We start from the raw sequence: 144,179 nt of genomic DNA, 5'->3' as shown, positions 1-144,179 counted from the left end.
AAGCAAAGATTGGTTTGATACAGATGGTCTGGTGATTATGTCTATTTGCAGCAAAGCAATCACTGTTCCATAACACCTTGCAGCACTGAATATCTATTTTAATGTCGGTCTCTCCTTCTAGACTGTGAGTTTCTTGTGAGGAACAGTATGACTTAGTGGATAGAACATGGGTCTGGGAGTCAGAAGATCATGGGTTCTAATCTGGGCTCCGCCATATGTCTGCTTTGTGACCTTGGGCAAGTCACTTCACTTCACTTCTCTGGGCCTCAGTTACCTCATCTGTAAAATGGGGATTGAGGTAACTTTGTGGAACAGGGACTACATCTAGCCTGACTAACTTCTATCTACCCTAGCACTTAGAACAGTAGTTAGCATATAGAGCTTAACAAATACTGTAATTATTATTATTATTATTATTCTGAGCAGGGATCCTGTCTACTAGCTCTATTGTATTTTACTCTCCCAAACACTTATTACAGTGCTTTTACAGGGTAAGCACTCAATAAATACCATTGATTGATTGACTGAGTTAGAAAACTAGAGTGCTTGATAATCCTTTTCCCAGAGTATCTTCTTTTGCTAATTTGGGGAGCTTTTAGACTCCCCAAAAGCTTTTGCCACCACTGACAGTGACAGACACCTTTCCAGTCACTTCCAAACTGCTCTATCTTCCCCACCCAGAAACTTCCCAAGTCACCGGCCTGGGGAGCTTGAGGCAGATTTTTTCACCAATCATATCTTGCCTGGGGGAACCAATCAGAGGAGTGGTTGAGAGGAGCAGATGGTTAGCCAATGTTTTGATTGGAAGAATCCAAACAATATAATTTGTTTGTTGTGAGAGTCATAGATTAGCAAGCCATATACCTTTTAAAGGCCCATGCAGGGTATTCCTGGATTGACTGCTTAATAAAACTATCTACCTGATGTTCCCAGAATTATAGTGTGGGTTCAGAGCCCAGAGGGTAAGATCTCTGAAGCACATCTCATACAGAAAGAGTATAGGGAGCTCATTGTGGGCAAGGAGTGTGTCTGTTTATCATTATATTGTACTCTCCCAAGGGCTTAGTAAAGTGCTCTCCACACAGTAAGCACTCAATAAATACAATTGAATGAATAGGGAGCAGCACCAAGGCTCCGTACACTTTTCATAGATCTTATAAAAGCGTGGGTGACACCACCCATACATCTGGACTCTGGAAATTATTCAGTAAATTTTGCTGCCCTGAAAAGTTCATTAATGTTCTGATGGCATGACTGAGTGGGTTTGATCATTTCTTCATCACCAATGGGGGGAAGCAAGTAGTCAAATTGGGTCTGGCTCATTTGGGTATTCTATACAGCCATGCTGGAAGATGGAAAAAGAGACCTGAGTACAGGTGGCAGAATTAGCTTCCACTCCTCTGGGAAACTCTTGCAATTCAGTAGACCCTGGGTATCATCCAAAGTCTTAGAGCGAGTCACTGAAGAATTGTTGTGCACAGATGACCGAGCCCTAGAGGTATATGTCAAGAAGACATGGAAAAGTTTGCAAACTGCTTCACCAAAGCAGCCAGACTCTATTGGCTGAGGATGAGCCTAAAGAAAACTCAAGTGATATATGTCAGCCTGTACCAGGAAGCCAAAAACACAATAAAAAAACTATATGGGCAACAAAAAGCTAAGTGCTGTCACAGAATTTTGTTACCTAGGGCAGCACAGTAATAAATGATGCAGTGATAAACAAGGAAGTAGAAAATTGAAGGAAGAAGGCTAGCACATCTTTTAGAAGATTGTCAGAATATGGTGTGAGTATGGTGTCAGGTTCCATGTCAAACCAAAGATTTACAGAGCTGAAGTGCTAGCCAATCTTTCCTATGGCTTTAAGACCTGGAGCCATATCCAACACCTTGAGTTAGTTCCACAACCTCACTTTTGAGCTCTACTCAAAATGAAATGGCAGGACATGGTCTGAGAATGAAGTCAAGTCACCATGACACAATTTCATGGGGTGAAAGGAGAATGGATGACTGCCTCCAAAATGCAGTCATCTGCTAAGAGCTTTTCTTCAGTGACTGTCTCTGGGATGGCCGTATGGGGAGCTGAAATTGTGAAACTGAAAGCAAGGACAAAAGAAATAATTTAAAGACATGGTATAAAGAATATAGTAAAACAAAACCTGAGACAGCGCTGCACCTCAGCTGAACACCGGAAGTCAGTTGCCACGGATAGGTCAGTATTATATACTGCCAAATCTAAAATGCAGTGAATCTTTTGGATCAGCCTTCATAAGTGAGTCAAGGAGGCAAAAGCGTAAACACCAAGGGCTGCAAATGCCAAACGTGACTGTACAAGGGACAGTGTTGGTCCTTTCAGTCCCACATGCACCCATGGGTGAAGTTCCCTATCAGGGAGATCATCTTTGAGTAAGGGCAGTAATTGATAATCCGGTTTTCAAACGATCTGTCCCCGCCTCTGGTACAGGTACAGCACAGGATGCCACACACTAATACAACTCTACCTTATCTTTCAGAGATTCACCTGAGGAATCAAAGGGCAGGCTACCTTCATGTTTATACTAATTTCAGACTAATACATTTACTGTCTATAGTTGTAGTTATTTTCTTCTCCCCTGAGACAGAAAGCAGAAAGAAAGATATTTGGAAAATTTTATAATTGTCAGAGAGCAGAAATATTACATGGAAATACTAGTTCCTCTCTACTGTTACAGACATTTGATGCACTTTATTGTAAATGTTGAGGACATGAAAGCTAATGCATGGACATTTAATCTGTGGTATCTGAGGTCATGCAGGGGCCACCAACTGTACATAAGTCTGACTGCATATTTCATAGATTTTTCTTTAAAGTCTAGACAGGTATCTTAAGCCGTAGTAATTTGCAATGATATTGGAAGGACATGAGGCTGCAAAATGAAAATTGTGCACAATTTTGATAAAAAAGTATATCTAAAGCTTTTGTCTTAAATTGATAGCAAGATGGTGAAGCTATTATTATATAATTAAATAGGAGCTTTTATGCTTGGGCCGTACATAAACCATTCAAAACAGAGATATTCAAGGACAAAAAAAAACTATGTCATATTTCAGAACCTAAGCTTTCACCCCAGCTATTCTCCACAAAAAAAGGTAAAGTTTTAACCAGTAGAAAGGAATTTACTGTCAAAATAATAGCAGGTTGTAAAAATTCCCTCTCTTGGAGATCTTTCAGAATAGATATTCTATCTGTTTGGATCAGGCTACTTTTTAAGGTCCCTACTTTGTGGAATGGTCTAGAATACATAATTAGTTAAGGGACATCATTCCAGACAACAGACTAGCCATATAACTCCTAAATACCATTTCACTGACTTCTAATAAATACATTTTCAGCCTGGGCATTCAGCCTGGTTTGAAGTGCCCAGCTGTTTTTCATTAGGTGGGACTGGCAAGAGTTTTGGGGTCCAAATGATGTTAGAAGGCAGCCCTGTCTGTGTTGTAGAGGCAGCAATGGGGGAGAGTCATGGTGAATGTGTGCATGTGTGGGACTGTGTGTGTGTATGTATGTATGTGTGCATGCTATTTGTGTGTCTGAAGGCCCTCCCTCATATCTCTGTCCTGTTCTCTCTTGTACTCTCTCGCATGTGTCTTCTCTCCCTTTCTCTGTGTCTCTTCCCCTTTCTAGTTTTCCCTTCCTATCTCTTGTCTCTATCTTCACCTTTCTCATCCTTTGCCTTAGTCACTAGAGGTCCTGCCTCTTGGAATCCCTATCCCCTAGAGACTCTGCCCACAATTCACTCCAGAATCTATTGGCACTTTATTCTAGTTGTCTCATAGGGAATTTTCGGAATTTATAGCTTGATCGTCCTCCTTATGGAGAGGGAGGATGAACAATTGCAAACCGATGGAAGGATGTGACTATACTTCTTTAGACACTGAGAAATCAGAGTGAACTACAAATATATGTACCAATTTGGGGTTGGGATGGTGGGCTCAAGTTCCCAGTCATTCTTCTTTCACACTACTCTCCTTCGATGACATTCTGTAGGTATTGATCTGATTAAGTCACTCTTCTCTAGGAAAAGTCAATTATGACTTCTGTGACCACTTGAATTGTAACAAGCCTGCTATCAGCTGATTTCTTTTGACCTAGCTTTCCTTTTAAGGGAAGAATGTTTTGTAGGAAATGTTCTCTTCTGTAGTTGTCTTGTTTTATGCTGTTGAGTCATCTCCGACCCATAGTGACTCCATGGACACATCTCTCCCAGAACACCCCATCTCTCTCTGCAATCATTCTGGTAGTGTATCCATAGAGTTTTCTTGGTAAAAATATGGAAGTGGTTTACCATTGCCTCCTTCTGCGCAGTAAACTTGAGTCTACACCCTCGACTCTCTCCCATGCTGCTGCTGCCCAGCACAGGTGAGTTTTGACTCATAGCAGATTGCCTTCCACTTGCTAGCCAATACCCAAGCTAGGAATGGAATTCAAATGTCTCTGCTTGACCCTCCCATAGTCAAGACTGGTAGAGTACTGGAAACTCTCCACGTGTGACCCTGAGAGGGGCTTCCATAGTTAGCCACTTTTAATCCAGTATCGTCCAACTTAGTACTCACTGCTTATCCCCAGGCAAAATTCTTCCCTGATTCCTAGACATAATTCTCCCTCCTCTTAACTATTGCTTCCTCTTTCTTCCCCGCCCGCCCCCATCTGGAATGCCATCCCTCTCTCCCCTACTCTACCAAACATGACCCTCCTCTGCTTCAAAGTTCTCCTAAAACCCTCCCTCCTCTGTGGAACCTTAATGATTTCCTTTACCTTTCATTGCTTTGGTCAATGTCCCCTACCCACCCACCTTGCCCTCTCCTCCCACCTCCCAGCCGCAGCCCATCTACATCAGTAAAATCTCTTTAAGAGTTTCAATATATTGCTGTGATTTACTTGCCTGAAGTTTTAATCTTAATGCATTTTCATGTTTCTGTGTCTGTCTCGCTCTCTATATTGATTATAAGATCTGCAGGGCAAGGACCATATCTTTTGTCATTCACCTCAGTTCCTGGTACAATATTCTGCACTCAACCTGAGCACTCAAGAAATACTGACGATAATGATGATGAGAGTGATCATGATGATGCGTCTCAGAAGAACATAAAGAGCTGCATGACAAGCAGTCATTGTCATAAATTGTTTCTCCAACAAAAAAGGCACACTGGAGAACACATACTTTTCTCTGCCTCTCTGGAGAGGTACTTTATAGCTTCTATTGAGCTGCGATAGGATAATTCAGCTCCATGAGATTCAGGTCAGACTCCTGGGACAAGGAAGGGAAGAAGAAAAAATGTCAAATTCTCCAAGTACATGAGGATGGCATTAGTACTTTAGGGTAGCATTGAACCTCCCCGCAGAGCACTCCCAGCAGGAACTGCCCCTGGGGATGCCAAGAAGGGGCAAAGAGAAGCTCAGTGAGTCCTCTGAATTAAGCCCTGCTCTATATGCTCTTTCCATCCATTGAAATTGAGGCTTCTCTGCAGGCATTAAGGCACTTAAAATTCTCAGGAGTCAGATGCTCTCTATGACCAAAGGAAAATACTGGTATTAAATAGAACCTGTTTCAATAGACTATCCTAAACTCTTGTTGAATTAGACTATTGAAAACTCCTGAGGATGCAGCAAGAGACCCTTGGAAGTAGATGAGAGAGATCAACTTGCCTTTATACTCTTCCTTACTCTCCATTTGTAGCAAACATGAGCTTCGTTCCAATGAGAATCATTTTGGGGAGATCTGCGACTGTCCTCTCATTACCAACCCAATCTTTAAACCACATTGCAGTGGAGTGAAATAACAGCTGTGCTGATGGCATGGGCACCAACCCAGCAGCATGCATCCGTTACTCTCTCCATGGATATGGCTACAATGGCTGCTGGTGCCCCCATTGGAATCACATCAATCAATTAATCAATAACAATTATTGAGCCCTTAACTGTTTGCAGAGCTCTATACTAAGTGTTTGGGAGCATCCAATACAACAGAGTTGGTAGAGTCATTCCCTGCCCACAGTGAGAAGCAGCGTGGCTTAGTGGAAAGAACATGGGCTTAGGAGTCAAAGGTGATGGGTTCTAATCCTGATCCATCACTTGTCAGTGTGTGAGTTTGGACAAGTCACTTAACTTCTCTGTGCCTCAGTTACCTCATCTGGAAAATGGGGATTAAGACTGTGAGCCCCACGTGGGACAACCTGATGACCTTATATCTACCCCTGTGCTTAGAACAGTGCTTGGCACATAGTAAGCCCTTAAATCCCATTATTATTATTATTATCTTACAGTCTGTAGGGGGAGACTGACATTAATAAATATTATAGATATGTATATGACATAGCGTCATATTCTTGAACTTTTCACAGAGGATGGAACAAGAAGAGGTTACATTAGGAGAGACGGGGAAAATCTCTCCAGGGGTTGGGGCAGAAAGACAGAAAGGAGAAGGAACAAGTCCCTAAGTCATCATCACTGTTTCTCATCACCTACCACCATCTGTGTTAGCACCATCACAGCCAAAATCTTGTGATTTTGGTGGAAACAGCAGCAGACAGAAGAAGGAGTGGGTGAAGGCTTTTTCTCTTCCTCGGTGGCAGAGGGATCTGGGGTTACTGATGCTCTCATCACTTATGCTGCTACTATCCTAACTGAATTATTCTGGGGCCATTCTACTGCTGAAGAGGCAAAAGGGAAGGAGGAAGGGAAGGAGCTGTTTCTTCTTTCTTGGTGCCGTACCACAATAGCTGTGGTGTTGCCTCCTGTCACCCTGGCTGAAAGTGGAATGCTAGTGGATCCCTCCTTAGAACTATGGGTTTTTGGGAAGGACCACCTCCAAAATGTTCTTGAACATATCCTTAAAACATTTTTTTCCCTTCTGGCATTGCAGTTTTGCCTCCTGCAAGGGTACTCTGTTTCTGTTCCTTTCTCTTCACAGGTCCCACTGAATGAAGTGGGGTTGCTCTGAGCATTGTTTCGATGCTGGTGAGCTGACTGTGTTTCAGGACCTTTCTGTTGGTACTCTTGTCTTTGTCAGTTGAGGCTGAGTATGATTCACAGGTGATGCTGATGAAGCTGTTTGATACATCAGTGGTCTAGTAGACCTTCAACTTGCTATGGAGCTTTAATGTCCCATTATCACCACACTGTGTCTTGTAATCTTCCAAAGGCCCTCTGATTTTTTTTTTTGATTCTGTTTTTATCTCTATTGGTGCATTGTGGGAAAGAGTACTGGTTACGTAGACAAATTCTCTGACTACTTTGAGTTCTGGATCTCTGATGAAAACCTTTTTTTGGATCTGGGGTTTCCAGAGTATAGACAAGTACATGCTTTCCATTTTCTTTATACTTTTTGGAGCCCAGTCAAATTTAAAAAGTAGTTCCTGAACCATTTCTCAAAGACTTTTGAAGATACTCTGCACCCACTGAATGGGAAGACATTAGAAAACAGAATTTCAGCATGTCCTTTCGGTAAGCTGCAAGTCAGAGTGTGGTGATAACAGGGCACCAAACTCCACATCAAGTTGCAGGTCTATGATTAGGTTTTAGTGATGTTGAGGGGTCCTCCCTTACAGCCCTGAGCAAAAATGGAACCCTTAATGGGCCTCTCAGCTCCTTCAGGACATGAGACAGAAGCACAAAAGATGTGACCGTCCTACCTAAATCTGTACACCTTAATTGAAAGGAGCTTGCTTTCTCTTTCCTCAAGGGCATATTATTGATAATAAGAGTAAGGAAATATCTATTTAAGTCAAGCATTTCCTAACTATACTGTGTTGCTTATCGAAAATATTTCCTCCCTTCATATTACCTGATTATAATAATAATAATGTTTGTATTTGTTAAGCGCTTACCATGTGCAGAGCACTGTTCTAAGCGCTGGGGTAGACACAGGGGAATCAGGTTGTCCCACGTGGGACTCACAGTCTTAATCCCCATTTTACAGATGAGGTAACTGAGGCACAGAGAAGTGAAGTGACTTGCCCACAGTCACACAGCTGACAAGTGGCAGAGCTTGGGATTCGAACGCATGACCTCTGACTCCAAAGCCCATGCTCTTTCCACTGAGCCACACTGCTTCTCTATTATATTATATGGAGTTAGGGTTGTTAACAAGATACAATAGGAATCAACCATGGCATTGACTGCCAATCATCAATTCTTAGTCTGACACAAAACACCAGTTTTCAAGAAACAGAACTTGTTCTTGCATTAAGAAACTAATGCCCATACGTGCATTCTCCTGTTAATTACTTCCATGTGGCGAATGCTTAGCTCACTGCTGAATTTAGTTTTCTGTCCATTAATGCAATAAGAACTACACAATGAGTTCTGCAAACATATGGCCAGTTGTAATGGATAAAAAAGATAGTTTAGGAAACAGCACAGTATAGGGAATTGCAGTGTCCCTGCCAGGAACAAAGGAATAATGTTGAATAAGGGTTGCTAGAGAGAGCTTTGGCACTTAATCCCCATCAGTCTCTGAGCTCTAAATTAAAGGAGGAGAAGAATAGCAAAAAGACAAACCATCCGAATCCTAAGCATTAAAACCCCCTGGAGAAAACACGGCAATAATGATCAAGCTCTTTGTGTTTTCTTCCACTCTCCTCTGTCTGGTCCCATTAATTTGTTCCCACAGGCTTCATGTGTTGAAGGACTTTAGGAATGAATACAGACCGACAAAGGTTATGAACAAAACTTGTGAATTGTAAGGGAACCCACAAAATTTGTCATAATGGCAGAAGGACTATTGACTTACGATCGTGCTTAACCTCACTGTGTCTGTTCCCTCATCCATGATAAAGGGCTAATCTTACTTCAAAGTGCAGCCACAGAGTCTTAGGTGGCCACAGACATAGGTGATTTAAGTCTTTTCCTTGAGACTAGGGTCCCTTGACAAAGACCTGGGAGTGGGAGTTGAGGGGAAGCTACTTTGTTGGGTGCTATGGCTCAGATGAAGTCTTGTCATCTGGCTCATACAAGAAAGATAAACTCGGACCTTGTCAGCTACTATCATATTTAAACTAATAACTTGTCTGGAAATCACAACCTGAAGAAAATACGCCAAAAAAAATCTATAGCTATCTATCTAATGCAACATGTCCTAGTGGAAAGAGTACATTTCCAGGTTCTAATTCTGGCTCTGCCACATGTCTGCTGTGTGACCTTGGGCAAGTCAGTATACTTCCCCGTGCCTCAGTAACCTCATCTGTAAAATGGGGATTAAGACTGTGAGTCCTATGTCGGACGGGGATTGTCTCCAACCTGATCACGTTGTATCTACCCCAGTGATTAGTACAGTTCTTGTCATAACTGTAATTGTCATAACATAAGCATATGTCATTAAAATATGTGATGTGGGATATGTCATTAAAAAAACATTCAGATGGGTCAAGTTTAATTTTTGGAAAATTACTGTGGACAGTTCAATCCTCTTCCTCACTTTGTAGGAGAAAAAGTTAATGTTAGCAGGGATTGCATCAGGCAAACAGGAATTACATTTTAGAAGGCATGATTCACGAGTTCCAAGCCCACCCAGCCCTCTCCAGGAGTTTTTATGTCAGCACATTCACTCAGCATGATTGGGTCACCCATCCTGCAGCCACCCTGTGGGTGGTCTCAGGAAGGTCTACATGGTCCAGGCAGATTTGGGGTGGGCTGAGAGCCAACATAAAGCTGTCAGCCCTTTAGAGTAGCAGTTTTAAATCGAACAGACTTGTGGGTCAATTAATAACATGCCTGAGGTAGTAGTCTCCCAGCCCAAACCCTCCATCTTTACCATCTCAGGTTAAATTTCTAGAGTTTTAGAGGCAGTGGAAAGAGCCTGAGACTTGAGGTCCAGAGACCTGTGTTCTAATTCCAGCTCCACTATTGACTTGCTGTGTGACCTTGAACAAGTCACTTACCCTCTCTGGGCCTCAGTTGCCTTACTTGTATAAGATACCTGCTCTTCCTTCCTCTTATATGGTGGGTTCCATGTGGAGCAGGGACACTGGCTAGTATTATTATCTTGTTATTATTATCTCAGTATTGAGCAGAATGCGAATGCTTAGCACATGTTGATGCAAGATGGATGATGCTACACACACACACACAGACACACACACACAGACACACACACACACACACACACATATAGGTCAGTTGTACAGTCAATAATTAAATTTATTTTGATATTTCATCCTGGCATATTACCTCCTCCTTTTGTCTTCTTCCTGATCTCACTTTTTAAAAGTAATGTCTGTCATCCACCCCATTTGATTGTAAGCTCCTCAAAGGTAGTGATCAATTGTCTTCTTTTGGCTGTTCTCTATCAAGTGTTTAGTACAGTGCTCTGTTGATGCTTGTTTTAGAAATGAATAACCTGGAAGGGTTGAAATCTGAAAGTTTAGTTTAAGGATCAAGAATTATCCATAGGTTATATTACTGTAAGAATGAAGAAGGCAAGAACAGACTAAGAACAGCAGAGTGAAAAAACAGACCTATGAAATCTGAGTGAGAGTTGGCGAGTGAGGATCTAAGGGCAGAAGGACTAGATGGAACTGAGTTTGAGTACAGTGAAGGATAGAAAAAGATCCATAAATTTGGAGTCAGAGAAGAGTCTGACTCCCACACTCTTGTGACCTCGGGCAAGTCACTTAACTTCACTGAGTCTTAGTTTCCTCATCTGAAAAATGGTAATAAAATACCTATCCTTCCTGCCACTTTGATTAGAAGTCTCATGTATCGCTCCTGGCACTCAGCAAAGTGATTTGGCAATAGTAAGTACTTAATACCATATTTAATTTAATTTAATTTAATAATTCTTATGACAAAAAGTATTAGTCAAAGCTTCCTAACATTAACAGTAGTTAATGAGTGAAATGTTATGAGTGCTGTTCAGATATACCCAGATTCCTGCCAGTAATTTGATTGCTGCAGTCACAGTTTATTAATTTGTGAGAAGATGAATTTTCTTTTTGGCTCACCAGCTCTCCACCTTGGTTTATTGATTTGCAGATATTTTGATTATTCCATTCTGATTGTAGTCTTTAGAGGCTTTTCACATGATCCCCAATAAAGGGGTCATAGAAATATTCATAGCATTTATCCATTTTTCATAGGTCTAAATTTTGGGTATCCTCTAGGAAACAGGAATCTCACATTAAAATAGATGTGACTTTGGCAAATCTACTGCTTTATCTAAATGATAAAATTCAATCAAAACAGAGCCTCCTTATGACATCAGATGAAAAAAACACCATTTAGGACATCTGTTCTTCAAGTTTGAAAATGAACATTACGGACAGTGAAATTTTATGTGTGTGTGTGTGTGTGTGTGTGTGTGTGGTTGACAAGATCAGTGGGTGACTGACAGTCCCTCACTGAGTGTACGTAAAGATTTCCCTTAACTGAACTGCTGCCTGTGTTATCCACAGTGCCTGGTGCTATTTTCTTTCCTTCTTCTTGGTGTCAGGATCTTCCTGAAGCCTCTGCTTCAGATATTTACCCCATTACTGATTGCTACCCTCCAGGTTCACCTCTCTCTTTGACTGTATCCTATAGGTCTCTGCTAATGCTAGGTCATTGAGGTTTTGCTTCACTTTACCTTGACAGCATTTCTTCTGTCCAGCTTTCAGGTAATTATCCTAATTCAGGACACCATAGAGCACTATTTTGGTTTCTTCCCATTGGCCATTTTCCTCACATTACCTGCCCAGTAAGGGTATTAAGTAATAGTAGTGAGGAACTTTGCTTCAAAGCTGGTGGTCCAACTATTTCCCATCATCTCCTTGCCTCTGATCTTAACCTTGCCATCAAATCTTAATATTGCACATAGGTGGTTTTACTGGAATTAGTCAAAGGTGGGACAGGTACAGGATTCAAAACCATAAAGAATGTTGAGCACTACAATTGCTCTAGACAATAAAATTGCCCCTGAATATCTTCAGTTTTCTCTGAATGTTGATGCCATGCTGATGCCACACTGCCTTTCAGTCTCCCCAAATCAATCAATAAATGACATTAATTCACTGATTGATTATCTACTATATGCAAAGCACTGTACTAAGTACTTGGAAGAATACAACAGCAGTGAACGGCATGTTCTCTGACCTTGAGACATTCAGAATTTAATGGGAGAGACTGACAAAGGTGATTTACAAACAGGGAGCCGGAGAAAGAACAAGGACATTGCAGATAATATCAAGAGTATGGTAGGAAGAAATAGGTGAATAAATATCATATGTAGATTGACCTAAATAAATAACTAAACTAAATTGGGAAGTGTTGAGGAAGAGTGTAAATACCCAAGTGCTAGGGGTGGCTGTTTGGTTGATACAAGTTAGGGTTTGGGGAATAAATTGGGGAAGAATTGCTGGAGAAGGTACGATTTCAAGAGATCAATCAATCAATCATTTATTGAGTGTTAACTGCGTGTAGTGCACTGTATTGTGCACTTGGGAGAGTACAATATCTTTGAAGATGGGGAAATATGTGGTCTGACTGGTTTGAAGGGAGGAGCCGAAACTGTATCAGCCTTCCTGCCTCCTGTCTCTCCCCCCTCCAGTTCATATTTCACTCTACTGCTCGAATCATTTTTCTACAAAAACATTCAGTCCACATTTCCCCACTCCTCAAGAACCTCCAGTGGTTGTCCATCTACCTCCATATCAAACAGAAACCCCTTACCATTGGCTTTAATTGTGGACGGGGAATCGTTGTGGGCAGGGGATGTGTCTGTTTATTATTATATTGTACTCTCCCAAGCACTTCGTACAGTGTTTTGCACAAGGTAAGTGCTCAATAAATACAATTGAATGAAGTTCCAGGCAGGGGAAACAATGTGACCTAGGTGTCAGAGTAGGAGAGTCAAGAGCAAGAAGGTGAGAAGGTGAGCATGGGGGGAGTGAAGAGTGTGAGCTGGGGCAGAGTGGGTGAAGGAAGCCAATAGATAAAACAAGAGAGCAGTGGGAAAGTCTTGAAGCCAGTGGTAAGGCATTTCTGTTGGATGCAGAGGTAAACAGGCATCCATCGGATGTTTCTGAAGAGTAGGGAGATAGGGCCAAATGGTATTTCAGAAAGACCAGTTGGGCAGCAGCATGATACATAGATTGAATGGGGGAGAATGGTTTTCTATCTTCTTCAATTGATCCATCATTCAACCAATAGTATTTATTGAGCTGCTACTTCATGCAGAGCACAGTACAAAGTGCTTAGAAGAATCCAATAGAGATTACAAAATTCCTGCTGACAAGGAGTTTATAATCTAGCTGGGGAGACAGACAAGAAATGATTGGTTTACCAATTACCATCATTTTGAACTACGACCTTTTTATCTGGTGAAGTCCTCCAAGACAAGTGGATAAGTTGTTGCAGTTTCTTGCCGCCTCTTCCATTTTCTAAGTGGTGTAAACTACCTAGTTGCTGGCCTAGCTACAAGGAGCAGGGAGCCAGGAAAGAGGGAGGTAGGATATGTTGGTGAACCCAGGTGCTAACTCTTTTGGAGCGGCCTCTCAGTCCCCCTCCACTGATACCACTCCTCCCAGGGTCCTCTCCGCTTCCTCTCTGTCCTCTGCAGGGACGGCGGCCACGGTAGCTGAAGGTTATTGAGGAGAAAGCCCTGGGTGTCTGAGGAGTCATGGCAGAACTGCTTCCGATTTTTTCCACCCCCTACACCAAGGAGCAAAGACTGTGAGGCTCATGAGGGAAGTGGTAATAGCAATCATGACCATCCTCCTCCACAACCCCCACCTTAACCTTGGAGGACCCCGGGGTGTGGTGGTGTGAGGCTTGCGGGGGCAGTAGGCAGGATACTGATTTAGATTTTTCAGAAACATTCTCTCTGTGCTCTCCCAAGTACTTAGTACAGTGTTCTGCACATAGTAACTGCTCAGTAAAGACCACTGATGGATTGATTGTCTCTTTCTTGATCTCTTTGTCCCACTATGATGGAGATGAGGAAGTACACTAATTCATTAATTAAGGTACTTGTTAAATGCTTACAATATGTCAAGCACTATTTGTATAAGCCCTGGGGTAGATACCAGTTAATCAGGTTGGACACAGTCCCCACATGGGGCTCAGAGTCCAAGTAAGAGGGAGATCAGGCATTGAACTCCCATTTTACAGATGAGATAAATTGAGACACAGAGAAGTTAAGGGAGTTGCCCAAGGTCACACAGCAGAAGTGTGGCAGAGCCAGGATTTGAACCCAGGTTCTCTGACTCCCAAGTCTGAGCTCCTTCCACTAGACCAAGCTGCTTCTCTGATTTTGTTTTTTTTCAGAGCCATTCTCTTAGCCTCTGTGTCCCACTATGATTTCATGGAGTCAGAAGATCAGCAAATGTTCTGATCAATCAGATCCTGTCTCTAAGAACCAATCAGAGGATGCGGCTCATGAGCATCTCGTAAATCAACCTCATCAACCTAATGAAGGATGATCAGATACAGTCATCCAGGCATGCCTACAACTTAGTCTAACATAGTTTAGGAAATTAGTACCTGTGACATGTATTCAATCTGCAAATAGGATTTGCATTATTGGACATGTGCTACTCAAATAACATAGTTCAGGAAATGTATTTGACTCTGTGCTGATTTTTGGCTGCATGTTGGGCTTGACAGGTTTAGGTGTATGCATGTTTACTTATTTTATGTTTTCAAAAGGGACACTATCTAAAAATTTGCTATTTAGGAGATGGGCTACATCTGGAAAGACAGTATGTGTTCACTAAACCTTCATCCTGTTTAGTGGTTGTACAGAATCTCCTCTGAAAATTTAAAAGACCAGGCTAGACTGCTTCTGGGTGGTAAGGATGACCCCTTGTTTCAACCCCATGATTCTATCTATCTTGTCAAGACCTATTCTTGACTTCACACTTCCTCCTTGTTGGTCCCATCTTTCATTTTAAGTGTCCAATTTTGAATTCTGCTATCTAATCAGTTCTCCATTAAGAAAATTTTCATGATATTCAGTCTAAATTTTTCTTCTTAATTTATTCCCATTACTCCTGCTTAAACTTAACATAACTAGGATTGATGAGGCTTTGAGACCTAATTAATCGATTTCTTGAGACTCTTATAGGTATCGACTCTCTGGTGAACTTTTTGGGATTAAGGATCATATTTGAATTAAAAAAACATATTTCTGGGGCTCTCAAGGATATGTCAGAAGTAATATCACTCCAAATCTTTAATAGACATTATTGATTTTCACAGTGAAAAGTATAGATGTGTTAACTTCCAGCTCATTAATATGGTTTACTAATACTAGGCTAATGAATAATTAGGAAATAAAAGTGTTTAAAAAACCAAATAACCTAGGTAACCAAGGCTATCTTTCTTTTAATTAGACTATATGTGATTAATATGGTTATTACAATATACCTTGGCTTGCTTTGTCTCTGTGGAGCTCTCTTCAAGGAAAGCAACTTTTCCCCTGAACGCTGATCTGTTGACAGCTATAGTCTCCCAATAATCCACTCCTAAAGCACTTTTTTGTGAGTGGGCTTCACTATGCCTTGGGTATCATGCTAATGGTCACTTTTATTCATATCAACATTTGGAAATATTTGGTTTATGAAAATAAAACTCTTGGATAGACCTACACTAGCAAATTCTCTGAATAATTCAGGCCCCTAAAGACACTCCAGACATTTCAGAAAATATCCTGATAAAAGGCCAGACCAAAGAAAAATGCTTGAAATATCTGGATAATTGAGGCAAAATGTGCTTTTTTAGTCCCCCGATTAGACTGTAAGCCCGTCAAACGGCAGGGACTGTCTCTATCTGTTGCCGACTTGTTCATCCCAAGCGCTTAGTACAGTGCTCTGCACATAGTAAGCGCTCAATAAATACTATTGAATGAATAGTCAGAGTAAATCCCCAAACTCAGTTAATACTGATCAAGTGTTGTTTTTGAAATCTGCCTTTACATTAGTGCTTTTCACAAGAATAATGTTCCATGACTTGGGAAAATGAAAGCAATCTGCATTTGAGTTCTGTGTATTAAATTTTTAGATACTTAACTAACCTGGAGGGAACAGTAGATGCTCCCATGCAGATTTATTAGGCAGGCTTTTGAGACAAATCTCTGAAGAGATGACAATCACAAGAAGGATAGGAAGGTTTTAGTTCAGGGACTTTATAATATCATTCCTTTGTGTGATGTTTTTATTATCCTCCTTTCTCTTGCTATTCTCTCATTATCCTTATTAGATTTAAGGAGAAACTCCTCTTTTCTGTAGTCTTTATGGGTGAAATTTATATCTGTCTTTTACTCTATAATTTTAACCATATTCTTCAAATCTGTGGAATAATGTTCTATTGAAACAGTTTTATCCTAATATAGTATTATCCTAATATAATATTAGTACATTTTTAAAATTACCATTCACTTGCCTGAAAGGGATATGTGCCTTCTACACTTGTCTGCTATAAAATTGATAATATTAAGGAGGAAAGGCTGTTACATAAAGGCTGTTGGATTATTTTTGTACTTTAAACTTGGATTCCTTTCAAATGTGCCTAAAATGCATCCACTGTTGCTTTTGACAGTTTTGGAAATTGAAAATCTTACTCTAGGAACTGCATGCTAATATGGCTGGGAAATTCCAGACCTGCCATTTCCCGCTTCCCTTCTATTTCCACAATGGATTATTCCGAATTATTATTTCTTGTTGATAAACTAATAGATGAGACTTCACATAAAGAGACAGACACCTGGTCCAGCCAGTTATCTTTAACTTTAATCTAGCTAAACTATGCATGTCAGAGAACCATCATTATGGAGATGAGGATGAGGATGGGGTGTGCCTTGTAACTAAGCAAAACCCCCTCAATCAAACTCATGACTTTTGTTTGAGAAAACTGTTAGGAAGAATAGCAATAGAATAAAATTGTGTTGGAAAATTAAGAAGCAGAGTGGCCTGGTGGTTGGAGCAGAGGGCTGGGAGTCACTTAACTTCTCTGGGTCTCAGTTGCCTCATTTGTAAAATGGGAATCAAGAATATGAGCCCTATCTGGGACATGGACTGTGTCCAACCTAATTATCTTGTATCAACCCCAGTGCTTAGTACAGTGCCTGGCATATATGAAGTGCTTAACAAATACCATTTAAAAAACCCCCAAACCTGGCACCTTATTAGACTTTTATTTCATACAGAAGTGAAATGTTACAATGCTTTATTTTTGCCTTAATTTACACCCTATGGTATATAATTCTGTCTCCCACTTGTTTGTTGCTTTTAACATTTTCATTCTGTCTATTAACTTTCAACTAACCATCTCCTGGATTTCGTGGCCAAATAAACAATTCTGAATTGGAATAATAATTGATAGCACTAAGAGAAATTAAAATTTTGCGATAAGAAATCAAAGTGAAATTTCCAACCAAGGTAATAAAATAATTTTATTCCCCATTTTAGCTAAATTGTTAATACAAACTGCTCTTTTCTTGAATAAAATAGTGATTACATAAATTCACAGGTTATGGACTGGGTTCTTAGGGATATCACCTCAGTAACTACAGTAAATGCATTTTCTTTATTTTAAAAATTGCTCTTATTAATGGTTTTCTGGTCATAGATGAGTCTTTATTGTGAAATGTCCTCCCTAAAATCGAGTAAATGTATTTTCAGTGGATTCTGCAAATCATCTAAAACATACTGTTAATTTTTGGAAAGTGTTTTTACCATACTAGAAAGCATTTACAGCCCATTAGAAACAGCTTGGCCTAGTGGAAAAGGCCAAGGCCTGGGAGTCAGAGGACCTGGGTTCTAATTCTGGTTCTGCCACTTACCTCCTGTGTGACCTTGGGCAAGTCATTTAACCTCTCTGTGCCTCTGTATAATGGGAGTTCAATACCTATTCTCCCTCTTAGACTGTGAGCCCTATTTTGGGCAGGGACTGTGTCCAACCTGATTGTCCTGCATAATAATAATAATAATAATAATAATGATAATTATGGTACTTATTAAGTGCTTGCTATGTGCCAAGCACTGTTCTAAGCCCTGAGATAGATACAAGTTAATCAGGTTGGACACAGTCCCTGTCCCACATGGGGCTCACAGTCTTAATCCTCACTTTATAGATGAGGTAACTGAGGCCTGGAGAAGTTAAGTGACTTCCCCAAGGTCACAGAGCAGACATATGAAGGAGCTGGGATTAGAACCCATGACCTTCTGACTCCCAGGCCCATGCTCTGTCCACTAGGCCTTGCTGTCCAGCGCTTACTATGGCTCTGGGCACAGAGTAAGCACTTAACAAATATCACAATTATTATTATTAGAAACCTATTTGGTAACTTTCTGGAAGTCAAAGGCCATGCTTGAAACAAATTAATACCATTCACAAATATTAGGAGAGAAGGCTGGCTTTGAGGCTTGAGTTTCTTTTGAAGGGAAATATTTGGCCTCATCTCTCAGACTGTCAAGGTCTGGTAATCCTGGTAATCCTCTTCTCCCGAGGCACAAAGATCCACACCTTTAACACCACTGTATCCTCTAAACGCATCCCTTTCGCCCTGTTCCATTCAGCATTGTTACCCTACCAATTTCCAACCAGAGATCACCCCTGCAGTCTACTTCCTCTACCCTTTCACTCATTCAGCTGAGCAATGGGGATAGAAATCTAAACATCAGGTTGATCAATCAATCGATCAGTGGTATTTATTGGGCGTTTGTTTTTTGCCCCTGGAAATATATCCTGTCACTCAGTAACTCTGCCTGTTCAACTGCAAAAAACACTATTAAATTTTCCTCATTGAATCCCTCACACAGAGCCCCACTGTCTATTCCAGAACTTAACTTGCTCCTGAATTAATTCTCCCCTGACCCCAATCAGTTAATGGTTTTTATAGAATGCTTATAGTGTGCAGAGCACTGTTCTAAGAGTGTGGGAGAATGCAATATAATAGAGTTGGTAGGAGCCCCTGAGGAGCTTACAATCCCTGCCCTCAAGGAGCTTACAACCTAGTGGGACCTCTCCAACAAGTTTGTTGGTATGATAAAGGTTGTCACATGCAAGCTTCCCAAGGACTACCCTTGCCTCTTCAATGTTCTCCTGACACCATGTCCATAGTCTTCTCTTCCTTTTTGTCTTTCAGAAGGTTTCTCTCTTGCTCTTAAAATCCAACTCATATACTTATGCTTTGAACATCTCATTTCATTTTTTTGTACTTCTATCTCATTTGTCTCACTGACAGTCCTTTCCCCATGCTCTTCCTCTGGCCTGGAACACCCTTCACCTTCATATCTGACAGACTCTTGCCCCCTCCCCTGCCCCCCACTCTACCCACTTTCAAAGTGTTACTAAAATCACACCTCCAAAACATTTTCTCTAAATTCTCATTTTCCCTATCTGCCTATACACTTTGATCTGTACCCTTTAAGTACTTGATATTCACCCCACCTCCAGCCCCACAGCACTTTTATACATATTCATTTCCCCTGTCTGTAATTTATTTGAATGTCTGTCTCCCTTCTAGAAGAAAGCTTCTTCTGGTCAGGGATTGCATGTCCCAACTCTATTTTATTGTATCAATCAATCATATTTATTGAGTGCTTACTGTGTGCAGAGCACTGTACTAAGTGCTTGGGATAGTACAGTGCAACAATAAAGCAGACACAATCCCTTTCCACAACTAGCTTACAATGTAGAGGGGAAAACAGACATTAATATGAATAAATTACAAATACATAAATAAGTGCCGTGGGGCTGCTAAATAAATGAATTTACAATCGAATGTAGACATATAAAAGAGTGCTGTAAAGACTCCTGATGATGGGTATAAATACCTTTACACGTGCTAGTATTGGCTGAAGGACTCGTATGGCATAAAGTGTTGGAAAATAAATTGAGGAAACTTTTTGGAGGAGCTGGAATTTTAGGAGGGAAGAGACGTGTGGTCTATCCAGTTTTGGGAAGGAGAGTGTTCCAAGCTAGAGAAACCATGTGAGCAAGGCCATGGAGGCAGGAGAGTCAAGATCAAGGAACAATTAGAGGTTGGCTTGGGAGGAGCATAGAGAGTGAGTTGGGGTAAAGTGGGAGAAGACACTGTAGAAGTAATGGAGGTGGGGGGGGTGAGTCGATGGACCACCTTGAAGCCAATTGTAAGGATTTTTTGTTTGATGCAGGGAGACACAGGCATTCACTGGGCAGAAGGGAGGTTTGAAGGAGAGGAGAGATGTGGGTTGAGTGACACTTCAAGATGCTACATGCTACATAGCAGCATGTAGTATTGATTCAAGGGGAGAGAAGCTGGAGGCAGGAAAATAAGTGAAGAGGTGAATGCAATAGTCTAGCTGTAATATGACAAGAGTGGTTTTAGTGGAGAGGAAGGGGTAGATCAAATAGGTGGATCCAGGAGGAGATGTGTAAGAAAACCCAGCAGAATTTGGCAGGTAGATTGATTGTGTGAATTGCAACAGGCTCCTTTATGGACTATGCCAAAGATATAGTCCCTGATTAATCCCTACCTCCCCTCTTGATGTGCCCCCATCTGCCACTTTAGCACTCAATTCTATACCCGTTTCCAAGTATATATATTCATATTCATTTATTGATTATATTGATTTCCATAATGCGTATCTGTGCTCTTATTCTTTAACATATTTTACATTTATACATTCTGTCTGCTGTCTCCTGTATTAAATTGTAAACTCTTTGAACACAGGGACTGTGTCTTTTATCTCTGTTGAATATTTTCAAGCACCTAGCAGACCCTCTAGACTGTGAGATTGCTGTGGGTGGGGATTGTCACTCTTTATTACTATATTGTACTTTCCAAGCACTTAGTAGAGTGCTCTGCACACAGTAAGTGCTTAATAAATGCGATTGAACGAATGAATGAATGAGTGCTTGGCACACAGTGGGTGCCCGATTAATGCCTGTAGCACCAGTAGCTTCTTAGGAGGTCCACCTCAGAGTGAACTGTATTTTCAAGTCTACTCCAGTTTGACTCCACAGTGGCCAGGTCTGTAAGTCCTCCAATTTGTTAGCATAACCCACGATGACATATGTAAAATACCATTTAATGTCGGTACCCATTTCTAGCATTTTTCCCCTTTGCTCACCTAAACCAAGCAAAATTCTGGACTAGAACTCTTGCTTGATTAAAGACCTAAAAGAAATTATTGTAAAATGAAATTTTTTGCATGAATTGGTCTTTTATCCATAAAGGAAATATATCATTCTATGGGTCAGAGAAAGAACATAAAATAGGAAGTCCTAGCAGAAATAACAATTTAGTGATGGATTCTTTTATGTTTTTAGTGAGGGAAGAATGATCCCAGGGTGAATTTAGATTTAGTAAAGGAGCTCTTTTGGGAAATAAGTGACAACATGATGCCTTGAAAGATTGAAAAGATGAGGCACTTGTTCTCAGTGCTCCTAAATTGAGAAGCACCATGCCCTAGTGAAAATAGCACAGTGAAAAGAGAGTCAGGACAACTGGGTTCCAATTCTGGCTCCAACATTTGCCTGATGGGTGAACTTGGGCAAATCACTTAACTTCTCTTTTCCTCCATTTCCTCATCTAGGAAATGGGGACTAAATACTTGTGTCCTTTCCCCCTAGACTGTAAACCCTGTGTGGGGACAAGGGCTGTGTCTGAGCTGCTTGCTTTTTATCTACCCCAGCAATTAGTACAGTGCTTGGCACACAGTAAACACTTAACAAAAAACACAATTATGATTATTGTTCGTTCTATGCTCTTCATCCACCATCAAAGAGCAGAACTTCATGGTGCAACTAGTATAATTGTATTCAGGGCCTGTGGCAGAAGGAATACCACATTATGTGACTGAAGAGCTTTTTGTGATCTCAGTACTTCAAGTGTATACTCATCCCCTTTCTTTAGGTATGAAACCACTGAGTTTAGTCTTCCAGTTGCCTAGAGGAATTTTGGAAGTGGCCTATAGGCAGTTCTGGGTGTGATCTGGAGGAACAGTGGATTAAATCCACTGGTTTTGTTGCTTTATCGATTATGGTAGGAGGTCATATCTTCTCCCTGCCTAATGATACCGAGGAATCAAATTTCACCATTGTGTATGGGAGTCAAGAACCCCTTGTTCCTTCACTATCACTCCACTGGATAAGCTTTGATACTAAAATCAATTTGAACTAAATTTGATACTAAAACTCTCCTTATCTATCTATAGATCATCTATCTGTCTTTCAATGAAATATACTGAGGGCTTATCTCTGATTTAAGATTTAAGATCACTAATTTAAGTGAAGAAATTCAATACACCTTGATCAATTCTACTCATCTGAAGTAAAATATATATTAATAATGATTTTGGTATTTGTTAAGTGCTTATTGTATTCCATACATTGTACTAAACACCGGAGTAGATACAAGACAGTCAGGTCAAACAATGTCCCTGTCCCACATGGGGTTCACAGTTTAAGTGAAGGTATTTAATCTTCATTTTACAGATCAAGACAGTGAAGCACAGAGAAGTTGTGACATCCCAAGGTCACACAGCAGGCTAGTGGAAGAGCCAGGATTAGAATCTAGGCCTTCTGACGCCTAGGCCTGTGGTTTTTCCACTAAGCCATGCTGATTCCCACCTGGGAAGAACTGGGAACAGGTGGCTCATTGAGACTTTGACTTCACACACAAATCTAAATTCAAGAAGGAGGGAAAAATTCACCTGGCTAATAAACAGGCTAATCAGTCAGTCAATGATAATAATAATGATAAAAACTGTGGCATTTGTTAAGCACTTACTCTGTGCCAGACACTGTTCTAAGTGCTGGGGCAGATACACGATGATAAGGTTGGACACAGTCCCTGTCACACATAGGACTCACAGTCCAAATCCCCATTTTACAGAAGAGGGAACTGAGGCACAGAGAAGTTGTGTAGTGTCTGAGGTCACACAGCAGACAAGTGGCAGGTCTGGGATTAGAACCTAGATCCTTCTGACACCCAGGCCCATGCTCCATCCACTAGGACATTCTGCTTCTATGGTATTTATTGAGCACTACTGTGTGCAGAGTATTGTAGTAAGCACTTGATATCCTGATGTGCTTACCAAAGCCACACCTTAGAAGCTTTATAGTAGATTTAATTACTCCAGTGGTATGATAAGAACAATATAGAAAAAAATTACTCTTAACTAGAGGAAGGCATCATTTTGATCTACGGAGGCAAGACATGATAGATGGCTGGTTTAGGAAAAAGAAAGGGAATGTGGCCTGAGCTTATTATCTAATCAGCTTTTAGCTGAGTCAAGAGCAGCAAGAAGTAAATTTGGCAAGCTAGTGAGGAAGCAAAATAATGGGGGTCAATAATAAAACAAATCCTCTTCCTGAACAAGCTCAGCAAGTCATGAGCTACTTAGCTTAGGGTAAGAAATGGAATCTAGAATTTAAATTGCATAGGATGGTTTCACATCTTGACATCTTTTCTTGCTGGAAGTTCCATTTGAACAGAGCCACCTCCTATCTGTGCAGAAGTGTTCAATTTTAGAAATCCTAATAAGTTAACAACTAGAAATGATAGCAACCCCATTAGGAATTGATATTTCACTAGTTTTGCTAAAATGATTAAATCCTATGACATTCCTAATAGTAAGGCTTTTAACTCTGTGTGTGTGTGTGTGTATAGCTAACAAGAAAACATGTGCTTGACAATCCTCCCTACATAATGTGTATATAAAGATTACCCCTTGTTCAACTCTTGCATCTGTTGCCCAGAGTTGTCTGGCACTGTTTTTGTTCCTCCCAATTGATAGCACAATCTTCCCAAAGTTTCTGCTCTAAGACAGTTACATCATTTCTAATTGCTGCATGCATAGCACATCTGTTTTCCCTGTCCGTCCCTTAACTATGCACTGTTCTGCCACGTCATTTGAGGCTTGGCTTCACTGTGCCTTTAAAAGGTTTCTACTGTTCATTATTCATTTTTTCTTGTATTATTGAGCACTTACTGTGTGCTGAACACTGTACTAAGCACTTGGGAGAGTACAATATAACAGAGTTGGTAGACGTGATCCCTGTCTTTAAGGAACTTACAGTTTACAGAGGGAGACAAACATTAAAATAGACTATGGATAAGGAAAATGATAGAATAATGGTCATCAATGGTATTTATTGAGTGCTTAATAAGTGCAGAGCTCTGTACTAAGTGCTTGGGAGTGTACAATTTAACAGAGTTGGCAGATGTGTTTCCTGCCCACAGTGAGCTTACTATTTACCTTCTTTCAGTTGCCATAGAGCAGTTGTCTGGGCATCCTGAAGTCCATTCTTCTCACATGTCCCACACATCAAAGATGGGAAGTGAGAAGTGACATGGTCTAGAGAATAGAGCCTGGGAGTCAGAAGGACATGGGTTGTAATCCTGATTCTGCCACCAGTCTACTGTATGACCTTGGGCAAGTCACTTCACTTCTCTGTGCCTCAGTTCCCTCATCAATAAAATTGGGATTAAGACTTCAAGCCTCATGTGCACAGGGACTGTGTCCAATCTGATTAGCTAGTATCTGCCCCAGTGCTTGCAACAGTGCCTGGCATATAGGAAGTGCTTAACAAATACTATTTAAAAAAAAAGGATTGCTTCAGTGGTACTGCTGACTGCATTCTAGGTCATTATTTGTGAGCTAATTTTATCACTTAATATTAGGTATTTCACTAAGTAGTATTGGTGGCATTGTTCTGGAGATTGAATGTGGCATTGAACTAGGGCCAGGTCTCATAGCCATAAAGAAGATTGGATGCTCTAATTGCCTTGAATACCTTTCCCTGTGTGAATCTTCATGCCATGTTGATGCTGTATTCTGCCTTTGAGCATCACAAAGGACAAAATAGCCTTCTTGAATCAATTTTCTGCCTCTTTATCTATCCTGACATCATTGGAGTAAATTCTATCTAGGTCACAGAATTCACTGACAGAATTAAACTCTGTCGTCGCTGATGTCAATGTGGATCCATGGTTGTGTATAGAATTTGCAAGATTCAGGATGTTAGATAAGCTTGGTTTTCTTCAGATCTTGATAAGCTCTTTAGAATAATGAAACTTTTTTCAGTGTTACAAGAGCCCAGGGCTAATAGTATTGAAAGTAGTGTGACTTGGTAGCAAGAGCATGGGCTTGGGAGTCAGAGGACATGGGTTCTAATCCCGGATCCACCACTTGTCTGATGTGTGACATTGGGCAAGCCTCTTGACTTCTCTGTGTCTCAGTTTCCTCATCTGTAAAATGGGGATGAAGAATGTGAGCCCCATGTGGGACAACCTGATTACCTTGTATCTATCCCAGTGCTTAGATCAGTGTTTGGCACATAGTAGGCACTTAACAAATACCATTATTATTATTATTTGATTTATGAGGTCTTTAGGCACTGTAAAAAAATATTGTTGTTACTCTCTCCATTTTTTATTTTTCTGACGTGCAGCAAAGGTCAAGTCCAGGAAGTTCTATCAGGGATGAAAAATCTAAGGGGTTGGGTTTTGGGGAATTTTGTGGGAAAGAGAAAAGAAGGGAGTGAAGAGAATGAAGAGGGGGAAATAAAAACAACAATAATAATAATAACAACAGTAATGTTAATAAAAGTATGTGCCTAGGACTGTACTAAGTGCTGGGCTAGACACAATACAATCAGACACAGTCCTATCCCAGATGGCACTCCCAAATTTAAGGGGGAGAACAGGTATTTCATCCCTATTTTACAGAAAAAAGAACTGAGGCACAGTTAAATGACTTGTCCAAGGTCACACGGAAAGCAAGTGATGGAGACAGGATTAGAACCAGGTCTCCTGACTCCCCATACTGTGCTCTTAGGGTTGGAGCTTTGGAGGCTCTGGTGTGCCAGGCACCCCTCAGTGCTGCACAGTTGATTTGCTGCTTTGTAGTAGGATCTTTGACTCTTGACTGCTACTGCTATGCAAGCAACCTATCAATATAATCACTGCCAAGATGCTAGCCAGAAAGAAGTACAGCAACTGTGTCTGCTGCTACGACAGCTCTGGAACTCATTCAATTCAATCAATCGTATTTATTGAGCACTCACTGTGTGCAGAACACTGTACTAAGCACTTGGAAAGTACAATTCAGCAACAAATAGAGACAATCCCTGCCTAGCAATCGGCTCACAGTCTAGAACTTCAATCTCTGGAACATCCCTGGTGAGTCTCTGAGACTGCCTGGGTTGATCAAGCAAGGATGAGCTAAGCCCCCTCTCTAGACTATAAGCTCATTTGTGAGCAGGGAATATGTCTGTTATATTGTTGTACTGTATGCTCCCAATCACTTAGTACAGTGCCCTGCACACCATAAGCACTCAATAAATATAATTGATTGACTGACCGCTCAGGTCTTCCTCCTCAGATGGATGAGGTAGCTGACCTTCATTGGACCTTGGGACTGGGGACAAGGGGAAATGCTCTCACCTAGCTCTTGTGTCCTGGAAGACCAGGAAAGGAGTGGCAGTGGTGTTTTTCTCCTCCTCCTCCTGCCAGGAGAGGGTAGGAAGTAGAGTCAAGATCTCACTTCTACCTCTAGCTTCTATCTGGCTGCAGGGAGTGCAAGTGGTGAGCTTAGCTGGTTACCCTGCCTCAAAAATTGATCCACACAGTCAGCACTCAATAAATACTATTGATTGATTGGAGTGATCTTGTCTGATTCGTTCCCCTTGTTAGACGATCACTCTCCCCAACTTCGAAATCTTTTTCAAAGCACATCTTCTCCAAAAGGCCTTCCCTGATTAAGCGCTCATTTCCTCTCCACCCATGCTCTTTTGTGTTGCCCTTGAAACTGGGTTTGTGCCCTTTATTCACCCTTACCTCAGCCCTACAGCACTTATGTACAGATCCATAATTTATTTATTTAAATTAATGTCTGTCTTCCCTGCTAAACTGTAAGTTCACTGTGGACAGAGAAAGTACCTGCCAACTCTGTTATATTGAAATCTGCACATAGTAAGTGCTCAATAAATGCGATTGATTATATTTATTGCTGCGTTGCAGTTCCTTGGTTAAGGGTAGATTTGTCAAATGCAGGAGGGTATACCTCTTTCTGCTTCTTCTGATTTATTCCATCTTTAGCACTTCGATGATTTTGAAAATAAGTTCCCAGTTAGGAGGGAGGGTGCAAATAGCCACTTTTGGCACAACTCTATTGGCACGTAGTTAACCAAAGTACTGGTGGGTTTGGAACTTCCAAAGAAATATATGAGCTGCCTGGATCTGGCCCTAATTAAGACCTTGAAAAGGAAGATGAGTGAAACGAGGCAGATTGAATCCAATATGTTTTTATATAAGCTGTATCTAGAGGGGGAGGATGTAGTTTGTAAATAACTGTTTGCCTGAATATGAATGGGCTAGGGCGATTGTGCAGGGCAGAAAAATTCCATGTTTCTGGAACCAAATGCACTAGTCCCACCCCAAAACCTGCCTTCAACTCTCTATTATCTGACTGCATTTCTAACTTTTCCACCCTCCCGCCATATCTTCCTAGCTTGCTGCCCCACTAGGTTTCCTTGGACAACTCCTCAGAAGTCAGGCAGACCGATGACAGTTTTTGGGAGGGAACACAAGTCTGCCAGCATTCCCAGACACTAGATCCCAAACAGTTGGGTTTCCTGGTCCACTGGGAAGTATATGTGATGAGGCAAACTCTGTCTTGCTGACCTTGTCTTCTGGCATTCTGAATTTACCACAGAAAGCACTAATAGCAGATTCCTCGCTGAATGGTGTTAGCCTTCTTGACCCTGTATGGAGCTCCCTCCTTCCTCAGCTCAACCAAGACACATCCTCCTCTTCAAAGCATGCCCTAATAAAAATTCACCTCATCCAAGAGGCATTCCTCCATTTACCCCCATATTCCTGGTGACGCCACTCCATCAACCAGCTCAACACTCATGCCTCTGCTATTAATTTCTTTGAGTTTTTTCATCCTTTGTATCTATATGCTTATTCTTTCACCCACTGTATGTTTGGCAGTTTAAGTCAGCTTGTGTCCCACATTATATTGAAGCTCCTGGAGGGCAGGAACCAGTATTTTACTTCTAGTGTATGTTCTCAAGCATTGAATAAAGTACGCTGAACACAGAAGGAACTCAATAAATGCTACTGTTGTTGCTGCTGCTGATGAACATCATTAAGATAGGAGAAATCCATAGCCATTTTTCCAACTGCTCCTAGATATTTCTTGTGAAGCCTTGGCCACAGAACATCCTGGAAGTTTTCTTTCCAAAATGTTGGATTTTTAAAAAAATGGTATTTGTTAAGCAGGCACTGGTGCCAGGCACTGTTCTAAGCACAGGGGTAGATACAAGGTAATCAAGTTGGACACAGTCCTTGTCCCACATGGGGCTCACAGTCTTAATCCCCATTTTGTGGATGAGGTAACTGAGGCACAGAGAAGTGAAGTGACTTGCCAAAGGTCACACAGCAGACATATGGTGGATCAGGATTAGAAGCCAGGTCCTTTTGACTCTTTTCTGAAGTTGCTTCTCGTAGATTCACATAGATACAAAGGATAAAAAAAACACAAGCCATTAAATAAATAAACAACAAAGAAATTAAAGCAGAGGCATGAGTGCTAAGGTGGCCGATGGAGTGGCATGACCAGGAAGTTGGGGATAAATGGAAGAATGCCTGTTGGGTGAGCTGAATTTTTAGTAGGGCATGCTTTGAAGGTGGATTTCATTTTGGACCTTGCTTCTCCCTTAGTGACAATGATGCAAAGAGTTGCTACAGTTCAATCCAGAAGATGTTGTGTTTCGATGATGAGTGAAGCGTATTTTGAATGAAAAGTGAGGTAGAAATTCAATTCATTTTCATTTTAGGCAAAATTCCCAGGAGAGCTTTTAGCATTGACAATAGAGAAGCAAAACAAGCTCATGAGTTCATTTTTACATTTTCTTTGAAACCAAAAACATTTAACAATTGTGGAAAAATATGAAACCCTCTTTTGACCCATATTTTACAAAAACATATTTTGGAGAATATGAAGAACCTCGGGTTCAGTGTGGGGGAATTACTTGTTTTACAATCATCATTAGAGCGCTTGAATGAGGACATATAAACTTGTCTTTCAAGAATTCGTCAAAGCTCAATTTATTATGTTGGAAAAGGCCGCTTGCTCCTGCCAAATGGGTATTTACTCCTGCACAACAGCATGCCTCTGCCTTGATTTCAAAGAGAACTCTGTGCTCGGCTCAGATCTACAAGGTATATATATCAGGATGGGAGATAAGCCATATTGGATATCTGGGGCCTAGCAAAATGGACTTCTCAGAGAACCTGACGTGGCCCACAGAAGGTTGCCCTGGCTTAACGATTCTTGTTTATTCATGGAAAGAAATTCAAGGAACCATTTTATAGAAACTTTATACCTGAATGAATGAGGGGTACTGAAATGAGCAATAATTAAATCAGACATTGCTGAAAAAATACAAATTACCCTTTTGGATGCAGATAACTGAAAAGTCCTCTAGACTCTAAGCTTGTGAGCAGGGAACGTGTCTGTTATAGTGTTATATTATACTTTCCCAAGCACTTAGTACAGTGCTCTGCTCACAGAAAGCACTCAATAAATACAATTGATTGATTCTTCCCCAACTTCCTTGCCACTATTTCTGGATTTTCCCTCTTTTTACTTCAAGGTTATATACTTGGTCACTTCCTAGTAGAGAATCCAGGGTCTTGGTTTTAGGGAGTGCTGCTGTAGCCTTTCAAATTCAATTGTAATTTATTGTCAAATCATTTAGAAAGTTTGAGATCATATCTCCTCCACAGATGATGTCCCCAGTTAATCTCTCACCTCTCCACCTTAGGTGTCCCCCACCCCCTGACTCCCAAATGCCACTCCAGCACTTCTGTGTCACCTAAGCACTTGAATACTCATATCTCTACCAGGACCACTTATGTAAAAATATATTTGTCCTCTGTTGTTTACCCCTACTTTACATTTATTTTAGTGTGTGTCTCTCTTGTTAGATTGCACACTCTTTGAAATCGGAGATCATGTCTACTAATTCTACTCTACTCTTCCAAGGACTTAGCACAGTACTCTGCACATATTAAGTGCTCTATTCTACTTTTGATTGATTGAGTTTTAGGTAACCAGATGTCTTGGGGCTCAAGGAGGGATGGGCCATCTCTCTCTGGGGTGAAAGGTCTCTTAGCTCCCATGTTAAGGGAGTAGTTGGCTTTTGTACTGTTGCTTCCTCTCCCATTTGCCATGTCCATATAAAATACGTAAAAAAATAAAATACAACATTTAGAGCAAATCAAAATTCAACCCTCCAAAATATAACATATACAAGCAAAAACTGTTCAGGCTCTTCTCCTACACCACATTAGTTGGGTTTCTACTTATCCCAAAGTTATTCAAAAATTGTATTTCCATAATTGCTTCAATGGGAAATAGGGCGATAAAGAGAAGATGGTTGGAAAGCAAGTGGAGTACTATGTAGCTTCTTTCGCACTGGGTGAGATTCAAGAAGGTAGTGGAAAAATAAAAACTGGAAGTAAACTATTTTACTTCAGTGCTTTGACATTTCTCTGATTCTTATTTTAAACTTATCTGTGGTCATTAGCAGCCACAGAGCATCAATTTGCACTATTTGAAATCCATTTCTTTAAATCATGAATTTAATATTATGGAGATTGGTTCCCTTTGCAATGTTAACAAAGGGCTGATAGAATGGTTGCCACAGAAACCAGTCAACTGCTTGAAACAGCACTTGTCCCAGAGTCCCACCATCTTAAAACCAATTTATGATCAATTCATTTCTGTGGCATCTGAAAGAGGAGGAAAACCGCTCCAGCCAACAGAATACCCTCTCACACTACAGAATCCCCAATAGGGTGGAGACTCCAGACACATTTGTATAATTTGATAAAATAATTATAAACTCAGGATTGGAATAATGGTGTAGGTTGTTCACTTAAGAATTATCATTTGTTTCTGAGCATCAACATTTAAGGGATAGATTTTTTTAAAAGTGATATTTGTTAGTGCTTACTATGTGCCAGGCCCTGTACTAAGCTCTGGTTAGTACAAGATTAGACATGGTTGGACTCTTGGGGCTCACAGTCTTAATCCTCATTTCACAGATGAGGTAACTGAGACACAGAGAAGTTAAGTGACTTGCCCAAGGTCACACAGCAGACAAGTGGCAAAGCCAGTATTAGAACTCAAGTCCTCTTAATCCCCGTCCTGTGCTCCTTCCACTAGGCCATGCGACTTCCTGTAGAAGTTTAATTTAGGCCACACAGAAGTGCAGCCAGGAATAAATTAAGGAAAGAGTAGTTTTTGGAACAATGAAATGCCTGGAGGTTGAGACCTATTTCCAATTTAAGGATCAGAGAGTTCCTAGTCTCTGCTCCTGGAATAGATGCAAATCCTCTCTCCATAACTCTTAGATTGAAAGCCACTAGGAGGGAAGTGACTGAGGCCAAAATGATTCTCTTGTTTCCACCCCAGCACTTAACACAGTGCTTAGTTTCTAGAAATTGCTTAACTGCCATTATTATTATTATTCATAATGGATATTGATAAAGTAAATTGAGTAAAGCCAGATGCTTCTCTGTTCTTTATCTGCTCATCTTCTACATATTCTGTGAGGATTCATGGTTAAGTTTTAGAAAAACATTTAGTATCTTGAAGTGCAAGGTGTTCTCAAAGTTTGGGGTAATGCTATTATTTAGGGATATTGTGGGGAACATATTTTCTAAAAACTAACAAATAAAACATTGAGATATCTCACTCTGAAGTAATGCATATAGTCTAAAAGAAAAGCTGTGGTATCATAACTGGAAATGGAGTTGTGGGATAATCTAATTTCTGAACAGTTGTGACCTGAAAAGCTAACACCAACACACTCCCACTGCTAGTTGAAAATGAACACCTTCCATTCAAGCTGTTGAGAATCAAGAAATTACAATATTCCAGTAGCTTCATTATTCAATTATTTAGTTTTCAGTAAGCTTTTTTTTTAACCAAAACCAAACACATACTGCAGGGAAAGGGGAAATATTTAATAGTCTCTTGTGATTCAGTCAGTTGGCATTCTCATAAATGGCAGGGAGATTCCAATGATCCCAGAATTTTATCACACACTCATGTTTATGTATATGCATCTAATTTTTTCCAATTGACAATTTCCTACTAAGCAGTGAAAGTTTGTCTCAAACTCATCAGGCTGTTACGCACAGAATCAGGTTTAGCTGACCAGAAAAATCCAAGCTGCATTTGGGCAATATTTTTTTGGTTATTTTGGGGTGTAGATGTCAGGGGAAAACTTGGCTACAAATGGCTTACTGTATCAAAAGAAGAAAAGGAAAGGAAAGGTAGAGGAATACGTTCCTAGCCAAGAGAGGCTTCATGAAAAAAAAAGATACAAAAGTGTTTTGCCTCTACATAAATCCAAGAGGCTTATTCCAGGCCATGTAACTTAATCTCAAGTAATACGGAAAGAGTTGTATGTTTTAAACAACAGGAAATAGCAGAGTTACTGTTTGTTTCTGATATAGTTGCCAGCCAGAATCCTGGTTCCATCTCCAAATGTAATTCTTACCCTTTGTACACAGCATTTAGCTGTCAGTAAATAGCAGCTTAATGGCATTTGTTCTTGTTTCCAGGGGTGAGTCAGGTTAGGTCACTTTCTATCTGACCTGCTCCGCTTTCAGGGAATAAAATTCCCTTTCTAATAATCCTTCTGAGGACCGCTTCCTCGGTGTCTTTGCTGTCCATATTCTTAGTTGCTCAGTAAAGGTCGAGAGGAGATCTGGTTAGGAGCAACTGTTTTATTGCAGCTCACAGAAGAAAGAAAAATGTTTAGAAAATACAAGGATGAAAGGTGTTTGTAGGGACAACTCTTAGATAAGATTTATTCCTCTGTCAAATTCCTAATGTTTTTTGAAAGATTATAACGCCAGGTGAAATGGTGTGCAATGTTATTGTGAATTTATGTTTATTTGCTGTGAAGTCACTAAATACATAAAGATAATGGAAAAGGTGAAGGGCAAAGTAGGTATGTGAAACTGAACAAGATAAATGATAGGGTGTTAAATTAAAAATATTTCATTGTATGCTAAATAATAATAATGATGATGATGATGGCATTTGTTAAGCACTTACTATATGCCAAGCACTGTTCTAAAGCTTGCCTGAGGTTGGGAATGAGTTAGCTTTTGGTTATAATGGCCAAGAATGCTATAATAATTGGACAGACCCTAAGAGTTTCAGGTACAAACCTCTAACCATTTTCTCTTGCCTTTTAATTGTTATCAATAATCCTGTAGTTATATTATTTTAGGAGTCCTGAATTTATTTTAAGGTGATCTCATTGGATTTTGGAAAGATATAACATTTCTTATTTGTGTAACCCCAGGATTCATGTGAATTTTAAGAGAGTTCTTAGGAATCTTTAATTTGGTCTCATTTGAGTCTTCAAGACTATGAAGTCATCAAATACAGTTTTTATTTATACTTATATCAGAAACCATAGGTGTTTCTTCTGAATTATCTGGATAATTGTTTCATTTTTCTTTATGAGTCAAATAAGGACATTGTGGGCAGGGATTGTATCTGTTTATTATTGTATTCTCCCAAGTGTGTTTAGTACCATGGTCTGCATACAGTAGGCACGCGATTTGATTGAATGAATGAATGAAAGGAACCTGGTTTAGCTATTTGCCTATTTTTATGCTTCTGTAAAATTTTATTGCTCCGTGAGGGATATTAAAATATATGAACATTCTAAGTACACTGGGAAATATTAGGCCTGAGAGAGGCCTATCATATTGTTCGCACCAACTGAGTGCCCCTGACCAAAGCACCGTGTGTCACTGGGCCATATGGATTACCTTAGAGTGAAGATCCAGGGTCCAGTCCCAAGGCACTATCAGATTTCCTGACCTGGGTCAGATCAAAAGCCCCAAGTATTCTCCAACTCTGCTCTGGACAAGAGTGCCACTCACACCCCACAGTCCCTGGATCTGGGTCTCTCAGTTTCTCTCTCTCTCTGCGTATGCGCACGCGTACACACACACATGCACGTATATATTCCGATTGAGAGGGACAAGCCCCTCATAAATGAAGATAAAGTTTTTGACAGTGTTACTCTCTGTGAGACTGCCTGCAACCAAATATCTCACAAGGCCCAAATCTAACTGAGGATGAGATTTTGTTTCCCCTTGTCCCTGGATAAATGTGTTGGAGGCACTGATAATTAAGCACGCTCCAGGTGTATTTGTAGAACTAATGCCCCAGCAAAATTCAATGAAAGAAGTGCAGAAAAAATTTGACAATGATAGTTTTCTGCTTCAGACAAAATAATCTCTGCTCTCTTGTATTTTTAGCATGATTTTCCCTTTTCCATACTTCTTCCTAGTCTTTTTCCACTCCCCCACAAAACCAGAATTTGAAGAAAATAGTGCCTGAGAAATGAGGCAGCTGCTGATGTGCATAAGATTTAATAGTGAAGAAAGGATGCCATGATATGACACATATTAATCAGCAAAGCTTAGTCTACAAAGACCCTTTGTCTTTGGCTAGATTTACTAATACCCTTTTTTTGGGACTGAATTTAAAACGTGGACAGTGTCTGCCCCAAATAATAGACCAAGATTTACAGGTTGAGTATCTGTCAGTTGAAAATACGTTGGAAAGTTGTAGTTTCTTGTTAACCATCATAATCACAAATTCTGCATCCCTTTTGAGATGTAGTTGTGAGAGGCGGGACAGGCAGAGTGTTTTAATATGGCCTTTATGAACAATCTGCAGAGACTAGAGAGTTGTCAGAAGACATCAGTGCAGGTTTAAGGGTTGCTTCTTGGAGTTTTTCTAAAATAGCAAATAATGAGTTGCCATTTTGATAGCTCTTTTTATAGATTTTGCAGCAGCTGGATCAAAACCTAATGAAGATGTTTGCATCTGATGATTCAGATCTGCATGGTTCTATTCTATTTCTTAAGTATGCAAATAGATTTCACAGGGGAACATGAAAGGCAAATCTAGTGACAGTTTATGGTACTTTTTTTTAAAGTTTCTGATAATGTCTTATGTTACTGCTTTTGTTAATATCTTTGCTTTATACAATAGGTAGCACTGGAAGGTAATCAGTGTACTGAAGGAGATGGAAAAGTTTATGTTCAACTTGGAGTGCCTATTAAACTGATCTGTTCAGCGTAGGAAAGACTTAGCATCTTGTGGAAAAATTGCGGAAAAATGGTTATTCATAAGGCCTGGACTTCTTGTCTCACTTGCCAAGTTATAAACTTCATTAAGTTACATTTCCAGGATTTTGTAAAAGATGCAAAGTTACTGTTTCTTAGTGCCGATGTTGTGCTATTTATTCATTCGATTGTATTTATTGTGTGCTTACTGTGTGCAGAACACTGTACTAAGGACTTGGGAAAGTACAATACAACACCATAGACAAGTATGTGGTTGCCATGCAGCCACCTTGGTAGCTTCTGGGGTCCCTGCCATGCATGTTAGCTAGCCATTTTCAGGCTTTCTGTTGAACCTGTCCACTACATGAAACTCTCTAAGTATTTCTTTGGATAGAAAGGTTCACTGATGAATTAACCACCACAGGCACTTCTGGCTCTTTAGCTCCCTTCCCACCTGCCCCCACCCAGCACCCTCCTCAGTCAGGTATGGGTATGATTTTTAGGTTATGTGTGTATGTAGAGTATTGTCTAGGGACTTTGGAGAGTGAAACAAAAGTCAGAGACACAGGTCCTTACCCTTTAGGTGCTTACAATCAAATATACCTATGCCATTATTTTCACAAGGGGGAATGGATTGTCAGTTGTACATGTCTTTGCTGCCACATCAAACATAAAGATAAGATCTCACCATCAGTAGCATCATATTTGAATATTTGGGGGAGCAGCATGTTGTAGTGGATGGAGTACAGGCCTGGAAGTAAGATGGGTTCTAATCCTGGCTCCGCCACTTGTCTGCTGTGTGACCTTCGGCAAGTCACTTCACTTTTCTGGGCCTCAGTTCCCTCATCTGGAAAATGGGAATGAAAACTGTGAGCCCCATGTGGGACAACCTGATTACCTTGTATCTACCCCACCTCTTAGAACAGTGCTTGGCACATAGTAAGTGCTTAACAAATACCATAATTATTATTATTGTTATTTGATTATGAAAGGTGGCTCCACAAATATGGAAAGATCCAGAAGGGTGTATTTTCATATAGACCATACATTCATGGAAGAGTTATTCAGAAAATATTATTATTTGGCCTTAATGCACTTAATTGGCTCTGTCCCTCCTGCTTAACCTCATTCTTTTCCCACTGCAACCAGCCTGCACACTCACTCCTCTACTACCAACTTACTCATTGTACCTTGACCACATCTATCTCTCCACTGGTCCCTCGCCCTCTGCTTCTTCCCTCTGGTCTGGAATCCCCTCCCCCTTCATATCTGACAGGCAATCACTTTTCACCATCTTCAAAGTCTTATTAAAATTACATCTCCTCTAGGGAGCTCTCCTTGACCAATCTCTCATCTTCTGCAGTATCTTTGAACTTGTTTGCATCTCAAAAGTGCTTTAATATGCACCCCAACCCCTCAGCACTAAACCCTCTTTTCTCGGACTCTTTCTCCCTTCTGCGTTGTCTGTGCATTTGGACCTATACCATTTGAGCAACTGGTATTCACCCCAACCTCAGCCCCACAGCAGTTACGTACATATCCATAGTTTATATTAATTCCTGTATCCCCCTTTAGACTGCTTGTTGTGGGCAGGGAATGTGTCTACCAACTCTATTGTATTGTACCCTCCCACTGTATTGTACAGTGCTCTGTGTGCAGTAAACACTCAATAAATGTCATTGATTGATTTATTGATGGATTAATACTTATACTCTGTAATTCATTTTAATAGTCTCTCCTGCTAGATTGTAAGCTCCTTGATTGTAGGGATCATGTCTACCAATCTTTTTGTAACCTCCCAAATGCTCAGTATAATGTTCAGCATACAGTAAGCAATAAATACCACTGACTGATTATTAAATGATGAATGTAGAGAAACCCTGAGGTTGCAGTGGAAACCTACATAAACTTAGTTGTCCAGTACTTCTATAGTTGAGGAGGAGACTGAAGCATATCAAAGCAGAAAAAGAGGAAGATGGAGCATCAGAGACCCTTGAAGGAATTCTATCTCAAGGATTTCTTTGAGCATACCTGCTCTCCCTCCTACTTAGATTGTGACCCCCATGTGGGACAGGGACTGTGTCTGACCTGATTAACTTGAACAGTGCTGGACATATAGTAAGTGCCTAACAGACACCACAATTATTCATTTAATTGTATTTATTAATCCCTTCCTATGTGCAGAATATTGTACTAACCACTTGGGAGAGGCCACTATATCAATAAATAGACACATTCCCCACCCACAATGAGCTTACAATCTAGAGGATGAGCTTACAACCCATTATTATTATTCTCATTCTTATTTTTATTAATAATAATAAACAAAGACCTGTGTGCTATGAGAATAAATTGCTCCTGGAAAGGTAGACATGAACTCTTAGTTGTAAAACAAATCATTTTCAAAAGAAGATCATGATTCCAAGAAGTTTCCAAGTGAAAATGTTACAAAAATTCCATGAGAGTGATTTAGAAGTTGAAAGATGTAAAATGTGAACACAGGATGTGGTTTGTTGATCATGAATCAACCAAGACATTTTGAACATAGCCTCAATCTGTTCCCCCTATTTGAAATGCTGCTGCAGCCTCATCCAATACCAACAAGAGTTGATGAGGAAATAGACATTGACTTTGTCACTTGGAATTTAAAGACCTATCTAATTGTCCCAGGTGGTTATTTCCTACCCAAGGACATTAGTATTCTGCACAGTGTAAACGGCCATTCAGAGATAACCTCAAAGTGACTGTGGACCCCAGTTCTCCTATATATTGTTGAAACACATTGCCAGAGACTGGAACTTTCAGAACAGTTCATCGGCATATAATCATCCACTGTCAAATGAATTAAGGGAATGATTGATCCAGGCAGTTAAGAACCTGGTATAGAAAGCATTTGACAGTGGGAGAGACTTGTAAAGCATCATTGGATTCTTGCAGCACACCTCTGGACAGTGGGCATTTCCCAGCACAGCTACTAATAGGAAGAGTACCTTGTAATTTTTTGATCACTGATGAGTTGCTGAGTAGTGGTGAAATTTAAGCCAACAGGAGAATGAAATGCACTTGGAAACAAAGAACTTGAAATCAAAGAGGCTATGAGATACCTATGCTGAAACCAGGTGAGGAAGTAGTTTGAGAATTTCTTCAAAGATCTGAGAGCAGAGGAATATTATATAAAGTAGCTTTTGCATCCAAGGTTTACTAGGGTTTAGAAAGAATGAGGGCGGAGTATTTTTGTGGAATCAAAACAGGAGACTAAGGTAGATCTCTCTGCTTCACTCAACCTCCCCATACCCTCCTTCCTCTTGGGCTCTTCCCAGGACCCAGGGTGGGGGTGGCATTTTTAAAAATATGTCCCACTATGGCTATCCCTGTTCCTTCCTTGCTTTATGCTTTCCTTGCAACCTATGTTCTCTGGTGCCCCCACAGCCTAAGAGCTAGGAATAAAATGGGGAAAAGGCTGCCATTTTCCCTCTCCATCCGCTCACTGCTATTTGATAGCTTGGAAAGTCAAGGATGTTCTTGTCTGTCCGTCTCCCCCGATTAGACTGTAAGCCCGTCAAACGGCAGGGACTGTCTCTATCTGTTGCCGACTTGTTCATCCCAAGCGCTTAGTACAGTGCTCTGCACATAGTAAGCGCTCAATAAATACTATTGAATGAATGAATGAATGAACAAAGCAAATCTTAGTACCAATCCTTGGTGCACCTCACTATTCACACTTTTTCATCCAGAAAAGTGGCCATTTATCCCTACTCTCTGTTTTTGGTATAGAATGGAACATTCTTTCCAAACTCATGACAAGTCAATTTTTTAAAAAAACCCTTGGTATGGGACCTGGTCAAAAGCTTTTTGAGTAGCTAAACATATTATGTCCAATGCTTTGGAAGGAGGGATTTTTTTCCTTTCAGAAATAATGTCCTTCCCCTTATAATTTGTGTACACAAAGATCTCTAGATCTACATATGGATGAGTATACATATGCACATATACACCTAAATAGATATAATCTACATGCTAATTATATGTGGCTTGTTGATCATGAATCAACCATGACATTTTGAACATGGTCTCAATCCATGTTAGTCTCCTATTTTGATTCCACAAAAATATGCCCCCTTCATTCTTTCTAAACCCTGGAAAACCTTGGATGCAAAAGCTACTTTATATAATATAATATAGCAGTAATGTACTATAATTTGAAGCTATTAACTGAATTACGTGTGCCCTTCAGTCATGTTCATTTCTTATTATAACCATGCAAACTAAGAAAGACAAGGCAAAGGAAAATCTGGCTTTGGCTAGCTTCTCAGCAACTGAGAATGGAAATATTTTTGATATTTGTTAAGCTCTTACTATGCGTCAAGCACTGTTCTAAGCACTGGGTAGATACAGGGTTATCAAATTGGATACAGTCCCTGTCCCATATCGGGATCAGAGTCTAGATAGGAGGGAATAGGATTAAATCCCTATTTTACAGAAGCAGAAACCGAGGCACAGGCAAGTGAAGTTGCTTGCCCAAGGTCACACAGAAGACAAATGACAGCCCGGACGAGATGCCTGTTTACTTGTTTTGATTTCTGTCTCCCCCCTTCTAGACTGTGAGTCCATTGTGGGCATGGATTGTCTCTGTTGCTGAATTATACTTTTTAGTACAGTGCTCTGCACCTAGTAAATGCTCAATAAATACAATTGAATGAATTATTGAACCCAGGTTTTCTGACTCCCAGACCTGTGCTCTTTCCACAGGGCCATGCTGCTTCCCTACATATATATAGATTCTATTTTCCAGGTATGAAGTGAAACATTTCAGTGAATTATAAAATCTAGGGTCACTTTTGGAGCCTTCTAGATGTGTTATATTGGGGACACATCAGTTTTCTGGTCAATGGCTATTTGCAACAAAAGGTTACACAATCTCATCAGTGTTTCCATGACTTCCCCTCAGAATTACATCAAACTCTTGGGGGACTGCCATCCAGATCTTTCACTTTGTTTACATCTCATTTCTCAATTTAGTCTAAAATATCCTGAGTGTTTACAAAATTTGATGCATGTTTGCTTGGAGTAGTTTAGAATACTGTAGCATGCTTAAGCACAGTCAGTACCACTTAAAAGTAGGGCTTCTTGTTCCATTTTTTTATTTTTCAAGATTTAATAAAAACTTTTCCCTCCACCCCACTCTTATCCTGTTTTCCAGAGCCCAACAGTCCAAAAAAAAAAAAGTGAACTTTCACACTTAAATGATTGCTATAAAAGAATTGTATTATATGGTAGAGTGCATTTCATCCTACTGCCCTGCATTATTAATCACAAGAATATGAATTGAACTCTGATATTTTGCAATTTATGTGAAAATTGTTTATTTTTATGCAGTTACAATGAAAAGAAACAGACTGGCTCTAAGCAGTAATGTACTATAATCTGAAGCTATTAACTGAATTACGTGTGCCCTTCAGTCATGTTCATTTCTTATTATAACCATGCAAACTAAGAAAGACAAGGCAAAGGAAAAGCTGGTTTTAGCTTGCTTCTCAGCAACTGAGAATGAAATAAGAAAGTTTTAATTTGGATCCAAAAAACTGTTGGAGTTTCAGTGCAAAATAAGCAGAAGTATAGACTTTTGTAAAGTCTATACTTGGCCAACAAAATGCCATAAAAATGAAATTATGACATTCTAAAAGGGGTGGCTACTTGGTTTTTCTACTTTAAATTCAAACATACAAAAACACAAAATCCCTTGAAATGCATTTTCTTCTTACTATTCATTGTAGTGTGGCAGATTAGATGGTTTCAACAGTATAATGTTTTTATCTTCCTATGATATGATAGTCAGTAGTATTATCCCCTGAAGAACTATACCTAAACCATTCTTGACAAATGAAAATCCATTCTCTTTGTAATTATATCAAGGAAAGAAAATGTCATACCTCCTTTGGTAATCCAGGAAGAAAGAAAAAAATGATCCAGTAATTAAATTTGTTTTTAGTTCTTCCCACTTAAAGACAGGATGAGAGCCCAAAGTATGAATAAATGGAAAATTACTTTTTATCACTACTCAGGGGTGGCTAAGACCAATGCACAATCAACAATCCAATTATTGCTATTGTTATTATCATTATTATCATGTTTTTAAGCACTTACTTTGTGTCAAGAACTGTTCTAAGTGCTGGGGTAGATACAAGTGAATTAGGTTGGACACAGTCCCTGTCCCATATGAGGCTCATTGTCTAAGTAGGAGGGAAAAACAGGTATTTAATCCTCATTTTAGAATTGAGGAAACTGAGGAACAGAGAAGTTAAGTGACTTGCCCAGGGTCACACAGGAAGTAATTGACAAGGTGGGATTAGAACCCAGGTCCTCTGACTTCTAGATCCATGCTCTTTCCACTACACCATACTGCACCTCAATAATCCATTTAATATGTGCAGAACATTGTATTAAGCACTTGGGAGAGTACAGCAAAAGTCATAGCCCCTGCCCTTTAGGGGTTTGCAATCTAACAGAAGAGACAAGCAGACATATATTATTTTCAAATAGTGGGAATGGGAGGAAGAACAAGGATATAACAGACAGTAAAACTAAGTCAGGATGAGAGTTAAATAATTGAATAAACAATTTTTAACCCACATATGTACCAACTTTTCACTATGCTATTTGGTTACAATGTAACTGCAGAATTAGGGAACATTCTTGTGATAATCCACATCTGTTTGGATATAATGCTATGGGATGTAAGAAGAAGCAATTGCCCCCACACACATTTGGCAGTATACATGAGGTGAGGACTACAGAGCAAGTTTTCCATTGCATGGAGTTCTACATGAATGCAATCCCTGCTTTAGAAGAACTGAGTATATACCTGAGTACCAAGAATGGGTAAAAATATATGTGCTAAGAGTGGCTATTGGGTTCACATGACTTGGGAATTAATCAGAAAACACATCTTGGTGGAGATGGGATTTCAGGAAAGCTTTGAAAATGGTGAGAGCTAAATAAAGACTCGTGAATTTGAGTGGGAAGGAATTTCCTGATTGGGGGAACAGCTTCAGCAAGGTAGGAGACAAGACTGGAACATGTTTGAAAGCAGAGTGGAAGGAGCCAACTAAGAACAAGAGGTTGAAGAGAGCAGGGAGTCAGGGAAGGAGAATAACAGCATGATTTTAGAAGGTGAGAGGGGGTGGAGTTAGGGATAGAGGCACATTTAAAAAATGCCCTTTACTGCCATATGGCATGGTTGTATTTGTTATTTACAGCGCATAGTGGCTCTCCTTGGTGTCACAATTTTCCAGAAGCCTCAGTTCCAAGTCAGTTACCCCATTTCTGATTGCTGCACTCCTCACTCAATTAACCAATCATATTTATTGAGCATTTACTATGTGCAGAGCACTGTACTAAGCCCTTGAGAGAGTACCATATGAGTTGATAGACACGTTCCATGCTCACAAGGACCTTACAGTCTAGAGAAAAACTCCCAACTCTACCCTACTATACCTCTTAGCTTAAGGTTTTATCTCATGGCACATTTAAAGGACAATCAGAATCTCTCTACTATGCTATATTATCGTCCATGGTGGAAGGTGTGCTTGGAGATCGTTAAAGGGATACTGTCAGCTCTTTAAGGTTCTGGCTCTGTAACAAAATTAGAAGCTTGGCATTCTAACACTAAATCATGGTTGGCTTAATTCTGTATATCATGGCTAAGTCATCAGTACACATCCCTTCATCAAGGTTGTGAGTATTGCAAGGGGTTGGGATAAAAGCTTATTTTGCTACAAGTAGCTCTTTGAGCTCCGAGTAATTCTCTTCAAGCCAGTCTTGGTTTGTACTTCAGGTACTATGCACAATCTTAAAGCTTGCCTGATAGAGCGTATCTGTTAGAGACACCCAATCACATCAGGGCAAGTAAATAGGATTTCTTGCCCTAATAGAACTGCTTCCACGTTGCCAGGTGCCTTGCGTGGGTATTCAGTTCTTTCAAGAGTCTGACATTCATTCAGCCAGATAGGTGATTCAGATGCTACTTTGTAATATACTGGCTGAAATATTCAGGCACATACTGGAAGAAAAACTGTGAGCCAAAGAGTGGGAATGAGTCACAAGCTTCTTCAATTCCTGTAACTCTGTCTTTTTTCCTGAGAACTACACCTCTTAGGATTCTGAAGGGCTGAAGTTAATTCTGGTAAACTGGAATCAATCCATCATATTTAATGAATGCTTACTTTGTGCAGCACACTGTTCTGGGCACTTGGGAGAGTAGAGTATAACAGAGTTAATAGACATGTCCCCAATCTCGGTAGGAAATGGATCTTGTCCAAAAGGAGATTTGAAAGATCCTGGTAACCGAGTGGGTCAGGCTGGGCATTAAAGCTTAGGAGTAATCAATCAATCAATGACATTTATTGAACACTTACTGTGGACAGAGCACTTTTCTAAGTACTCCAGAGTATATAATAGAATTGGAAGATATGACCCCTGCCCTCAAGGAGCTTACCTGTATGTGTAAACATCTTTTGTCTCTTTCTTTCCTCCTGCTTTATCTTCTAAATGTGGATAAACTGTAATTATTCAGTACCAAGCATATACGCCTAAGCAAGCTTGCGTAATATTAGAATGTTAGAAATTTGATTTATGTTTTTCCTCCCCTTTGTTCTCTCTCTGTTTTAAGTCAAAATTATTTTGTCTCTGACCATCATGAGTGATTTGAGAATATTTGGCACAAACCAAATTTTTCTGTGGTAGTCAAGATAGGATAAGTGCTTGAAATGCAGTAGTCAAGGAGAGATATGATAAGAACAAAGGGGATTTGCAACAGAGAAAGAAAATGAGGGGGCTGTAAGCTCTCCTGTGAGTGTACACTGCAAAAACGCCTAGAAAGAAGAATGGGTGGCATTACCCTGAACCTTCAAGACTAGGAAAAATGCCGGTAGCCATGGTGCTTGCTTAGGAGAAGCCAAAGGCTAATATGGAAATTGCTATTAGTATCCCATAATTCTGCAGTTTGTCCTATTTAGAGTATATCTAGTTAAGATGAAGCCTTGGACAATTGAGCCAGGGTGATGTGATGGTGTAATAGTTCTGCTGAACAGTACAGCTCACTGATTTAGGTATGGAATAGGAAATAGCATTTCTCCATTATATAGTGTGTGTGGTGGTGCAAAGATTTGTCCCTCTAACTTCTTTTGCCTGATTAGTAATCTGGTTAACTTCACTTACACTTGATCTTAGTTTCCAGGGCATAAAGTTAAGGAAACTGAAAAGAGAAAAGATCTTGAAATGAAGGATGTTGTTGGTAATTAAACCTTTCTGCCTGAGCATATTGATTAGCAGTGGCTGTGTTCTAGGTAGTTATGAACATGCTAGACAAGAGTTATAGAAATCACAGGGTACTATAAAGCATCTGTTTGTAACCTTCTAACCACTAGGACTGAAAAACCAAACAAAACACTGCTATTGAAAACAGCACAAGTTCTTTCAGTGTGAGCTAAGGAACAGGAAGGGGGCACTTTGCTTTGTTTTAGAAGGACAGCTGCAGGCTTCACCTGGTGTGATATTCACTGCCAAAGAAAAATAGAATAGAATTCTTGCTTCTTGTAATAGTTTGCAATGTAATCACAAGAGGCTTTAATTCATGGCTAGTTTCTCACTACTAGGATATAATTAGGGTACTTCAGGCTCCCAAATCTATTTTGGCATCAAGTATCTGGATATTTCAGTCTAAATTGACTTTTATCTTTCTCTCCATCCGGATCACAGATATCTTTGAGAACAAATTTCAAACCAAGATATCATTGATTTTGGGATTAGAATATTACTGTTTCCAGGAGAATTGCTCCTCGGTACTGTGTACCTAGGTAGGTCCTTGGAAATCTTGGTGAAAGTATTTTTTTTTCTCCTTGAGTGTTTCCAAGGGCGGTTTTGAAGATAATGTGAAAAAAATTTGGTTAAGCCCTAAATAACTTATTTGGGCATCATACATTGGGGCAATTTTGTTTAAGGTTATATATGTCCTTTAAATTGTAAACTCACTGGGGGCAGAGAATGTGTCTACTAACTCTGTTATATTGTGCTCTCCCAATCCCTTAGTACAGTGCACTCCACACACCAAGCCCTCAGTAAATATCACGGACTGATTGAGGACTTGGATCATGATTGTATTTCAAGTGTATTGGTTTTTATCTAATATTTAGTATTCCTTGGAATTTGGAAATGGAACACAAGGGTCAGAGAAACCAGGTTTATAGCGTGATATTTGCATTTGATGATTCAGAAAAATGAAACACTTTTCCTTCACATATATGGACTGTAAAACCTATACCAGGCATAGATTTTTATCATGCATTATAGCATTCGCACTTTGTCTGGTAGACAATATTTGTAAACTGTACACATTTTGGCAGTTCAGACACTCATTAACAAGCAGCACTCTCTCAAAGGAAGCATTCTAGCTCCATTTTTTTCATCTGCCTGAAGTATTATTCTTGTTCCCAGATATGACTGTGTTTGATAGAAGAGAAATGCTTCATTTCCCATCCTCTCTTCCCCAGTGACCTCGCACATCCCTATTAAGGCTCTGCAGATTTGACAACACCTGTCTCCTTCCTGCTTGACCACCTGCTTCTGTTTGTGTAATTCCAGCAAACCCTTCTCAGAGGTCACAGTGCTTTGTTTTCCAACCCGTTTAACTGTTCTCAGGCATAGGCCTGGGAGTTAGAGGACCTGGGTTTTAATCCCAGCTCTGCTACTTGTCCTCTTTGTGACCTTCAGATGTAAGCTACTTGTGAGCCTGGAACATGTCTACCAACCCTATTATATTGTACTCTACCAATCACTGAGCACCGTGCTCTGCACATGGTAAGCATTTATTCATTCATTCAATCATATTTATTGAGCTCTTACTGTGTGTAGAGCACGGTACTAAGCACTTGGGAGTACAAGCACTCAGGGAATACGATTGAGTTTGATTGACCTCAGTCAAATTCAATTCTCTGTGGTTCAGTTTCCTCGTCTGTTAAAAAGAGATTAAATATTACTTCCTCCTACTTAGATTGTGAGCCCCATATGGGACTGGGACTGCATCCAACCTGCTTCTCTTGTATCTACCCCACTGCTTAGTACAGTACTTGGCACACTTTAAGAACTTAATAAATGCCATAAAAAAGGAAAATTCTATTAAAAATGCTATCTAAAATGCATTCATTGATCCCAATATTCTGGCATTTGGTTTTAGTTTTTTTTTCATATTTAGCCCATTAATCTAAAAATGGATTGAAGGGCTTTTATTTCATGGAATAGCAAAATAGGCAAATCTTTTCCTTGATTCTCTTTTCTTCCTTCTTAGGTAACTGTTTTAGCATTCAAAACCAAATAGAGCGTGGACACATTGTGGGCAAGGAATGTGTCTCATGAATCTGCAATAGACTCCCAAGCACTTAATAGAGAACGTTGCTTTTAAAAAATACCATTACTACTACAGCTAGAGAGACTTGGAACTAAATGTGGTCTGGGCCATGGATTTAAAAAGGGAGGCTAATTCTTTTCCTTATTCAAGTGAGGAAAACCACTGTATAATTTGAAATATGTATCTGGAGAGGTTTAGGGAGTTGAGTCCTGGTCTGACTAATTAAGAAGGTTCCAGCTGTTTTGATTCTTGATCTGACACTGATTGGTTGTATAACCTTGGGTGAGTCATGTTCTCTAGTCATGTAAACAAGTATCTGCTGCCATATCAGGGCTTAAAGGAATTCAGGCAGTGGATACTGTGGACCCTATATGAGATAGGAAATGTGCTAGACCTGATTATCCTGTATCTACCCCAGTGCTTAAACACAGTATTTGACACACAGTAAGCTCTAAACCAATGCCACAATTATTATTAACTATTGAAAATGGTGCATTGAGTTTGAATAATTCCATTATACTTTGATTTTTTTTTGGTTGGTTTCTGGGAATCAGTATTTATGGAAGAATGGAGAGCAGGTTTGCTGCAAGCAGATGCTAGAATTCTGTCAGCTTTGTGATAAGGGAAGCAGTAGAAAATGTGCTTGGCCTGGGAGGGGAGGATTCATTGGGAAACAGGGGCCCAACCAATATACATTTTGAAAACTGGAAGTATTTTCTGCTGGCCTAATGGTTCCCCAAAACAATTTGCAAGACTGATTAATATCCCTCTAGCTCCCTTTCCTAATCTGCAGTGTGAGACTGTTGTGAAGAATAACAAATGAAAATGATTGTAGGCACTTTTACAACTAGAACAATATAGAAATCATTCTTTATTGTCCTGCTATATGACCTTGATGTGAAAATGGAAAGAATTTCTGTTGTGAAGAATTCTGTTTGAGTCTGTGAGGGCAGAATATGATGAATTCTAATTTCTCTCATATTTATCTCAAGTATGGTCATTTTCAACTTGTGTTTTATTCCACAAATGGAAGGAATGAAAATAAAAGTACTAGCTAAAAGTTAGAAAAATTTCAAAAGTGATTCTAGAATGAAAGTACAGCCTAGAAATGATGCACTTTATTTAATCTAGAGAAAATTTGTGTAAAATGTGGTCTGGTTTGAAAATTGGGGGATTTCTAGACTGCAAGCTCCTTATGGGCAGGGAATGCTTTTACCAACTCTGTTATTTTCTAGCTTTTATAAGAGTTAATGGCTGTCCTGAACATTATCATTCAGAGGCACCTATACACTAATGACTATGTTTTTGCAACTGTCATTGAATGTGGTCACTGAATTTTGCACCTGGGCATCATAAAATAATGATAACAATAATAATAATAACTGTGGTATTTGTCAAGTGCTTACTAAGGGCCAAGCATTGTACTAAGCACTGGGTGGATACAGGCCAATCAGATTGGACACAGTCACTGTCCCATGTGGGGTTTACAGTCTTAATCCCCATTTTACAGATGAGGTAACTGAGGCTCTGAGAAGTGAAAGAAGTGAAATGACTTGCCCAAGATCACACAGCAGAAATTTGGTGAAGCCAGGATTAGAACCCATGACCTTCTGACTTCCAGACCTGTGCTCTATCCACTATGCCATACAAAAAAACAGTGCACAAATAGACAAAGAAATAGAAGACTGGATTGAGAAGACCAGCATAGGTTTTTAGGACTTGACGGAAAGAGTTTGGAGACAATGGGAAATCAAGCTTCTTAGCAAAATGAAGGTCTAAAAAACTGTGGTTGTGCCCCAAATCTGTCACATCTCAAAATGAGCCTTGTCTTTGCAGCAAGACTGTTATTTGCTTTCTATTCTCTGAAAAGGTTGTGGGGAAGTGGGGGAACTGATCACCTTATAACTGTACATGGTCCTTCATTTCACTGAAAGAAATAGAAAACCAGGCTTACTCTATTTTGTAAGTTTATTGACAAAGTGAAGAGGAGTGCTTTTTTCTCTCTCATCTCTTTTAGTCAACAGTGCTTTTACCATCTTATAAATTCTCTGACTGTTGCCAGGAAATGTCATGCCTGGTCCATAAGAAATCATTTGTGGTTGTGTCAATTCCTCTCTTGGTGTAGATCAATTCAATCCAGAATCCAATAGTGTCAGTGATGGGCTGGAAATTTTAATCATTCACAAGAAGAAGGAAAGAAATTAACAAATGATGGCTAATACATGGCTTTTCCTGAAATTGTTTTTGTTTTAACTCTGGCTTTATTTTACTGAAGTAAGTCTCTTAATAAACAGCTGTGCAGAGGGTTCAAAAATACTTGTATTCTGCCTTTCTTGTCTCTCTGAAACTGGAGTTGAAAGCTTTAGATCTTCTAATCATTTTTACTCAATACTTTCTGATGTAGGAGACACCAGTAACAGAACTAACTAGGTAGAAAATATTCCCCAGAGGGTTCTTACAATTTGTAAACCTTTGGTAAACAGTAAAGTGTGAGGATCTTCAACCCTGAAGAAATAATATCAGGGTTCAATAAGTTTAAGCCAGGAAAGGGACTCTAGATCTGCAGGCAAAAAGTAATGGCAGAGGGAGGAGGAGTCTTCTGGTTTTAATTGTAAAACAAAAGCCTTTGGCAATTTTATTTCAAGTTTAATTACAGCTTAAAATAGTAATAATTAAACCCTCACTCTGAGGAAAATTTCACCTCTCTCTGAGACTGAAGACCTAAACTCCCTGTGAACCTAATCATATGCCTTTCAGTGGGTGGTTGCAGAAAATGGAAGAATGATTCTATTTCCATGTGAAAATCCTAGAGAAAACATGAGAATCAAGTGTGGAAATGTGATTTCCTTTGAATGCATTACCAATATTTTGCATTAATATTATATGGGATTCATTAAGCACTTACCATATGCCAAGAGTGGAATTAGCAGTGGGGTAGATACAAGATAATCGGGTTGGACACAGTCCCTGTCTCACATGGGGCTCTCAGTTTAGGTGGGAGGGAGAACAGGTATTGAACCCCCATTTTACAGATGGGGAAACTGAGGCTTAGATGTTAAGTGACTCGCCCAAGGAAATACAGCAGGTAAGTGGCAGAGTCAGGATTAGAACCCAGGATCTTGGATTCCAGGCCTGCACTTTCTCTAAATGAAACATTTAAAATTCACATTAATGATGAATGTCAAAAGATATATAGTTCAATTTCAGCCTGGGTAAAAGTTCAGTTTCTTGTGCTTTGTACCATTATCTGAATATTTTGAGACAGTAGCTCTTAATGATAAGCTTTCTTGTGAAATTTATATCGCTTTTTGTTCAACTGAACTAGAACATCCTCCAGAAATACTGCCTTTATAGATATTTGGGTATGTTCTCTTCCAATCCTCTCCAGGAGCTGTAATACAGTAACTGAAACTCAAACAGCTATCTAAAGATTTAGTATCTAGGCACTGGGGAATCGTCAAGATTAAAGTATTTTCCTACAGAGGCAAGAAGAGCTCAGAGAATAGAATTTTCAGAAAGTGCTAAACTCCATCTAAAGATAATCCTTCTCTCTTCTTAATTCCATCACAGACCCACAATTTCCTGACCAGTCTGCTTTTTGGCCTCTGCCCTGCTTGTACAATCTACTTTAGCCATATCATCTAAGAGTCATCATGATTTTCAAGTCCAAATTGTGTTACCACCTTAATTTCCCCCCGTTTCATACTCCTCAAATATAATTTATTGCAGAAACTGTCTCTTCCAAGACAACCAGACTCAAATTAATTGCCTGGCTCTCAGGAGTGAGATTAGACCTGGACTTTTTCCCTCTTTTTCCCATTTTTTTTCCCCAGAAGATCATCTATATAGATAAGGAAGTGGATGTGGCAGAAATGTGTGGATACCACTGTAAAAAATGATCCTTTCTTTCTGAGCCCTGGGCAAGATTACATTTTTAGAACAAAGCTTGTATCCAAAATGACTAGAATTTTTGTTTGTTCGCTAGATTTATATAATGGCTCTTTTTTTAATTTTTGCTTTGGGGTTAATTTCTGGCTAGTGTATGTACTAAAAAGAAACACAGTTGCTTCATAGTTTTAGAACATTACACTGAGCTTTCAAAATTTGTGTAGGCTTTAAGTAATCCTTATAGCAGATAACATACATTATCTACTTTTCTACATGTTCTGGGTTGATCTGTTCTTAAGAAAAAGGCTCAGAGGGGTGCTGTAATCCAGTCCAGAGCCGTTTAGTCTGTTATTGTAATAGACCAAGGAGAGGAGCCAGCCATTTCTTTTACATGCTTGATGCTCCTACTCAGGTGCCTATTGACAATGCTTCCTCTATAAGACCAGTCTTCTCTCTCTGGCCATTGTATGAAGGAATAACTAAACTCTCATTCTTTGATTAACTAATATTATATACCATTCATTCATTCATTCAATAGTATTTACTGAGCGCTTACTATGTGCAGAGCACTGTACTAAGCGCTTGGAATGTACAAATCGGCAACAGATAGAGACAGTCCATGCTCTTTGATGGGCTTACAGTTTAATAAGGGGGAGACAGGCAGACAAGAACAATGGCAATAAATAGAGTCAAGGGGAAGAACATCTCATAAAAACAATGGCAAATAAATAGAATCAGGGTGATGTACATCTCATTAAACAAAATAAATAGGGTGATGAAGATATATACAGTTGAGCGGAAGAGTACAGTGCTGAGGGGGTGGGACAGGAGAGGAGGAGAGGGAAAGGGGGGAGAAGAGGGTTTAGCTGTGGAGTGGTGGGGGGGGGTAGAGGGAGCAGAGGGCAAAGGGGGGAGCTCAGTCTGGGAAGGCCTCTTGGAGGAGGTGAGCTTTAAGTAGGGATTTGAAGAGGGGAAGAGAATTAGATTGTGGGAGGTGAGGAGGGAGGGCATTCCAGGACTGCGGGAGGACATGGCCCAGGGGTCGACGGCGGGCTAGGCGAGACTGAGGGACAGTGAGGAGGTGGGCGGCAGAGGAGTGGAGCGTGCGGGGTGGGCAGTAGAAAGAGAGAAGGGAGGAGAGGTAGGAAGGGGCAAGGTGATGGAGAGCCTTGAAGCCTAGAGTGAGGAGTTTTTGTTTTGAGCGGATATACCAGGATTAGCCTGCACTGTACTTTCTTGAGCATGAAGTAATGTACATCATATAAATATGAATGAATAGCTCTAGGCTATGATGTCTAAATTCCACAAAAGCAAAATTGTTTTCCTCTTTCTCCTCTGTTGGTACCACTTTAGGTGGGACCATGACCCATTCTTTTGGGTTCTGCCTTAGAACCTGAAAGGGCTTGTTAGAGAACAAGAATTAATCAATCAATTGTATTTATTGACTGCTTATTGCATGCAGAGTACTTTACTAAGCACTTGGAAGAGTACAGTATAACAGATTTGATAAACTTGTTCCCCGTCCACAATGAGTTTAAGGACTTCAGTTGAAGAACACAGCTGTAGTGGGGTGCTTTAAAATTCTTACAGAGTGATTGGCATGAAGACTGTAGGAAGGTAGCTCAGACTACAGCTCCCATGGTGCAAAAAGGTTGGTTTTGCCTACACTGCCCAGAAGCTGTTGGGGACATTCTCAGGGGAGACTGGGTCCCTGAGAATATTTTCAACTCCCCTTTGGCACCTTCCCTCTTCTCCCCACCCCTTCGTGGTAGAGCCTATTTCTCTGGGAGATCTGGAGATTCAGGCTGGGGTGCTGTGCCTTCCTGCTTTCTTGATCCAGCCATGAAAGATTTTCACATGGTGAAGTATTTCTTTCTCTTTTACATGGGTAAAAGGGAATCCAAGATGAAATAATTTGGGAGCTGTTTTACACTAACCCCTTTTTTTCAGGCATTTCCTTGAGCAAAGCCTTGAGGCAGCACATGTCCAAAGTACTAGGGTCTGTCTTCTACTAATCAGATCACTGATTTCGAGCCTCAGGATCTTTAAATATTGCCTTGAAAATAATGACTTTGATATTTTTTATTATCCTTTCTAATCTGTGGTAATGATTAAAACCTGACTTTAGTCATTATCCTCTTTAAGAATCTGGTTTTGCCATAGTTTCTGGAGCCTTCACAGAATTCTTAAATGCCAAATAAAATTAATAAAGGCCCAGAATATGGGTGCAGTGTATCAACCACAAACTTAATAATTGTGGTGATTATTAAGCTCTTACTATGTGACAAATACGGTGGCAGATATACTACAATCAGAGCAGAGATAATCCTAGCCCCACATGGAATATACACTCATTATAATCCATTTCTTAGGATTTGTCCTATCCATTGTCCTTGAAGGGAATCTCTAGCATCATCATCATTTTGCACACATATTTCTATATCTTCCAATCTTCCTTTCAGCCAATCAGTGGCATTTATTAGGTGCTATTGTGTGCAGATCACTGTAGTGATTGCTTCTTGTAAATTCTGGGCAGTGAAACTTCGACTGGTCTAGTTACAGAGCAGCCACACGGAATGCAAAAGTGAAATTCTCTATCTGCTTCCTAGTAATTTTGAACAATGGATCCAAGAAAAGTGATGAGTTTTTTTAAAACATTCATCCACCAAACTTTTACTAGATCTTTCACCAAAGCTAATATAACCCTTGGGGCAGAAAGAACATTTACCCATTCCTGGTTAGGCATAGTACCTCACTGTAATACCTCTGTTCATGTAAATTCCAGAAATAACAATTCATGGGAAACACAGGGCTCCATATTATATGGTGAGAGATTAAAGTTATTAATTTTTTCCACACTGTCACCTAAATGCTTTCTAGTTTTAGCCACATATTTAGGGGAGCAGGGCATCTGTTAATTATCAAGGCCAGTGAGACATGTAAAACTAAGAAGCAAGTGTTGACTTGGTCATTTTCTGCCAACGATTTGCCAACTGCCATGCAAACAGCTCTAAGGATGTGTCTAATTCTATAGCAGTGCATTCACTGAAAATCCTGACCTTGCAAATGGCTTCTAAAAAGACAAGTAGAAAATAGATCTCATGAAGGAAGCTAAAATTAGGCTTTTATTGAATAAAGTCAGTGACTTAAGCAGTGTGAGATGCAGACTGTCAGAGTTATATAAACCACAGTTGCCTGGCTAAGAATTATGCCATGCTTATAAAACAAGCGTTTCCAAATGTGTCCTATACAGATTAGCCCCAAATATTTTCTCCCTCTGATTTCTCTGTCTACAGGACAGACTAGAGAGGATGTTTAATATGAGGCAGACCCAGATGTGGTTTAGTCTGAAAGATTTTGTTTGAAAACTTGCCTTTAGTACTGCAGAATATACTAGTAGTAGTAATAATATTAATAATAATGATTGTGGTACCCTACCAGAATAATTGCAGATAGATGTGGGGCGTTCTGAGAGAGTTGTGTCCATGGCATCGCTATGGGTCAGAGATGACTTGACAGCATAAGAAAAAACAAGTTATTTGTTAAGTGCTTACGATGTGCCAGCCACCATACTAAGATCTGGGGTAGATACAATCAAATCAGGCTGGACATAGTCCCTGTGCCACATGGGGCTAACAGTGTTATTCCCCATTTTACAGATGAGGTAACTGAGGCACAGTGAAGTGATTTGACCACGGTCACAAGCAGACAGGTGGCAGAGCCAGGATTAACTCTGTCCACACAGGTGGCAGAGCCAGGATTAGCTCTGTCCACTACGTCATGCTGCTTCACTACGTCTGTTTACTAGTGGAAACAAAGATTTTGGTAAACAGTTTTGTTAGGCAGAACCAGCTCCCTTATAAAGAAACTAACATCTCATCCTATGTGCATCAGTTAATTTTTTTCCGATAATGATAATAGTTTTGGTATTGAAAAATTTACTATGTGTCAAGCACTGAGGTACATGCAAGATAATCAGGTCAGACATGGTCCCTGTGCCACATGGGGCTCACAATTTAAATAGGAAGGAGAATAGGTATTTAATTCCCACTTTCCAGTTGAGATAATTGAGGCAAGAGAAGTTAAGTGACTTACTCAAGGTCACACAAGAGGCAAGTGGCAGAACTGGGATTAGAATCCAGGTCCCCCGACTCGTAAATCTGTGCTCTTTACACTAGGCCAAGTCGCTATCCCACATTGGTCATAAAAACATTCATATTTGTTGTCCTGTCTATGTGATTATACAGGAGAAGGGAGAAAAGTGCTGTGACAGGCCAAAGTAGCTCACTATTCTACCATTTGTAGGGACATTCTGTCAATGATTTAACTAAATTGGGCAACAAGGTCAGCTTCTCTGGATATAGAAAAGGAAGTGGCAGGATCAGTTTCCAGCAGTAAAAGTGAGGTGCACCCTCACAGGGGGTGGGGTGGTAGTTGAAAATTTGAAGTGCCCCACCTCCCTTCACCCAGGTTGGAAGTGGCACTTGGGAGGGAAGGCCTATAGCTCTGAAGCAAGGGAGGGGATAAGCAGTCCCCATGGAGAAATGATTTGAGTTTGGGTGGATTTGGGTTTGGTCAGGCTTCCATATGATAAGCAGCGGTGTGGCTTAGTGGAAAGAGCATGGGCTTGGGAGTCAGAGGACATGGGTTCTAATACTGACTCTGCCACTTCTCTGCTGTGTGACCTTGGACAAGCCACTTAACTTCTCTGTGCCTCAGTTACCTCATCTGTAAAATGAGAATTAAGACTGTGAGCCCCACATGGGACAACTTGATTATTTTGTATCTACCCCAGCGCTTAGAACAGTGCTTGGCACATAATAAGTGCTTAGCATATACCATAATTAAGTAATTAATACCATTACCTTATGTTGCATGCCAGAAGAAACACACACACACGCGCACATGCATGCTCTCACACACAGCAGCACATGTATAGACATGGTCAAATGTCTGAAGCTGATCCTGAGATGGAGTTTAGAAGTCACTCCCACACTTCACCCTAAGCCTCAAATCAGCCTCTGCTTCTGGGAGTGCTTCCCTCACTTCATTCAGTCGTATTTATTGAGTGCTTACCATGTGCCAAGCACTGTACTAAGTGCTGGGGAGAGTACAGCAATGAACAGACACATTCCCTGCACACAATGAGCTTACACTCTAGAGGGAGAGACAGACCTCTTTGCTCCCCCATTCTTCCAGCCTCATAGCTAGCTCTGTATCCAGTCTTCTTTCTGGAACTTTCCTAGAAGCTGTGAGGTGGAGAGGGGAAGGAGTAGCTCTGCCTCAGGAAAAGTCCCTGGGAGCAGACCATTCTGGAAGTTCCACAGTCCCAGAGTGAAGTGGTAGTTGGAATAATGGTTCTAGTCTATACTCCTGGCTTGGATTTTTCCCACTAGGAGAATTCCATTAAAGGTGAGTGACCCATGCTATGCAATATACTGCTTGAAACGATGCCCAAGCACCATGCACTAGTTAGCTCATCCCAGATCAGACTTAATTTAATGGCATCTCGGTCCTCTTGCTCTCTTGTCATTTCCCTTCCCTAAGTAAATCACCCTAATTATTAACTTTGCAAATGAAACTCTAAATAAGCTATTTAAGTTTATTCCTATTAGACAGAACAACAGATTAGAAATCCAATGCCACCTGGGGTTGGAATGTGTTAGATTTCCATGTTAATGCCTTATGCATGTTTTAGATGTCTTAGATTAGTAGTTAATGTGGCCATTGATCATCTCGTGTCATGTGCTATAGTGCCTGGTGCTCTGGCTGGTTTTCATTTTTTTGCTTTTTTCAAAGCTTGTCTCCAAATCAGAATTCCAATCCAGATCAGGGTTTTTCTGGCTGTTCGAGAAGGGTCATGTTTTCTTTTGTGAGGGATCAAAAACATTTCTTTTCCTCACCATTTGGGCTCTGTGTAGATTGTAAACTGAACAGGAGCTGAGCATGATAAACCAAGATTCCAAATACTTCATGTCTGTTGAATTGTATAAAAGTTGAACACTAAACTCATGTGGTATATTTGCCAATTTTTCAGCTTTGAAGGTTACATGCCAGTGATGGTAAAACCTCTGAAGAGACAAAATGGGAAGCTTTTGGAAATTAATCCAGAATATTTGAACATTTCAAAACTACGATGTTTGCAAAAACAAGCAGGAAATCTAGCAAGAACATTCTGACTTGGAGTCAATTTAATCTCACCCACTCAGAGAGACTACATAGCTCAGGAGACCAAAGATGAGGTAAAGAAGCCAAAAAGCTGAGTTTTCATTCCAGCTCAGCCTCTGACTACATGACCTTGGCCAAGATACTGACTCTCTCAGGACACCTCAGGAGAATTCTATTGGCCACATACCCACCTCAGCAAAAGATTAACTCAGTTCTCCAAAGGACTTTGTTGTTGTAATAAAGATTTAGCACTTGTATGCTAGTTGAGGAGTGTGTATCTCCTGATCTGGGCCTTTTTATTAATACCAAAAGAGAAAAAGAGTAGATCTGGCCATGTTTAGTAGTAATCATTTGGGGAGGGGAGGAACATATCTCCAAAGCAAGGACAGACAGAAGCATATAGCTACACCAACACAACAACAAGTGGAGAAAAAAAGAGATCAGCATAGGAGAGAGTGTGTGTGTGTGTGTGTGTGTGTGTGTGTATGTGTATAATTATTTGAGGGTCTGGAACAAACAGCTTTCAAAAATCCTGGATTGACCTGTCTAAACCATGAAGTATGGCCAGCCTTCATAGTGAACCAAGGCTTAAAATACTTATATGTGATACTAAGGTAATTGGGTCCCCACTAATTAAGTGGACAAGATTAAAAGCCAAAGGCATTTAGGAAATTCAGAGCAATAATCATAAGAACGTAATAGAATTCCAGCACAATAAATATAACTTCATATTCTTAAATGGGAATAATGAATCCTACAAATTTAAAATAGGAAGGATTGTATAGATAGTAATGTTGCTGAATCAGGGGTTTTATTAGGCCACAACCTGAACATGAATCCACAATAATAACAATGGTATTTGCAAAGCGCTTATTATGTGCCAGGCACTGTACCAAACACTGGGGTAGATACAAGCAAATCAGGTTGGACACAGTCCCTGTCCCTCACGAGATTCACAGTCTCAATCCCCATTTGACAGTTGAAGTAATTGAGTCACAGAGAAGTTATGTGACTTGCCCAAGGTCACACAGCAGACAAGTGGCAGAGTTGGGATTAGAACCCGTGACCTTCTGACTCCCTCGGCTGTGCTCTATCCACTATGCCATGCTGCTTCTCAATGAAATTTAATTGTACAAAAGGCAAATTGTGTTGGGGGATGGTTCAACAAGAGTATGAATTATACATTTAATGAGGTACTCTGAATTATCTACTTATTTTAGTGGACTAAGTGTGTCATTGAGGCCCTGCATTCTTGAGAAGGGCAAGAAAATTCTGGAGGTGACCCAGATAGGAGTAACGATGATGAGATCTAGACTGTAAGGTCCTTGTGTGCAGAGATCATTTCTACACACTCTATTGTATTGTACTTTCCCAGTGGCTCAAAAATACCACTGATTGAAGGAAGTTCCATATTGTCCTTGTGGTAGGTGCAGGGGCAGAATGAAATCTTACTCCTTCCTCCCTATTCTCTTTCTTCTGCTTAAATCTTTCCTTTCCTAGTCCATTTCAGACTTTTTTGGGAATCTATACTTGTGAAAGACCTTGTCTTGTCTTGTGCTGTCGAGCTGTCTCCGACCCATAGCGACTCCATGGACACCTCTCTCCCAGAATGCCCCAGTTGTTGCAATCATTCTGGTAGTGTACCCATCGAGTTTTCTTTGTAAAAATACAGAAGTGGTTTACCATTGCCTTCTTCTGTACAGTAAACTTGAATCTCCACCTTCGACTCTCTCTCATGCCGCAGCTGCCCAGCACAGGTGATCTGACTTGTTCCAGATTTCACTCACTAGCCACTGCCCAACCTAGGATAGGAATAGGTATGCCTCTGCTTAACTCTCTCTCCTGTAGTTGAGACTGGTAGAGTACTGGAAACTCTCCACTTAAGATCCTGAGAGGGGGAAAGAACTTGGGATGCATTTATTACAGACAAATGTTTGTATTCCCTCTGGAAAAGAGGAGAAATGGATATGTCAGGCCAAATGATTTTTGAAAAAAACATTATAAAAGTTTCCTTATGGACTCTTTAATTGTATTTTTCAGGCCAAATGATTTTTTGTAAAACATTGTAAGACTTTCCTTATGGACTCTTTAATTGTATTTATTGTCATTTTATCACTGTTCAGCAGCTGGGCCATCCCCTATGGGAGTAGACATTGGATGAGTGAGGGTGTCGAGCAGCTTGAACTCCCTACCATTTGGACCTGGCAATTAGGGGAATGCCCTGACTTTAGGACCTTCCATGGGTACAGGATGGGGGTGCAAATTGCCTAAGGTGAAGGTGCCCCATCTGATCATCCTTCACCCAGGTGAAGGATGACCCTCTAATGAGATGTGTCTTCTGATTGGTGTCTGGAAATGGAAACTGCAGCGTGGCTCAGTGGAAAGAGCACGGGCCCTGGAATCAGGACTCATAAGTTCGAATCCCAGCTCTGCCACTTGTCGGCTGTGTGACTGTGGGCAAGTCACTTAACTTCTCTGTGCCTCAGTTCCCTCATCTGTAAAATGGGGATTAAGACTGTGAGCCCCTATGTCTACCCTGCTTCCCCTATGTCTACCCAGCGCTTAGAACAGTGCTCGGCACATAGTAAGCGCTTAACAAATACCAACATTATTATTATTAAACTGATCTGTTGGGAACATCCACCAATCATATGATGCAATCTGATGCAGATGAGGGATGGGGGAGAGGTAAATCTACACAGTTTCCATGCTTAACATATGCTTGTCTGTTTCAGCTTACCGTACTCAGCACTATTATGTCCCAGCAAACTCTCTCCCGCCGCCCATCTCTGTGAGCAGATTTTTTAGATCTAAAATGTCCTGGCCAGGCCTGTTGTTGTTTTGGAAGTTACCCAAGTATTCGTTCTCTATATGTCTGTCCCCTTCACCTCTAGATTGTGAACCCTCTATGAGTCAGAAGCTGTCTCAATCAAAGGCCTTATCTTCTCTTCCCAGTGTTTAACAGTTTTCTGCACACTGTAAATGTTATATAAACAACATTACTATTGCTATTAGTAGTTGCAGACAAATATTGAGCTGAAATATTGATCTCCTGTTAACAGAGCAGAATGTGGTTAAATTGAGATTAGAGACGATACCCTGATATCTTCATCACTATCATCATCATCATCAGTGGTATTTATTGAGCACTTACTGTGTGCAGAGCACTGTACTAAATGCTTGAGAGAATACAACAGAACTGGTAGACATGTTCCCTATCCACATTGAGCTTACAGAATAAAGGGGGAGACACTGATGAATAAAAATAAATAATTTATCACATATGCTATCCATAGACAGCTCTGTGTGGCCAGGTTCATGTCTACCAACTCTGTTGTATACACTCTCCCAAGAGCTTAGTACAGTGCTCTGCACACAGTAAGCAATCTTATACCATTGTTTGGTTCAATAATTTCTCGTGTTCCATGCAAGCATTAGAGAAAATCTCGGGAGAATACTTTCTCCTTACATTTGAGTTTCTTTCCGGGAAGCTGAATGCTCCCTGACTAGAGTGTTAGGAATTATAAGTGAGAACCAAATAAGCAATTTCACTGTAACATATCAGGAGAACATGGTTGTTTATCTTGGGGGTCAACATATTGTCTCTAAACCTCATTTTCCTCTATATCAGAATAATTGCATTTTGGCTATAGAGAAGCACCTGCCACATTGATCTAAATGAGACCTGTTATGAAATGCAAAAAACTGAGTTGTTAAAACCTAGGCTAGAAGTAAAATAAAAACTTAAAGTGGACATCACGGCATTCAGGTGGCCTCTTTTTTGGCTTTAACGGTGTTATTATTTGATATCTAAAAGAATAATGCCTAATTCCACACAGCAAAGTATAAAATCCTTACTTTTTGCCTTACCAAATATTTGAGTGAAAATTGCTCTGTCACAATCAAAGAACATCTTTATGCTTGAGATTGTTAATACTACACCAAAATGTAAGACTAAATGTTGTAAATCAATCAATCAATGGTATTTATTGTCCACTTACTATGTGCAGAGCACTGTACTAAGCATTTGGGAGAGTACAATACAACTGGGTTGGTAGACACAATCCCTGCCCATGAAGAAGTCTCACATGCATTTCCTTTGATTGCTTTCCATTTTATTTCTAAATTTGTGTTTTTCTAGGCAAATAAATGGTTCTTCTTGAGTTCTTTGCACTAAAAATGTTTCACCTCTTTGAGCTGTGGAAAAATTATGCAGGGATAAAACCAGGGATTTGTAATGGAAGTTTGTGCATCATCCTCTGCTTTCCATTTTCACTACTACACATATTATTGGACATTAAAATGGGAGAAACATACCTTATGACTATCTAGGAAATGGCTTACAGTGTGAACATAAACAGAGACAAAATCATTTCAACCTTCTTAGATGGGCCTCTTGAACAGCGTTTTATATTTGTCACACTTATTCATTTAGTTATACCCAACTAAAACACCCATTTGCTTGCTAGTTTCCAGTTCCTCAAAGTAGTCCTTCCAGCAGATGCTGATGGGCTCAATGACAATTGCTTTTGTGATTTATTCAAAATACCAACAATTTTTAGATGTTGCAGTATAAAAAGCTTGGGTCTCTGAGGATATCACTGTTCCAGATCATATTTAGTCTCCTTCTAATATCTCTCCCAGTGCTCTTCTGTTTTAGTACAGTGCCACAGGAAATTAAAAGAAAGCCTTTTCCTTTTTCACTTTTCTGACAGGTATTATCTTGCAGCAGTGTCTTTTTTTTTTCATCCCTTACATTTGGTGTCCAATAACTTCCAAAGGGTATCTTTAGTTGTATTCATTTAAGCTAAATAGATACTCTCTCAGCTGATAGGGTATAATTTGTCCTCTCACATCAGTGCTCCAAGTTAATGTTAACTCATCTGAACATTTGAAGATTTTTAATAGTCATGATTGCTGGACAATCTTTGGCTGACAGCAGGGTATAGAGAAAACCAAGAGCAGTCATTGAACCAGCATCTCACTCAAATTGAAATTATTTGTTCTGTCAGTAGAGTCCTGTTGCATTCAGAAGAGGGAAAGCTCTATTATGTATAATCAGTGCCTTCATTTTTTCACCTGACCATCTTTAGCAGACAATATTTGAACACTTTGATATAATTCATTCAATCGTATTTATTGAGCACTTACTATGTGCCGAGCACTGTACTAAGTGCTTGGAATGTACAGTTGCTTGATTGTGTGTAAGTTCTGGGTGTACATATAGTGAAGGCTCTAGTATCCTTTTGTGAGACTTAGAACAGAATATCACAATGATATGACATCAAACTTCAGAACTAATACCGTCTGTGGAGCTGTAATGCTGTCCTAACTTCTATATAGTTGAACTATGTGAATGTGCTGTAGATGTCAAGGTGGATGGGGGGTAGGGAGGTCAGAGATTGTGTACATTGGCTGGGGGGTGGGGGGAGAGGGGAGGAAAATGAGAGAGAAGGATGAAAGGGAAGGGAGAGAGGGAAGTGTGGAGGGACTTACTCCACCTCTGTCACATGGCCTATACAATTTTCCTGGGGCTCAGCTGCTGCTGCCGCTATGTCCCGAAAAGCTCCTGTGTTGACTTGGCACAAGAGGTCCTGTCCAAGCCAAGTGGTAGTGACAGATTTTAGTGGGAAGTAGGGAAGATGCAGGGAAGGAACTGATGTCACTCGCAGCTGTACAGATACATGTTTCTCCAGGCCATGGAAAGGGGTTTTCGGTTGCATCCAGAGCTCCTGTTCAAGACCCTGAGGATCAGTTTAGTTATGGTAGCGTTTGTGGCCTCTTCAGTGGTGACAAAAGCAGTTGCCATGACTCTTGCCATCACTGTTGCAACTCAGGGGTTCCGTCCCATTCCCCTGGGAAAAGCAGGACTCAATGTCTTTTAGCTTGACCCATTAGGGGATATAAGTAGATGCTGGGAAAGCAGCATGGCCTAGTAGATAGAGTGCATGGGCCTAGGAGTCAGAAGGACCTGGGTTCTAATCCCAGCTCTGCAACTTGTCTGCTGTGTGACCTGGTTCAAGTCACTTAACTTCTCTGTGTCTCACTTTCCTCATCTATTAAATGGGGATTAGGACTGTGAGCCCCATGTGGGACATGGACTCTGTCCAACCTGATTAGCTTGTATCTACCCCAGTGTTTAGAACAGTGTTTATCACAGCATAAGTGCTGAACAAATACCATTAAAAAAAAGGAAAACTCTAAAAAGCAGGATTATCCTATCTGAGGTAGAACTTCTGGTCACCTTATATTCAAAAGGAAGTGGCAAGTTAGAATCTCAAGCAATGTGGTCCATTAATTTCATCAGCCTTTAGCACTGAAGTGTGTACCAGCTATTTCCATTTCCCATGACTCCTTTGCAAATGACAGATATGTTGCCAATCTTAGGTGCATTTTACATTACAGTAATTTTCTTAAGTTGATATTTTGAGTGGCGTTTATATCATTGTACCAATCTGCATAATAAGACCAAAGTTTTCCAGTCACATTGAAAATAAAAACTGTTGGGCAAGTTATAAGCTGCTCCCATCACTATTATGGTTTCTCATACCCGTCTTTTAGCATAGTTGATTATTTTTGGCCTAATCGATAGAGAACAGGCCCAAAAGTCAGAAGGCCCTGGGTTCCAATCCCCGCTCCACCACTTGTCTGCTGTGTGACATTCGCCAAGTCAATTAATTTCTCTGGGCCTCAGTTACCTCATCTGTTAAAATGGGGATTAAGACTGTGAGCCCCACGTGGGACATGGACTGTGTCTAACATGATTACCTTGAATCTACCCCAGTGCTTATCACAATGCCTGACACATAATAAGTGCTTAACAAGTACCATGAAATAAATAAGTACTTTAAACATGGCAAAAGAAAGCCTGTCTTAAGGTTTTGATAATTAGACTGTTACCTAGTCAGGGAATGCGTCTACCAACTCTGTTGTATTGAACACTCCCAAGTGCTTAGTCCAGTGCTCTGTATACAGTAAGCACTCAATAAATGCCACTGATTGATTGGTACCACAACTGGGAATAGGTTAAGACCTGTCAATTGGTCTTTCTCACAGGTGGCTCAAAGATGTCAGCTCTGTGGTCATGGTAATTTTGAAGCAATGCTTCCCTCAACATAGCTTTGCTTACAGATTGAATATTTAGTATGATGCTCAAGTAGCAGCTGTATGGTGAGGTGAAATGAGCTGACCAGTAGTAGTAGCATTTATTGAGTGTCTACAGGTTGTAGTGCTTTTGAGAAATTCCAGACAAAAAACAGCGAGGGCAGAGGACACGCTCTCAGAATGCAGTGAAGCCCTACAGCCTCAAAGAGTGTAGCACTACAACTGATTTTTGGAAAACCACAGTGACGAACAGACAAGCCTGGCATGTTGCAGTCAAGAAAGGAATGACCCTCTTTGAGCAGAAACTTCAGAGAATCACCCCACTGAAGCAAAACTGAGAACAAAGTCTGATACTGAAAACAGTCTGCGCATCAGCACAACAGGGAAGTCTTTGTGTGCACATTCTTTGGTTGGGCCTGTGGGTCACCCATCATCCTTTACTGCTATACTCACACCCGTAAGTCCATCACACTGTCAGTGGCTCCATTTTCAACTTGAAAGAACATGCTAACTGAACAGATATTCTCTTGATCTATTTTAAAGACTGTTAATATCAATCAGTGGCATTTATTGAGTACTTACATTATGCAGAGCACTGTATTAAGTGCTTGGGAGAGGAGAATACAGTAATAATAATAATAATAATGCTGGTATTTGTTAAGCACTCACTTTGTGCCGAGCACTGTTCTGCATCCCCAGCGTGGCTCAGTGGTAAGAGTCCGGGCTTGGGAGTCAGAGGTCATGGGTTCGAATCTCGACTCTGCCCCTTGTCAGCTGGGTGACTGTGGGCCAGTCACTTCACTTCTCTGGGCCTCAGTTCCCTCATCTGGAAAATGGGGGTGAAGACTGTGAGCCTCACGTGGGACAACCTCATTCCCCTGTATCTCCCCCAGCGCTTAGAACAGTGCTCTGCACGTAGTAAGCGCTTAACAAATACCAACATTATTATTATTATTATTATTATTAAGCATTGGGGTAGATACTGAGCCACGCTGCTTGGTAAACATAAGCCTGCCCCCAAGAAGCTTAGAGTCTAGAGGAGGCTAGTCTATAGCCACTAAAATAAAGTACAGATAGGGGAAATGGGAGAATATAAGGATATATACATACGTGCTGTGGATCTGAGGGTAGGGTAAATATCAAAGGGCATAAGGGGTAAAGATCATGGATAGAGCATGGGCCTGGGATCAGAAAGACCTACATTCTAATCCCGGCTCCACCATTTGACTGCTCTGTGACCTTCGGCAAGTCACTTGACTTCTCTGTGCCTCAGTTACCTCATCTGTAAAATGGGTATTAAGACTGTGAGCTCCAGCGGGGCAGGTGCATTTGTTAAGCACTTACTATGCGCCAAGCTCTATTCTAAGTGCTAGGATATTTACAGGGTAATCAGGTTGGACACAGTCCCTGTTCTACATGGGACTCACAGTCTTAATCCCCATTTTACTGATGAAGTAACTGAGGCACAGAGAAGTGGAGTGACTTGCCAAAGGTTATGCAGCAGACAAGTGATGGAGCCAAGATTAGAACCCAGGTTCTTCTGACTCCCAGACCCATGCTCTATCTACTAGGCCACACTGCTTCTTACTTGCAGGAGTTGTCAATTGTTGGAAAAAGCTTCCTGGAGGAGGTGGGATTTTAGGAGATCTTTGAAGACTGGGAGAACTGGGTTCTGGCAGTTTGGTTGGGGGTGGGGATGGGGGTGAGTTCCAGGCTGGGGGAACAGAGTGATTTGGGAAATGTTATGAAGGACCACCTGCCAGGATTTAGGATCTGATTGAATGTGAGAGCAAAAAGACAATGAAGAGTTGAGGACTACACAAAAGTTGTGGTCTTCTAGGACAGGAAGTATGGTGCTATTATCAAAAGAGATGGGACAGTTAAGAGGATTAGGTTTCAAAGAGAAGATGGGAAGACATCTAAGGTCACTTGTTAAAACTAAACAAGAAGAAAAAATAGTGGAAGATTAAAAGGGCAGAAGCACCAATAACATGAGACCTCCACAAAATATAAAATGTTGGGTAGGCCATGGCAGCTGTTGTAGCAGGGGTGGTCACCGTGGCTGAAGTTGTGAGTGGTGAGGAGCGTAAAGGGGTACCAGATAGACTAGTGCCTGGTTAATATATGACTCCCATAACATAATAGGCTTCCCGGAAAACTGCCATTCAGATTCTTCCAGTTAAAACATTTGTTTACATTCTGCCCGTCCCATCCCTTCCTGGTTCTACTTTGTGGCAAAAATCTGTCTGTTGAATTCCTAGCACCAGTTCGTTAGTGATCAAGAGAGTATCTGAGGGTGAGACAGGGAGAAGAGTGGGTCAGGAGCCCTGGGGGCCTCTATGGAGACTCCTCCAGAGAGGAAAACATAATTCCACGCTGGAAATGCGGGGTGGCTCCTCTGAGCATCCAACTGCCCCAACCTGGCTGCAGAGAAAGTCCTGCTACCTCCCCGCACTCTGCTCCCACTTCACTACCAGTGCTGAAACTGAGCCTTGGTAGACTTGAGACGGTATATTCTCCTTGATGGGCCAGCTCAAAAATGGTCAGTTTTTGAAGAACTGGGCAAACTGGTAGCTCTCTGCCATAAAGTTGAATTGACTTCATGGTACTACCTAAATCTCTGCTCCTCTAGCTACAGTACCCTACTCCTTCTTTGTTTTTACTTTGTGTATTTGACCTTGGGTTTTCATGCTGATTTCATATTTTTCTTTCCCTCTTATCTATTCCCAGTCCCCTCTTCTCCTTCTTTTATACTAACATTGTAAGTCCCTTGAGGGCTAAGAGCTATGTCTGAATTCCCAACTGTGTACACCTTCCCAATGCCTAGCAGAGTGCTTTGCACATAGGTGCTTAATAAATGCTATCATGATGTACTATGGCTACTAATAATAATTGTGGTATGTTTTAAGTGCTTACTCTATGCCAAGAACTGTACTAAACACTGGGGTAGATATTGCTATTATTATTATTACCAATGCCAATGTGGTTTGACTAAGTGGTATTTGTTCAGAGCTATGTGCCAAGCTCTGTACTAAGAGTAGGGGGCGATACAAAATAAACAGGTCAAACACAGTCCTTTTTCCCATATGGGGCCCACAATCTAAGTAGGATGGAAAACAGGTATTGAATCCCCATTTTACAGATGAGGAGACTGAGGCACTGAGAAGTGAAATGACTTGCCCAAGGTCACACAGCAGCAAGCAGCAGACCTGGGATTTGAACCCAGGTCCTCCGCCCCCCCAAGCCTGTGCTCTTTTCACTAGGCCACACTGCTTCTCTACTCTAGTTGTACTGGGGTGCTAGATTACATGGTTTCTCTTCGATACAGTTTTAAAGGTTCCAAGTTTTTTTTATCATAAGGCTCTTTTTTGTCCCAGTAAAAAGTCTTTTGATTTATACTCTTCAGTCATCAAAGCATCATCTTTTAGAGGTGGTTCTGAAACGCTGATCAGGGGAATAGTGTTTCACCTTCGCATCCCTTTCACATCCAATGGACCACCAATCTCCCCATCTTCCAAGTCCTACTAAAATCATATCTCCTCCAAGAAGCCTCTTTACTAGATTGTAAGCATCTTGAGGGCAGGTATCACATCTACTAAGTCGATTACTTAGTAGATTAATTACTTAGTTTAATTATTAATTACTTAATCAGTTACGCTCAGTACAGTCCTTTGCACACAGTAAGTGCTGATAGATTGATGGATTGATAGTGGCTTATCCATTATGTGCATGGTTCTGCCATTCCTTTGGCATAGAATATGAGACGAGGCTGCAATGGTCAAATGCCATTTTAAATCCATTTGTTTTCCTTCTTCAAATCCACCTAGTGAATTTTGATTTATTGCATTTTACATTAAAACCAATTTTCTTTTGATAAATTCATATCCAAGGGCTGGGCAGTATTTCTTACTGCATTAGGTGTTCTTGGTGTTTTCTCCAGAGGCAGGTTAATAGAGAAGCAAGTAAACCCCATTAGCCATTGCTAGGTTGACCTCCTTTCCTGACAGCCATGATTCACGTGTATGCCTCTCCCTACTATTTTGGAAAAATTGTTTTAGAAAACAAAGGTGGGTTCTGGTGACATACCAAAGATGAACAGTATACCAGAGTTCCTGAATGAATTATGATACATGACCTCAGATATGACAACACTGTGGTTGCTCATTTGGGGTTATTAGGAAGTGTCATTTCACTGGGCTGCGGGTGAAGTGACCTGGTTCTATTTCTAGGCAAAATTGAGAGACCCAAGGCAGGTTCCAAGTTGTCTTAGTGCTTCACTTTCTTCAGTGTAAATAGGGATAGTAAACCCAATTTTATGCATATTGTGAGGACTATAAAATATAGAAAATGCTCTAGGCTCTCTAATGGAAAGGTACTTAATACATCTAAGGTGGTATTAGTGTTTTTAGACCTTGACTACAGACTAAGAAAGGACATGGTGATATTCCTTGAAACTTCGAGAAGGATTAATTCCTGAACATGCAAGATTGTTCTAACGGAAACAGTATCTGCTCTATATGGGTTAAATATTCTATTTGAAGCCATTGTTCTGAGGTAGTGGTGTCAACACAGTGAAATTGCAGCTCACTGGGAATATTCTTCCCCTAACAGTGTGTTACTTAATGAGTGCAAGTTTATGTTATGCTCTCAAAAATGTCCCCAAGCCAAATTTGCCTTCAGCGAAATATGGCAGGTATATATGTGCATAGGGTGATGTGAAGCAGCATGGCTAGCAGAAGTCAGAGGACCTGAGTTCTAATCCCGACCCTGCCACTGTTCTACTGTGTGACCTTGGCCAAGTCACTTAACTTCTCTGTACCTCAGTTACCTCATCTGTTAAATGGGGATTAATTCTGTGAGCCCTATCTGGGACATGGACTGTGTCCAATCTGAGGTTCAGTGGATAGAGCCCGGGCCTGGGAGTCAGAAGGTCATGGGTTCTAATCCCGGCTCCACCACTTGTCTCCTGTGTGACCTTGGGCAAGCCTCTTAACTTCTCTGTGCCTCACTTACCTCATCTGGAAAATGGGGATTGAGACTGTGAGCCCCACAGGGACTGTGTCCAACCCAATTTGCTTGTATCCACCTCAGTGCTTAGTACAGTGCCTGGCACATAGTAAGCACTTAACAAATTCCATAATTATTATTATTAGCTTGTATCTACCCCAGCAGTTTGTAGAGACCTGGCATAAAATAAGCCCTAAACAAATATCATAAAAATTGGCATGTTATAAAGTGGCTATCCCTTGGACAAAGTGGAAACCGAAGAAGGGGATGAAGGTAGAAGGTATGAGAGATGAAGACACAGGGAAATGATGCAGACATGACAGGGCATCATAGATTTAGCAGTGGCACAGATACGGGGGAAACATGTAAAATTCATTCAATTGTATTTATTGAGTGCTTACAGTGTGCAGAACACTATACTAAGTGCTTGGGAAAGTACAAAATAACAATAAACAGACACAGTGAGTTTACAGTCTAGAGGGATGTGTCCTGGACATTAGATTTTAAGGTCTTTAAGTGCAGGAAATATGTTCCCCATGATAGGAAATTGGGCAGAGCTGGTTTTAGTGGCTTCCATTCTAGACCCCAGGACTTCCCGAGAGCAGCAGAACCCTGAGAATCTCTCTGTGCCCCTCTCCCCTGCTGTCGTAGTTGGCAGATGGGGGTGGGGGTTCAAACTGCCACACGGGAGGAGGAAGAGGAAGGATGTATTAAAGTGGTGAACTTTTGGCTACTGTGGTAGTTATCAGTCAGTCAATGGTATAATCACCTCCTCCCCAGAACCAGGTCAGGGAAATCAGTGCTCTCCTTGTTCAGTCTGCAAGAAAGGTAGTTTAAGAAATGAAATAATTGGAATGTCAGTAGTTGAATTTTATTCTTTTCCCCTATATCTCCTTCTACCCCTTGAAATGATGGCTTGCCAGAGGCTACCAAATGGCTAGGACTGGTCTTGGGAGGGAGAATGGGTGCTGTCCCAGGAATCAGACAACTCCCTTGCCTATCTCCAACAGGCTCTCAAGCCTTAGTTCTAAGGGGAACACTGGTTCATTCAATCATTCATTCATTCAATTACATTTATTGAGTACTTACTGTGTACAGACCACTGTACTAAGTGCTTGGGAAAGTACAATACAACTATAAACAGACACATTCCCTGCTCACAACGAGCTCCTTAGGACCAGGTGGCCCTGGGGCTTCTGAAGAATCTTAGTGTTTAAACTTCCTGTGGGCAGACAACCCAACCCTTGCTTTGCTTGTTGTTCTTTGCCAAACACTGAGTAGGTGCTCAGTAAATATCAGTGATTTTGTTTGAGGATTGTAGTTGTGTGGGAAAGAGAGATTGAGGGGTATGAAGAATCAGTGTGGGAGAGTAGGGTGGAGAGAATGAATGAGGGGAGCCCCTGCTGCCCAATCCTTTGGTCCATACTGTCTGCTACCACCCACCTTGTGGCTATAGTCTCTCCCTTCTGTTTGTACTGACCTTGACCACTCCCTCCCCACTATTCTTACTGGCAATTTGTGCCCACTTCCTGATCTTTCATTGTGAGACTGACAGTCCTCCTGACCCAGGGACTTGGTGAGAGTTCCAACTCAGCAGGATAATAATAATAATGGTATTTGTTAAGCTCTTATTTTGTGTTAGGCACTGTACTAAGCACTGGGGTGGAAACAAACTAATCGGATTGGACACAGTCTCAATCCCCATTTTACTGATGAAGTAACTGAGGAACAGAGAGGTGAAGTGACTTACCCAAGATCACACTACAGACAAATGGCAGAGCCGAGATTAGAACCTATGACCTTCTGACTCCCAGGCCCCGGCTTTATCCACTATGCCATGCTGCTACTGTTCGTCTAGCTGTTGACTTTAAGTGAATCAATTATGCAAGCTAGGGAACTGCCAGGCAAATAGCCATCCTAGTGGACTTTCTCCAGAACTGCATATGACACCCTTGTCTATTTGGTGTTCCAAGGCAGATGGAGGTTAAGCGGCAGCATTCAGGTGGAAGGGAGGCATATCTGCATAAACACAGAGATGGATATTACATCAAAGAATTTAAAATAAAAAAAGTAGCTGTTTTGAGAGTTAACTCATTGTCCATTTTGCCTTGTGAAACTGTCAACTACAATAGGGCCCTGAGCATATCTGCCAATTGGCTGTCTAGGAATACTGTTTCTCAAGTGTCTTCCTGGGCTGGCAGCATTAACCACCTGTTATAACAGGTGGAAGAATTGGCCAGTTCTTTTCTGGGGTGACAATCATTGGATTGTTCATTTCATTAACCACTCACAAAGGCGGGGGGTGGGGAGGAAACAAAAGTAATTTGTCTAGTGAGACTATGTGAATTAAATTGCCTTTGGGGCCACCTTACAAATATGTTATGAATAAGTGGATTCTGGGAGTTAATAATGGTGCCGATGACACTTTGTTTCGCTTCCAAGATGACAGGTTGCAAGACTTGGCACTGGACCATAGTTTAGAATGAACAGAGCCTGGACGTTTAACTTTTTTGATTGAGAGAAACTCCCTAGCCCTCCATGGAGTTGTTGCACTGCCCGCTCTTATATTTCTGCCTTTCAGAATTCAACATGGCAGTGCAAGTCATTTTTCAACATTAACCACTGAGGTCAGCATTCATTATATGTAATGCTAAATGTGAAGGTGTGGTAGTGTAATTCCTTTGAGATGGACAGTAAAAGAGAATTTGGCAATTTCATTGAGGGTTTTTTTCTTTCTTATCTCAGAATATTTTAAAGTTAAATAAAATCATTGCAGGGAAAAATAATGAATAGTGAAGTGGAAAACTGACACTTTAGAAGGGGAAATCAAAAAAATTCAACAACTATCAGAGTTATAGTTAAGAAAGCAGAGTGATAACAGGAAAGTGCAAATTTAGCTTGTTAAAACAGTCCCTATATGGGGAGTTGTTAATAATAATTGTGGTATTGGTTAAATTCTATGTGCCAAGTATTACAATAAGTGCTACGATAGATACAATGTAATCGGATTGGACACGGACCCTGTCTCACCTGGGACTTATTCTAAAGGGGGAGAGAATAAGAATTTCATACTCATTTTACAGATGAGGAAAATTGAGGCACAGGGAAGCTGAGGGACTTGTCCATGGTTGTAGGGAAGGCAAGTGGCAGAACCAGGATTAGAGCACAGGTCCTCCGACTCCTAGGCCTGTGCTCTTTCCACCAGGCCATGGTGCTTCTTGATTTAATTCTGTGGGACACTGGGGAAGGTTGGTAAATGATGTTTCTTCTAGAAAGGCAGAAACCAAATCACAGCACTGGGTTCTGGAAGTCTGGTGATGTCATATGCTCCCCAGTGGTGATGAATGGACAGAATATTTTATCTTCCCTAAGTAAACCCTTACTTCCCTGTCTAAGCACTCCCTTCTGCAGCACCTATGCAATTGGGACTGTTCCCCTTAAGCACCTTGATTTTCACACTTCTCCCAGTCCTAGAGCACTTATGCATATGGCTGTCTGGAATTTATTTTAATGTCTGTCCCCCATTCTAGTCTGTAAGCTCCTTGTGGGCAGTGATCATCTTTTGTGTTGTACTCTCCCAGGTGCTCTGTACAGTGCTCTGCACACAGTAAATGTTTAATAAATGCCACTGATTGATTATGGCCCCAGGGAGAAGGCCAGTTGAACACTTAGCTGCTTCTGATTTTATGTGGCGTGGGATGGGGAGGAGATTTTTCACAGAGGTACTGCTGTGGTGGTAGCCTTACTTTCCTCCCCCTAACCACCTCATCCACTCCCAGGCTTTTCCCTTCTGTAAAGCAAGAGTCGCTACTCTTGTTTTCTCCCAGGGTCCGTGGATATTCTATGGCTCTATAAATCTGAGAAGAAAAAGAAAATACCTATGGCTAGGTAGAGAGAGAGAAAAAAAGCTGAGATTTTTAAATTCCAACACTATGAGTTTAATCTGTGGATAACATCATTAGCTATTTCATTTGCAGCCCAGAATTTACTGTTGTCCCCAAGTTCTACAACCTAGGCAGTGAATTATTCAGAGATGCAGGAATAGAAAAAGAAGAAATAGAAACAGAATCAAAAGGCTTTACATAGCCTTTGACATCTTGACAGGGTAGGGCAACAATAAGGACATCAAGCTTCCTACCAAATTGAAGCTCTGTAAAGCTGTAGTTGTGTCCAACCTGGTAACTCCAGCTTCCAGAGTGGTTTCACCAGCATCCTCCTCGAACCACATTCAACATCAACTGGACGGACAAGATTACCAGCAATGAAGTCCTGGAACACACAACTCACCAACACTGAGACATTGCTCACCACTCAGGTTTGCAAGACAAGACATGTAAGGAAACTAGATGGAAGTAGATTCTCAGGCAGCTAATGTATAGTTTAGTCACAAGTGTGTGTTCAGCAGGTGCCATTATTATTTGAAAATGGAGGGGCAGCTATTTTTTTATCTGCCTCAGGATGGTCAAATATATGAAGTTGGACCTGTATTTGGTGCCCTTGAGGTCTCAGATATTCTTTTCTGTAGCTACAAACATGACTGTGCCCTCCCGCGTTTGGTAAATCAATATGAATGTGTACCATCTAAGTGCCTTGTGGGCAGGGAACAGTACCTACCAACTCTGTGGTATTGTGCTCTCCCAAGCACTTAGTACAGTGCTCTGCAAATGATAAGCGCTCAATAAATACCATTGATGAAAACTACTGATGGAAAGGATGGGGCGGAAATGTTTTATAGGCATAGTTAAACTTAATCCCAACCAGTTTACAATAAGAGGACTTTTGATAGGCAACTTGCTCTGACAGACCAGCAATTCTGGTGACAATCGGGAAAGAAGCTGCTCTCTTTCAAAAGAGGCTTCCATAAGAGCCAAATTCAGAAATAGGAAGAGACATTGAAAATGACACATCAGGGAGAAGAGGGGGATAGCTCTACACCTCTTCAGTGGGGAATAGAGTGTCAATCACAGATTTGTACATCTGTGTCAAGTCTTCAAGTGAATGAGTAACCATTATTTTATGCACAGCTCTTTTCCTTTGTGTTGCAAAATAGACTTGAACTCTCTTTAGCACAATCAGGCAATGCTATCTTTTTTCGTGAAAGGAGAATGTGTTTTTGTCCGGTTGAACCACTTTAGCCATTCACTTCCACCTTGGTCTGATTCTACAAACCTGGGAGCAATTTAAAATATGCCTTGAAAGGGGGAAAATAAAGCACAAAACCAATGGACCAGCTCCACACACATGCCCAGTGCGGATTGGGACTTACCTTTGGGTGGGGAAGCAGTAATTTACAGCTGGCTTTAATGGGGGAGAGTGGAAAAATCAAGTGTCTGAGCAGGGCTGCTGACACAGCGGGGTTGCAAGAAGCAGAGGGAGTGGGAATAGGGACTCAGGGCCAGCATGAAGAAATTAATAATCCACTTATTATTCAGAAGAGTGAATGGCTGCAGGCTGTTGGCAAGAAATTCAGCAATTAACTGATTAAGTGCTAATGTTACCCCAAGAAGCCTCTTCTAGATTGCCAGTTTTTATTATTATTATGATTTTTTTTACCAGCAACTCACTGTGTTAAGAGTAGGCTGTTATTTTACTGAAAGGAGATTATTGTGGGTGTTCAGGCCTGGAGTCACCCTAGTGTGCTGTCAGTGATTCAGAGAAAGAGGGAAATGGTCTATGTTGTTGTGGTTGTAATTCTTTTTGGAAATATCTGTTCTATATAGCTTCATAATTCAAGCTTAATAGTGGCACTCTAGCTTTCCTTTCTTTCTTAGGTCTAGCCTGGTATAGAAGTATATTCAGTATTTAATCTATGCAGGGGAAGTTCTTCCGCCGCTATAGATTGTGAGCCCCATGTGGAACAGGGACTGTGACTCTGCTTTCATTGTGTATACGTGCTTGGCACATAGTAAGCACAGAAAAATACCATTGTTCTTCTTATTATTAATAAGTCCTTAAAATAGCCTTGAATTTCTTTCTGGCCCAACACAAAGGATACCCAGGTAGATATTCAAGTTGTGCCTTGAAAAATAGGCTCAGTTCCCACTAATCCTCCCTCTCAGTCCTAAATTTTTCAGATTTCCATCACTTGACAACCAAATTTGGTAACTGTTATTTTCATACCCTCACTGGGCTATGAAATATCCTATTGATACTTTGTAGAGCATTGAGGCATAAGAGTGAACTCTTTCCAAAGATTTTTGATAACACATTGGCTATGGAAAGGAACTTGAAATGTACTTGTAGAGAAGGCCATCGTTTCCACATTAAGATAAAAATTCCTTTCAAAATGTATGAAATTTGAAAGCAATTATTTCTGAACTACAGTAAGACCTAGTCATAATCAAGTGATCTCCCCTTAGTTGTCTTCTGAGATGATCTGGAATCTGTAGGATGTGTGCTTGTAATGGTGTCAAAAAGCAATTTTCCATTTCTACTTACAATAGTCTAATTCTGTGATCTGAGTCTCAGTGTAACTTCCAAGGAAAATGCAGCAAAGAAAAGATGATCTTTCTAACACAAAGGACACAGGAAAAGTGCAGCAAGCAAGACCTCGATATCATGTTCATTGGCCTTCAGATGCTTTAGTAAAAGTACTATCATACAAAAGCCCTTTGACATCATTAGCATGTCAAGCCGCTGTCAATGGCTGCCCTGAGAAATTCTCCAAATTCCCTAGGCAACTCCATAACGGTATGACTGGCAGAATCAAAGGTGTCTGATTTGACTCTTTCCAAGTCACCATCAGAGGGAGGAGGGCAGCGTGGTTGGTCCAGGCCTGGTCAGTTTAGGCTTTCTTGCTTGAGGATTCAATGAAGGATTTGAACACTAAAGACAGAATACATTTCAAAGCTATCGGAAAACTTTGCCAACTCAACAGATGACAAGTATCATCAAAAGTCTCTGAGACAGTGGTTCAGGAACTGCTATATGCAGATAAGTCTACTGTGGAAGCAGATACCCAAGAAGCTTTGGAAATTATGATGTTTCTTTGTAAAGTGACATGACATTATCGACTGACAATGAGTTGAGAGAAAACCAAAGCTATGTAGTAGCCTCATCCTTGGAAAGCCTAAGGGAAGCCCCATGGTCCAGTGGAAAGTGTGCAGGCCTGAGAGTCAGAGGTTCTGGGGTCTAATCCACCACTTGTCTTCTATGTGACCTTGGGCTAATAACTTCACTTTCATTCAATAGTATTTATTGAGCGCTTACTATGTGCAGAACACTGTACTAAGCACTTGGAATGTACAATTAGGCAACAGATAGAGACAATCCCTGCCCAGTAAGGGGCGCATAATCTAAACAGGGGCAACAGACAGCAAAGCAAAACAGAACAAAACAAAACAACATCATGAAGATAAATAGAATCATAGAGATATACACATCATTAACAAAATAAATAGGTTGATAAATAATATATACAAATATGCACAGTGCTGAGGGGAGAGGAAGGGGGAGCAGCAGAGGGCGGGAAAGGGGGGAATAGGGAGGGGAGGAGGAGCAGAGAGAAAGGGGGTGCTCAGTCTGGGAAGGCCTCCTGGAGGAGGTGAGCTCTCAGTAGGGCTTTGAAGGGGGGAAGAGAGTTAGTTTGGCAGATGTGAGGAAGGAGGGGCAGTGGTAGGACGTGGGCCAGGGGTTGACTGCTGGACAGGCGCGAATGGGGGACCGTGAGGAGGTGAGCAGCAGAGGAGTGGAGTGTATGGGGTGGGCATAGAAGCAGAGAAGGGAGGTGAGCTAGGAGGGGGCCAGGTGATGGAGAGCTTTGAAGCCAAGAGTGAGGAGTTTTTGTTTCATGGGAAGGTTGATAGGCAACCAATGGAGGTTTTTGAGGAGGAGAGTGACATGCCCAGAGTGTTTTTGTAGGAAGATGATCTGGGCAGCGGAATGAAGAATAGATTGGAGTGGGGAGAGACAGGAGGAAGAGAGATCACAGAGGAGGCTAACACAATAATCCAGTCGGGATATTATGAGAACTTGTACCAGCGCGGCACCCAACAGTTTGGAAGGAGAGGAAAGGGCGGATCTTGGCGATATTATGAAGGGGAGACCGGCAGGTGCTGGTGATGGATTGGATATGTGGGGTGAATGATAGAGCAGAGTCAAGGATGACACCAACGTTGCGGGCCTGTGAGACTGTAAGCCCGTCAAACGGCAGGGACTGTATCTGTTGCCGACTTGTTCATCCCAAGCGCTTAGTACAGTGCTCTGCACATAGTAAGCGCTCAATAAATACTATTGAATGAATGAATGAGACGGGAAGGATGGTAGTGCTGTCCACAGTGACAGGTACGTCAGGGAGAGGACAGAGTTTGGGAGGGAAGATAAGAAGCTCAGTTTTAGACATGTTGAGTTCTCTGTTCACTTGAGTTCTCTGAGTTCACTTCTCTGTGCCTCAGTTCCCTCATCTGTAAAATGTGCCTCAGTTCTCTCCCCCTTAGACTGTGTGGGACAGAGGCTGTGTCCAACCTGATTATCTTCTATCTACCTCAGTTTTTAGTACAGTACTTGATGTATAGTATAGTATGATGATGATGACAAAGGTATTTGTTAAGCACTTACTATATGTCAAGCATTGTTCTAAATGCTGGGATAGATGCAAGCTAATCAGATCGGACACAGTCCCTGTCCCACAAGGGGCTCACAGTCTTAATCCCCATTTTATAGATGAGGGAATTGAAACCCAGACTCAATTAAGGACTACGTACTCAATTAGGACTCAGTTGAAGCCCAGACTCAATTAAGGACTAATAAGTCCTTAACAAATACCATTAAAAAAAACCTAGCTCAATCAAAGGTTTTTATCAGCAATATGGAAACTAGGATTGTCATCAAATTCTACTAACAGGTAGAACCCAACAATACAAGGATAGACAAAAGATGTAGAAAACAATCAAAACAGCAGCATAGTTTTATGTACAAACATGGTTTCGTGTGGGTCACCCAATATAATTGAGTTGGTAGCCACATTTCTTGCCCACAAGGAGCTTACAGTCTAGAGAGGGATACAACACCTGTTGTATTGTACCCTCCCAAGTGCTAGATATAGTGCTCTGCACACAATAAGCGCTCAATAAATCCCATCTATTGATTGATTGATTAATTGATATATAAGTCTCACTGGTGAATTTCTTCACCTCTCAAATAGAAGAGGGCAATTTGGGTAAGGTTTTAGTGAATTAGTAATCCAACCTGGCGTCATGCAAAGGTTAACTAATAGATTACCAAATCTACTTTGTTACCGACGAATTCTGAATACAGTGATATTTTAGTAGCTAAGTAATGCCAGCAAAAAGCATTTAAATGATAAGCACAACTCTAATGTTCAAGCAGTACCACAGCCTTATTTCCAAAGTGGGTTAATGGAAAGTCTTTTATGTGGATATCAATTATGTCATGGCTAAAAGTCAATTAAATAGTAATTGGAGGATAAAATAATGGATTTACTTTGGGTGAATTCAAAGTCTTATTTGAAAGCTTGCCCCTCATTATTGAAGCCTTGATGTATTAAATTAATTTTATGTATATAATGGCATTCATTAAATTTAAAGTTTTAGTTTCAGTAATAAATGTCTTGCATGAATTTACAAAATAGAGACCAAAAATATGGGAAGGTTGAAATTATAACTAAATTCATTCTAAATCCCCTCCCGCAACCTCACTATCCAAATAATATACAATTAGCACATTCATTTTTTCAGTCTTCCTTTTCAAAAATCTCATTAAGGATAAGATGAACTGTTGTTGACTAGAATCACGAACAAAAATCATGTTCAGTTTCCATAAATCCTAAGCATGAAGAAAAAGTTGCAGATTTTAGAACCATTACCCTGACCACATGACTATTAAAATGCCTCTATCCTGGCTAATCCACCACTCTTGGTCGTCTATATTTCTTCAGTCTTCTCTGGCAGAAACACTGCCATCCCCCAGATTTTGCTAATTTTGCCACAGAAACAATGGGCTCAATAAGCAGTGAAGACCAAAAAGACTTGTGAAGAAAAAATATTCTGCTGGTTTTCAGACTAAGCATCAATTGCCTCCACCGCCTTGTGCTGTAACATTTGTAGCTTACACAGTATGATGGAATAGTGTGAAAAATAGTTGGGTGGGACTTTGCCCCAGCTCTTCTACCCTCCAGGAAATCACTTAGGAAACTCTGTGCCTCAGTTTAAAATCTTCCTGTTGATTGTAATAGCAGCAACCTTCTGGGGGCAATAAAAAGATAATTCATGTCTTCCGTGCACCACCATAGGCCAGTTCCGGAGAACTGTTGTAGAAAACTAAGTCCTAGCAGTGTGCACAGGCCAGAACTCCTAAACCCTGTCTGACCCAGTTCACTCTAGTCTCTGCCCGTGTGTGCCCTGATACCAGCCACAGCCAAATGGCAGATATTGCTGAACTGCAAGTAACAACAAATAACACCCCGAACTCACTTCCAGGGTCATGGTCAGTCAGCACACCTATAGTCCAAGTGCTTAGTATAGTGCTCTGCACACAGTAAGTGCTCAATAAATACGATTGAATGAATTAATTCCAATCCAGCTCTCCCTACCTCTCAGGTTGAAGTCACTCAGTGGTTATCAATCAAGTGGTGATATTTACTGAGCACTTACTGTGTGCAGAGCACTGTACTAAGCACTTTGGAAGTACGTTACAACAGAGTTGTAGACACGTTTCCTGACCACATGGAGCTTACGTTCTAGAGAGGGGGTTGAAAGCCCCAAGTGGGACAGGGACTCTGTCTTGTCTGATGTGATTATCTCACATCTATTCTCTAAAACTCTATTTTCTGCCAAAGCATTTTTCATTCTTTATTGTTGATACATAACAGCAACCCTGTAAATTTTGACTTCACAAGCATCTGAGGACAGCTTAAGAGTGTATTATGCTGACCTCGATCAAAAGCATGCATTATACAATTGATGGATATCCTCTTTGTTGCACCTGATAGGTGTACATTTGATGAGTATCGTGGGATATTCTACAGAAAGATATTACAAAGATAGTGACAGGGAAAGATGAAGCCAGGCATTTCAGGAATAAGGGCAAATGTGTCTTGCTGAGGAAAGAATTGCTAGAAGGAAGAAATGGGACATTTAAGTTGGACAGAGATAAGAAGCAGGTACTGCCCAAAACCGATAGGAAAGGATTGTTAGCCTTCATCAGCACTGTCAGTCCGTCAATTGACCCTGCAAAGCAGTTTGCAGTCAGTCACTTGCATGTCTTCTACAGCATAGTCATTTGCATAGAGCATCTCAGTGGTGTGACCCGGGGGCTTGACTTTTGCTTCATGTGAAGTGAAATAGCTGTATTGACCCTCCCTGTCCAGGTTGGGGAAGGGTGATGACAGACCCCTCCCTGCCTGCCTCCTGCATCTCTGCCTATTCCCTATGACTGAGAAGATCCCAAGGGCTGCAGGTGGGGAAGGGGCTCGCCTGGCCATGAAATGGGGGAAAAAAATTCAAAAGTCAAAAATCCAGAGAGGGGAGGAAAGAGTGGGACCACATGGGAAGGGAGGGAAGTGAGAGATTTTTTTGGGGGGGGGCACAGATTCCATAGAGAAAGTGAGAAACCATTTTAAAAGCCAAAATGTGGGGAAAAGTTTAAAGATAGGATTAAGGTGGGGCAAAGGCAGAATTACCCAATTGGAGTTGCCCAGAAGGGTCAACACAAATCCTTTACTTCCATTTAAATAAAAACTGGCTACTCATCACAGAGCCAGCTTCTGAATCAATCAATCAATTGTATTTATTGAGTGCTTAATGTGTGTAGAGCACTGTACTAAGCTCTTGAGAGACTACAGTACAACAGAGTTGGTAGATATGTTCCCTGAAAGATTTGCTCTGGGTCTTCTGATGGTGCTTATAGTCTATATATATTTAATTATGCAAGTCTCTTGTTGCATCCTAAAGCATGGAAACATGGAATGCACTGACAGGTTGAGAAGCAGCATGGTGTAGTGGATAGAGCACGAAACTGGAAGTCAGAAGGTCATGGATTCTAATGCTGGTTCTGCCACTTGTCTGCTGTGTGAACTTGGGCAAGTCACTTCACTCTCTGTGCCTCATTTACCTCATCTGTAAAATGGGGATTGAGACTGTGAGCCCCACATGGGACAGGGACTGTGTCCAACCCAATGTCCTTGTATCCACCCTAGCGCGTAGTATAATGCCTTGCAAATATTAAGTGCTTAACAAATATCACAATTAGGTTCTATTATGTGGCCACATTTTAATCCATTGGTGATGCTCACCCTCAACTAAGACAAGACCAGCCGTATAGTCCTTAAGTGATATCAAGATCTTGATGAATTTCTCAGGGGAACCAAATTTACTTAGTAGTTGCTAGATCCTATCTTGAATAATTTCTTAAGCCCTTATTCTGTCCCAAGGACTATACTAAGTACTGCGGTAGATACAAGACAATCAAGGCAAACACAGTCCCTGTCCCACACAAGGCTCCCAGTTCAAGTATCCATCAATAAGTGGTATTTACTGCTACCTTCCTGTGGGTAGAACACTGTACTAAGTGTTGGAGGAATACAGTATAACACAGTTGGCAAACACATCCCCTGACTATGAGGAGCTTACAGTCTAGAAGGAGTGAGAGGAGAGAGAGCAGGCACCTAATTCTGGTTTTACAGCAGTGGAAACTGAGGCAGAGAGAAGTCAAGTGACCTGGACAAGGTCGCACAGCAGGCCAGTGGCAGAGCCATAATTGAACCCAGGTTCTCTGACTCCCGAGCCCATGCTCTTTTCTGTAGGTTAACCTGCTTCCGTGGTCTATTGTTGACAAATTTTGTGTGACCTGTGGAAACAGTATAGAACTCTTGTTGCTGTTTCCTGCATTCTCCTGAATGTGAAGGGCAGCAAATATCATGTTTATGAAGTTTGCTATAGACTATAACCACGTCATGATTCTGAAGGAAAGCACATCTGCCAGACTATATTTCATTGGGCTATTAGCAAGGGGCACGGGGTATAATCCTGGCTATGTGCCTGGAATATATAAATATACGTTGTTTTTAGATATGACACTACTGATGGCGAAATCCTATCCATGCCTGTGGGTTTGGCTGAAAAGATCAATATGTGACTAACACTCTCTTCCCCATCATGTGGACTTGAAGCTAGACCCTTGCTGTGTGCTAATGGCGTTTCCCTGTACAGAATCTTTCTCTATTTTTTGTATCAGCCTTTTTAGTATCCCAATTTTCATGAAGCCTTTGCTTAAGGAGAGCAACCTCTCTTCCAAAATAACAGACAAACATGGAATCAATAGGCAATAAAAAGACAAAAGTATCTGAAAATGTGGTCACTTAAAATGCATATTTACTGGTGAATTGGAAATAGATCAGTCTAAAATGTACTACTATTATTAGTAGTAGTAATAATGATTATAATAATAGTATTTGTTAAGCGCTTATAAATAATAATTATAATAGTATTTATTAAGCACTTAAGTGCTGGGGTAGACACAAGATAACCAGGTCCCACATGGGGCTCACAGTCTAAGTAGCAGGGAGAACAGATATTGAATCCCCATTTTACAGATGAAGGAACTGAGGCACAGAAAAATTAAGCGACTTGTCTGAGGTCTCACAGCAGGTAAGCAGAGAAGCAGAATTAGAACCCAAGTCTTCTAACTTCCTTGCCGTGCTCTTTCCATTAGACCATGCTACTTTTACTCTTGGGGTAATAGACAAGTTCATTTGATGTACAATTGTCACCTAGTGGTTTTCAAAATTTCTCCACTAAAATAGTTTATTTTGGTCTGATAGAATTTTTATGTTGTAGATAAACATATTTTAGTGCACTACAAGCTCAGTTCTCTCTGTTGTCTAAATCAAGCCTTAGTAGTAACATAGTTGCCTAAAAAGGCTCATTCATCCCTACAGGTCCATAGTGGACAAAATATCAACTATTGCATGCCATTTGATTTCAATGAAAGGAATTATGGGTGCTCTGCTTGAAAGCTGCCTTGGTTATAGGAATAAATCCAGAGGTCTTCCTCTGTTATTCAAGATCTCTGTAAGTCTACAGATCATTAAAGGCTGCTAAAAATATAACAAGCTGGCTTCCTGGAGAGAAGATCCCTTGATGAGATCAATGACAAGACCTGGAAGAGGAATGGAGGATTGGGTGCTAGTCGGAAAAAAGAGAATCAAGTCGTATCTCACAGTAATATAGAAATATGTCTCAATTTCATTTTTGCAAATAACTCTGAAAATATAAGCTTCTGTATATGTGCAAGTGACAGTAAGAAAATTATCCATTTATTTCAAATCTTATTCATCATTAAGGACATCAGTGTCCCAAATGGTGCCTATTTTTTAATGGTGTTTGTAAAACCAGCCACTGTACTCAGCACTGCACAGTCCCACATGGAGCTCACAGTCGTCATCCCTATTTTACAAAGGGGGTTTGCTGAGGCACAGAGAAGTTAAGTGATTTGCCCAAGGTTACACAGCAGACAAGTGACAGAGCTGGGATTAGAACCCAGGTCTCCTGACTCCTAGGCCCATTCTCTATTCAATAGGCCATGTTGCTTCATACTGTTTAGTTACCTGAAAGAGTTAATGTGCCTAAAAATACACAACCTGTTTCATGAGCAGCTAATTTACTTCCAGGGTTAATTTAGGCAGTAGGAAAATAGATATTAACTTGTTGATTCACTGACCAAGAACACATTGGTGGCAGTAATCCAGACCCAAAAGTGATTGGTTGGTAGAAATTCATACGAGACAGCATTTCTTCACATCCATATATACCCTAGAAGGCAAATGGAAAAAAAAAATGTTCAGTCTGTAAATGTCAGTGAGCTGTGATAGAACATAGTTAATAGAATAACAAATTCATGCTCCTAACTGCAGAAAACTAATGCTTGAGAACATTCTGGCATTATCTGTCATTTTCCAAAAAAATACTGAATTGGATTCAGAGCGTTCGTGCTACTACTAGAGGTAAAAGTTTAGTATTCTTTGATGATGAAAGGTGAGATATTTAGGTACCTGAAGATGATGATGATAATGGTATTTAGGAAGCACTTACTAGGTGCCACGTACTGTAGTAAGTACTTGGGATGGGTACAAGATAATCAGGTGAGACACAATCCCTCTTCCAAATGGGCCTCACTTGTACCATTAGTTTTTTATCTGCTCATTTAGTATGGCTTTAATGCCCTATACCTTTCCTAAATGGCATTTTCTACTCCTCTGCCATTTTCTTGGAAGAGCTCTTTATTATCCATGGAAGACTAATGTAACTGGTCATGTAGTCATTCAGTTCATTCAATCATATTTGCTTAGCATTTGCTGTGTGCAGAGCACTGTACTGAGCACTTGGGAGAGTACATTCTAACCATAAGCAAACACATTCCCTGCCTCAACGAGCTTACAATCTAGATAGTAGATAGCTTCTGGGATCCTCAGTCATTTGCTGCTGAACAAGCTGTACAGTTTTCCCATCAGTGCTTTAGCCTCAGTTGGTCCTGTAAATGAATGACTGTCCTGAGAATAGAGAAAGAACGTGATTGACCAGGAGAGCCAAATGGATTTGAGGATTGTAGAGTGGCAACAGACAGATGTTAAGTAACCCAATTAACAAAGTAGCTTTTCCCTTTCAGCATCTCAGAATTCAATCCCGATCTCAATTTTTCAACAAATTTTGCAATCTCACCTTTCAAGGCCCGTTCCCCATCTTTCCTTCTTGTTGATAAATACTACGTATTGAATGCTATCATTGTTAAGTTCAAGTGATCCATCAGTTTAAGCTTACATCTCCCAAATACTTTTTTTGAGCTATGGACCTGAGCAAGGATTTAAAGTTTGTTTCCACAAATCAGTGTGATCAGTTACTTGCTAAAGCAGAAACTTGACAGTTCTGATGGAATACCTGTGTGGTTAAAATGCAATAGGGGAAATAGCTGACAGTGTTCTTCCAGATGAAATCAATGTTTGTCAGCAGCCTCATTGTCTTGTGCCAGTCTCACACTGTTAGCTAGAACTAAGGCAAATGGCATCAATAAGCACCAAATTCATGGATGCAAAGAAGGCAATCAGTCCTCAGAATTAGCACACGGGACAAAGTCATCAGCTTTGCCTCCATGGCTCTTTGGGTAAAACAGATAGCTGTAGATAGCCTCCCCACCCCAGCCTTAGAATCAGAATCAGAATAATAATAATGATAACAATTTTGGTATTTGTTAAATGCTTAATATGTGCCAGGCAGTGTTCTAAGCTTGGGGGTACATAAAGGATAATTGGATTGGACACAGTCCCTGTCCCACAAAGGGCTCACAGTCTTCATCCCACTTTTACAGATGAGGGAACTGAGGCACAAAGAAGTGAAGTGACTTGTCCAAGGTCACACGGCAGACAAGTGGTGGAGCCAGGATTAGAACCCATGACTTTCTGACTCGCAGGTCCGTGCTCTGTCCACTAGGCCATGCTGCCCCTCTGCCGTGACTGCTTCACTTTGTAATTGCCTCCTGCTGGTGGCTACAGTCAAAGTCTCATCTAATCCCAGTCATCACCAAGGTCAATGTGTCTTTGGCCCCGTGATGGTCAGGAGGATGGACTCCAGTTTGTGTGCTCTTTGGGTCACTGAGGTGCTCCATCTGTGTATCTTGCCCCCTTGAAGCCCTACCCAAAGTTCACCCCCAAATTTAGAATAAAACATCGACACCTATGCTTACATATGAATATCCAACCTTTGTCCCTTTCCTTTCCCATCTTGCTAATCAAAAGCAGCCAAAAAAAAAGTTCCAATGTGCTATAATAGTATCAATTTAAAATATTATACTGAAGTCGCCCAATTTTTTGGAACCAGAAAATGGTATTGTCTGATATGTCCTTCTTGCATTAAATGACCTAAAATGCTTATCTTACAGATATAAAAATCACAGTATAAGGAGATCTTCTAAAACTTTAGCATTCAAAGGGATGAGATTGCAGTTGAACAACTATTGATATGGCTTATATGACTCCTTTTAGAATAAGTTCCATCCATCGACAAGTGTTATTATGCTGCAACTCTTTTCAAATAAATGATTTTAAAGTGTCTTCTATTAGAGCATTTGGTTTGCTAACTTAAAACCTAGGAGGTCTGACAATTGTGGCTTACAAAGGCATGGAGTTGAAATGTGAATGATCACTGAAGGGCAAATTGATTTTAAAGAGTTACAGAAGAGTCATATGGTTGCACCTGCAGATTTTATTCACAGAAAAATTTATTCAGAAAATAGCTGTCTTTTTAAGTTTGGAAAATAGTGAAAATATTGAAATTAAGGAACCCATAAAAATTTCGTCAATTTGCTTAACTTGAACAGTTTTCATTTGCTTCAAAGTAATTTTCAAATTTTTCCCATTTTTATTGGCATAATGGCATTTTTCTCTTTCTGATAAATATCTCTCATCTTTTCATGTATGACACTGGTAAGGCATTGGCAGTGCTGAGAAGCAGTGTGGTCTTGTGGAAAACCACAGACCTGGGAGTCAGAGGACCTGGGTTCTTATCCCAGTTCTGCCATTTGCCTGCTGTGTGACTTTGGGCAAGTCACTTTACTTCTATGTGCCTCAATATTCTCATCTATAACATAGGGATTCAATAATTCTCCCTCCTCCTTAGATTGTGTGCCCCATGTGGGATGAGGACTGTGTCCAATGCAGTTATCTTGTATCTAGCAAATATCACTGTTGTTGCTATATTATTATTAATAATAACAACTGGTGTTGCTCCTGGGAGGCATAAGGAAAAAATCCATTATTAATAAGATGCATGTGTGTTGAGCAGTCTTTTTTTTTTTTGAAAATCTAGACCTTTTTAGATGATCTAGCCCTCTAGACTGCAAGCTCCTTTGGGCAGGGGATGTGTCTACCAACTCTGTTTTATTGTACTCTCCCAAGCATTTAATACAGTGCTTTGCACGCAGCACTGAATAAATATGATTGACTGACAGTAAGCATTCAATAAATACCATTGTTTGATTACTAGATTTGTATAAATGGAATGTTGGGTTTTGGGGTGTATTGCTGATAAAGCACCAACCTAGACATTAGTAGATAAAATACCTAGACTCTTGTGTCTACATTAGATTCTAAATGATCTTTAGTTGGTCTTTGTGCTTCCCAATAGGCAAAGGGAAGTTTAAATAAATACGTGTGTCTTCAGACCTTGCCTCAGGACCATATCCTGTGGTGAATGGAAAGCGTAAGTTATGGTGTATATGTGTATAAAAGTAGTCAGTGTCAGAAGTCCCTTGACCTTTTCTCTATCTCCATCAGAGTGAAGCAGGAATTTGATCCTATTACAGAAGATCCATCCAGCTTTTTGAACAATTTTACCAGTGCTACCTCTGATCCATACACCAGTCATTCCAATCAAATGGCAGGGCAAGATTACCAACAATGAGGGTCTGAAATACAGTCAGCTCACCAGCACTGACTGAGGCAGTACTCTGAGAAGCACAGCTTCTCTGGGTCGGACATGTGAGAATGAATAATAGCAGGATAATTAAGCAAATTCTTAATGATGAACTAAAAGTAGGTGTACACAACTCAGGACAGAATAAGTGACCTAAAGACATCATAGTGTCATTAATGCAATTTGAGTACCCAGTGGGTGCAATTCAGTACGTTAAATGCTTGGGAAAGTATAACAGAAGCACAAGCTGCATTCTTTGCAACCCTTTTGTGTAGGACATAATTGAGGCACAGAGAAGTTAAGTGACTTGCTCAAGGTCACAGCAGACATGTGGCAGAGCAGGTATTAAAACCCAAGTATTGTAACAAATCATTTTTAATCAATCAGTTAATGATATTTGAGTGCCTACTGGTTGTGAAAGTATATTCCTGTATAGCAATGCTCTGACTGGTGTTGCTGCCTTGTGATTAAGCGGCTAATGTCCTGGGTTGCCTATTTCTGTGAGATTTTTATTTAGATTTTTCCAATTATCAACAAACTTTGTGCTTGACTTATTTTTTTCCACTAGCAATGGGTCACGCTGAGTCAACTAGTCTTTCACCTGGTTTCTCTGTGATCAGCAGAACATGTTGAGATGATTGATGTTAGGTGCGTAGTCTGTTGCCATGATGTAGAATACCTGTGTGTGCCCTTCTCGGCCAAAGACATAACTGTGCCCTCATCCGAGTGATGTGGAAATGTGGTATTCACTTCTGCCAAAAAGAAAATTGTTGGAGTCTCTTTTCATAATCCAGTGCTAATTACTCATCTCATATAATAATAATAATTATGGTATTTAAGTGCTTACTCTGTCCCAAGCACTGTTCTAAGCTCTGCAATAGGTGCAAGGTAATCTGGTTGTCCCACGTGGGGCTCACATTCTTAATCCCCATTTTACAGATGAGGTTACTTAGGCACAGAGAAGTTAAGCGGCTTGCCCAAGGTCACACAGCAGATAAGTGGTAGATCCAGGATTAGAACCCACATCCTCTGACTCCCAAGGCCGTGCTCTTGCCACTAAGCCACTCAGTGCAACATTGTATATTATATAACAGACTGTGATTTTGGTGAGCTGTGGAAGTTGTGAAGAAGCAGGGTCTGTGTAGGCTGATTTATTCATGAAACTTCATCCCCTGACTTATTCACAGGTCACTGAGGCAATTTATCATCAATCTTAGGTTCCATTCTGGGACCCTGTTCTATTTCTCCAAGCGCCAAGCTAATTCTGAGAAGATTTCTTTCAGTACTAAATCTAAATCACACTATCACTGATGATATAAATTCCTAAGTATTATGTTCATTATTCATACAGTATCTCAAATTTGCTTACATCCTGTGAAGTGTATTTTATTAGTCTGAAGAAGTAACCTTTTTGGGACATTCTTGAATCTCACTTTATATGTAACTGTAAATTCCAGCTTGTTTCCCAACATTATTCTAACATAACATTCTTGACTGGCTGTTCCTCTGGGTTAAGAGAAATATGTTGCCTTATGTTTTAGACCTACTCTGATGGGAAGGTAGGAGAGGGAAGAGGACAGTGAACTTCTTTGGACATGATATAAAATCTGCTTTGACAGTTAAACAAATTTCTTCTTGCAGATCAAACAGGAAAACCAGACAGGAAACACATCAGGACTGCGAGTTTCTTTATTTGTATCACCTTTGCCTTTCATTTTCCAACACCCCTGTTTCAGTACCTGTTATGTTTGCAGAGTGGAAGGGCTTGAAAGAACAGCCCCTGCCAAAAAAGAAAAAAAAACACTTCAGCAACCTCCAGTGCCAAAATTAGAGGCAATTATGTTTCCCCTTTGCTGGGAGATGTCAGTGACAAAAAGCATAAGGAACTTATTAGTTGGTGTAGGGCAGTCAGTGAAAGAGTAGATTCTGGAATTGAACAAATAGGGTATTACAACATGCTGTGCCAGCAGCCAGCTTCTGGCTACACATTATTTTGGGGGAATAGAAGGCTTCTTAGCAGAGTTCCAGCAAATCTTAATATTTCCTGAATGTGCTTTAACCAAAAGTTGCCATAGGCACAGTGTAATGGATAGAGCACAGGCCTGGGAGTCAGGAGGACCTGGGTTCTAATCCTGACTTCAGTATTTGTCTGCTGTTTGATGTTTGGCAAGTCACTTCAATTCTCTTTGCCTCAGTTACCTCATCTGTAAAATGGGGGTTAAGACTGTGAGTCTTATGTGGGACAGGGACTGTGTTCAACCAGATTTGCTTGTACCCACACCAGAGCTTAGTACAGTGCCTGGCACATAGTAAGAGCTTAACAAATACCACAATTATTATTATTATTATTAGAGTATTAACTTAGAAGATCTATAATCAGTAATTAAAACTGAGAACTATTTAAAACAACCAATTCTTTTCCAGTGCTAGTTCAACCAAATCTTCTACAATGCAGGAAAAATAGGGGAAGGCTAGTGAAGAGACCCTAGGAGTATCAACAATGCCTGTTATCTCTTATAGTATCCCAGTTGCTTAGTTCATTATTCATTCATTCAATAGTATTTATTGAGTGCTTACTATGTGCAGAGCACTGTACTAAGCACTTGGAATGTACAAATCGGTAACAGATAGAGACAGTCCCTGCCCTTTGATGGGTTTATAGTCTAATCGGGGGAGACAGACAGACAAGAACAATAGCAGTAAATAGAATCAAGGGGATGAACATCTCATTAACAAAATAAATAGGGTAATGAAAATATATACAGTTGAGTGGACTAGTACAGTGCTGAGGGGAGGGGAAGGGAGAGGGGGAGGAGCAGAGGGAAAGGGGGGAGAAGAGGGCTTAGCTGCAGAAAGGTGAAGGGGAGTAGAGGGGGAGCAGAGGGAGCAGAGGGAAAAGGGGAGCTCAGTCTGGAAAGGCCTCTTGGAGGAGGTGAGCTTTAAGTAGGGTTTTGAAGAGAGAAAGAGAATTAGTTTGGTGGAGGTGAGAAGGAAGGGCATTCCAGGACTGCAGGAGGATGTGGCCCAGGGGTCGACGGCGGGATAGGCGAGAATGGGGGATGGTGACGAGGTGGGTGGCAGAGGAGCGGAGCGTGTGGTATGGGCAGTAGAAAGAGAGAAGAGAGGAGAGGTAGGAGGGGGCAAAGTGATGGAGAGCCTTAAAGCCTAGAGTGAGAAGTTTTTATTTCGTGCGGAGGTTGATAGGCAGCCACTGGAGGTTTTTAAGAAGGGGAGTGACATGCCCAGAGCGTTTCTGCAGAAAGATGAGCCGGGCAGCGGAGTGAAGAATAGACTGGAGCGGGGAGAGACAGGAGGAAGGGAGATCAGAGAGAAGGCTGACACAGTAATCCAGCCGGGATATTATGAGAGCCTGTACCAGTAAAATAGCCGTTTGGGTGGAGAGGAAAGGGCGGATCTTGGTGATATTATAAAGGTGAGACCGGCAGGTTTTGGTGACGTATTGGATGTGTGGGGTGAACGAGAGAGCCGAGTCATAGATGACACCGAGGTTGCAGACCTGAGAGACGGGAAGGATGATTTTACCATCCACAGTGATAGGGAAGTCAGGAAGAGGACAGGGCTTGGGAGGGAAGATGAGGAGCTCAGTTTTGGCCATGTTGGGTTTTAGGTGGCAGGCAGACATCCAGGTAGAGACGTCATGGAGGCAAGAGGAGGTACGAGCCTGAAGGGAGGGGGAGAGGACAGGGACAGAGATGTAGATCTGTGTGTCATCTGCATAGAGACTTACTCTGAGTAATGAGAGACTTACTCTCATTAGTCTGCACATAGTAAGCACTCAATAAATACCATTGATTGATTATGTGGAAAGGTGTGCAACTAATGACAAAGGGACATCGAATCATGTCTTAAAGAAACCGTGTTCCCTAGGTGGGCAGTCAGGTTGGCTGGAGTACCATGAAACTGTTACAAAATTGGGGAATCCCTCTTCCTGCTCCTGTACCTCAAAACTTTGGCTCTGTGGAGGATAAAGAGGTGAAGTGGAAACTTGTTTGAAATGGTTTCATGATATATCCTGAATCCTCCACTTGTACTTCCAACCACTTCTCCTCTTACTTTTATGAAATACCTGTGCCCAACCTGCATCCCTCCCTCACTGCTATCTTGAACTGTTCACTGTCCAATGACTCCTTCCCCACTGCGTTCAAGCATATCCATGTATTTCTTATCCTAAAACAAAAGCCTCATCCTACCCCACTGCCTTTACCAGCTATGACCTCATCTTCCACCTGCCTTTCCTGTCTAAAATCCTTGAATGAGCTGTTTACTTCAACTGCCTCCACTTCTTCTCCTCCAACTCCCTTCTAGAACTCTTACAACTTGGCTTCCAATACCACCCTTCACTTCACCGAAACTATTTTCTCTAAAGTCACCAATGACCTCGTCCTGACCAAATCCAATGGATTCTATTTCATCCTAATTCTCCTTGATTTCTCAGCTGCCTTTGATTACTGTGGCCCACCTTGCATTCTTTTTTGGTTCCTTTTACCAGCTCCCCCTCTGCCTCCTGCCCTTCAATGGGCAGGGATTGTCTCTATCTGTTGCCGAATCGTACATTCCAAGCGCTTAGTACAGTGCTCTGCACATAGTAAGCGCTCAATAAATACTATTGAATGAATCCTCAAATTGGGGAGAGGGGAGTTTGTCCCTCAAGGCTGAGTTCTGGGTGCCCTTGACTTGACAAAAATCACAATTCTTCATGTTTTGCAAGCCCAGAGCCTTTATATTATCCTTAATTCATTTATCTCCTTCAACCAATATATCCAGTCTGTCATTGAGTCTTGTCAATTTAACCTTCACAACATCTCCAGAATTCCTTCCTTCCTACCCATCTCAACTGCTACCATACTGATTAAACATTTATTATATCCCTTGACCATTTGTCTCAGCCTCCTTGCAGACCCCCCCCCATGCCTTTAGTCTCTCCCCATTCCAGTCTATATTCACTTTGCTGCCCAGATAATTTCCTCAAACATCATTCTGTACATGTCTCCCACACCTCAGAAAGCTTTAATGCCTGTTTATTCCTTTCCACATTCAGCAGAAACTCCTCACCATTGGTTTTTAAGTCACTCTATCAGTTCTCTTCCCTATTACTTATCCATGCTTCTCTCCCACCACAACTCTACTCACTGTCCCTCACTCTCTCCTCACCCACTGTTGATCCTTAGCTCACACCTTCCCTGATGCCTAGTACACTCAACTCCTATATATCTGACAGAGGTGCATTCTCTCTGTCTTCGAAGTCCAACTGAAATCATATCTCCACCAGGAAGTCTTCCCTGACTAAGCTCTCATCCCCTACCTATCCCCCCCCCACTGCCTCTCCCATGTACTTAGTTCCATCCCCTAATCATTTAAGTACTCACCCAACCCTCACAGCCCTTATGTATCCTTATCTCAGTTGCTTCCCTTGCCTGTAATTTACCTTTAATGTCTGTCTGCCCTGTTAGACTGTAAGCTCCTTGAGGCCAGAGATTTTGTCTATCAACTGTATTCTACTCTCCCAAATGCAGAGTACAGTGCTCTGCATGCCGTAAATGTTCAATAAATACGATTGATTGTTGGTTCAGTTGACTTACACTGACAGGCAGTGGTATAGCTAGAATGTGTGCTGCCGGGGCAGCCCTTGAGTTTGCCGCCTGGCGCCCCCCCCCGCCCCAAGATGGCGTCTCCCACACACAGCGGTGCTGCGGCATTAAAAGAATGCCCCCTGGGTCCGTTCACAGGTTTCACATTGTCAACAATGATAAAAACAGCCCTGAATACATCACTGGATGTTTATTGTTCAGCCAAGATAAAAATTGCTTAAATACATATATCATAGTTTAAGTTACTCGAAATCGAAAAGGTCCTTCAACTGTGAGTAGTGTCCCGACATTAAAATCATTTCTATTTCAATATAGCCTATACAGGCTTATACAGCAGACCCAAAAGGGCCGCCCCCATAAAATTGTCGCCTGGGTTGGCCCGCCCCCCCTTGCCCCCGCCCTAGCTTCGCCAGGGCTGAGAGGTAACCTGTACTCATCTCCTAAACTTTTTGTGGAGTCAGACAGGCCTCTCAAATAGCAATACCATAACTCAATAGGAATAAGACTTCCTACTGTTTCCCCCTATGGCTGTGGGAGTATGAGGTGGGGGGTCAGAATAGATCATAGGCCAGTGCCTTTTTAGCCAGGCTAACTAAATCCTCCTCACTGCTTTCCAGGAGTCATACTGGAACTGTCTTCCAGTGTGAACATGTCCTCTGTTTCTGGATGGCAACAAGTTGGTATCCTATCACTTCTAGAGAGTCAAACACGAGAAGAAGATTAAAATGATGAATGATTCTCCTGAAATTACAATTTATGCAGTGTTTAGAGTAATTGACAACATTAATCCCTTCGACTTATATTACCATAATTAATAACTCTGGTAAAAATATCGTGGGGTTTATCACTGGTATAGCATTTTCAGTCAGATGTTCATTCATATCAACTATTCATATTTATCATCTACCCGGACAAGGTATTTCACTGTGCTATTTGTAACCTATTTTCATTTATGTCCCTAGAAGATGAAACACAGGTGAGAAGCAGCAGAATTGAAAAGATATTAGCAGGAAAAGGACAGGATGACTTGTGGTGTAGAAAAATGAAATATAAGACAAGGATCAGAAAAAAGCTGATCCTTAATCTTAAAATTTCAGAAAAATTTATTGCTATAGTGAATTTATTTCTATAGCAGAGAGAAGACAGAACCTCATATTCTTTTTATAGGATAATGTATAGAACGTGCTGCTGCAAGTTTGTTACTTAAACCCAAATATCTCAACTTGGAACACTGTATCCCAGCAAATAAAATATGCATGAGGAGCCAAGTATAGCAAAGAGTTAACTGAAGATTCTTTGATTAATGCCCAGGGTGACTTTGGGGTTAGGTCTTCTTGAAAAATAGAACTGCAATTTTTTTTTCTCTAAAGAAATATAATTATGACATTCATCTTGATTAATGTCTCTATTCTGATTATTAGGTAGAATTCTTTCCACTGTTAGTATAAGAATGACACTTAGCCAAAAGTTCAAGTGCCCTGCCACAACAAGTACAAGCACTAAAATCTGGATTTCTCAAATTAAGTACTTAGCAGTTCAGCAGCAGGTGGATTTATTTTTTTTTCCACCTGTCACCAAAATGAAAGTCTTTCATGGAAAAGAAACTTGACCAGCCTCTTAGATGAGACTTCTTTCCACAATCTAATTTCCAGGCTCTTTAATTCATTTGCCAGACTCTGCTGTCTGGAAGGTCAAATTTGAACAATTCTCACATAAACCCATTCAATTGTATTTAGGTGTCCTGCCAAACCAAGTTATTTATTAGCATTTTTGAGAACAGTCCAAATGACAGTACCAAAGAGTGTTAAAATAATCCACATTATTGTGGCTTTTTATTCCTTCACATCTCAGATCAACACTTTGACAGTTTCCTAGCCTAGCCCATACCATAACTGAAAGTCTGTTGATTAGAATCCCGAGGGTAAGTTAGTAACTATTCAGTTTTGAACAGGCTTATTATGCCATTTCAGACTGTTACTACTAACCAGGATAGAAGGATGACTTTCAGGGTTTAAAGGTCAATTTCTAATGCCTTTTTTTAAAACTGTACTTCAGCATTTAAAAGAATCGCCTTGGCAAAGACAACTTTTTATTCCTTAACAAAGAGGTAGCTACAGGCTCTCACCAATGGTAATTATTTTTCAAAACAAAGGACAGATGGTGTGTGCATATATATTAGTGTTTGTGAGAGTGTGTGTGTGTATGTGTGAGTATGTGTGTAAATCAATTAACCATGATGGAGAGATTTCTTATATGTATGAGAAACTCTTGTATATTTTTGAAAGTCCCAGACTCAGTGTTATTGGAACCATACTTCTATGCATTTGAGTTTATGCTATATGAACTACTTAGCAAGGTCCAGTGTAAGTTCCTCTTTAGGACCCTAATTAAATGAACACTTTCCTCTTTAAGCAGACAACAGTGGATCTGATTAACCCTTTGGATTTCTTCACTTTGCTCCAAGATATGCTCATAATGAAATTCAAGGTTTAAAACTTCAGGTGTTTCCTCAGGTGAGAGTTTTCATTCATTATTTATTTGTTATTTTTTATATAAATATAATTACTCCAGTGAGTATATAACATGATGTCCCAATTTTTAAACTAATAATAATAATGTTGGTATTTGTTAAGCGCTTACTATGTGCAGAGCAATGTTCTAAGCGCTGGGGTAGATACAGGGTAATCAGGTTGTCCCACGTGAGGCTCAAAGTTAATCCCCATTTTACAGATGAGGTAACTGAGGCACAGAGAAGTTAAGTGACTTGCCCACAGTCACACAGCTGACAAGGGGCAGAGCCGGGAGTCGAACTCATGACCTCTGACTCTGAAGCCCAGGCTCTTTCCACTGAGCCACGCTGCTTCCACATGTTTTACAAAGGATACTTTTTCAACCAATATAAGAATAAAAATCAGGATGAGTGGAGACACTAGAGATAGAAATAGGAAGGAAAAGACAGAAAGGAGTAGAACAAAAACAGGTTTATCCCACTATACAGCCATAATATGTTCCTCAGAAATGTGGCTTTATCATGAATGCCTGTTTTCACATAGACTTATGTGTTATAAATTGGGATCCATTTCAACACCACTGGAAAACCAGGAAATTACTTTACATGCAATATTCTATATCATCAAGCATCACTAAACTATGATCTATTTTCTAGTAAAGTAATTCAAAGCCTAATATCACAACATTAACTAAATAAGCCATTGTAATATGATTTATTTGTCTTTGCCAGAGGCTGCAAAAGTAGGAGCTTGCTCTGCTGACTGTGGTAGTGGTTTATCAACTTGAGTGAAAGATATGTCCAATTTAGGTTGAAAAAGAATCTTTTAGTCAAAAGCACTTAATAGCAAGCGAAGTCATCAGAACACCTCTGTGCACTTTTGAACTTATGTCTCTTTTGGGGTGGTCTACTTCAATCATTTTAAAGTTAATTTGCTTTCTCAAATTGATTCAAGGCTCTTGATGGGGCTAAGAGTCTAACCTTAGCAGCATTCATGGCAACTTCCTCATCTGGCACTGGATTGAGGTAGGACAGACATTGCAGCAGGACTTAGACAACCTTTCTACTGAGCCGAGATTCTGTGCCACTCTTGGGTAGAGCAGAGAAACTGGCTTTTAGTTAGTCTTCGGAGTGAGGTAAGAGAGCTTGGGGAGGTGGGGTAGCCCCATTTCATTGTAAAGTAGGAAAGAACTGTGGTAAGATAAAGGGGGCAGGGAAAGCAAGGTGAGGAGAGAATTGAATCCCTTGCAATGATTGGCTGCAATATTGGGTAGGGTTCATGGATCCTGGGCTATGTCAACCATCTCTGGATTTTATGCATTCTGATCACCCAGGACTGGAATGCACCAGTACAGGATCCCTCAGTACTTTGAGTGCAGTGCTGGACATGAAATGGAATTTTGCTTTGGCATAAGAACATCCTGCAATGGCTGTTTTGGGGTGGTGGGGAATGCCCTCTCCCCATCCAAGCCCATCTGCCATCGGGTTGCCCCTCCACTCTCCCTCCAATTTCTAAAAGGCCACTGGTCCCCAGAGCAGAATTCTGGTTTAAAATTTTCACTTTCAGGACTATATGGCTCTAAATAACACAGGAAGGAAATACAGAAATCCTGGAGGATTTGCATGTTTCATCTTTAAGAGTTCAGGTACCTCCCTGAGAAGGTAGCAGAGTGTTTCCTGGGCAAGGGTGAGTGTGAGGTTCGTGTCTTTTCAGGGTAAATTCCATACCATAATAGTGAGCTGATATTGAGCATGGGTCATGGTTTTTGGAATAAATTCTATGTAGGAACCAATGGCAAATAATTAATTGTATCTACAGCATATTTTTCCTTTGGGGAGCTCAAGCTGTTGTCCAGTCGAAGTTCACGTAAGTAACAGTTTTAAAAACATCAAAAAAGTGCCATTAGAGGGGGAAAAAGTATTAGGGGATGGAAATAGGGTTAAAAAAAAGCACACATTGGGAGGGAGTAAAAGTTAAGTAGGGTCACAGGAGAGAATAAAATGCAGCCAATTCATGTGCAGAAGGAAACCCAGTAGCTTTTACAGCATCACTTCAGTTGATGTCTTTTACCTGATCTTCTCTCCTGGGAACAAGTGACTGTTAAAGAGATGACACTTGTAAAAATGGATCCTAGCTAATATTCATTCAATCCTATTTATTGTTTACTGCACTGTACTAAGTGGTTGGGACAGTACAATATAACAATAAACAGACACATTCCCTGCCTGCAATGAGCTTACATACAGTCTAGAAGCAGAGCATCATACCTCTGGTGTGCTGAAAACACCGTTGCACCTCTCATCAGGCAGGAACCTGTAAAGACACAAGCTCCTTGTCAGCAGGAACTGTTACTTGTGCAGAATTCTAGACTGTAAGATCGTTGTGGGCAGGGAACGTGTCTACCAACGCTCTCCCAAGTGCTTAGTACAGTGCTCTGCACATAGATCGCTGTAGGCAGGGAACATGTCTTCCAATGCTGTTGTATTGTACTCTCCCAAGTGCTTAGTACAGTGCTCTGCACATAGTAAGTGCTCAATAAATACCATTGATTGATTTTGTTGTGCTTTCCCAAGCTCTTACTACACTGCACAGAACCCAGTAGGAACTCAATAAGCATCATTACTATTTATTACCTACACTACTACTTGTATTTTGGCAATAGCTCTTTGAGGTTGGAGAGGGTAACATATGGCAAGGACAAAGTCCCCATTCCACTCCTGTTCCTAACAATAACAGGAAATTCTGCTCTACTTCCAGGGAGTCTCAGGGAATCTCTGCTCCTGCCTGTACACTGGGTAGTAACTCACCTTGAGATACGGTCAGTTTTGAAACTGACATTTGGTGTTAAAACCAGAGTTGAACTTCTGCTCTCCTGGATTCAGACTTGCTCTATATTACAAACCTTTTGAAAAAGAAAGGAACAAAAGCTGAATCAAATGCTAAATGACACAGGGGAAAATTAGCAGCAGTGCAAAAAAATACTTGGCTAAGGAAAAAAAAATCATCTCCAGATAAAATAGTCCAGAGATTTCTGTAGGGACAAAACTTATGGTTTGAGTCAGCAGGTGGAAAAGAGGCTTCATACTCAAAGCCAAATCCATCCAAATCCATTTTTCGATCAAAATAATCTAGTATGCACAAAGCCATCATGTGTTTCAACATTTCCAGCCTCCCCGCAAATTAATTGGTCCAGGCTGACTTTGAATTCAGCCCAGATTTGCACAAAACTTGCTGAAAGATTTGTCTACCTCAACAAACTTTTTGATGAACTTGGTCCCAAGTTTTACATTTTTATACAGAACTAAAACCAAATATAAGTTTCTTGGTTTCATGTTTTGGTGTGCAAGTACTCCGCAGCTGTAATTATATGGCCTCAGGGGAAGCCTGAGAAAGACAGGCACAAGAAAGAAAATTCACTGATATGGATAATTATGGGGGAAAATGGGAAAACAAATAAGAACCAGAAGAATAATGGATGTGGAAAAGATCATTAACAAGAAAGTATGCTTACACTTCAAATGTGTGTGGGTGTGGAAATGGCATGTAAGGAGCCATATATTTCTACATGTACTTTTTTGTTACAGTTGCAGACATTTGCTGAATTAATGTCAAACTTGGGTAGGATGTGAACCACAAAAATAGAAAGTGTGGGTCAGATAGCCTCTTCTTTTATAATTCCTCCCCTTCCTCCCCCCCAATAACTTTTCACATCCTTTTGGTCTTATTTTATGACTTTTAAACAGCTAGGCAAAGTAACATTTGAAAGCCTCTGGTGTGCCGAATACTCTACTAAATCCTGGCCGGGGGAGTTATGACAAAAAGGAGAAGGTGCAGTCCTTGCCCTTGAAAAGCTTGCAGTCTACCCAGGAGATAACTGTCCTAGCTGGCACCATACCATCTGGAATGCCCTAGGAACTGGCATCTTCGAGGGCTGTCATATAGAGTGGGTGAACCTGGCCCATTGACTCTCTTGTGGAGGAGTTTCAGTGATGTAGTCTTCTCTGAGGAAATGCAGCTACCCCAGACATTTGCATAAACTAGATACATCTTACTAGCAAACAGCTTCTACTTACTTCACTCCGCGAACTTCAACTACAGTAAGACCTTACCCATGCTTCTTGCAAAATGTTCAGTTCTATTATCTCCCTACTGGCCCAGGGAGCCTCTAGTTCTGAATCCTCCAGGGTGTCGAGGAAACCTGAGTAACCCTTAGAGAAACCTAAGAGAGCCACCAATGAGTGAAGAGGTCAAAAGCCTGACTCTAGTAGGTCAAGAAAAAATGTTGGCAAGGAGGATGTGAAGGCAGCTGTTTGGGTATGATGGGAGAAGAAAGATGGGGCAATAACTGGAGGCGGCTGTGGGATTGAGTAAAGGCCTTTTAAGTATGGGGGAGAATTAGACATTTTGGAAGGCTAAAGGCACAGAGCCAACAAAGTGAGAGTTTAAAGACAGGAACTTGGACTAGTATAAAGAGCACAGGCTGGGGGAGTGGGAAAGGAGCGGTCAGAGGACTTGGGTTCTTATCCCAGCTGTGCCATTTGCCTGCTCTGTGACATTGAGCAAGTTTCTTAACTTCTCTGTGCCTCAATGGAGACTCAGTACCTGTTCCCCCTCCTACTTAAACTGTGAGACAGGGGTGGTGTCAGACCTGATTGTTTTGTATTTACCCCGGTGCTTAGTGTAGTGCTAGGTATATAATAACTACTTAACAAATACCACAAACAGTATTATCATCATTACTGAGGAGCTTACTACAGTGCTCTGAACACAACAAATGCTCAAATACTATTGATCGATTGATTGAGGTAAGAGTGGATAGGCAGTAGCTCAGGTAGAGGGGGTGGATTCAGAGAGTAGGTGGGAGACCTAAGAAACAGCAGACAAACAGAAGAAAATAAGGAGGATGTGTGTTTTTGTATCAAGGGAGATGAGGGTAGGCAGAGAGTCCAGAAGGGGTGTGTTAGTCTGGTGTAAGAGAACTGGGTCCAGAGAACAGAGATTGTGGTAGGGAATAAAGACTGAGTTTTCAGGGGAGAGGCTTTGGTTGAGGTGCCAGATTAGAAGGTGATGGTCAGAAAGTGGTAAATCAGAATTAGTGACAAGTCAGAACAGCGTCTACCACCTTGTTTTATATTTCATGCTCCCAAGCACTTAGTACAGTGTTCTCCACACAGTAAATATGATGGACTGATTAATTGGATGTTGAAGACCTCAAAGATTAGGGTAGGGAGACGGAAGTGAGATGAAGAAGGTGAGAAAGGCATCAGTAAGAAAAAAAAATTCTTTCTCTACTCCTGTATTTGTGCAGTGGAGCTCTGTTGGAAGAATCCAGGCACCATGTCAACATTAGCCACTTTAAATACATTCTTACTTGCTTTCTTTAAGTCTGCTCTATTTCAGCAACCTTACGTCTCCTCTCTCATCACTCCTATTCCCTAAGCCTCCATAAAGTAATCCAGAACTTTAACTCCCCCCAGAAGTCCCCAGTGCCCCCACCCAACCTCTGTTGGACTTGATGATCTTGCCAGCTACTTTTTATTTAACAAAATCACCAACTGTGAGCTCTCCAAAATCTCCTCCTCAACTTACCAACTCCCTCCATCCCCAACTTCCACTCTCTCATCCTTACCAGAGACTGCTCAAGATGATATATCCTGCCTGCTTTCAAATCTTACCCCTTTTATCTCTGCCTCTGACCACTCCCAACCTTCTCACCTCCTAGAAACACTTGCACCCAGTCTTCTTTCCTCCCTGATTGCCATCTTCAACTCTCTGTTGGTTCCTTCCCCTCTCCCTTCAAACATACACATGCCTCCCTCTGCTCTGAAACAATGGAATCTCTGGATTCCATTCCATCCTCTATTTATGGTCCTATTTCCCTCCTCCCACTCTTGTCCAAAATCTATTAAGGGGCTGCATACACCTCCTCAGCTCCCTTATTGATATTTATGATCTGGTTTCCACTGCACCACTTTCTCCAAGATCACTAATGACTCCTCCTTGTTAAATCTAATGAACTCAACGACCTTGTCCCCTCCTTCCTTACCTCGCTGCTTTCCTGCTGCCACTCTGCCCACACACTTCACTAATGCCAACCTACTTACTGTAACTTGATCTTGTCGATATCGCAGCCGACCTCTCTCCCATGTCCCAACCTGGCTTGTACCTCCCTTCCTCTTAATATTGACAATTATTCTCCCCACCTTCAAAGCCTTATTGAAGGCACCTCTTCTCCAAGAGGCCTTCCCTGACTAAACCCTCATTTCCTCTTCTCCTACTCCCTTCTGTATCACCCTTGCACTTGGGTTTGCACCCTTTATTCGCCTCATATGTAAAGTAAGTACATATCCATGCTTTATATTAATATCTGTCTCCTCCTCTAGACTGTAAGCTTGTTATGGTTAGGGAACGTGTCCACCAACCCCGTTATATTGTACTCTCCCAAATGCTCTGCACACAGTAAGCACTCAATAACTACAAATGATTGATTAACTCTATCCTAAATCCTCCTTGGTCTCTCATCTGCCTTTGACAAAATGGACCATTCTCTTCTCCTTGCTTTCCTAGCACAGTTCTGTTCCAGTTGCTCTCTTTCAACCCCTATATTTGGCCTGTCAACAAATCCTGTTGGTTTATCCTCCATCATATCTCCAGGATCGTCCCCTTCCTCTCCATCCAAATGGCCACCATGCTGGTCCCAGCACTAATTTTATGGTATTTGTTAAGCGCTTACTATGTGTCAGGCACGGTACTTAGTGCTGGGGTAGATCCAAGATAATCAGGTTGGACACATTCCATGTCCCACATGGAGCTCACAGTCTTAATCCCATTTTATGGATTAGGTAGCTGAGACACGGAGAAGTAAAGTGACTTGGCCAAGGTCATGTAGCAAACAAGTAGTGGAGGCAGGGTTAGAACCCAGGTCCTCTGATTCCCAGGCCCGTGTAAGCTTGTTGTGGGCAGGAACTGTGTCTGTTATATTTTTATATTGTACACTCCCAAGCGCTTAGTACAGTGCTCTGCACTCAGTAAGCACTCATTAAGTACAATTTATTGATAGATTGATTCCATTAGGCCATGCAGCTTCTCTTATCATATTATGGCTTGACTATTATGGCATTAGACTCCGGTATCCCCTGTCTCCAGTCCATATTTTAGCTCTCCATCACCTTGCTCCCTGCTACCTCACCTCCCTTCTCTCCTCCTACAGCCCAGCCCGCACACTCCGCTCCTCTTCCACTAACCTCCTCACTCTGCCTCGCTCCCCCCGTCCCGCCATCGACCCCTGGTCCACGTCCTACCTCTGACCTGGAATGCCCTCCCTCATCATATCCACCAAACTAATTCTTTTCCCCTCTTCAAAGTCTTACTGAGAGCTCACCTCCTTCAGGATGCCTTCCCAGACTGAGCCCTCCCTTCCCCTCTGCTCCTTCTCCCTTCCCTATTGCCCCTACTCCCTCTCTCTGCTCTACCCCCTTCCCCTCCCCACAGCACTTGTATATATTTGTACATATTTATTGCTCTATTTATTTTATTAATGATGTGCATTTATCTATGGTTCTATTTATCTGTTTTGTTGGTAGTGATGCCTGTCTACTTGTTTTGTTTTGTTGTCTGTCTCCCCCTTCTAGTCTGTGAGGCTGTTGTTGGGTAGGGATTGTCTCTATATGTTGCCGAATTGTACTTTCCAAGTGCTTAGTACAGTGCTCTGTACACAGTAAGTGCTCAATAAATATGATTGAATGAATGTTTTACTCTTTTGCCCAGGTCTTGTTTCTAAAATGTCATTCTACATGTATTCCCACTCCTCAAAAGCCTTCAGTGGTCACGCATCAAGTAGAAACTCCTAACCACTGGTTTCAAGGTACTCAACCATATATTTTCTTTTACTTATAATAATAATTGTGTTTTTTGTTAAGTGCTTACGGTGTGACAAGCACTGTGCTAAACTCTGGGGTAGATATGACCAGATCTGACACGTGGGAAAGAGAATAGATATTTAATTCCCATTTAACCGATGAAGAAATCAAAGAACAGAGAAGTTCAGTGACTTGCCCAAGGTCCCACAGCAGGCAAGTCTTGGAGCCAGGATTAGAATCCAGGTGTTCTGACTCTCAGTACTGTGCCCTGTCCAATAGGCCATGCTGCTCCTCGATCATTAGCCAGTGTCTTCTCCCACTACACCCCAGCTTGCACTCTTCACTCCTACCAAGGTAACCTTCTCTCTGTGTTGTTTTCATCTCACCTGCTGTCTACCACTTGCCTACAAAATTATTTGCCCTTCCTGGAGCTATCTCCTGTTTCAAATGTGATAGACCACCGTTCTCCTCATCTTCAAAGCCATTTTATAATCTCATCTCCAATAGTCCTCCCCCAATTAATTTCTCCTGTACCCAGATTATATTCCCCCCAGATTTCACCCCAGAATTTGAAAACTCACCATCTCCTTCAACACTGTGTATATCTTTTATACCCCAGTACTTAAACACTAACCTTTTTGTAATATCCCCATTTTCTCTTTCCTCCTATCTGTAAATATTTTCAGTATAATAATAATAATGTTGGTATTTGTTAAGCGCTTACTATGTGCCGAGCACTGTTCTAAGCGCTGGGGTAGACATAGGGGAATCAGGTTGTCCCACGTGGGGCTCACAGTCTTAATCCCCATTTTACAGATGAGGGAACTGAGGCACAGAGAAGTTAAGTGACTTGCCCACAGTCACACAGCCGACAAGTGGCAGAGCTGGGATTCGAACTCATGAGCCCTGACTCTAAAGCCCATGCTCTTTCCACTGAGCCACGCTGCTTCTCAATCTCCCCTATTAGAATGTAGCCCTTTTGAAGGCATATCTACGAACTATATTATACTTTCCCAAAACCTAGCACAAGTTCTGTGCATGCAGTAGGTATTCAATAAATATTTTTGATTGGAACAGCTGTGATGAGTCTGTCCAGAACCTTATAAAATCTTTCATTCTTTGTCATGGTGGGGATATGTGTACTGCTGAGGAATGGCATAATACTTCTGTTTTATAGGTAAATGTGGAGTCATTAGATACTCACCCATGAATCTGGGCAGAATGGGAAAGCTTGAGTCAAGTGATTGTTATACTGCAGAGCCTTCATTTAGAAGAAAGAGGACCTCTCCAGATACAAGAGCAATCGGCATCTGTTTCTATGAGCTGTCCTTCAGCAGGAAGTCTCATTTCATTCATTGCTACGATATAACTTCCCATATGGCTAGCTCGCACACAACATAGTCCATTTTCCTTATCAGGGGACAGCTGTTCTCATTGTCACATAGTGTCTTGATGTTCCAGGATGAAATTATTATTTTCTTTGTTTTTAGTAGTAGTAGTAGTAATAGTATTTATTAAGTGCTTATTGTGTGCAGAACACTGTACTAAGTGCTGGGAAAGAGTATACATGTGAGGATTAACTACGGGCCCTTGAAGGGCTCACAAGCTATGAATGTAGTTGGGGAAGAGGACTGGAGACAGACACATCACAGTGTAAGGGACAAGGACAAATACACAATACACAGAATAAAAACAAAAATCAGTTTGGAGCTGATTCCATTTTTCCATGATTAGTAGAACATGCACCAGATTCAGTAGTGGCAATGGGTTGTGAGCAATTCATGCTCTCTGTCCTATTTTCCCTAGGATCAGTTGCAGGCATTGTGAGAGAGTTGACTTGGATGACATTTCAGTGATTGCAGAAGAGAATAACTCAGAGCATCTTCCTAGTCAGCACACATTAAAGGGTCCACTTTTTACACTGTTGAGTGCAGCATTCACTTCTGCTCTTAGACCCATTAGAGTCTTTGCAATTATGTAATTCAGTACTATCTGTATAATATGAGATGAAGGGTCTGGAAAGAAACTGTAGTAATGCTGAACTTAAGAAATTTAAATTTAAAAACTTGGTGTTTCTTGTGCTACCTCCCTTCCTAGTCCTGGGAGATCTCACTCTCTACCTGGGGATATGGGGCCCAAAGACATCCCTTCCTGTAGTCTACCTTTCTTCTTTCAAGCTAGAATATTCAATCCTATCTTTACCAATAGTTTTACTATGTTGGGCCTGAGATACATTTTCTATAATCTGTCTTTACTGTGTGCTAAGCCTATGGTACAAAAGAAGAATCTGCTTCTCTGGAGAATAACTGAGAACACTGTGCTCCATTTTTATGATGAAACATAGATTTCCGATTAAAAGACAAACCCGTTTCAAAAGGTTTAAGAGGATGGTACTTAAAAAGAATTCCATGTAGTTAAATTTAGCTGCTGAAAAAAGTTCAGTCTCTGACTTTGGGATCATAGTAGATGTATTTGATTGTGAAATGGATACATTTACATTTACTTTAAGTATTTTTTCTTGTGTTTGCTTTTTCTGAAACAGGCAAAGAAGTGTCAAAAGCATTACTGGCCTCAGGGACACTGCCTTATTTACCTAAGCAATCTATTTTGGTTATAGTATGCCAGTTATAGATGGCAAGAAATGCTTATGTTTTCCCAATAATAATAATAGTTATGGTATTTGTTAAGTGCTTACTATATGTCAAGCACCATAAAAAGCATTGGAGTAGATACAAGCTAATCAGGTCAGGCACAGTCCTTATCCCACCTGGGGCTCATAGTCTTAATCCCCATTTTACAGCTGAGGAAACTGAAGCACAGAGAAATAAGTGACTTGTCCAAGGTCACCAGCAGGGGCCTGACAGTCAGCTTTTAATCTCAGCTTTGCCTCTTGTCCCTGTATGACCTTGAGCAAGTCACTTAACTTCTCTGTGCCTCATTTACCTCATCTGCAAAATGGGGGTTGAGGCTGTGAGCCCCAAATGGGCCAGAGACTGTCCAACCTGATTATCTTCTATCTACCCCAGTGCTTAGTACAGTACCTGACACATAGTAAGTGCTTAACAAATACCATTAAAAAAAAAAGAAGTTGGACTTCCATGCTTCTGTTGGGCTAGTAGAACATTGACTCTATCTCACCTCCACCTGCCTCTTTGTAAAATAGTGTGAACTCCACATATTGTAAAGCTATACAGAACAAAAATACCACCAGTTATTTTAGAAGGATTGCATAATGCTCAAGAAAGTAATAGTCAAGGATTGCTCAAGGAAGTAAGAGATGTTCATTTCAAGCTTCATTAAAGTACATAGGCAAGGGAGGTGTTTACAACATGGAAAGGAACTCCTCTGTTTAGGTATTTTCATGTTTCTAAAATGGCATAGCTACCCAACAAGAGAAAATTTCATTTAAAATGATTTTTAAAATACCTGATAATATTTCTTCAAAGGAAACTAAATTCTGGTTTTAAAGCGTGTTTCCCTTCCTCCCAAGTAGGTCTGCTGTTTCTCAGGCTGAAAAGTTGCCAAGTTAAACTGATTGGGCTTAGTGTGATTATAGAAATACAAATACTAGAAAGAAAAATAAATTTGGGAGAGGTTTAAAGTACCAAAGTAAATTTGGCTGAAATACCTCAGTCCCCATCTGCAAAAAAGTCAGTCAAGTTGTGACACCCAAATCTGTACCTGGAAAGACTATTTAACAGATAAAAGGAAACATTCATTTGGAACTAAATAGAAAGTTTTTATAAGTGAATTTATTAGTATTTTTGAAGATGCAGTCATGCAGCAAACCTGTATAAACTGATAAAACAAGTCCTGGGGTTTTGTACACAATCAGAAAAGACGACAAGTGTTTCCTCCAATTAATTGCTGAAGTCTGCTTCAGTACTGATTAGTTCTCCCACACAGTAGGGAAATGATGAAAACTGAAGGAGTACTGGTTACAAAGTACCAGAAAATGAAAATTAAGTGAGGCAGAAAATAGTGTGGTTGTTTTACTTACAAAACTAAGACTCAGCAACATTTTAAAGGAACATTTTTTGAGGTCTTATTTAAATCAACCTCTTAAAAGTAAAAGGCAGATATATGAAAACTGGTGAGCAGGTTCAATTGTGGAATAGTCATATGTATTATATAGATATTAGTATCAAACTTATTTGTTCATATTTTAAAACCATCCATTTACCAATTATGTAGTATATGTATATGCATACTCTGTTATTATATATATAATATATATACACATATATGCACACAAGGTTTATGCAGTGAATATATATGGAGTCATAGTATCTGGAAAATAAAGAGAATTTAGCTTTTGGTGTGCATTAATGAAGAAATGACCCTGTTTAAAAGTCAGTGACTGTACAGAGCATGTCCCAGATCCTTGGCTTTAAACACCCCTATCATCCAGAATTGTCCAGTATTTTCAGTGTACCTTCTAGAATCAAGAAACTCCATTTCATGGATGAGGGCATATGTCTATATTTGTTCAGATCAAGAAATGCTTTGGGATTTGGTGGAAAACAATCTTTTGCAAAAGTGCAATGCACTTTCATTTGAGGAATATATTTTGCCTCCTCATTTTCCTAGTGCTGAGCAAAGTACTTCCCTGGGAGAGTATACAGGTGCCTGAGAAAAAAGGTTCGATTCTCAAGGGGACATACTGAGAAGAGAGAGAAAGATCTCCTCCAACCAATTCAGTGGACAGGTGCAGAAAGTCCACTGGCTCAGCAGCTGGGAAGGGAGTCTTCTTCCTGACTCTCAGGCCTGGGTAAATGCCTCATATCCTGCACCATCACTCGGCATTTGGGAGGGAATGCCTTTCTAGCTGCCAGGCTAAGGATGCATGTCTGTCGTTGGGGTGGTAAGAAAACCTATTTTGATAAAGGCTGGTTAAATCCAGTGGATTGGGGTAAAATGGAACTTCCTGCCTGCTCTGTCAATAGATGTTGCTCTGCAGGAACTAACAGAAACAGATTGGGACTGAAGCCATATTACTGGCCCCCCATTTGTTATTTTTTTGCATGCCTGGGTTCAAAAGCAGGGTTCCCAGAATGTATTCTTTGCCCAGATATATCTGTGCTAAAAGCCACCATCATCTAATCAATCAACCAACCAATCAATGCTATGTACCTCAGCACACACAGAGGTTCCATAATTTTGTTAACAGATTGATGAAATTGCAGTTTAACACACTGTACACATGGGGGTAGAAAATACAGGTAAATAGGGTAATTGTCATGGTGAAATTTAAAAACACAACTCCTTTAAATGAATATAGGAAAATATTTTCTGAAAATGTCTCACGTCACAGATTCTGGCCAGAATAAAGGAGCTTTTATTACCTCAGATTATTTTCAAGTTAATTAATTATGTTGAGATCTGGAAGATGATTTGAGATGGGGAAAAATCGAGTTAAAAGAAAGAGTTCTTGACAGAATATCAAAAACAGAGCTACTAGGCATCCTTCTTGAGACCCTAATGCTTTGCTGTAAGCATTTTAGTAATACACGGAATGGATGAAACCTTTTATGTCTTGGCATTTAGGTGTCATCTTGGATATGCCAAGTTTTGATAGCTTAATTTTGGTTGAAAATTTAACAGGAAGCTAAGATGAAGGGAAATATTCAGCAACACACAGTTTTGTTTAATGATTTGGCAGTTCTTAACAATTAGAAGAGTAAGTGCTTTGAACTTTTTAACACTCTAAGGGGAATGCTCTAAGTCCTTACTTCAAATTATTTAATGTAGCATTCTCTGTACTATATATCTTTTATTATAGAGCTGTCCTTAATTTTCAGAGATGACACTATTAATGGTGAGGGTCCATCCATGTATGTGGATGAAAAGACATGTGATCCCTTCTGCAGTGTGTACACATTACAATACTTTCTTTATATGCTAATATTTGTCCTATACAGCACTTGTTTCTGTTTTCAAGAGTGACCCATGGAATCCTCATATTTGGGAAGTGTCTGCTCAAGGGTAGAAGTTGCTTCCTAGTTGTTACCTTGCATACTATGGTAGTGTCACAACAAGACATGACAGTGTCACCTGGTTTCACTATATCATTTACCAAGTCTTTGAAATATTTGTTTTTCCCTACTGGCTTGCATATGCTCAGCGTGGCTCAGTGGAAAGAGCACAGGCTTTGGAGTCAGGGCTCATGAGTTCGAATCCCAGCTCTGCCACTTGTCGGCTGTGTGACTGTGGGCAAGTCACTTAACTTCTCTGTGCCTCAGTTCCCTCATCTGTAAAATGGGGATTAAGATTGTGAGCCCCACGTGGGACAACCTGATTCCCCTATGTCTACCCCAGCGCTTAGAACAGTGCTCGGCACATAGTAAGCACTTAACAAATACCAACATTATTATATGCTCCCTTTCGTGTCCCCTGATAGCTGTTTAGTTATCCTTCTGCTATCCGTTTTCATGAGTCATAAGTGACACTGATGAATCTGGAGGTATCTTCTGTAGTAGGTACCATTCTTGCAACCTTATTCCTGGTTGAATACCACAATAGCTTTATAGACCTTCAACTCAGCATGGTGCTTGATAATCCCTCTTAAAATGCCACCTTCTACAACAAGTTTCCTTTGTTTTTCAGCACCTGAAGCCCTACCGGTCCAACAGCCACCTCTAATTATAAAATAATACATTTATACCTCTCTTCAGCACTTGTGAATATGTTTCTGTATGTATTTTCAGTTGAACATTCAATGTCTTGATTAGTGATTCTTTGCTTTGTACACATTTTTTACAACTATGTTCTTTGAGAAGCAGTGTGGCCTAGTGGATCGAGCGTGGGCCTGGGAATCAGAAAGACCTGGCTTCTAATCCTCGCTCCGCCACTTGTCTGCTGTGTGACCTTGGGCAAATCACTTCACTTCTCTGTGCCTCAGTTACTTCATCTATAAAATGGGAATTAAGACTGTGAGCCCTATGTGGGACAGGGACTGTGTCCAACCCAATCACCTCACATCTACCCCAGTGCACAGTACAGTGCCTGGCACATAGTAAGCACTTAACAAATACTACAGTTATTATTATTTACTTAGAGTGTAAGCTCTTTGTGAACAGGGAATGTGTCATGTGCTTCTGTTGTATTTTGCTGTGCGCTGACTCCAATGCTTTGCATTCAGTAGGCACACCATAAATAACATATCCATTACTCCTACTACTCATTTTTGCCATAGTCTGTCTTTAGATCTCCTAAAAGGCATGCTGGTCTTTATAATTATGTTTTCTACTTATTTGTCCATCTGTGCTTTGGTGGATAATGTACTGCCTAGGTTGCAGACTTGGATAAGAGCATAAGGTCCTGTGTTGAAAATGAAAATCTGTAGTTGTTTGTGGGTTTTCCCAAGTTCAGGACTTTAGTATTCTTTAGATATATTGTCAATCTCCACTATTGTGACAAACTACAAATTGTTGCATGTCTTCTTGTGAATATTCCTCAAGATCACAGTTGTCAGCAGATGGTATTTCCTGAGTGACTGTCTCAAAGACTTTTGATGATGCTCTTAGTCTGTTGAGCTGGAAGACTTCTTTATGACTTGGAGGCATATTTTGATTCAGCCTTTCATATCTGTCATTGCATCCGTAAGTATGGTTGCCGAGAGAAAATTGAACAGGACTGGATCTACCACATATCCCGGCTTTACTCAGAAGGGAAAGGGATGACAGCATTTTCAATTCTCAATGTGCCAACCGTATGTTGATGAGTAGCTTAAGCATCTTGCTGAATTTCTCTGAACAGCCAAATCTACCAAGTCATTGCAAAAGCTGTGGTCTATTGTAGTTGCCAAATTCCTTTTGTTTGATATGAAATGCAAATGTCACAGAAGTATAGATTTGAGCATCTCAATGGAATTATACTTGAACCTATTACCTTATATTACAAAGGTAAAAGCAGGTAGAGACCTTTAAAAATAGAAAATGTAATTTGAAGTGAAGGTCATTTCAAGTGGCTAACAATGGGAGGGACAGAAGCTTGGTAGGAGGAGGAAAATAATGGAAAAAAATGGCAGATTAGAGGAAATCATCTGATTACACACCCTGGCTCCATTATGCTATACTTAGGCAGGGCAATGACTGAAATTATCTAACTTTCCCCACTTCTACTGTCCAGGCTATAGAACATTTCCTCATATCTCATTTCTATAATCTTTAATCATTTTTTGTGGCTGCTCCCATGGTCTCCACTAAGTTCTCTACACTTTCCTTAATAGCAGGGCTCCAAACTGGTCAGTTGTTTTTATTGAAGGCTGACTAACTTTGTGTATATAATGCAAGTGGATACAAAATATGGTCAAGAGGCTGCATGTGGCCCACTGATTGATTCTATCTAGCTCATGACTAAATCATAGTAATAGTATTTGTTAAGTACTTACTATATGCCAAGCACTGTACTAAGTACTGGGGTAGATACAAGATTATCCAGTTGGAACCAGTTCCTCTCCCACATAAGGTGCACACACTTAGGGAGAAGGAGAATGGGAATTTAATTTAAGTGACTTCTTGTGTCAAGTTTTGCTTCTTTGTGGTTGTCATTTGTCCCCTCTGACGACTCACCTTCTGCCTCCTGAGCTCAAGTTTCTTCCAGACTGAGAAAATCATCTTTGCTCCCCGTCTTGCCCAAGATCCTTTAACTGGCTCTTTAAACCCATTACCGTCACTTTTTCTGTGCCAACATTCTTCTAGACCCTGTGCAATCTGCTTTTGCTCTGAAACCTTCTATTGACTAATCTAATGGACTGTACTTTGTCCTATTTCTCCTTGACCTCTCAGCTGCCTTTGATCATTTTGACTGAACCCTCCTCCTAAATGTTTCTCTGACCTTAGAATTCCTGACACGATCCCTTCTGGGGTCTCTTCCTATCTCTCTGACCATTTCTCAGTGTCCTTTGCAGGCTTATTGCCCTACTCTCACCAAATGATTTGTTTGGCAGTTTGATGATGATAATAATCGTAATTGTGGTATTTGTTAAGCTTTTACTATGTGCCAAGTACTTTACTAAGCACTGGGATGAATACAAGATAATCATCATCCATGGTATTTATTGAGTGCTTACAGTACTAAGTGCTTGGGAGAGTACAGTACAAGAGAGTTGATAGACATGCTCCCTGCCCTCACTCAGGTCGGACACCATCCTTGTCCAACATGGGCTTCACAGTTTAAATAGGAGGGAGAACAGGTATTTAACCCTCCTTTTACAGATGAGGAAACTGAGGCACAGAGAATTTAAGTGACTTGTCCAAGGTCACCCAGCAGGCAAGTGGCAGAGCTGGGATTAGAACCCAGGTCTTCTGATTGCCAGACCTGTGCTCTTTCCACTATGGCATAGTAGATTCATTCATTCAATAGTATTTATTGAGCGCTTACTATGTGCAGAGCACTGTACTAAGCGCTTGGGATGAACAAGTCGGCAACAGATAGAGACAGTCCCTGCCGTTTGACGGGTTTACAGTCTAATCGGGGGAGACAGACAGACAAGAACAATGGCAATAAATAGAGTCAAGGGGAAGAACATCTCGTAAAAACAATGGCAACTAAATAGAATCAAGGCGATGTACATTTCATTAACAAAATAAATAGGGTAATAAAAATATATACAGTTGAGCAGACGAGTACAGTGCTGAGGGGATAGAGCTCGGGCCTGGGAGTCAGAAGGTACATAGTAAGCACTTAACAAATACCATAATTATTATTATTTCAGAAGGCAATGCTGCTTCTCTAATCTGATCCTCATCTGTTTGTGCTACTTACCTTTGTGTGGTTCTTCTTTCTGCGCCTACTATTTGTGGATAGTTTTTCCCTCTCTGTTTTCCCTTGTAAGAAAGAGAGAATGTATCTTCTGTTGTATTCTCCCAAGCACTTAATACTTCACACTCAGAAAATACTATTGGTCAGATGCCCCAAAACCAAGACACACAGACTTTCCCTCCTCATGGAAAAATAATAGCATTTTACTGAAGCTAAAGATACATCCAATATTAAGTAAAATCATAACTAGCTATCATTACTGAACAAGCTTCCAATCATAGTAAGATTGCACCAATGCAATACAACTAAGAAAATTAAATTTAGTCCCAAGGCACACATTTTTCCATGACTCTATACCACTCTCACAGCTAGAATTCAGGTTCATAATATTTTTGAGGTCATGTATAATAATAATAATAATGGCATTTGTTAAGCACTTACTATGTGCAAGGCACTGTACTAAGCGCTGAGGTAGATACAAGCAAATAGGGTTGGACACAGTCCCTGTCCCATGTGGAGCTCACAGTCTCAATCCCCATTCTACAGATGAGGTACTGAGGCACGGAGAAGTAAAGTGACTTGCCAAAGGCAGCACACAGCAGGTAAGGGGGAGGAGACAGGATTAGAACCCATGACCTTCTGATTCCCAATCCCATGCACTCTCCACTACACCATGCTGCTTTGTGAGCTTTGGATAGGTCTTTGTCTTTTCCTTTAAGCATTTTCCCACTCTCCTTGGCTTTCTTCAGCTTTTCCAAAGTAGACATCCTTGCATGTTCTCCTTAGCCTATGTGGAAAAACAAAAAGGTGCCTCACCACTTGTCCCAAGTGTTCTATACCCTCACCTTTCCCTAAGCCCTGACGCCATTCCTAAAGAGGTATTAGAACAGCCCTAGTAATCTCATCAGGAGCCTTTCCCCTTTGCTTCTTTCATTTTCTTTATTGACCTAGCTGTCAGCTGGAAGCCATGAGTGTGCACATGGCTTTCCACCTGCCTTTCAACCAGGTATTGGGTGGGATTGAGTTGCATGGGCCGGAGAGTCAGAGGACCTGGGTTCTAATGCCGGCTCTGCCATTTGTCTGCTGTGGGACCTTGGGCAAGTTACTTCACTTCTCTGTTCCTCAGCTCCCTCGTCTGCAAAATGGGGATTCCATCCCTGTTCTCCCTCCTACTTAGACTGTGAACCCCATGTGGGACCTGATTATCTATCTACCCCAGTGCTTAGTCCAGTGCTTGACACATAGTAAGTGCTTAACAAATACCACAGTTATTAGCACCATTATTAAATGGAGGGTTTCAGTCATTGTTGGGTGGGATCGGTGATGGGGAGTTTAGGGTTAGTTGCTGAGGGGAGAGAGTTAACACCAATGGGAGGAGACAGAGGAGCTGAACATCAGGACTCTGCCTACATTCTAAATAGTAAAGTTATATGGAGTCAGTGCCTTCATCAGTCCAAGTCACCTAGCTGGCCTGCTTGCTCACCAGAGAGTCAGAACTCACAGACCTTGTTCCATCACAGTATGGGTGGAACTGGCCCAAGGTGTATGAGAGACTGTGTAGAACAGTGCTTGGTGCATAGTAAGCACCCTAACAAGTATCACCATTATTATAAGAGAGTATGGGAATATGTGTGTGTGAACAAGCAAGCAGCTCTTAGTTGAATATAGTCTACTTCCATGGTCTATCCAGAAGGGTTCTGGCCAGCATCTTGGCCTACTCTGCATTACCACAGTCACCTGCCTCTTCTTTTATTTTTGAGATGACAATTATAGTGGCATCTTTGAAGTCTTGTGTTTCAGGAATCCAAAAGCTCATGCAGATGTTTGAGGGTTAGTTCCCTCTAGGCTTTTAGATTTCTGCAGGAATGCCATCCGAGCCAGTTAATTTATCATTTTTGATGACTTATCCTGGGGAAGTTAATGCTACAAAGGCAGCGTGTAGGGCATGCCTTCCCCTTTTGGTGGGGTTTTTTTTCACGCCTCAAAGGGCCGCCTGCTTGATGGTGGAATCATGTTCAGAAATTCATAAGTGTTCTTGCTATCTGTGTAAGATTCCTCTTTGTGATGTTGGTGGTTCCATCTGTACTCTTCAGATTATTCTTTAATGGTTGTGTGAATCTGGTGTTGAAGTTTCTTTAATGATGAGTTCTGAATTTTGTGGCAGACAGTATATCACTGCACCTCTACAGCTTTGGAGTACCACCCACACCATGCCTATTTCTTGATTTGAATGCCCCATCTCAGGAATTTGTCAATCTCCATTTTGTTAAAATCAGGAGGAGCTGTAAGATGTTGGTGACACCTTTCTTTTTCTAAAAGTAGATCTTGAATCTCTGAGTCATTTTAATCAAATCAGCCTAGATGGTGTCTATGGGCCATAACCATGATCATGATGCCTGTCTCACAATATCTTGTAGAAGCTCCACTTTGGTCCATTTGCTGAGCATAAGTCGATCACCATACTTTAGATTTCCTCATAGAAGAATGCTTGCTGAAGCTTTCGCCAGTCCTGAAGGTTTCAGGAGACAAGTTTCTACAAGGCAGATGGGCTCAATGAGAACCCTGAAACAGTTGGCTAGTACAGACTATTGAGAAGCCAGCTTTAGTGAAGGCAATGAAGCTAGGCTCTGCTAAGCCAACATCTCTTGGTGCATCCTTGACCCAACTACTTGTTCCATGCTGCTGGATTCATTGTTTCATGTGGAACAAGAGAGAGTAATTGGTGCTGCACAACTCATCTTGCACTGAGAACAATTCCCACCCAAGCAGATATGCAAGTCTTCTGAGAAGCAACATGGCCTACTGGATGGAGTGCAGGCCTGGGAGTCAGGGGATCTTGGTTTTAATCCCGGCTCCACCCCTTGCCTGCTGGGTGACCTTCTCTGTGCCTCAGTTATCTCATCTGTCTTGTGGGGAATAAGACTGGGAGCCCCTTGTGGGACAGGGACTATGTCCAACCCAATTTGCTTGTATCCACCCCAGTGCTTAGTACAGTGCCTGATACATACATACATACACTTAAATACCAAGATTATGATTATTATTATGTCCTTTGATAATAGGTAAGAAACAAAACTGACACTAATGGAGCACCCAGGAGATGATTCTCATTTTTGGCTGCATTCTACGCAACTAAGCAGCTCTTTGGAAGACAACAATACTCCAAACACTGCCTGTTTCCCTAGATATCCATCAGCAAACCATGGCTGATTAATCAGCCTCCATTCAGTCAAAACAGTACAACAGACAACAGGACAAAGAAGAAAATTCTCAGTGTCAACAAGCTTGGGACATCAGAACATCCAATCAATCAAGTTTATGTAGTGAGCATTGACTGTGTGCAAAGCACTGTACCATACTTGGATCTGTGACCTTTGGACATTTTTAATTGGCCCCATCCCTAACCCCACAGCACTTATGTACACATCTTTAAATTATATATTATCAATTATTCATATTAATGTCTGTCTCCCCCTCTAGACTGTCAGCTCATTATGGGCAGGGAATGTGTCTGCTAATTCTGGTGTATTGTACTCTCCTAAGCACTTAGTACAGTGCACTGCATTTAGTAAGCACTCAATAAATACCATGGATTGATTCTATTAAATACTTGGGAGAGTACAATATAACAGAGTTGGTCAACATATTTCCTGTCCTTCAGGAGCTTACAGTCTAGAGGAAATAATTGGGGCAATGGTTTAACCTCTCCAGGGCAAAGAACACCCTAGATATTATAAGTGCTTGCTGAATACAACATTAATATTTCAACATTCAGTGAACTATATGTCTGGAAGACAGAATGTTGGAGGAGGTAAAAGATGGTTAGACAAACTTCTGGAAGGGAAAAAGTATTCCTGAAGGGGGATGACACCTTAGGCATTTGAGCATCTTTCCAGCTTATATATCAGAGCACATAGTAACTCTCTATATTCTATTATCAGATAGAAAGCATTCCACTTTATTTGGTTGAATTGAATGAATTTGGTAACCTTGCACTTACTGTGATGCATGATGATACAACAAAAGAAGAATTTTAAAGTCTGTTGGACCAGGTGATCTCAAGCATCCAAAAATCAACAAATCATTCTATTTTGTTACTTCAGTGCTGGGTATAGAAGACTTCTACCAGTTGGCTATTACTAATCCTATTTAGAAAAAAACCTCAGAAAAATACAAGAGTATCTTGATGCCCCCATGCTTAAAGCCCTGGGAACCTTTGGACTGTCATCATCTGATGAAGAGACCTGAAAGATCTCAAGGTAATGAGAACAACAGGACGAGTGAAATATTGGCCTGATTATAGAATCGTTTTCCACTTTCACACTAAACATAACACTGTGAAACCAGCTTCAAAATCTACAAGAAAAGTGTATGTTGGAAAACTAAAAGACAAATCATACCAGGCCAAATTAATCTCAAACATCGACAAAGCTACATCATACCTACGAGTCATTTATAAGAGGTTGAAGCCAGCTGGCAGCAGTTATGTGATGCTAGTTTTTTAGCAGCTGAAGAGATCATCGGCTTTGTCAAGCACAGGAACAGAGTCTGGTTTGATTAAAATGATGATGCAACAGCTGACCTCCTATCCAAGAAAAATACAGTTTTTGGAAAATGGCTCAATCATCTATCAAAAGCAAATCATCATGGTTTGTCAAACTTCAGAAAGAGGCTCAGATCAAAACAAAAAGCCATGCAATAAACACTGGTGGAATCACCTTGCAGTTGAGATGAAATCCTGCATGATGGAATCCTGTGTAGGTAGACAGTACTGCAGGAGATTTAATTCAGCACTAAACTAGGCGTATGATCCTGAAACAGGAGTAATGGCTCGTCTGCTAAGGCCATAAGAGAGTGTAATCCATCTGAAAGAAGTTAGGGACTCATTGACAAGTGGTACAAGTCCTTTCACAAACTCAGCAGATCGTAATGATAATGATACCTTTTTTGTGTACATTACTCTTATTCAGCCAAAGTGCTTTCATAGCAATGATCTCACTTTATCTTCACAACATCCTTGAGCAATGGATATTATTATTAGCATCATGAATAATAATAATTATTATTATTATGCCCATTTTACAGATTAGGAAACTGAGACTCTTTGAGGTTAAGTGACTTGCCAGCAACAGAGCCAGGACTAGGACCTAGTCTCCTGACTCCCAGCCCCGTGCCCTATACACTTAACTATGCTGCTTCACCCCAGAGGTCCTCAATAGTAGATAATCCTAGACCATCTTCCCAAAAAATCCATTATCAATGATGTGGAACAAAAGCCAGCTGAGCATGATGTAAATTCAGCAATTTTCCAGCTAAATGCAAAGTCTCCAGGACAAGATGTAATAGCTTGCCCAAACTCTCTTGAGGGCAGGGATCATGTCTTTCAACTCTCTTGTAGTCTGCCAATGCTAAGTATAGTGCTCAATGAATACTATTTATTGATTGAGATCTACAAAAGAGCAAGCCACTGTTCTGTCTCATAAATTGCACTCACTGCTGCAATCTGGAGACATACTGTCATTCTACATAAGATGAAAGATGAAGCTCTGATCCAAATCTTTCATAGAAAGGGTGATCACAGAATCTGCAGTAACTACCATGGGATGTGATTGCTGACCATGTTTGAATAGAGATTAACACAAAACGTGTTGTATTCTCTCTGCCTACATCCTGCAAACAACTACCAAAATCTTCAACTGACTTTCCAGAAAATAAAGGTCCAGCTAACATGATGTTTTCTGCAAGATAACTGCAGGAGAAATACTGGGAACAAAATACTGAATTGTGTACAATTTTATTTCACTTATCCAAACTTCTGACACCATCAGAAGACCTGCACTATATAAACCATAGTGAGTAAACTTGGCTATCCACCTAAATTTTTAGCTACCTTACAGCAATTCAGTAATTATGTGTCCTGGAAGAGACCTTCCAGGACTAAATCCTCCTTTTGTCTTCTCCCTCTCCCTTCTGCATCACCCTGAATTGCTCCCTTCATTAATTCTCCCATCCCAGCCCCATAGCAGTTATGCACATATTTGTAATTTATTTGTATATATGATGTAAATTGTATTTGTATTTTATTTTTATATATATATATCTGTCTCTTCCTCTAGACTGTAAATTTGTTGTGACAGGGAATGTGTCTGTTTATTGTTATAATGTACTCTCCCAAGCACTTAGGGCAGTACTCTGCACACAGTAAGTGCTCGATGAATACAAATGAATGAATGAATGAATAATGGTTGGGAAAATCATGCTTCTAGTGGAAGGTTGCTGTCATTCAATCATTTAGTACTTATTGCCCCACAAAAGCCAACTGACACCACGCCTGGTGGGGTGAGGGTGAAATAGCCAGAAGTGGGGAATGCCTGATGGGGCTGAGCACCAGAGGTGAAGTTTTCTGACTGAAGAGCCACCTAGAGTGTCTCTGAGCAATGGACAATCTCAGCAGGAAACCTGAAAAGAGCTGTCTTATGTGGGAAGCAAAGATAGTAATGGCTACTTAGGCATCTACCCATGTAACCATCTGCTGATTTCTGGAGCTATGGCGTAGCATTGGCACTACGCTGATTTCTAAAAAAAATAACAAGTTGTCTAAAACCCTCTACTCTTCAAAGACCCCCAGTGGTTGTCCATCCACCTCTGCATCAAAGAGGAACTCCTTACCATTGGCTTTAAAGCATTCAATCAGCTCACCATCCCCCTCCCCCGCCCCATCCCATTACCTCCCTGATCTCCTATTTCAACCCAGTCCTCACACTTCATTCCTCTAACACAACTTACTGTATCTCGATCTTATCTATCTCGACGTGGATCCATTGTCCAGCTCCTCCCTCTGGCCTGGAACTCCCTCCCCCTTCATATCTAACTGTCCACAGCTATCACCACCTTCAAAACCTTATTAAAATCACATTTCCTTTGAGAGGTCTTCCCCATTTAAGCCCTCCTTCATTTCTCCCACTCCCTTTCCCTTCTCTATCACCTATACACTTGGATCTGTACCCTTTAAGCAATTGATATTCACCCCACCCTTTGTCCCACAGCACTTATGTATATACCCATAATTTATTTTAATGTCTGCCTCCCCCTCTAGACTGTGAACTCCTTGTGGGCATGGAATATGTCTACCAGCTTTATTCTATTATACTTTCCAGACTCTTACTACAGTGCTCTTCCCACAGAGAGAGCTCAGTAAATACCACTGATTGACTGACTCTGTTGAGGTCAATTTGTCCATAAAAGATTTTTGTATATAAAATTCCTGTATGTATTCTTATATACAAAACGATTTTCTGACCAAATTCCCATGTGCTTTTCACAATGTGCTGTCCCCCTGCCTGTACATTTGCTTAAGGCAACCACTTACCCATGGAAACATGACTGGTGGAGAGGAGAGAACACACGTGACCCTGCAGAAACAATTAGCATTATAGTTCATTTCTTTACTTGGGTTCTCGATTCCAGAGTTTTTGTGATACGACCAAAGCTTGGCCATCATTTCTAATGGTAAGTGCTGTTGGGATTGATTGTGATGGGGTGCTTGGGGTGTATTGATGAGTCCCATAGATGGTGAGCCATGAGGACAGGGTGGAAGAGTCTCAGGAAAAATAGCAGCGGATGATTATCTTCAGCAGATAGGAGTACAGCAACTACAAGAATCACAAACACAGAGAGAAGAAGCAGTCAGATGAGAACTCCCAAACAGAAAGATCATGCTGAATAACTGAGGGTAATCTTTGAGAAGACTGCACAGAGTCCACAAGGAGGAGGAGGGGAAAAGAAATTGTACCTGCCTCCTCTGGATATGACTGATGAACAGGAATGCCCAATAATGCCCAGAGAGACACATCAGACATGAGGAAACCTGCTCTGTAGCGGCACCAGGGAGGAGCTTGGGATGGCAGCGAGGGTCAAGTGGCTGATTTGTGCTCTGATTAGTGCTCTGCTAACCAGAGACCATTGACCAACGTGTCAGTGTTGGGTGTCCACGTGAGCCGGTATCCCGTAAACTGGGTTGCTTTAGCCTTCTTGGACTGGTGCCCTAGTCTTTTGATTTGTGGCAATGTCTGTGGGTCTTGTGGGTTTGTCAGCAGACTCTAGCATAATTATTTATTGAGTGCCTATCATGTGTGGGGTTTGCCAGTGGACTCTAGCATAATTATTTATTGAGTGCCTATCATGTGTGGGGTTTGCCAGCAGACTCTAGCATAATTATTTATTGAGTGCCTATCATGTGCAGGGTACCATACTGTGCACTTGGGAGATTACAGTCAAAGTAGGATATTGTGCCTCATCTCAGAGCTTGCAATCTAATGGGGGAGACAGGCAGGCAAAAATCATATACATGTGGTGGAAAGAGGAGGAAAAATGTAGCAGCGACTGGTAATGACAAGAATATGGAGAAATGAAATACATAGAGTATTTAAATGGATATTTACATGTTAAGGGTGACCTTTAGATTGATACAACCAGGAAGAATGGTCATTTTGTGGGGAAATGTCTCCTGAAGGAGGTGGGTTTTCAGGAGGACTTTGAAGATGGGTTAATTAGGGACCTGGTGGATTTGATTTCCAGGCAGATGTAAGGTTGTGATTAACAGGTCAGAGATGAGATTGTCAAGGGCGCAGTGCAATGGAAATGTTATTAGCTGTCCACCTCCTATCTTACCTCACTGTTCTCCTACCACAACCTAACTCGGATGGTTCACTCCTCTAACCCTAACCAACTTACTGTAACTTGATCTCATTTTTCTCACTGCTGACTTCTTGCCCCATCCTGCCTCTGACCTGGAATTCCTTCCTTCTACATATCTGAGAAACCACCACTGTCTCCACCTTCAAAGCCTTATTAAAATCACATCTCCTCCAAGAGGCCATTCCTGACTAATTCCTCATTTCACATTTACCCTCCCTTCTGTGTCACCTGTGCACTTGGGTCTGTTCTCCTTAGGAACTTTGATATTCACCCCACTTGCAGCCCCCACAGCACATATTTGTATATCCATCTGTAATTTATTGCAATATCTGTATCCTTCTCTAGTCTGTAAACTCCTCGTGGGCAAAAATCATGTCTCCCTACTATATATTACTATATCTCCCCATACCCAGTGAATGGTAGGGTAGCTTCTACATGTCCTTATTAAGATTTGCCTTTCAGATTTAAAATTCCAGTTTCTGCTTAAATCCCTCTCTTAACAAAATGATACCCAACTGTGCAGATCAGAGCAAAACCTGTCCTTTTCCAGAAAAAAAGGACTTTATTGAAGCAGTGTGGCTTAGTGATTAGAGCATGGTCCTGGGACTCAGAAGGACCTGGATTCTAATACCAGATCCTCCACTAATCTGCTGGGTGATCTTGGACAAGTCACTTAATTTCTCTGTGTCTCAGTTACCTCATCAAAACAAATACCATAAAAAAAAAGAAAAAGACGAAGAGATTGAGAACAGGGCAATCTAGAAATGCAACCAGATCATGGTCAATCAATCAATCATATTAAATGCTTATAGCGTGCAGAGCGCTGTTTAAGCACTTGGGAGAGTACAATATAACACAGTTGGTAGACACATAACCTGCCCACATTGAGCTTACAGTCTAGAGGGTCATGTATATCATTCTTCTAGTTGTATTTTATGAATTTCTTTAAATTATGTGGGTTAGGGTGAGCATTGCCATTGTTTTTACGAGATGTTCTTCCCCTTGACGCTGTTTAGTGCCATTGTTCTTGTCTGTCCATCTCCCCCGATTAGACTGTAAGCCCGTCAAACGGCAGGGACTGTCTCTATCTGTTGCTGACTTGTTCATCCCAAGCGCTTAGTACAGTGCTCTGCACATAGTAAGCGCTCAATAAATACCATTGAATGAATGAATGGACATCACCCAGCTTGAATGTTTCTCCATTATGCCCTGCCTATAGAATGAAGTTGTTGGCTGTGGGTGTTCGAGGATTAAATAAGGAAAAATAACCACTTGAAGTATGTAAAAATGGAGGAAAACACCAGTTCTTTTCACTGAGGCGAATAGTCTGCCTTCCCCCTACACAGTTTGAGCTGTTGCTTTTAGAATATAAACCTACTGGCAGATACTTATTCTAATGCACGATTGGCCCTCTAGAAATGTTAAATAATAATCATTATCATCCTCAACCTAGAAGACATGCAATTGTCAGGGTGTTTCAATACAGAATAATAGGTCTAAACAATTACATGGAATGCTGTAGGTAATGATGTATAATTGCCTAGCACTAGAATAGTTTCTATGAATCATAGTCCAAAAGGTGCGCTGATTAACCATGCCAATTATCCTTTTTCCCCCAAATTTTGCAGGGAAAATTGAATCATAATATTTATTTGATTGAAAACGGTACTCTATGCCTCTAGGCCTCAGGGCCTCCTCATGCAAATAAAAATACAACTAAAGATTTAACATGGGTTCTAAACATCTTAAACAGCAATAATTTGGAAATCTCTTTGGGTTTTGTGTTCTTTTCCAAAGGTTAAAAGATTTAAGCTTTGTTGAGCTACTTACAGGATGCTAATTCCCAGATATGCCGCCTCCTCATAAGAGAGCCAGTCTCTAAGGTAATGAGATGACTTTGTTGAGTAACTGTGGCTGTTCCACTATAGCTGAGAGTCTTTAGAGTGCTGTTTAGGAAAACTGAATATAAATCATCCTGATGCTGCCACCCGTCACCTAGGAAAGCCATTTTTTAAATTTTTTCTTTACTCTACCTGCTCCTCCTAACACCCCTTCCTGACTTGCCCTTCTTTATTCCTTGAAATGGTATTATGAAGCTAACCCAACTGTATGGGCAGAGGTTCTCCTGTCTGACACATTCCCCAAGATTGATCATGTTAGAGGTGGCCTTACAAAGCGATTGTTACCTTTCTCAAGTCTGCCAAAGCTCAGTTTCAGCACTGTTTGCAAAGTGGGGGCAGGGTGTCAGGGAGGAGGCTGAGAGGGTCAGGCTGCCCCCATCACTTTCCCAGAGACTGCCCATTTATCCCTGATTTTTGTGGGAATAGGGTTCTGTTCTCTCTGCCGCAGGATCCCTCCCCACTCATCTTGTCTCCCTAGAGACCACCCATTTACTTCCAATTTTACTTGAACCTAGAAGCCTGGGAAGATTTTTCACCTCCCTCTGCCCTGCCTCCAGAAAGGAAGAAACCCACGGGGCATTTGCAGGGATTTGTGGGTAAATGGTGGGTGGGGAGGAGAGAAGCCACCAAGAACGCTCTCCTAGGTTCCCCCTGGGTGGGAAGAGAGTTCAGCCCTCCCTCCCATTTCCCAGGTAACCACCTATTTACTCCCAATCTTCGTGTAGCTGGAAGACTGGGTCCTGGAAGAGTATGACTCGACTCAGTCTCACTCTGCTGCCATGAGAAGCAGGATACAGTGGGTGCCAAGTATGATGGAAGGCAGACTGGGAATAAAGTCTGGTACATGTATTCGAAGACTGGCAATTTGGAGAGAGACTCTGTGAGAGTGGAGTCAAGGGAAAGAGCTGCTGGGAACCTGGAATAAGCCCGCCACTGGCCCACCTCAAACCCATTTTCTCTGCCACTTAACCAGATGGGTTTGCATCGCTTGTGCTGGGAACAAAAGTTGGTTGGAAGCTGTTTGTTATAGAGGGAGTTGCAGGTTAGCAAACTGTACCCGATTCATATACTCCTTTAGAAAAAGCTATCTCCACAGCTGCCAAACACCCACCAAATAAGCCAGCCCCTCAACCATAAAGTCACCCCACATGCCTGTTTTCTTTTTAAAAAACTTGTTCCACCATGGCTGAATTTCCTTTTGGCCCTCACCACCTGGGACTACAAAAGCTACTGGGAAGTGGAGACAGGAAGGGTTGGGGAGGACTGGTAGGAGAACACTGCCATTATTCTCCTCCTCACCTGGCCCTGGTCCCATTTTCTACCCTCTGATCTGTGGCTTTGTGAGGCCCAGGAGGGGTCAGTTGGAAGGAGATGGTGCAGCAGGACAGAGGCAGCTGTGATGGGAACCAGGTTAAAAAAAACACACAAGGCAATTGCAGGATTATGGGATGCAATGCTGACAGTCTGTTGTGGAGTGCTGCAAGGAAGCTGTGGGGATGGTTGGCTCAGGGTTTTGCAGTCTGGTGCAGAAGACCCACAGGGTGAGAAACTAAGGAAGTCTTTTTTTAAAAAAAACAAAACAAACAAACAAAAAAACCCTTTTACCTGAAGGAGGTGGCAGAATCAGGATGACTTTTGTTTGTCTTAGCTCCAGGAGGACAGAGATCATTTCTACCAACTGTTTGGTACTCTCCCAAGCACTTAGTACAGTGGTTGGCACAAAGTAAGTGCTCAGTGAACACCACTGACTGATTGACTGCAAGCCAAAGACACCCCCTCTAAAACTTACCCACTACAGTGTAAAAAAAGTGTGTTTTTTCCCCACTCTAAAGTCTGGTTCTGATTTTACTCCCTCACATGCCTATTCAACATGAGTTCTGCATATTGGAGCTATCATCAATACACTGAGTATTTGGTACTATATTTGGGGTATGTGTTCAAGAATAGGCATCACCCTCCTTTTAAGGCACTTACATTCCAAAATTGTTACTTTCTATGCCCATTTTGAAATCCTCCTTGAGCTCTGTCTGCATTTGGAACCAGCCTCCTGAACCCCTATGAAAATGATGAAAAGGTCCTAACCTCCTCCCACAGCATTCTCCGCTATTTCAAATCCTAAAATATATTGGAACAAAAGTTACACCTTCTCTGGAAATGGAGTGCTGCCCTTGTAAGACTATACAACAAGGAGACACAGAACTTCCCCAATAAAGGGGTTTGTCTGTGTAGTCTGCCTTGCCTTTCATCTGTGAAAAAATTCAAGCCAGCAGCTAACGCCGTTTTTCTTTCCTGTGGATAGTCAAGGATTTTATTTAAAAAATAAAATTAAAAGGAAACTAGCCCTATTGCAGATAAAGTAGTACATTTAAACATTTGAACATCAAGGTCTATTAAATAAAGGCAGAGATACAGGAATACCCAAAACATTCAATAAAGCTTTCCAACCTGAATATAGGGGTTGCTATGACAACAAGAACTCAAAATCCCTCTTCTTCATATAAAGTTACCAAAAAAAAAAGCCTGTGGTGGAAGCAGCACGGAGCTCTCAAAATTATAACTACTGAAGAGATATAAAGAAGCTCCAAAACATTTGATAAAGCTTCAGGCTGAACATTTAAACAGCTATCTTTGTGGGACAAAAAGCACAACAAAAAAGAATCCATTTCCACTCTATTTTATTATTTCTTTGGTATGGATCATTTCAGAGATTGCCAACTGCATGCGAATTTAATTCAGTGAAGAAAAACTGGGTGGATTAGAATGTCTAATAAGGAATATTAGCATCATTGATCTTAAAAGATGTATACTCCATTCTGTCATAATGCCTGCTTATTAATTACTTTTGGCGAAGGCACAATTAAGGAATTAGGGAACATGAGCCTGTTTGGAATCAGGGTGCTGCATGATCACAGCAGTGGCTCACTTGCATGTGCAATAGTACAGCCTGCAGCGTGGGAAGGGGTGAGGACTACATTGCAGGCTTTTCTGAAGATGACATTTTGGAAGAACACAACATTTGTATTATAGGAGAAGTAGGTATATGAAAAGCATCAAGCATGCCCTGTAACGTGCTCCTTTACAGACACCAGGACAGGGGTCAGATTGGATTCTGGATCAGAATGGCTCTAGATGACTTTTATAACTTGCTTACTATTAAGGGAGCATTTGAAATCTGGTAATGCTCACTTCACTAGAGCAGATGTAAGCAAGTTGCTCAGATTGTTTTATTTTTATCTCTTTGAGCTTATTTAAAGGATAAAAAAATCCCTATTGATTGCCCACTTTGGAGAGACACAAAGAGGAGCAGCCTCACCCACAAGTGGTGAATTCAGTGGTTCTTTAGATTTTCTTCTTAATGGTGTGTTCTGCAAAGGAGATTAAAAGAAATGGATTTGCCAATAACCAATAATATCCAATTTTTCACTATCTTTTCTATCTAGAGCCACAGTAATAGGAAGTGCAGGTACAAATAAAGAAGAAAATCGTTTTTTTTTTTTAAGCCCAGAAGAAAGATTTCTTCCGATAACTTTGGCTTGAGCCTTCAATAGCCAGACTCTAAACTGTCAGCAACAATATTTGTCCAGGAGGAGTCCACCAACATGACAAAATTTCAGAGATCATGATGCATAGTGAAAGGAAGTCTGACACTGTTATCAGGCAAACCTGACAATAAATGCTCAGTTCTTTTGCAGGCAGAATTTAGGTGTGATGTTGCTTTTTGCTTTGTTGTTTGTTTTTAACATTTGCAATTAGCATTTTCTGGGACTGTGGAAATGCTGTATTCACTCAAGCCTACTCTGTTCAAATATTGTTGGCCTTCTCTATGCCCCTGCAGATTTGGAGTAACAGCTACAGGATGACCAGGCAAACTATTCCCATCCCTTGCTGAAATGGAAAGGTGGGGTTTGAAGCTGGAGCATTTTAGGGTGGCAATAAAATGATGTCAGCAGCCCAGCTTTCTTGCCCAACCTCAGAAAAAGCGAATAATTCTGCCAGTTTGTTCCTCATTAAGTATCTTTGTCTATCTTCTCTCTCCTCTGCAAATTTCTCTCCCTGGAGGATGGGACTAAAGGTTTGTTAGGGCAAAGCTAGCCCTAAAACCCACATAGTCACAAATAAAATCAGACTTAGAAATGTCATTTTTTTGATCATGGATATCCATTGTATCAGTACATGTTTTGAAGCAGTCTATCTTGATCTTATCTTATTCAAGGACATATAGCACATATAACCTAAGATATTAACTCAAGGGGACCCAGAGGAAGTCCAATTATCCAAAGAACTGCTAAATGAACTAACTGTGTATTTGAAGTGAGCTCAGATTAAAAAAAATCAAAACCAAAAAAAAAAAAACCTTGAATAACCAAAGTTGATGAAGCACCTGCCTTGGATATCTAACTTTTGAATCATCTCAATTAGCCTTAGACCCAAATAAGTAGCAGCCTTCCATATAACAACAACAACAAAAAAAGACTCCAAAATTATTGCCATGGTGAAACCATCTTGCTTTCCAAATTTGTATCCTGTCTGAATGCCAGAGATAAAGAAAGTTTGGGATAAAATGAAATGGTTATATTTCCAAGTTACATACTGTTTATAACTGCAACATGGTTCTTTCTGCAGAGACACTTAGGAAGGAAACAGATTTGTTGCCCAAGTGAAATGCCACTGATTTTTAAGCTTTGTAAAGGAAGTCATCAACTAATGGGTTTTTAAAAAATCACTTATTACAAAAGGATAAAAAATGAAGGTCTGGCTCCTTTTTTCACTGCAACTTATTTTGTTTTTATGTCCTGTTGGCTGAAAATGATCCTTTCAATTTAAGGAGGTCAATAAGAAACAACCAAATGTCCAATGTGCAACTCAGTGCTCATTAAATGGCATTTTTCTATAATTGAAAGGGATTCCTCAACTTTTAAATAGTTCAGGAAGGATCAGCAACCTTATGTGAGAAGTGGGAATTTTGGCAAGACTCAGTTGAAAATATCAAATCAGTGCAATGACAAAATTATCCTTTACTAGTGAATGTCTTATCCATGCCTGGCTTTAGTATGCAAATTCCTTGCAGGTAAGGAGATGCAGAAGCGAAAATGATAGTAGACACTAAAGATAGCATAAGCATCCCTTAAACAAAGGACAGGCTGTACTGGGCACAATTTGGAAGGGTTTCTCTGCCCCACACCCATAGATAAAATTCACTGTCAATAATGCCACCTCTAAGAAGGACCATTCCCTCATTCCACAAGACCTTATACCTTACAATTCTTGGCCAAAAAGGAATAAGGCTGGAGAGCATAGAAAGCTCAGAACAACCCATGGTCACTAATGGTAAAATAACTTGAACACAAATCTAGCTGATCGTGTGAAGACTTACACAAAAGTCCTGAGACTTACACAAAAGTCCTGTGCACTGAGCTGACCCCTTAGTCACTCTGAGCTGACCCTTCACTAACATTTTGGACATCTGAGGAACTGTCTTTAGGAGTGCACTGCTAGCTCCAAGTGGAAATGGGGACAAGAAAAGTTGACCCTAAAATCTGCATATCTCACTCCAACTTAGTCACCGAATGACCACAATATGTGGGCCTATATTTTATGGAGCAAAATCAAAATGAATAGAAATCTATCATACACCAAGAAAATAACAATTATGTCCTGGAAAGAACATCAGCAGGGTAGGGGATGATGAGAATACTGGTTCATTCGAAAGGAGAATGGTGACTTGCTGATAATTACTCTGATATAAATCAACATGGAAGCATTAAGTAAAAAAGAGGCTTTCAGGTGACGAACAGCCCATAGAATGAGATGCTGGATGCACTTTATTTGGGAAAGATTTTCACAACCAGTGATTGCTTGTTTCAGATCTTTCAAACCTACCTATACTCATTAGGGTCTGATGATCCTGACTAACTCTAGAGAAAGAGTACTGTGCAACAATCACTAGCCTGGATCATTTTTCAGAAAAAAATAGTACTATGCACATCTCCACACCCCTCCAAAACCTCCAGTGATTATCCATCCATTTCTGCATCAAACATAAATTCCTTACCATTGGCTTTAAGGCACTCTCCACATCCTACCTAAACTTGTTCATCTCCCATTGAAAGCCAGCCTGTACACTATACATCTCTAACACCAAGCTGCTCACTGTATCTCAATCTCATCTGTCTCGCCCTCGACCACTTCCTCACATCCTTCCTCTGGACTGGAACTCCTTACTCCTTCATATCTGATAGACCACCATCCTTGTCATCTTTATCTGCTGCTTCCTCTATCTGTAATTTATTTTAACGTCTGCCTCCCAAACTCCACTGTAAGCTTTTTGAGGCCAGGGTTCATGTCTACAACTTCATTGCATTGTATCCTGCCAAGTGTGTAATACAGTGCTCTTTATGCAGTAAACCTCAATGAATACCATTTATTTTTTGATTGACTGTTCAGAACAAATATCTCTTCTATGGTTGACAATAGTGAAAAGAAAGAAAAACTATATGATGACCTAGGTAAATTCATTAGAGCAGAGTTTATATCTCACAAGCTTACTGTCATGGGAGTGCTCAACATATGGCTAGGCAATGGTACTGAAATGTCTAGAGAATCATCAGACCACACTGAATGAAAAATGTAAATAGCAGTGGCTGATAATGTGTCAAAAATATTTGCCAGGAGTTTTATAATATCAAAGAAGTCCTAGCAGAACAAGCCTCTTGCAGCTCTTCAAAATCCTGACAAAGGGGATAGTTACTGAAATTTATATCCTGGCATTCAGAACCAGTTTGAGAACATCAGAGACTTATAATGGGAATCCACGGTTGACAAGATCCTTGGTTACTCAGGCAGACTTCTATGCATCCCTTCCACAGCCACAAATAAAAAATATAAATAGTTCTATCCTCAAAACAGGCATGGAGGAAATCTCATAAAATACAACAATGCTTCAGTGATCCCCTTCAATGATTATTGAGTGAGTCTTCACAAGTAGCTATGCTACAAAAATGCTTCCAATGCTAAACCCTCTACTGCTTACCTCTTAAGACCTTAGCTACTCATCCCATTACTTCTCCCCACAGTACTTGCGCACATATTCTTATACTCGGTTGTAATTTATTTTAGTGTCTGACTCTCCTGTTAGATTGTAAGCTCCTTGAGGGCACAGATCACATCTACTAACTCTATTGTACTTTTTCAAGCACTTAATACTATGCTGTGCACAGAGTGAGTACTAAGTGAATACTACTGATTGATTAAAAGGTCATTCCTGCACTTTGAGCCATGAAGAATGGTAAATCCTCAGGGTTGGATGTTTCCCCTCTACACTGTAAACCTGTTGTGAAAAGGTTATGTATCTACCAATTCTGTCGTACTTCACTCTCCCAAGTGCTTAGTACAGTGCTCTGCAAGCAATAAGTGCTCAATAAAGACCTTTGATTGAAGGTTTGATTCTTGGAAAGATTTACAAGCAGGGAGGGAAAGTGCAATTCAATTATCTGCACAGTCTCCTCTTCAGCATATAGAACATGAAGGAAATACCACAGAATTACCAGATAATAATAATAATAGTAATTAATAATAATTATGGTATTTGTTAAGCACTTACTATCTACCAAGCACTGTTCTAAGCACTGGGCTAGATTCAGGGTAATCAGCTTGTCCCATGTGGGGCTCCCACTTTTAATCCTCATTTTACAGATGAGGTAACTGAGGCACAGAGAAGTTAAGTGACTTGCCGAAGGTCATACAGCAGACAAGTGGCAGAGGCGGAATTAGACCCCACATCCTCTGACTCCCAAACCCATGCTCTGTCCACTAAGGCATACTGCTTCTCTTACCAGATGACCCCATGATCACTCTCTTCAAGAGTATAGATGAGAGAGCTAAGTGAAATTTATCACGGAATCTCAATGCTCTTCACTGGGACAAGATTCTACTGGAGTTTCTCCTGAAATGACTACTGGAAAACATCATTAGCCAAATGAAAATGAGGCTGTCTACTGTAGTGGGGTATCCAATGTTTGATCTTTGCTCTATGTCAGATACAGAAAAGTAGAGAACAAGGGGGCAATCTTTATATCTTCTCAGTGTGGAAGGGATTGTTGTCACTCATTCGTCTTACTAGCTACCCTCGCACCCAGTAAGAAAATTTCACCGCTAGTGTCATCTTCAAACTTGCAAGAACAGTTAGTCCCTAGGGAAGTCTGGACACTCAATCAGCATTAAATGATGATGATGACAGATAAAAGAATTTACAACTAAAAAGGATAAAAAGGATAAATGAATGTCAAATAGTCTGTGGGATGTGCTTATTCCAATAAGGTGATTTGGAGGAGATGACAGATAAGTGCAGACTCTAGGAGCTAATGAAAAATAAAACCATTTTTTTTGTTCAGTTTTATCCTAATGCTAATTTATACCATCAAACCTACTGAGTAAGAGAAAGCACGGTCCCCTCTCAATCGAGGGGAGACTTATCTATTAAAAGAGAAATGTCTTCCTGTAGCAGAAGAAATAACTGTCCCTCCCACCCCAGCTTTTCAATGCGGCCATCTGAAGACACAGAATAAGAATTCTTTTTAACACTACCCAGGATCCTAGTGATTATTCAATCCCACAGGGTGGTTTGGTCTAGGAAAAGCATATATGGAAAATAGATGGCATAATAATAATGTGGAGGCTTAAAGTTGCTCTGGCAAACCGACTCCAAGCTGACTCTCTGTTATACATACCTGGCTTCCTCTGTTTAGGGTGAAAGTGATTTCAGTAATAACAAGAACAAAAACATTCCTGTAACCAGTTTTTAAGTATATTGCAGAGCTTACATACCACTGCACCTTGATCATGGCATGGAACAGAACTTAAGTCCACAGTTTACTTTGCCAAAATATTCCCGGTTGTGATTAAGGATTGTGGCACAGGATTTGGTGCCCTGGAGACATAACTGCAAACTCACCCAACGGGGCCAGATTTTTCCCAGTTACCTCCACAGATTTCACATCGACTAGATTTGCATCAACTTTTTGCTTGCTCTGATTGTTATCTTAAATGAGCATGGCAACCATAACTGCTCAGCATTTGCCCTTTCATTGTCCTTCCCCCTCTGGAACAGTCGGTAGCATTGCAGCCACTGCAAGTGGAAGCTGTGCTGAATAGTAACATCCACCCAGCTGAATATTGGTAAGTCCCTGTCTTCTACAAAAGGCAGAGCTTGTAAGCTGCATATGCTTCCCAAATAGATGGAAAACAGGTTAATGCATTCATGTAATCTTCATGCAGCTTCACAAACAATCACATTTTCAGCCAGCCCTTTGTTTAAATCAAATGTTGGGGTTTTTAGTTTTATTCCTTTGTATATTTCCCTACCAGGATTGTATCCAGGATACATTATTTCTAGCACACATATTTTTCAAACCTTTGGGTTTTTTTTTTCTTTTCCTTGGTTCTGGTTTGGAAAAAAAAAAGTGGGCTGCTGTAAATGATTGGATTGTAAATTTACCATTTACCACCAATTTTGTTTGTTAGAAATGTGCCAGAGTTAAAGATTGTGTTTCTGTTGACTGTAGGAACCTGCAAAAATCCTTTCTGGAGGTGAGATAGTTTTCCAACAGAGGGCAGTGTTTATTTGCTAAACAGCTGAAGCTGTTTCACAGTTCCTCAACTTTTTTCTCTACTCTAGGTGAAGAGCAGAAAGGACACTACAAAACAATCCTCCCACCGGTGCTTTCTGTTTCATTACTGTAGCTCCGAGCATAAGTGCCTTTTTTATGAAGATTAAAAAAGAAAATCTGCATTTTTTCACATCAAGGAATTGGAGACAATGTGGAAAGAACAGCCTATCCAGAGTTACATGCTGTATTGAAATGAGCAGTTCAGAGATATGAGCAGCTCAGAGAACAGTCTACCCCTTCCCTCACGTGTTCCTATTATGTAGCTTAGCTTTGCTGTTAGTTCAGCGGTAAGATCCCTGCTCTGGGATTCAAGAGACCTGGGTTCTGGCCCCAGTTCTGCTTGTAGTTGGATAATGGGGGGGTGGCGGTGAAGACCACACCCACACTTCACAATGTGCAATTCCCCTGCCACCTTTCTCACTGCACACCATGCTCCAAAAGGAATGTAACTGGCAGGAGTGATAGAGTAGAAGTGGCATTGTGTAAGCACTAGCATCAATTCTGCTGCAAGAGATTCTTGGTCCACAAATCTCAGGGCTGAGGCTGATTATCTTGTAACTCCTTCAGTACTTAGCACAGTGCTTGGCACATAGTAATCACTTAACATATTATTATCAGTAAGAATAATAAGACCACAACAGCTACTGGTTTATGGCTTTATGGCACAGCATCAGCACTATGCTATGGTTACTTTGGATGTATATGGGTTTTGTAAGTAAAATTACAAGTTTGCTGCGGCCTGGCCCACCTGCTTGCTTGTTGCCTTATGTGCCACAACAGGAACACAGCTGGTAGGGATAAGAGACTGCAGGTGGTGCTGGGTAAGCCATCATCACTCTATTCAAGTCCCTCCCTGGAGATTTTTGGTTCTGAGGTCCTCTGGACACAAGTCTTCAGGCTATGGGTAAGCGGTGATAGAGGCTGCTGCTGGAGACCCTTAGTCACTAACCTGCATGTGGGTAGTATGAGAGAAACAGTCATTCGTCAACTAGCAGAAGGGATGGTGGTACCCATTTCCTTCTCTTGAGCCAGCACAGCCCTTTATAGGACAAGACTGCTCTCCTCAGTCTGGGGAAAAGGGAGAAAGTGATCCTAAAAAATCATTTACTTCATCACCACTTGTTGTTCAGTTGCTGGCTAACTGATGATCCCATCTCAACAGTGAGAGATCAATGAAGAATCCTATGACTATCACAAGAACATTGAAAGTGATGGGACAAAGACTTCTCCTTCGTTTTCAACTGGGGAGCCCATCATCATTCCAGATACAATTTTACCTAGGATAAAGTCTGTAAGTTGCCGTGAGAGAGAACAGGCCTGTGTGAAGTGACTACCTAAAATGACAATCCATATGTGCCCAAGGGTGCTCGTGAAATCTGATGAGAATACTTTTCTAGGTAGAGAGCCTCTCTACCTCATTCACTGAGGAGGCTTCACCAGGTGTAGGGGAAAGCAGTAATAATGATAATTGTATTTGTTAAGCACTTACTATGTGCCAGACACTGTTCTAAGCACTGGGGTAGATACAAGATAGTCAGATTGGACATGGTCTCTGTCCCACATAGGGCTCACAGTCTTAATCCCCAGTTTACAGATAGGGGAACTGAGGCCCAGAGAAGTTAAGTGCCTTGCCCAAGGTCACACAGCAGACAAACGGTAGAGCTGGAATTAGAACCCATGAACTTCTGACTCCCAGGACCATGGTCTATCCACTAAGCCATGGATTAATTTTGAATTCTAGCTGGTGAGACCAGCAAATGACCTTGATGCAGAGCATTTCCTTGGAATTAATGCCAGCTGATCATTTACCTTGAGATTTGGTCTTTGACATTGAATCATGCTCATCTGTGAATTTCCAAAACAAACAATTCAGAATAAGCACTAGTATGCGTTTGTTTTGGGGTGTTCATTCTGTAAATGACCTTTTCAGATATCAAGCTCTTCAGCTTAATAGCCAAAGCTATTTTGGCTGTGCATTATCCATAATCATTACACAGGAGTTGAGGTTGATTTATTATTTATTATACAGGCTATGAGTCAAGAACAAGGATATTCTCAAATTTTCATTTTCATTCTAGTAAGGAATTGTATCATTGATCCCTCAAAGGAAACATGAAATTCATTGATATAGGTCCCAAAAGGTCTCTCTCTCTCTCTCTCTCTGTGTGTGTGTGTGTTGGGAGGTGGGGAAGGGGGTGGTGCTCTTTTTGACCTGTACACTATCTCAAGGGTTCTTGGTGTAGATTATTAGTCTTTGAATGATGATTCCTATTCAGGGTGACCCATGATAAAGAGACTCCCTACATTACCAATCAATCCATGGTATTAATTGAGCACTTATTATGTGTGGAACATTGTACTAAGTGCTTGGAAGAGTATAATGCAACAGAATTGGTAGGTCCATTCCCTGCCCATAAGTAGCTTGCCTTACTGCTTTGTTTTTGAAGCAATTGAGAGTTCCAGAAAAATGCCAGCTGAAAAGTAGTAGGGCTAGACTTTACACTGCAGGTTTTTTTTTTTAATGGTGTTTGTTAAGCGATTGCTATGTATCAGGCACTGTATTAAGCACTGGGGTAGATACAAGCTAAGCAGGTTGGAAACAGTCCAGGTCCCACAGGGGATTCACAGTCTTAATCCCCATTTTACAGGTGAGGTAACCAAGTTATTCAAGGTCTTTCTGACTTCCACTCCCAGGCTCTATCCACTAAGCCATACCACTTCTCATAACATTCTCATAGAATGCTTCAGAGCAATCTACAGATTGATTTAAAAAATATTTTTAGAACTAAGGAAACCATTTAATACTGATGTATGAGGGAAAATTTCAAGATATCAAAGGATCTTAATCTCTTAAAAAGGCTAAAGGCAGAAAACCATGGATATTCTCTTAAGAGGAAAGCTGGTTTACTAAGAATGAAAAATACAGGAGAAGATTTCCTGATTTTATAGGTGACCATGGATAGTTTAAAGCATAAAGTGGCTCAGGTTTTGAGTGCTATTTCTTCTTCTACCTCTTGGGACAGTGGTTTTGGAAAGGAGGGAAAGGAGGTGCTGCAGAGAAGATGAAATAGGAAGTAAGAATGGAATCAAAGTAGCAACATCAGGGAATTGATGTTTAGAAGTAGAAGGCAGTTCACAGTCAGTGGTACAGAGAAATAAAAGAAGATGTTTGAAGTGGTACTGAGGTTGATAGTAAGGGCACTTCACAGCTGATGGCTTTAATCTTCTCTTCAAATATGGTGGCACTTTATTCATCTATAAAAGTCAAAGGAGAGAATGTGTAAGCACCATACTGGAAAGCTGAAGCAAGAACTAATTCCCTCTTGTTCTTATCATGGTTTTAAAAGGTAGGAGGAAAGAGATTCTCTTCTACAAGTCAAGGAAAATATCATAGGTGCTAACTTTTCATTTTGAGTATAGGGCTAAAAAAGGGACAGGGATTTTTTTTGGGGGGGGTGGCAATGTGGAGATTGGAAACTGGGAGGGGCAAGTTTCAAAGAATTAACAGGCCAGAAATCTACCAATTTAGGTCTTTTCATTCCTGACTAAAAATGCCCAGGTCTTTTCTGAGAACAGGGATGAGGGAAGCTGTGGCTGCCAACATCCCCCTCGTAGAATTGGCGCCTAGGCCAGGTAGAACATTGGCTAAAGTTTTCTTGCCTGGAGCCAAATACTGGTTGCTGAATAATGTAATTCCTCAAATAGACCTGTAGGATTAATTTGGATGACTTTGTTTTTTCATCCTGTGGTTCACACTAGTGGGAGGAATTTTTTCCTAAGATATCTGAGAAATGCAAAATGGTTATTCACAGATATTAAAAGAAAAAAATAGACTCCCTACCTGAATTGAAAATCTAACCAAAGTATAAAAAACAATGCCAAATTCCAACTACAGGAGAAAACTAAAAACACAGATCTTTCAATTTTCTAAGCATAGTCCCTAAAAAAGAAGATAGTAATGTCCTCCAGCCAACTCTTGAAAGTCAAGAGATGAGACTCAGCACTATTATAATATTTGTTATTAATGAAAGTAAACATTTGTTTAGCTGATCAGTAAATCAATTAATGGTATGTATTGAGTGGCTACTATGTGCTGTAACTAAATGCTTGGTAGAGGACAAGGTGGTGAATTGGTAGACATGATCCCTGCCCAATAAGGAGCTTGCAGTCTAGATGATCTAATGATGATTATATGATGATATAATGATTACCTCAAATTTTCAAAAACTGTTTAAATGATCTATTCTTCCAAAAATCTCTGTGAAAAAGGCAGGGCAATCTAGAACAAATATGAAGATATAATCCCAGGGAACTGATTGGGAGTCACTGGTATTTTAATAAAAGAACAAATCTGGTTGTCCTTTGTTCTTAGAGATGATGTTACTGATGGTGAGATCTTATCCAAGGAGACGGAAAAGACCATCCCACAACATATGGATGTAAAGATAGTTCTTTGCAACATTGCTGCATTTGTTATTTGCAGTTTTTGGCACCTCTTGGGAATCAGAACCTTCCTAAAACTCTGCTGAAGGGGAGTTGCCCCTCTTTGGATTGCAGTTTACCAGGTTGGTCTGTCTACAATTTATGTTTCTTAGTCAGCCACTCCTCCACTACAGTTATTGTTTCATTAAAATGTCAGTTCTTCTTGCATGCAACCTCCCCCCACCCCGCTGCCATTTCAACTCATCAAATAGCAAGCTGCTTAGAAATTCTGCTGCCATCCATTCTCCTCATATGCTTCCTGATGGTATGCATCTGAGGAGTCTTATCTTTCAATTTTGAAGGAATCCCATATGTGGATTCCAGCTGTTTCTAAGGAGCACAGGATTTCCTTCTGAGTAAACTGGCTGTTATCAACAAGTGCACTGTGGCAAACAACATACTGCCCCTTTAAAATTCTAAACTACTCATTGAACTCTGATATATCAATCCTTAGACAGCATTGGCAGAACTGTCAGTGCAGAAATATTCATAGGTAGCCTAGTAAGCACAAAAACAGGACATTCTTTCCAATCAGAAATAAGTTGAGGTAAGGGAAAGGACAGAGTTGCAGATATGTTATGTTCCTAAATTAAAATTATGGATGTTCTCCATAAGTCAATCTTATGTGCTTGCTGGGTTTAGTTTTAACACATTAGTTACCAAGTTGAAACTGAAACAAGAAAAAGTAAAACCTACTGTTAAAGTAATTTGTTTTCAAAGTTTTGCCTTAAGGATTGGGGACTAGGGCATAAAGGAGGTAGAAAGGAGCCCACGACTGGGGTGGGGAGTGGCGTGGCGTGGCGGGGGCAGTGTAGGGTTGCTCCTAAGATGCTTTGAATGGCAAGTTGAAACAAAAAGGTAATCTAAGTAGCTGAACAAGTAAATACAAGAAGTGTTTACCTCCAAAGGTGCCTGCTGGTGAGTATACCCATCTGATGTGGTACTCTAAAATGGAAGGGTAGATGAATCTTCCAATTTCTGGCAGGCTGCAGTTCAATCTTCAAACTGCTCTGGTGTCCTTCCTTCCCTGGGAGATCTAGAGTACCATTCTCTTTCTTTAATATTTGCCACCTGCTTGTATGGTATTGGTATTGAAAAGCAGCATGTTCTAATGGAAAGTGCACCGGCCTGGGAATCAGAAGGACCTGGGTTCTAATCCCCTCCTCCACTTGTCTTCTGGGTGACTTTGGACAAGTCACTTAACTCCTCTATGTCTCAGTTACCTCATCTGTAAAAGGGGATAAGAGGGTGAGCCACATGTGGGACCTGCATTGTGTCCCACCTGATTTGCTTTTATCTACCCTAGTGCTTAGTGGAGTGCCTGGTACATAGTCAACACTAAACAAATACCATAAAAAATATAGAAGATCCTGAGGTGAAGTAGGGAGAGTCAATTTAAATTTGAAAAATCATCAAATCTTTTAGAAATTCAACTGAATGCAATTTTCATTTTCACCTTAAATCTTTTAACTACACAATGAGGAATGTTAAAGCAACAAACTACTGATTTCAAGTAATATGTTTTAAAGATATCCCAAGTGGGTGGTTTTTAAACTCCTCATGAAGCAGTAGCAACAATTCCAACATGATGTATGTATATATGTATGCATATCCACATGTGCACACACACATGACACAATACACAATCATGCACACCCATATATGTCCTTTGCACTCAAAGAAGATGCCATTGGTGATTGATTTCATTTATGGATGCCTAGGTGGCTGAAAAGACCAATGAGGGATCCACCATCCTGACCTCACTGTGCACACACCAAGAGTCTCCTTTGTTGTGCTGTTGTGTGGTTTCCATCTTCGCCTCAGAGTCACGATCCTCTCAAAGCTTCTGCTTGAAAAAAAACTCCTTTTTCGATTGCAGTGTACCAGGCTCACTTGTCTGTTGCAGTGTTGCCTGAGGTTTTGCTTTACTGCAGCCTTTCATCAATAAATCGATGGTATTTGTTGAATGTCTACTGTGCACATAAAACTAAGAGCTTAAAAGAAGACAAGAGAAGCCAGGCACAAGTTCTCTACCCTCAAAGGTTTTACAATCTAAATAGGGAGGCAGACAAAAAGCTATTTACAAATAGTGGGAGCTGGAGCAAGAACAAGGTTATAACAGGTAGAAGTATAAATGTATCAGGATGAAATAGAATAAATAATTGACTGAAATACAATTGATTGAATGAGATATATACACATGTGCAGAAATGTTGAATATAGGAATGAAATTCCCAAGTGCTAAAGGTGGCAGGTGGGTTGATGTGACTAGGCTGTTGTGAAGGAATCAGTGAAGACTTTAAGGAGGTAGTAGGCTTTTGAAGATGCAGCAAACTGGTTTGGGGAAGGAGGAGTGGAGGGAGTTCCAGGCTGGCATAACCGCACAAGTGAAGGGTTGGAGATAGGAGAGTCAGGACTGAGGTGCCGTTGTGAGGTGATATTGGGAGGAGTGAGACACACCGGCTGAAAAGTAGCAGGGGAAGAAAATGGATAGGTAAGATGGGGAGAGCTGTTGGGCAACTTTGAAGCCAACTGTTAAGAGATTTGGCTGTATTTGGAGGGAGATGGGTAGCCATTGGAAATTTTTGCGAAAAGAGAGGTATGTATTCAAGATGATCCTATGAGGAACTTTTAGAATAGATTGAAAGGCCAGAGGCAAAAACATTAGTGAAGAATTTGATAGTCTAACCATGCTATGACTGGAGTTTGGACTAGGGTGGTAGCTGTTTGAGTGGAGAGGAAGGGTCAGATGCGGAAAATCTGTAGAAGGACAATCTGCAGGATTTGGCAGTAGATTGAATGTGAGAGCTGAAAGACATTGAGGAGTCAAAGGTGACACCAAGGTTGTGACAGAGATAGGAAATTAGTGGGAAGAGTGGATTTAGGAGGGAAGTTGAGAAGCTCAATTTTAGGCATGCTGAATTTGGCATGCCAGGAGGATCACCAAGTGGAAATATCCTGGAGGCAAGACATTGATGCAGGATTGCAGATGATGTCAGAAGTCAGGACTGACACTCACATGCACAGAGGTGCTAGCCGAATGGATGACTTTGCTGGGAGAATAAGTGTTGAGCCTTCAAACCATTCCTCTTTTTCCACTGTTTTGGGTTTCCCAACTTGAGCTCACCATAGAATAACTGTTTGAGTGTCCTCATTCCTTCTTCTCATATGCCCTTACCCAGCAAAGATGTGTTGAGGAGAGTGTAGCTTCAGTGTTGGGAAACTGACTTCAATCCAGCACTTGGTTGTTTATGATCCTGCCAGGCCATTTGATATCGTGATGCCAGTGAAACTTCTCAGTGAGTTGGATCTGGTGTTTCAGAGGTGGGGAGGGATGGGTGTGTGTGTGTGAGTGTGTATGTGTGTGTGTGTGTATGTGTGTGTGTGTGTGTGTATGTAGGGGGAGCAGACACTGCTTTTGTTTTGATTTTGTTCTGGGGTTTTTTTATGGTATTTGTTGTTGTTTTTTGTCTCTCTCCACAATCCTCTCTCTTTTACAGGGAAATAAAACAAACAAATAAAACCCAGTACCTGGGCAGTCTGACAGGCAAAATGTTACACCTTATCTAATGAACTATTTCTACACCAGGACCCTTTATTACTTTGGCTTGTCGAATATTTTTTTATGGTACTTGTTAATAACTTAATATGTGCCAGGCCCTGTATTAGGGCTGGGGTAGATACAAGCTAATCTAGTTGGACATAGTCCATGTCCCACATGGGGCTCATAGACTTAATTCCCATTTTGCACATGAGAGAACTGAGGCACAGAGAAGTTAAGTGACTTGCCCAAGATCATACAGCAGACAAATGGCAGAAGCAGGATTAGAACTCAGTCCCTTCTGACCCACACCAGTTCTCTATCCACTAGACCATGCTTCTTTTCTGTGTGTGCAGGACTTGCAACTGGAGAGAATGTGGCACAGCACTACAACTCGTTGACCTTCACTTTGGTCTGTAGCCCAATATCAAGCTTCTGCAAAACTCTATTTGATACTCTTTCAAAGGAAAATTCAGGGTTTTTGATTCTGTTTTCTACTCCTTGCCTACATTGAGCAGTGATCTGTCTAAGTAAAATCACTTTGTGATTTTTTTTAGGTGCATATGGCTAATGAAATATATAATATGGAGTAAATGCCTGTTATGGTTTTTCAGGCATAATAATAATAATAATAATGTTGGTATTTGTTAAGCGCTTACTATGTGCCGAGCACTGTTCTAAGCGCTGGGGTAGACATAGGGGAATCAGGTTGTCCCACGTGGGGCTCACAGTCTTAATCCCCATTTTACAGATGAGGGAACTGAGGCACAGAGAAGTCAAGTGACTCGCCCACAGTCACACAGCCGACAAGTGGCAGAGCTGGGATTCGAACTCATGAGCCCTGACTCCAAAGCCCGTGCTCTTTCCACTGAGCCACGCTGCTTCTCCAGCTTCATTTTGACATTTAACCTGTAACAGAAACTATTTCTTCGTGTCCTCAAATGCCATGGAAACTGTCATTTAATTAAATCAGTGCTTTTAAAACTGTGTGGTGGTCTATAAGTTTGAGTGTTTCTTACTATTAATAAAAAAGAGGTCTGATTTTGGTAGCCCTACATAACTGGCATCCAAACAAGTGCTGCCAGGTTTGTTGATTGCTTTTTGGTCTAAAATTACACAGGCTGGCAGGGAAGGAGGTGCTTTCATTTGTTGCTTTTTTATAAAAAAATAGTAAATTTGAGTTTTAGGGGTTTGTACGTTTGTTAAACTAGCGGAGTGTGGTCTGCTATGTTGAAGACAATGCCTCAGAATTTCCAAATCTAGCCTTTGAAAAACACACACAATCCTGAAACTGAAACTGACTCTTTAGTTTGGTTGAAGTGGGTTTACAGTGACCAGATTTGGGGAGCTCGAAATGAACTATGGAGTGGGGTTAGATCAAGGAGCAAGGCCTAAAAAGCAGAAAGAGGGACAGTTAGAGAGCCAAATAAGGGAAAATGAAAATAAAAGGAAATGGAGAGGGATAGAAGCAGAGAAGGGGAAAGAAATAGATAGAGAGAGAAGGGGAAAGAAATAGAGATTAGAAATTGGTCAGGGAAGGCCTCCTGGAGGAAATGGAATTTCAGAAGGCATTGAAGATGGGAAGAGCTGTTGTCTATTGGACAGGAAAAGGGAAGAAGTTGCAGGCGGGGGGAGGGTGTGAGCGAGAGGTTGGGGGAGGAAAGGTTATGGTTCAGGTTATAGTTTCTGGCTCCAATGCCTAAAACTCTAGAAAAAATAGTCGGTCATAGGTAGGACAGCTAGGATGCATATTCTCACACAAGCTTGTAGGTCCCTTATCATATCCTCAAGCATGACAGTATATAGTAGTTTAGATTGGATTAAATCTGGGCCCCATCCATTTGTGATGGGAAAGTGGTAAGGCAAGAGATATAAAACTGCATAAGGTCCAACTGCTGAATTTTGATGCTGTGATGTAGACAAAATGGAAAAAATTAAGAAGCAGCACGGTCAGTGGGTAGAGCACAAGCCTGGAAGTCAGAAGGACCTGGGTTCTAATTCCACTCCAGCACTTGTCTGCTCTGTGACCTTGAGCAAGTCACTTAACCTCTCTGTGCCTCAGTTACCTCATGTGTAAAATGGGGATTAACACTGTGAGCCACATGTGGGACATGGACAATGTCCAGCCTGATTACCTTGTATCTACCCCAGCGCTTAGAATAGTGTCTGGCAAAGTTTATGTGTGGTCTTTGTCCATGTTAGCCAGCTTCTGGCAGAACTGGTACTAAAACCCAGCAATCCTGATTCTCAGAGCAGGGCTTGCTCCACTGAATCAATAGCAGAGCTCTGTACACAGGCATTCAATGAATACTATGGATTTATTGATTGATTATTGATTGATTCCTCTAGACTGTAAACTCATTACGGGCAGGGAATGTGTCCGCTAATTCTGTTGTACTCTTCCAAGCACTTAGTACAGTGCTTTGCACATAATAAGTGCTCAATAAATACAATTGATTGGATGTGATCACCAGAATTGTGGACCTATCATGGTTACAAATAGTGTCAAAACTGTGTATTTTATTTTGTTATCTATAACTTCCTGAAGGTATGCCGCATTTTGTTGGGAGGTTTTGATTGCTGCGACATATCGACCCAGTAATTTGGTTAACGATGACTCCAAAGATCCTTTTCCCAAGTTGTGATCAATAACTACAAGTTCATGATGATGAACTTTCCATTTGGAATATTATTCCCTAGACACAATCATTACCCTGCACTTACTGAAGTCGAAGCTCATCTATCCATTTTCTACTTCCTCACTTCAGTTTATGACATCCTCCTGCCATCTTTCCCTATCCGTAAATCATTTCACCACTTGGATGAGCTTAGTGCAAACTGCAAACTAGGAGATTTCTCTGCACACTCCTTTATCCAGATCCTTCATGAAGGTGATAAGTCCTATGAGTTCAATCCCTATTCCTTGGAGACCCCCACTATTATTGCTTTCCATTCATAGAAGTAGCCATTCATCCCTTCTCTACTTCATATTTTTAATCAGCAGCTATGATATTTATGTGGGAATCATTCTGCTACGTATT

This window comes from Ornithorhynchus anatinus, chromosome X5, assembly GCF_004115215.2.
Source record: "Ornithorhynchus anatinus isolate Pmale09 chromosome X5, mOrnAna1.pri.v4, whole genome shotgun sequence".
NCBI classification, from domain to species: domain Eukaryota; kingdom Metazoa; phylum Chordata; class Mammalia; order Monotremata; family Ornithorhynchidae; genus Ornithorhynchus; species Ornithorhynchus anatinus.
This window is presented reverse-complemented; position numbering follows the sequence as displayed.